Consider the following 142,975-nt stretch of genomic DNA (forward strand, 5'->3'; position numbering starts at 1 on the left):
GTGTGACTGCTCTCTACAAAGTGAAACAAGTTACCTGGTAGAAGAATACATTTAGAAGAAATAATTCATCGAATCATAGAATACTAGGACTGGAAGGGACCTCGAGAGGTCATTAAGTCCAGTCCCCTGTCAAGTACTGACTAGACCATCCCTGATAGACATTTATCTAACCTACTCTTAAATATCTCCAGAGATAATTGTTAACTTGTTTTTGGTGGTTCCCATTAGCAGGTATCCTATTGCCTTTGATATTCCTCAAACTAACACCAACCAACAAACCAGCACCACTCCAAGGCATACCACAACTTCATGCAATCAGGAATTTCCATTTTTCAGTCAGATAAAAGTACTGGATAGAAATAAGCACAGGGAGGCCAGAAGCTGGGAACTGGTTTGGTCCAAGGTCACAGCTGGAATTTGCAAGCTAGGCACACCTGTTATGTCATCACGTTCCTATATTTGAGAGGAAAAGGTAGCGAGAAAAGACCCACCACGTCAAAGACTCTATCCTAGTCCCATTTTTTTCCTTTGCTTTTGCAAGCTTTCTTTGAGAGCAGACTTTGGCTCCAAGTCTGTAATGGCACTCTATAATATTGAATCCCTTTTTTATTGCTCTCTCTCGATCTTATTTGCTCCATTTACAAGACAAAAGTTGCCTGACTTGTGAACTTCAAATGCTGTAAAGAAACTATGTAAGACTGTGAAAAGCAATCTGGATTCTTTCTAGCTCATCCATCAATACAATAGTGTCATCAACGCTCACCATCTTATCTCAAGACTCACAATATTTGGTGTTTTTCTTAAAGCCTCACCTTCAAGGAATCATGGGATTAGGTGAGAATCTCAACTTTTTTTATACAATTAAGTTTCCAGCCCTCACGAAGAAAAGCTTGAAGATGTGAAGTGCATTCTAAGGCTCAACAACTTGAAGGGGGAAAAAAAAGAACCATCCATTAATGGTTGGTTTAGAAAAATGTTGTGATTTTGATAGTAGCACCTCAATATTTTAGAACTGGACTCATGATACCCGAAGGTTTGGGGTGGCAATATTAATAGTAAAAATTCTGCAGTTTCAATGAAGCTGGCAGCTTGGGGCTGATGCACCGAGCAGATCAGAATCCAACCACAGCTGGAGCAGTGCCCCACAGCTAACAGGCAAAAGAGTTTGATTTCATCAGTATAATAAGCTGGGCTCTCCCACTGAGCAGACCTTGGGGTGGAAGGCGGTGCTGTTACTTATCTGAACACGTTCTTTATCTTTGCTAATGAGTGCAATCAAAGATCATTGATTCCTCCTGGCTGCAGAAAGCTGTTTGCCACCAGCTGAATCTTCCCTCCCCCCATTCCAATGGCATTTGTTTTGTGTATAGGGCATACCCCTGGAAAGGTGCTAGGGAAAGGTGAGTCCTCGGAACACGTCATCCTTCTGCCAGGTGGAGTCAGAAGAAACGAGAGCCATGCTCAATATCTAAGGATTCTTTTTCAACAGTAGAGTGCAAAACCAGTGTGAGCCCCCTCCCAGTAACCTGGGAAAATGACACAGCACCCCTGGCAATGCTTCCACACTTGCAAGTGCAGAAAAAAGGCTTTTCATGAAAGGAGGGAATTCACCTGAGATGGGTTCACCTCCCATCCAGGGAAGAAGCCACCTGGCTCTGCGTTCTTGCTCTAGCTGGCCACCCTGCCAGATGTGGTTCCTCTCAGCGGGTTGCCCCATCAGTCTTTGCTCCCCTCTGCTGGCCACGCTGGCAGTCGCTTGTCCCGCTCCACTCGCTGCCTCGCCAGCCTCCATTCCACTCGCCGGTCACCTTCTGCCACCTGCCTTTCTGCTGTGACGTCTGCAGGTCGGTCTCTTGAGCTTCCAACCAGCTCTCAGTGATTTTCAGCTTTTAGGCTGGGAGGAGAAGCAGCCCCCATCACAACTGACTGTCAGCCATTTTGAGCCCTATCTTTGACCAATGGGAAGGGACAGGTTGAATCAGACAGGAGACCCTGAGGGAGAGTCCAACCCTCTTGGCTGGGATACCTGTCCCTCTTACTTTCATGCAGGGCCAGCATTTGAAGCTCTGGCTTACTGAGGTTCTTTCAGCAGGGGCTGACTCTCTCATTGGGAACGGTTTAAGCACAGTTCTGCTCCCCCTTACGCCTAGAATAAGGACGGCAACACTGATGACTTTTCATTACCTTTGCATTCTGTTCTAACCTGATTTGTAACCCAACACCAGCCAAAGTCGATCACTTTGAGCAACACCCCTTTATCTGCTGGCCATCTATGCAAAGTAGGTGTGTTCATGTAAGTACAGTTTGCCCCTGAAGTCTCTCTCCTCCCCAACTAGCCACCAGGCAACAGCAGAGCCAACCGCCACCGCCAGACCCCAGGCAAGGTGTGGAGGGGCCGACTCTGCACCCCTGAAGGGGCGTGGCCAAAGGCAAAAGGGGTGGGGCCTAGGACAGCCAGCTGTCAGCACCGCCAGGAGCACAGCACTCAACCTTCACAGCTGCACAACGCACGCAGTGGCTGCACTCCAGAGGCCGTTTAAAGGGTCTGAGGTAGTAGCAGCAGCAGCAGCTGGGAGCCTTGAGCTGCTCTGTATCACCGGGTCCCAGGGCAATTGTCCCCGTTGCCCTGTTCCCCATTGGTGGGCCTGTCAGAGGAGAGCTCATTCAGGCCTTGTGTACAAACATAAGATCAACTTCTCTGCCTCCATCCTGCAGCAGAACACGTGTTGTTACATGCCTCACAAACAAGGGGAGCTATTGATTCCCATTGCTTGATCAGGCAAGCGGCTTCAGTGTGCGTACGGCTCCTCTGTGAATTCTGTCAGGCAGCCGTTATTAGAGAATGTAGGTAAACGGGAGTCGTGGACCTGCTTTTGAGCTCTAAACCAGGATTATACTAAATGAAAACATTCCACCTGCCTTCCCTCTATTAACCTAATGCCATGAAGCAAATCATGAATGGTAAGATATTCTATAAAAACAATCATGCTGACAACATGTACGAAAAACAGCCTGTGTCTGTACACTCAGTTCCGGGAAATAGGTCTTTACAGAATTACAACGTGCTTGTGGAATAAGGGAACATGGCGATCTGGGTTCAAATCTATTCAGTTTTCCAAACCTTAGGTACAAATCAGGGCTTCGTCTTTGGGGGGGGACACTGTTAATACAGACGGGGGAATCTTTGGGTTAGCTGAAGACTTTTGCTGGGGACTCAGAGCATAGCTGCAGTGAGCAGACATTGGATAAGCACGTAGAAGCAGTTTGCTGAGAAGTGTTTTATGAAAGATTAGCCAGTGGCACAAAGTACCAAGGGAAGGATAGATTTTTCCTGTGCTTGAAATGGTTATCAGCTCAAGATTTTCTGGAAGATGGCCTTTACTCAGACATGTTACTAGGCTCAAGAAAGGGGTAACTGGATGGAATTCTTTGGCCTGGGTTATTCTAGGAATCAGAATCCTAGGACAATTCGGGGCTGCTGTGCCAGCCCTGTGCTTCAGGGAACATTGATGTGTAGGACAAGGGCAGCCTGGGGGATTAGTGGGGGGCTGGTGCCAGCAGCAGAGGTCTGACCCACCCCTGTACTTACCAGCAGTGACAAGACGTGGAGTGACCTGGACCCAGACTGCTCCACTCCACCAGCTCCCACCTCACTTCGGGAGCGAGCGTGGGGAAAGCGGTAGATGAAGGACAGCAAGAACAGGAAGCGGCAGGGTGGAGCATGAGCAGAAACTAGGAGTCCCTGCACTCTCCTAGGGACAGCCCTGCAAGGTGGTCAGGCTGGATGATGAAAATAGTCCCTTCGCCTATAACAAATTTATGAATCAGCCAACTGTTCCATTCAGTCCTCTAGCTATAAGATAGATGGGTAAACACAGGGACTTGCAGTTTTAGCCCTGCTCCCTCTCCTTTGGCTGCCCATTGGAAAAGGAACCGGGACTCATTTTTGCAAACAGGCTTTCTGTGAGCTTTCCCTCCTGCAGCCTGGTCCTGCAAAACTCCCAGTGACTTCAATGGGAACTTTGCCTCTGCCACGACTGCAAGATACTCAGGCAGGTGGCTGAGGTGGTGTGAATGCAGAGGAATGGCACAGATCATGATCATATAATGAAGACTGATGGAAAACTCCAACGCTGATGAAGATTTTGTTAGGTCAGGGCCATGTTCAGAGAACATGGAGGGTGTGAGCCCTGCCAGGAAAATTATTTTAATGATCGTCTTTAATTTTAAAAGTCTTTACCTGATAGGGAACCATTGAACTCTACGCACGTCCTGCTCATGTCACCGGGTGACTTGAGTACCATTAGAAACGCTGTATGAAGCTATATGTGTGCCCGCTTGGCAGCGGTGAACTATATGGCGCTCTCTTGTCATGGTTTGCCAGTAGATTTGGGTTTGTTTTTTTCATATCAGTCCCGCACTATTTGCTTATTCATGTCTAGATGCTGAGCCCTGTTTGTGGCGGTGTATTTCCATCAAGCTTGGCTGTTTAGCTGCAGGCTGTACTTTATACAGTATTTGAATAAACCAGTACAAAAAAAACACTTTTTCATGTTGTGTTCTGTGCAGATGCCTAATCCCTTTGTTTTGATGTGCAAGCCGGCAAACTGTCTCTGCCCCACATACATCAGGCTTCTAGATCAGGTTGCAGGGCTGCCATGTTGAATATTACCTACTCTTTTGAGTGTGTTTACCATTGCACTGGAAAAAGCTGAATAGAGCTGCCTGCCTGGGGCACGTAGGCTGAGAGATTTACATCAGGGATTATCTTGCCAGGCTTCCATCACCCTTTGAATTTTTGTAAATTGCTTTTCTGTTGTTCTGGGCAAGTTCCCGGTTTCTTTGGGTTGAGTCCCCTCTTCTGGCAGGATTCTTACTTGGACGGGGCTTGCAGTCAACAGCGCAGACTCTCTCAATACAGCACAGGAGAAGAAAGGAGCAGTTGTGTTGCCAATAGCAATAGCTCCATGGAAGAGGTGATCGCTCAGTGGAGGGAGAAGTGCTACTGATGCAGCGTATGGGATGTGTTTATTTTATAAATTATTTGCATTTATTTTCTAATATTTATTTCTATCCAAAACCTCAACATATGTTCATTTCCCTTGTTTTTCATTTTTTCTTTAGGCAATATTATAGCACAGACCCTCATGGGTCAGGGCTAGCTACATTTGGACCCCTCTCAGGGCTTGTCTATATTACAGATGTGACAATGACACAACTCAAGCACTGCAGCATGGTCTCATAGAAGCATTCTACAGCAGGGGCAAGGGTGCCTCTATCTTTGTAGATAATCCACCTCCTCGGGTGATAGTAGCGAGATTGACACCCGAGGAACCATGGTTATGTGCAGTGCTTTTTTTGTAAACAAAACAAAACAAAACAAAACAAAAAGGTGCTGGTACTCTTTAAGACCCAGCTGACTGTCAGCCATTTTCATTACAGCGGTGCCAGTACACTCTGTTCTTTCCAGGTAAGCTCTGACTGGAGGTGCTCGTACTGCACAGTACCATCACAAAAAAAGCACTGATTATGTGTGTATGTGTGTGTGCGCGGGGGGGGGGGGGGAGGAATGCATCAGCATAGCTACAGCATTCAGGGGTGTGAATTTACCCCTGACAGGCACAGGTGTGACCATCTAAATTTCAAGTGTAGACCACACCTCAGTCTCTCTGAGTGCCAGGCGCGCACACAGATGCCCTGAGCCTTCACCTCTCCTGGAAGGAACCCCACCACGCTCCCACTCTTCAGAGGCCTGGATGGTTGCACCCTGTATCCCCACTATGGTCACTCACCAGGCCAGGCTGGAGTCAGCTGCCCTGCAGTTCTTCCACTGGGGACAGTAGCCAGCGTTTGATTCCTGTCACAACAGCCTTTCCAAAAGCAACGTGCTATTTCAGTCCTGCCGGGGAACAGAGCATTGCAAGAAAAGGTTTGTTCCCAACACAACAGTCTGCACCCATGTGTCTTACCTAATGCTTAGGTAGGCCTGGCTGATGCTAGGCACCCCGCTTCTGGGACTGATGGTGACAGTCTGCGGCACCCCTTGCAGTCCTTGTTTGGCTCTCCCCTGAGCACTCAGGCTCCGGTTTTTAATCACTTCCGTTTTGCATGTAACCCTTCTCCCAGATGAAGCCAGCATCAGCCAGGGCCAGGTTCAATAACTAGGGTAGGGATAGGGAACCTTTTTGGGTTGGGGGCCAGTGACCCACAGAAAAATCAGGAAACACACAACAGAGAGAAGCAACCCCCCACCCCCCAAAAAAACAACCCTCACTGACTTGGCCCCCAAGTGAGGAGGAAAAACACCCCCTCGCACTCCCCCCAAGCTCCAGCCCAGCCCCACAGGATGAATTGGATTATGTTTTACCGTTCTCTGCTAGATCAAAGAGCCCTTATTAAAGACGAGCAGATTCACCCAGCATTGCTCAAGTCCTTAATTCACTTTTTGTTTTTTTGAAAATAAAATGAAAACGTGCATACTTTATTCAAATCAGTGCTCTGGGGTGGGGCCTGGGGGATGAGGGATTCAGTATGCAGGCTGCGCCAGGGAGAGAAGACTACCTCAGCTCTCTCGCTATAGCAGCTTGGGGCCAGGTGAGAAGCACATCTCCATGGTTGCTGCAGCTCCAGCAGGCACAGCTGAGGGAGAGGTGCATGTCCCCCGGCTGGGACAGGTCCAGGTTGATCTGCCCCCTGCACTTCCCAGCCAGAGAGTAATGCAGCAAACTGTGCACTTTCCCCTGGCTCTCTGATGAAGAGGAGCAGCCAGCAATGTTCCCATTCGAATCTGGTGGGGAGTTTCAGCCCCCCCCTAAAGGGTGGAAAGTGGGAGGCTCGGGGCTGGGGCAGTCCTGGATGTGGGGGGGAGAAGTACCCCCAGCCAGCTCCTTGCACCTGCCTGGCGATTGTCTTTTTTTCTGTATGGCTTTCTGAAAAGAAATCCCATTACAGGCACATCTCATTTTCCTGGCACAACCAAACCTTTACCCTGCTTTAAGAGGGTGGTCCTGCCTCTTTAGGAGTAGTTCTTGAATAAACAGACAGACACACAGAGGCTGTGTCCAGACTGGCCAGTTTTTCCGGAAAGTCAGCCACTTTTCCAGAAAAACTTGCCAGCTGTCTACACTGCCCGCTTGAATTTCCGCAAAAGCACTGACGATCTCATGTAAGATTGTCAGTGGTCTTGCGGAAATACTATGCTGCTCCCGTTCGGGCAAAAGTCCCTTTTGCACAAAACTTCTGTGCAAATGGGCCAGTGTAGACAGCTCAGATTTGTTTTCCGCTAAAAAGGCCCGATCGCGAAAATGGCGATCGGGGCTTTTTTGCGGAAAAGTACGTCTAGATTGGCACGGACGCTTTTCCGCAAAAAGTGCTTTTGCGGAAAAGCGTCCTGCCAATCTAGACGCTTTGTTCCGAAAATGCTTTTAATGGAAAAATTTTCCGTTAAAAGCATTTCCGAAAATCATGCCAGTCTAGATGTAGCCAGAGAGACGTGTGCACAGACACATAAACTCTCTCAAAGCGATAGTGGAGCTGTTCCCTGTGTAGGTGCTTATAGACTGTAAGGTACAAGTCACCCCTTAACCTTCACTTTGTTAAGTTAAATAAGCAATGTGTTGAAGGCTGCAAAGGGATAATGCTGAGGGATAGCAATTGAAAACATCCTGCAATAGGACCCTGGCACCTCTGAGCTCGCCAGCGATTCCATCCACATGATGCTATTTGCAGGATCATGTCCCCACTGAAAGGAGGGCGGGGCTAACATATGGCTTGATTGAAAGCAGGACACTGAACATCTCTAGCCCTGCTCTCTCTAGTCCAGCAACATCCATGGTCCAGCATGATTTGAGTTAGCCAGATGGCCACTTATCATGGGTGTGGCCGTTTCCCGCAGCCTATACAGTTGGTTTACAGCCACTAGTCCTGGCGCTCAGTGTTCTGTGCTGTTGGTTAGCTCTAATTTACCCCCACACGTCATCTGAGTCCAGTGAGCAGCGGAAGGGCTGGCAGTGCTGCCTGTGGTTTGACAAGGTCTCTGGTTTGGCACCTATCAGGTCCCACGGAAACTGGACTAAAGAGGTTCAACCTGTATTGCTCTTGACTATTTCAAACAAGCTTGAGGGGACAGACTGAACTAAGTGTTCATTTCACACTGGCTTTCTGTCCACCTTTAGCACAGATTTATCTGTTTCCTTTGATCCAGCCTGGCTGCTTTAGGGTTAACACAGATCAAAGAGCCAGGTGTGTGCTGATGCAACAGCAGCTGAGCTATCAAAGGATAATGGGCAGAAATTGCAGGTTCCCAGAGAGCAGAGCGCAGGGGAGTTGTTTTACAAGCGAGGCGGCTCCGCAGCAGAATGTTATGAGGCTTGGGTGCATTCATGGATTACGTATTTCACCATCTAGTGGCAAAAGCAAATAATGCGAAGGGATCATCCAGCCGTCAAAAACCCTGCTTGTAAAAGTTCCCTGTGCGCCTAGCCCTTCATTGCTATCCTTTCTGCCGTGCTGAAGGTATTTGAAATGCACCAGGGGGAAGCAAATACCTTCGAATTAGCTAAACTAAGTTAACTCAGCAGTGTAGACACCACATTAACCTATTTTAGCTAATCCAGATTAAGAGCACACATTGCCTGGCAGTGTTAACATACCCTCACACGCTCCCTGCTTCCCTGTGTAGGCCACAAAAGGGGAAACTCCACCCAAAGGGTTTGTCTACACGTGCTCCGTATCTCAAGATAGGGATGCAAATGTAGTGTACCGAAACTGCTAATGAAGTACGGGATTGAAATATCCCGCGCTTAATTAGCATAATCGCGTGTTGCCATTTTGAAATCGCATGAGTGTGAAATAAAACACCCCACGTAGCAGCATTATTTCGAGAGAAAATCCTTCTCTCGAAATAACTGTTAAACCTCAAGGAGTAATAGTTATTTTGAGAGAAGGGTTTTCTCTCGAAATAACGGTGCTATACGGGGCGTTTTATTTCACAATAATGCAATTTCAAAATGGTGGCCGGACACAATTATGCTAATTAAGCATGAGCTATTTAAATCCCACACTTCCTTAGCAATTTTGGTACATTACATTTGCATCCCTATCTCGAGATAGGGAGCAAGTGTAGACATGCTCTAAAATATTAAAACTAAAGGAACTGCTTTCAAACCCCCTTGCTTTGTGTGTGTAAATGGCCGCCCATCGCCTCTTGCAGACACAGGCCATTTTGAAGTAGGTCTCAGATTCACATTAGGGCGCACTACACGCTCCTTTTGAGTTCATGCAGCGCCCGGCACAATGAGATCTAGGCCACGAGTAGGACTCCTAGGGTCTATGGTAATACAAATACTAATGATAACGTTTCCCCCTTCCCAATGGCACGTGGACTATGATACTTCAGAAAGGATCAGCGGCATGAAAAAGGTATCATGGGTGGTAGGGGTGGGCAATAAACAACTTGAAGGCTGGATGCAGTTTGCCAAGGTTAGCCCCTGGCGGGCCACTAGATGGTTTATTTATCTGCGCAGCCGTAGGTACGGCCACTCGCAGCTCCTGGTGGCTGCTGATCACCATTGTCAGCCAACGGGAGCTGCAGGAAGTGGTGCAGACTGGGACGCCACTTCCCACAGCTGCCATTGGCCTGGAACAATTATCTGTGGCCAACAGAGGAGCTACAGGCTGCCTAAGGACACACAGGTAAATAAACCATCTGGCAGCCTGTTGGGGGCTAACCCTGTCAAACTGCATCTGGTCTCTTAGACACCTCTCAGAGAGGAGTGCAAGCCTCAGGTGCCTGGGTGTTTTAAGCTGCCCAGAGTCTGACTCACGTACTGCCCCAGTCTTGGGGTCTCCAGGCAAACCTCTCAGGGCACAGATCCTCTGTCACCCTTTCCTGAGAGCTTGGGTGCTGTAGTCCCATTGCCAAGACCCAGGGCTGGCCCACAACATTTTGGCACCTGAGGTGGGGAGCTCAAACGATGCCCCCATTTCCCCTCGCTTGAGCCAAAACTTTGGAAGGTCTCAATTCTGCCTTCTTCCTGTTCTACTCCTCTCATGGTGCTGCTCTGCTACCTACATATGCACCAGCAGCAGACACAATTTTCTACACTCTGGGTCCTAGTGTTCCCCGCAGTCTGGCACATGAGGTGGCCGTCTCAGTTCGTCTCATGGTAAGGCCAGGCCTGCCTAGACCTTGCTGACCCTACACCCTCTCCCAGAAGGCCACCTAAATATGGAACCTTCTGGTTTGCCATTTAACACCCTTAGGAGGCACATGGTACAGGTTGTACCTCCCTAAGCAAGGGTGCTGCTGAACTATGGATGTTCCTGCACCAGAGAGTCCTGGGGCTGGAAGTGCTGCTAGCCAAGAGCCCAGTGGCAGGGTACGCAGCCAGGGTCCGAGCCGGGCTGGCAGCAGTGAGGGGCAGCAGGCTGGGAGACTGGTGGCAGAGGATCTCCCTTGGGCTAGAAAATTCCCTTGTTTGGGGCCTGGTCAGGTCCTGAGAGTGCTGGACCAGCGAGGCTCAACCTGTACTGGGAAGCACAATACACACGAGACGCTGCCCAGAGTTTAACATTATGATTCACTCTTATATTTCCTAGTATGAGGCACACTGTGACCATAGAAAACAAACCTTGCACACTGCTCCCTGCCTCAGATTCCTCACCACGCCCTGGCATCCTTTAAGCAAAGAGGTGGGGGGAGGGAGAGGAGGGAAGCCCCAGCCACTGCGTTTGGCTTTTTGGCCACCTGTCGGCTGGTGCCATTTTGCTTCGCCATGGTGGACAGCTCCCTTGCACCCGGTGAGCCCAGGGAACTGGGGGCCCTTTGAAGGGGCACAGCGGCATGGGGTTCGCTTCGTGAGCCGCACTTTCTGCAAAGAGCCACATGCAGTTCGCGAACTGTGGGTTGGCCACCCCTGCTTTAGAGGCTGGGGTCAGAGCCTGCCAGTTCCCTCCGCTGCAGAAAGTTCCTGCAACAAGAAGCCAACTCTCCTCTGCCTGGTGCAACCATCCCTTTCCCTCCTAGCTCCAAGTGCAGCTTATTTCACCCCAACCCGCTTTGTGGCTGGGTGGGTCTGTTTTCACACAGTCCTGCCCACACCAGGCTTCTCATGTTCTGTATTTCATGATTGTCCACTGATCTCTTTGCTCCCCACTCCAATAAAAGGTGGAAGTATCTTTGGTGGCTCATTCCCATCATAGCTCTGTGAGCAGTCGGCCTGAGTTATGTACTGCACATTGTTCTCAGTCTGGAGAAGACATTCTTTTGGGTTCGTAAGGCATGTGGGTACATGGGGCATTCGTGATGCAGCAGTTTTCAGAACATCTCCTCCTTAACATTAGCCACAGTTCATTGGTGGTACAGCCAGGTCCCCAAAATCTTCACCGAAGGAACTCCCTCACCCCACTGGAACACCTCAGCAAAAGGAGCCAAAAGAGCCTCACAGCCAGCAGAAATTCCTGGCCTAGAGTCAACAGCATCACCTCAGCTTCTAGCAAAGCAGGCGGTCTGCAGTCTGGATCCAGAGTGGCCCAGGGTCTGGGATACTGCCTTACCTTGTTCAGCATCTGAATTCACAAGGCTCTAAAACTCCCCTGTTTATAACCTTTCCCTACGGAGCTGATTGACTCAGCTCTTAGCTGGTGTCCACAAGAAGTCTGCTAGACCTGCTGGACCAAGGAAATTGAAACCCTCTGCATAGCTTCCCAGATGGCTAGAAAGCACGTCCAGTAACTACCATACCCTCTCCTGTGCCGCAGTGCTTCTTACCCAGGGGTACACAGAGCACATCTAGATATCTGACTAGTTTTTCCTTCACAGGCTACATAAAATGCACTAGTAAATACAAACTACAATTTCATAAAGACAATGGCTTATTTATACTGCTCTATATTCTATGCACTGAAGTATTTAAATCAATTGGAGTATATTTCATAATTACATGGTAAAATGGGAAAGCCAGCAATTTTTCAGTAATAGTTTGTTGCAACACTTTTGTGTTTTTATGTCTGCTTTTGTAAGCAAGGAGTTTTTAAGCACGGGAAAGCTAGGGGTACACGAGACCATTCAGACACCTGAAAGGGAGACAGGCATCCAGAACAGTTGGGAGCCATTGCTCCACATACCTTTGGGCTCCTGTCAGTGCCCTGCACCATGCACATGTGCAGAGAGAGAATTCAGCTACAATTCACAACTCCTCCTCCCTGCTTCTCTCTCCTCGTCTGACAAATAAAATAGCAGTTGCTGCAGTCCAAGCATGTGGGTTACACACGTGCAACCCAAGCAGGATCCACACAAACACTTGAAGAAGAAGCAGGAATTATTCTGTTTTCTGGGCTTGTTCTGCCTGTGGATTTTATAAAAGGCAATTTTACTAGGTTATATAATTCACTTCCTTCCCTCCACCAGTCCCCCCACCATACACAATGGCTACGACTACACTGCTGGTTTGCCAGCAGCAAATATGCAAATGAGATGTGGATTAGCATATTGCTGCATCTCATTTGCATAATTCATGCACACCATTTTTGTAGAAAAATAGCATGGATGGGATTTTTTCCCCCACAAAAACCCTTTGCGCAAAACCGGCATGCATAAATTATGCAAATGATGTGCCGCAATATGCTAATCTGCACCTCATTTGCATATTTTCTGCCAGCAAAAGCAGCAGTGTAGACGAAGCCAATGAGACCTGTATCACTCAAAAAGGACAGACCTCTTGGGTGACCCAGCGATGGGCAACCTAGGCTACTGAGTGGGCAGCATGTGGGTCACGAGTGTGTTATTATTCCCGTTGCCTCCAGCAGTGGATGCTGGAAGGAAGCAGTAGCCTTATCGCTTAGTAAATGCTCCCAGCCCATGGAAGACGATGGGCTCCCACACCTGGGAGAGTCTTTTGAGGAACTAGGAAAAAGGCAGCTGGTTGAAACACTCAGAGAAATTCAAGCAGCTCTGCCTCCCGATGAAAACTTCCATGAGAAGGGGCGTGGCAACCTGGGCAACATCTCTGTAGGAAGAGAGGACTGGCTGATGTTTGAACTCTGGCTGGCAGGTGCTGCCATCCAGCTTGCGCATATATGTATGACTGTATCCACGCTACAGCTAAAAATGCTGAACACCAGATCAAAGTGGCGGAAACCCTCTGTCTCAAACCAGCATGTTCTCTCCAGGTGATGGTTTGTAGACTTCATACACGCTGTCATTCAGGGAAATATTTTTATTACATGCTACTTTTTCATCATGTTACATTTATTACTATGTGGAGCTAAGGAGATTTATTTTTATGAGATGCTCCAGTGAAGTTTAATGTTGACTTTCAGCTTTTATTACTTACTCAGCATTACCAGTTGCTTTCCACCTGTCTAGAACAGGTCCCTGCCTCAAAGTGGTGATAGTCTGAGATTCTTCTACAGCAATGGGTGCTTTGTGTGTAATGAAGACAGAGATACAGAGGTAGCTGGGGGAAGGGTTACAACAAAGCATTGTAATTTGCACACTATTGGTTCTGATTTCCAGTTTGTCTTTTTTGTGTGTCTTTTCCCCTCAACATTTGTTGCTATAGGTTACTATGACCTTTTACTAATGTTCACTTACTTTTCACAGGTGAGCTCACACTTAGGGTACATTTGTAGGCCCAATTCTCACAGGCCCCAGCTTCCTGCTAGCTGAGGATCTTAGGAGTTTGTGAGCTGGGGCCCCAAGGTTCTTGTCTGCCAAAGAGCTGGAAACCTGGACTTGCCAGCACTCTGTACGATAGGCTACCAGGGAACTAGGCAGATGAGCAGGTGGGAAACCAGGCAGGTTTCTAGCAGCAGTGCAGCTGGCTTCAGACACTACATCACCAAGGTCAAACAGTCTCCATGAAATGTTTTAGTTCCAAAGGAGCGGTATGAACCACTAGAAAACCTGCTCTACTATCAGCCTCTTTCACATTCCTCAGAAAACAACTTCATCCTCTACCCAGTAACCCTCATCTTGGGTGCTAAGAGTCTAAGGTGTAACTTCTTGATGAAAGTGAAGAGCTGGTCAGAGGGAGCCATACTTTACAAGGAGGGGACAAAAGGAAGATTGTTTGAGACCACAGCTGCAACAACAAAGTGGATGCTCAGATGGGCAAGGAATGTTATGGACAAAACCAAGATGATTCAAGCCTATTTTTGCTGACATTTAAAACGACTCAACTTCAGGGTTAGTCACTCAGCAGTAGGAGTTACAGGTACACAGCGTCGCATGGGAAGGTTATGTCCAACATGCAGGCTTCCTTCATTATGAGAGGAGATTGATATTAAAATATTGCATGAAACTTAAGTTGCCGTGAAGTCAATTTGTATTTAGATTACAAAATTCATTAGCTTTGGAACTCACGTTACCACTGCATTAGCACAGGACAGCAAGGAAAGGGAGACTTACATGGTTATTTCCATTGGCAGAGCTGAGCAAAATACGAGCAGGGTGGAGATTCACTTTGTTGTTAAATGTTGAACTCTTTTGGCAGGAGACTTTAGGAAAAAGTATTGTCGAGAGGGCTTTTAAAAAGAAAAATCTGATTTTGCAGATATTTTACTCAAAAGTGCTGGGTGGGCTTATTTCTACAATCGTTAAAGGTCAGGCCCTTGAAAAACAGTTGCGAGCCATGCACCAAGGTAATTAACATCACAGTGCAGGATGCCGGTTGGTCTCACAAACTGTTATTATGCCCCTTCTCCAAACTATAATTACTTTACACTGCCAATCTAATTCCCTCTTGCTCTCAAGATTTTCTCTTGTTGCAGAAGCTGACTAAGATGAGTGGTAAACTAGTTCTGGTGAGATCTGATTTGCTGGACCCATTGATGTAAGTCCAGCTATGGTTAGGAGACTGGTTTCTTTTGTTGATGCTCTCCTTCTCTGGGTGACAAAGGTCAACTGTCTGTGGTTTTATTTCTAGATCTGCAATCTGTGATCTTGTCCTGCCCAACTATGGTGCTTTGGAAGAGACTACTGTTCTGTGGTTCTGTTCTTTCTTGCTTGATGTGTAACAGTAGCAATGCAGTATTTCTCATGCTCACCAAGCTCCTTTTGGTGTTGGTGCATAATTTTACATTCCCTTGCCCCTTTTATTTTATTGGCTATACACCACCAATATGCCTGGTCTTGTATAAGACATGCTTTTTATTCAAAATCCCATTAGGCACCTGCTGACATCTTAGAGTCCAATATCTTAGATAACCCTCCCATCCTCCACTTCTTCCTTGCATTTAGGATCAACAAAAGAAACTCATTTTGGAGATCCAATCTTAGTGTGTATGATGGAGAATGCCAGAAGCTGGAACTATATGCATTTTTCATGCTATCAAAGGCAGTTTCTTGACATTCAGGGTCTGGTACAATACCCATCAGTTCACCTGTATCCAAAACAATTAGTTTAAGAAGCAGATCATGATTGGTTGAGGCTGCTGTTCCTGAGTTCCATTAAGGCTCAGTGGTTACAGGAGAGAGTTTAGCTGATGCCAATTATCAGCAGTCTGTTACTAATTTCTGGTAGTGATTAAGTGCTCAGATCTTAAATACAGATTTTTTTTCTGAGCAGGATCCAGTAAATAAGGAAAAATACAAACTAAGTGATACCCTGTGAGAAATCACCATCACAGAAGAAGAAAGCAAGAGCAACTGGAGAGAAAACAAAGCAACTGTGGACATATTAATAAATGGTGTCAGAAAATTATGAATATTAAAAACTTAAAGGTCAATTAAAATATTAAGAGTTCTCCTGTCAGCAGTGTTAAAGCCATATCTTCCAGCATTATGGACTCTGTCAATATCAGGAAAAGTACTACTTCTACTAGTATAGATATTTCCTCCCACTGAATTATAATCAATACAATATTTTAATATGTTAGTTCTTTAAAATGAGGGCAATTTTTATTTGTCTCAAAATGAACTGCAGGAGAACGTTATGATTCTTACCTTTAAGGTTAATTCAATAGAGCACAGTTACTGCTCCAGTGGTTTCTATATAACAGATTTAACCCCAAACTGATCATTTTATAATGAGATCATTTTCCATTAATATAGTACCTGAGATTTATCAGAGCCCATTACAAGCTTTAACTAATTAATTTTCAAAAAATACCCGTATTATCCCTATTTTACAGATGGAAAAATTGACACACTAAGAGATGAAGTGTTCATGCCAAAGGCCCCTATGGGGAAAAAAGAAACAGAGCTGGACTTAGAACACAGGAGTCCCCAGCTCAGATTGCTAGAACACACAATATGCAGATTGACATGTCAAAGATGTAATCTTATAAATATCCAACACTTTTGGCCAGGTCTTCAGTTGATGTAAATTAGCGTAGCTCCATTGACTTTATTGCAGCAGAGGTGATAGGCTCAAATACTCCTGTGATGAGTGGCAGTGATATTATTATGCTAGTAGAGAATATGCCTCACTATTTAAAAAATACTCAACCATGCTAAGCATTTTGAGTTTTTTTCCCCCAGGGGAGGAAGGGGAAGGGGCTGCATCAACATTAAACCCTGAAGATGTTCTCATTTCAAACAAGAATAAAGGCGCATGCTTTGTGGCTTGCAGAATATGGTCTAAATATTTGCAACTTGAAATGTTGAATATGTATCATATGAGCTACACATACTTGCAAGATAACTGTCAAAGCTACGTCATGTCACTTTGGAAATGTTTTCTTTTATTAATCCAAATATTAAATCCAGGCCATTTCTTGTCTAGGAACTGTAGTTCAACATCTATTTTCATGTTTGTGGTTCTATGGAACTTATTTTGCACTGAAATCCATAGTCAGTTTCTTTTTCCTTCTGAAGATAATGATCCTATATTGTTTTCTTTATGCCTTACTACATAATGATATAATAAAATGAAAGTAAAAGGTTTTACCAACATTTGCTTTTATAAAGGTGTGCAATTTACATTTTTATGTTTAGAGCAGTTACTGTCATGCAATTTTTGAAGTATAAGTTTCCTGAAATCAGTATACATTAAACTTCATATTTTACTTGGAAAAACATCTTCAAAAAGAGTGAAGAGGTATATAATGAAAATGCAGTTCTCAATCATTTGTGACACTGCAAAAGTATGATTTACATCCAGGTTAAGTTAGATTTTAACACTAGAAAACTTTCAAAAGACTCAGTGGTAGCTCATTTACAAATATACTATTTATAATGAATGCATTGATACAGAATGACATTTATAAAAAAGCAAGGCAATCTTTTATATTATAGACATAACAATCAACATTACAATAATTCAGATTAAAAGTACATTTTTTGTAGACTGTTTACACTCTTTTGTTTAGCTTTAGACCACAAATTCATGTGATCTGGTATTTTACCACAGCAAAAAATCCTGTGCAGACCTGTTTAAGACCAAAATATCAGAATAATAACCATGATCTTCTGACCTTTGCTAGAATAAAAACAAAAACCGTTAGATACTGTTTGCAGATACTATAATTTGTTTGTAATTGTCCTAACTGTGCCTTTTAAGTTTCTGTGTTGTGCAAATTACTGCCAACTGTACGTCTAATTAAAAGCAAGTTCCGGCATGCCAATTAAAGATACAATTGAGGTGCAATATTGACTATACAAAAACACTTTCTTGCATTCAGATTCTTTAGCAACACAAAAGACATGTCTTCCCTTGATATGTTATGACTTTGTATAGATCCTTAAGAGAGAAACAAGTAAAGGAAGAAAACATTTGATAAAAGATTTTCCATTAAAAATGTATTTTGCAGACTTTCAGGACTAAAAACGATACTTGACTTTTTGCTTTTTAGGTACTGCAATGGTGCCAATTGCTCACCAGCTGGACAATGTTTCTAAGTACTGTTTTTTAAAACCAATTAAGTGAACAAACTTTATTGTTCTTTCACATAGTGTGAACACATGGTTTCTTAGACAGCATTAACAAAAACTGCACAAAAAAATCTAAAAGCAAAATAGGGATTGAACCATCAAATATTCTACAGTGTTAGATTGTTTTAAAATAAAGTAACATGAACGTAAGCATTTCCAATAGCTTCTGACAAATTAAAAAAAGGCCAAATATGCAACCATATGACCAAACTGCACAAGTTGCGTTCAGCTAGATGTTTTTGTTTAGGAAATTAAATGTGAGGCAGCCACAGGGGGCATTTTCAAAGCCAAGAGTTAGCAGCTAAATTTCAATTTAGTCATTTTAACACAATATAACTGGTTTAAATAAAAAGTAATATTGCCAGTTATTCTTCCTTTATGTTTAAAAAAACCCTTATAATCAGTTTTATACGCATCAGATTACTGTTATACTATACTCTGTAGCATAGTATTTTGTTGCGTTAGGCAAGGCATGGTTCATGATAGTGTCCTATAAATGCAAGTACTCATAGGCAGGCAACAGAGGTCATGATTTGATTTGCATCCTGATTTCTAGAGATTGTCACACTTTTCATCATCTCATCTAATATATCTGAGAGCACTACCCAGAATTCTATAGCAATGCACAAAATTTAACAGAAATCTAGTTCACCCCTTTGACCTAGTCTTTAAAAAATACTCCTCAGAATCATATTCCTCCATCTTGCTCATGACTTTAATTCCATACATTTGTCAAAACCAAATTCTTTCTTCTCATTTTGAATTTAATTAGCATGAGCCAATATTCTTACACAAATGAAGACAGATACCACTGAATGGCATTTGTCATTAAAGACAACCTAAAAATTGTACTTAGTTGAAAGATAAACAATGCAACACCCTGGAAAATTTTAAAAAGTTAGGTCAGGTTGTGGAATTATTGTGATGATCAAGAGGTCAGATAAACAGCTGAGGGACTGATAACATTTATCATTAAAGCTTATTCCAAGCAATAATACTCACCCATTTAACACCAAAATTAAATAACTCATTTTATAAGGAAACTTCTTGAATTAGTCTTTGAGTTAATTCTTTGCATCAGAACTTAATGTCTCATGCTGTTTTACTAACACTCCCCTCTACACACTTCAAGAAGTGTTCACTTCAAAAAGTACAAAATTAAACTCTCAAACAGGACACAGGAGTATTTGGTATTGAAGTTACCATTTTAGCATAAGGGTACTTTAAAAAAGATCCTGTTTTTAATATAGTAAAGTTTTAATTCATTACTTTCTTCCTACAAGTGTAATGAAGAGACAATTTTTGTTTAGAGTGTAAAAATTATTTTTTGGTAAGCCAACTTCTCATCCGACTAAGTTTTTGGAAGAGGGGGCCAGCTCCAATTGTACAGTCATTAGCCATGTACCTTAACAAGATGAATAAATCAGATGAAAATATTTACATACTAAACAATCTTAATTCCATAAATGCAACCCAACAGCACCTATACCTGACTGTACAGCAGTGGCAATGGGAACTTTTCAGGAAGAGGCAGCCTGCTATTAGATACACTATTACTTGAAACTTAAGAAGCATCGAAAACTACTCCTCTTGGGCTAGTTTCCTACTGCATTATATACCTAAAATCTTGCTGTATTGTAACAGATTGAGACAAAAGTTGTTTTATAAATTAAAGGATAAATTCTCTCATCAAAAATGAGATTGGATATACAAATGGGGAACACAACTGATATGCTTTAAGGCAGCAACCTTTGTTTTAAGGAATCGTATCAAAAACTCTCATGTGAACTGAGAGCGCAATAAGTAGGCTTCAGCAATAAATTTAGAAGTTCAATTACAGTCTTCAAAGCTACACATTTCAGCATCTTCATATTTTAACATCTTACTGCTGAGACAGATTAACTCCAGGCAGAGCTATAATAAACTAGATTCTTTTATGAACTAAGATCTAAACTGAAAAGCTACAGTATATGTAAAAAGTAAGGGAGGGAAACAGACATTACTTGTTAAAATCCAGTGACATCTACAATAGTTTTACAGCACATTTGAGCCCTCTACGGTTTTATATCTCCACCTGCCTTCCCTTTAAAAGTTGTTCCTTGTTAATGTATATACATAAGACAAAATAGAGTACAAGTTACTGTTAAAGCTGGAAAAATTAGACCAAGGCAGTACATAAAATTAAACATGTCTAAGAAGCCAAAAATTATACTTCCCAAACTTCTGCATGTGAAATAAATTTTCCTGGCATCAACTGATTTAATTTTTACTGTCTTCTCCAAGTCACAACAATTCAGCAGCAATTCCATTATAATATCCAATTTATAGTAAATAGAGTCAACATCTGAAATGTAACTGCCCTTAAGAGTTTCCATTTTCTAAAAAAAAAGGTCATCTTAAACTGGCACTGCAAGTGGTGTGACAGTATATATTTAACTGTAGCATCTTTAGTTTTCTAAGCAGTCAAGCAAATTCAAATAAAATCTCATGTGAACCATGTACAGTATTTCTATTGAGCGATCAACATCTGTGCACAAATGAAAAGGTGCTTCTTTTTAACAGAACATTTTTAATACTGAAATTGACAGGATGAGGTTGAGAAGGAATAACTATGGTACTGAACTGAATATTTTGAAGCAAGTGCCCCAGCTGTGGGGAAAAGTGCATTTAGTTCAGCAGCAAAACAGCACAGTGTGAAGATATTGTGCTTGGACACAGAAGTTACGCAATGGAAGGAGGTGAAAGGCATGTCAAGATATAAAACCATAATATGTTGTTAACCAACCTTAAAACTTACATATATTGCAGTGTTTAAAAGTAAGACATTCATTTATTGTACAAGGACTATGAGGAATCCTTAAAATTGTCTGTTGTAGTTTATGACTCAACATTATAACAAAAAGATAATATATATTATTTTCTTGCCATTCAACTGTACTGTTAGACTTTATGATTTTGTAACTTCACAAAACAAGAACTGCTCTTCACAGAGACTACTCAATATTTTTACCAATCTGAAAAGGTTACTTGTGCTAGAAAAGACCAACCACAAAAGGCTCAGTTCAGATATGTTATGCCCACAACTGATAACTCAGGGAAGCAAGATTTAAAAGAATTCAAGCTTTTTAGACTGCATCTTTTCCACCTACCAGTTGTTTTGATGAGTAAATATTTTTAGTATACAAACCTGCTGATAAAAATTCTTCAACAGAAGCATATAAATTCTAGATTGATTAAAACAGAGCAAATCAAAACAAAACAAAATCCAGTGATTTACTCTGACTGTAAACAATATAAAAACACCGCTTGTTTCAAATCTCAAAATAAATTAAAGAAAATCCCACCAGCTTCAGGATGTGTGACCCTACCAGGTTTTGACACAAAGGAGACGGAGGAAAACAGAAAAGTTCCTCATAAAAGATTGCGCATTTTGCCTAACTGAAAGTAGATCTAAATAAAACCACTCTTGTCCCTTAAATTTAACAACTTCAGAATTTGTTGGCAATTGCTTTAGGATAACTGGCATTTCCAGATTACTCAGACAAACATCCATCAAATTCAGCAAAATAAACTTAGACAAGCATTTTTACAGAATAAAAAAAAATCTAAATGGCTATGATTCCTCTATTAGCAGAAACACATAACGCAGTCTTAAATTTGCCTTTTTATATTATTTATATATTGTATATATAATATAATATTATATGTATATTATATTATATATGACAACATTAATGCAGTTTGTATTTTGTACAGTGTATGGGACAATCCAATTTCCATCAGACCATGGCACGGTATGGTCCCTGCATTTTTAGGAACTGAATGATGAAGGAAGGTCCCCCAGCAACGATCTGAGGTGGAAGGTGGCTGAGTGGGCAGTTCTCAATACTCATTATTGACAGTTTGCTGCAGAGTGCCAGCTCAAAGGGAAGGCTGTGCAGATTGGGGTTGTCATTCAAATACAGTTCTTCCAGGTTCTCCAGTGTACCTGGTTAAAATGAAACAGTCATAAATATAAAAGTAAAACCCTTTTGTTTCACATGGCTTATAACAAATGATTAGAAGCATTCAAACTCACAAGTGAAATTCAACTGGAAATTCTCCACCGTGGAAACAAGTCATGACCACTTCTATTATCAAATATAGCAACCTCCTTGGTCACAAGTATCTAAGTAAGAGCCACATTCATCTCACTTCTCTGCAGTGACCATCACTGCAAGATTCCCATTCAAAGACTGAGCACACACAGCCGCTTGCCTTTATCAATGTGACTGTTACATGAATCAACCAATATGATATGCTAGACAGCAAAGTAATGGTCTCTATCTTGCCAAAGCTAAACTATCTTGGAGGCTACACTAGAAAACTATACTTGAAGAAGACTCCCTATATAACAATCTTTTCATTGCATTCCTTACAGATCATGCATGACATAAGCACTGCTCCTATTCTGAGGGCCTGCTCCATTTTAGATTAATAAAAATGGTTAAAAAAATATTGTTCTTCATGATGCAAGGATAGTACTGTACCACTGGCTTGTCAAAGCTTCCTAGGAATGCAGCACTGGGGACACTAGCAGGAGTATTAATTGAGAAGACAGGTGCACCCAAAGTAATTCTGTAAGGGGGCGAGGGGTGTGTGGAAAATGATGCACTTGGACACATCATTAAATACTAATAAGAGTTTCAATGCAAAGTGGAAGTGGGTATTGTCAGAATTCTTTTACTGTTGTTTATATTACTGTAGTTATGATTAGCAGATTTTTTTCTATCATGTAACAGTTCACAGTCAAGAGTCAGTAATGAGAATATGTAAATCTCTACTGAATACTCCTGCTGCCTTACAACACTCACCTCTTGGTGAAACATCAAAGACCTAGAGGAGAAGCAGAGAGGGTGACAGGAGTATTAGAGGGTTAAAAAGTGTGTTGAGGAAGGAAAGATTGCAGGACCATTGGTGGGCTGGGACACTGTGCAAAAAGTTCAGAGTACAAGCAGGAGAACCACAAGTAGAATCTGAGGAGGATTAGGGAGCCAGGGTAGGAGACTGAAAAGCAGCAAAGCAGAAAGGCACAGTTGAGCAAAACTCTGAGTACTGGCTGATAATTCTATATGAGGCAATCCAATTTGAAAACTAACAACCAGTCTCTATACCTCACTAAATTGTTTAAAACATATAAATTTATTTTAACTCTATGATTAGACTATAAGGCATCTGAGCTCAAATAATTTATGACCTAGAATGCATAGAGCCAGTTTAGCCTTCTCTCTGCTATATATGCAAGATTTGCACTGGCTGTGATGGTGTTTCACTGGAAGTGCTAGGATAGCTGAAGCATCTATGTCTCTTTCACTAGCTGCGTGGCACTGCATTTCTAATTCATTTCATCTTATTTAGGTCTCTGGGGGTTTTTTTATTCTCTTTCCTCCCCTTTCCCTTTATTTTCTTCCCCTCTTCTTTTGTCCCAGCAAGGTGAACAGTATGATGATATACAAGTAAAAATATTTGTAGAAGGCCAGTGCCTCTCCTTTTAGATGCCTGCTGGAGCTCCTTCCTCACACAAAATTTCACTTTTGCATGTCACCAGAAAGAAAAGTCATAGAATTAGCAGCCTGATTCTTTTCCTACTGAGCTCTTTACAAGGAAATGGTTGGAAAGGCAAGTTGACTAACACTGACTGGTATTGCACAATACTATAAATGTCTCTTTAGCAAAGTGAGTGAAGAGCTTGATAGAGAAGGAAACTACTTAATCCAAGTCAGTTTTCCCCTACAAGTCCTTCATGAACAGTAATTAATCAGCAAAAGCTAAGGAATTTCTCTCAGAAGAACAAAGAAAGCATGTAATTTTGTAGTGCTGGCAGAAATTTCAAGTAATGGTGCAAATCTCCTCACAATAAAAGTTTCTTCTTGAATTTTGTGGCCTTTGTTTATGAACACAATATATCCCTATCATTTTGTGTCTCCCAACAATATCTGGAGGTTATTGCTTAACCATGGTGCATATTTATCAGAAACAGCATCTTACCAATTTCTTCAGGAAGGTGTGTGAGAAGATTCTCTCCTAGACCAAGATGTGTCAGATTGGTGAGGTGACCAATTCCTCTTGGAAGAGTAGTCAACTGATTATTAGTCAAGACCAATTTCTGGTGGAGAAATAAGTTCTTAAAATTACTAACGGTACCTTCAAAAAGTTCAGTAATATCAGAAAATATAGCTATTACATTGACAGACTATATGTCTAGCACAAAGAAGGAAATGTCTAGCTTTCTATGTCGTTCAAAAGTTCTTTTAAGTGTGATTAAACTTAACAATAAACATGAACTTTTATCTAAGGATATGTAGGCACTTGTTAAGTTTTACTCAAACCACAAAACAACCCTGTGAAGTCTATTTTATTCATTCTATGCATGGTCAAAGTGGGGCAGAGAAAAGACGACTACTAACTGTAACTGAAGGTTCTTCAAGATGTATGGTCCCTGTATTTCACACACATGTTTGGAAATTTTTCCAAACAGCGTCCTTTGAGCTGGGCATGCACTTTATCTCCCTTCGCGCTCCTGTCCTATGGTATAAAGAGTGGTGTGGGTCAATGGGCACGAGGGTTGTCTCTGAATACTGCCAGCCTGGTGTAGGTATTAAATTTGTGTTTAGCCAACAGTGCCTGGTAATTGGCTATATGAAACTGAAGGCCTGTGGAGGAAAAGACTTTCCTGTGTAGGAGATCCATCCCCTTTGACTCTCTGTCCGGGAAGGTGGATTTCTGAGGCTGCTGCCGAGCTCCTTCCACAGCCACTTGCACAACTAGTGAACTATGGGAAGGGTATCTACAGATGAAAGTAGCCCTTTTGGCCAGCACAAACAGCGTCTCCACTTGCTTTGGTATGGGGGGGACACTATGTAGCTGTATGTCAGATTGTTCTGACCAGTTGCAGTATGGCCTTGTTTAGAGAAAGGCCACCCTGGGTGGCCTTAGGGCTATCAGATATCTGGGAGATTATGTTGGGGATCATAAACCTTCTCCGATGGGATTTACAAGTTGGTAACCATGCTTTGGAAAGATATTGTTATTGACCATGGTCATCTGGCAGATAGGGTATCAAAGGAATGGCCTTGTCATCCAATGACAAGGTGGCTCTGGTTGGAATCGGCTGTACTGGCACAGTGTCTTCCTTCCCATACACCAGTGTTCCTCAAAGTGGTCTGTGAAACCACTCTGAGAAATCTGTTAACTGGCCATGCCAGTTTGTTTATTCACTGCTGCTGCGACCTCAGACTCTGATGGCTCCTACTGGCTCCCCTTGGCTGCAAACAGTGAAATGGAGCCAATGGAAGCTGTGAGGCTCCAGGCTGCGGCAATGGTAAATAAACAAACCACCGTGGCCAATTAACAGGTTTCTCAAAGTAGTTTCACAGATCACTGAGAAACACTGCCATAAACCGGCAGAAACAACTGACAATAGGGGAAAGTGGCAGGACTCCTGCAATGGTGGGAGTGTCTGCTATAAGGGTGCCCAGTATGGCCAAAAGGTGGGATCAATCGCTCACGGTGCATTCCATGGGAATCAATATAAGACATCCCAGGAAGGGGGGTCCAAAGCCAGGAGGATAGGGCTGCCACTACTCTCTGGGCTCCTGGGCCTATCAATGGACCCTTCTCCTCTCAGACTGAGGACAGTGCTGAGGGAAAACAGTGGTACTACTGGTGTGGGGAAGCCCCTATGTGATGGATAGGGAGGAGGGTCTCTCCTGTGGCAGTAGCTGAGCTTCATCCCTTGGTATAAGAACTTCCCTGAGAACTGTCAAGCCTGAAAATAGTAAAGACTGTGGGCAGGGAACGACGACCTCATCCAATGTCAGAGAAGCATCCGTACGGCCAGGAAGCTCCAAGGTTCCCACCAAGACACTGAAGGAACTTGGTTTCACCACCAGAGCAAGGCCAGTCTCTGCAACAATGTACATTCAGACTAAAGTTCATGGATGCAGTTGGCCTTCATTTGTCCCTGATGCTGTGGTCACCATCAGATCCCTCCTCTTTGCCTTACCCTGCGGTCAAGGGGCCTTCAGTGATCATTCCCTGGGAACTGACGACTCACTCTACCTGGCATGGCATAGCATTCTGCTACAGGGATCTGTCCTTATGCCCATGAATGTGTTTCTTACTCTGGTGGCTCCATTCCATGGCTCATGCTTACAGGTGTATTGCTGGCTAGCTGAGACTGATGTACATGGAATGAGGGGTGAAGGGAAGTCTTCCATCCGGGATTAGATCAGGGCCTGGTAGCCTTTTCCATCAGGTACTTCTACAGCCTGAGTTCTTGGGCCTCTCTGGTTCAGAGTGGGGAAGACTTACAGGTGCTGCACTTTACTGAAATAATGCCTCATCCAGACAGTAGACACACCACTGATCCTTGTTGATGAAAAGGAGCAAGGGTACACATGCAGGTCAATGGATGCTGCTTGGAAAACCTGCCAGTCTCAGGAGCATGGCACATATTCCCACATGAGGAACAAATGTAAGAACCAGCATTTGAAAAATCAAACGCTGTGTTCCCAAGGTCAAAGTCAAAGGCCATACAAGGAATAAAACTCAGGAGTTCTGAATCTTTGTACTCTTTGCTAACAATAAACTCCTTCCGTCAACTCTCCTTAAAGAAAGGTTCAAATCAGCTTGCTGAAAGTAAAAGGCTTAGTATGTTTATCTCCTCTCATTAGTGTTTCACCTGAAGATCCTTAAGGTATGCTATTTCATTTGGCAAGGATTCCAGTTTGTTCTCCTCTAGATCCAACTCTCTTAATTTCCGTAGGTTTCCAATGCCATGGGGAAGTTTCTTTAGGAGGTTATTTGACAAGATAAGAACCTGGATTAAAAAACAGGGAGAATTTTTGTAATGCAGCAAGCAAGCGCAAACTGAAATGGAATCCATTTACACTTCAGAATTAAGTAGCATTCGATACAATGCAAAATTAACATACTGTTTAATACATTTTGTGAAACTCTTGTGAAAGTGAACCAAAGGAGAAAGTTAAACTTAAATCAGTAATAAAAACTAACAAGAGGTTACAAAATGAATTTTAACAAAAGTTTAAATTCAGAACAATAGATTTCAGGTTAACGGGGCTATTAAAAATGTACATTATTTTAAAATAAACAGTGGGGAAAAAGAACCATTGGGCCCATTTTAAGCAAGTAACTCAAGAAAATAGATTACTGCATAATCTCTCATCATCTGTATCTTTTCACATGCTTGCCTCACTGCCATCTACCTTTCTGTTCCTTCTGTCCTCGCCATTCCAACTTTGACCCTATCTGCCAAACATCCCCACTACTTCTTCAAGAAGTAGATTTTGGGAAGAGACTAATATAACACAATACTTGGATACTCTACACACATGCATTAGTATCCTATAATGGACTTCCCTCATCAACCCCCTTTTTAAAGTCTTGTGGTGCTTTTGGTTACTGTTTGTGCTCATGTAGGGGAGCCTGGACAGCCCTGCCTTGACAATAAATTGTGATGTCTGCCTTGACCACAGTGCGTATCTCTAACAAGCAAATCCCAGCATTGTCTCAAGTCTGGTGCACGTAGCATGCAGGCAAGGCTCAGGGGAAGCTTTCAGAGGCAGGAATGTTTTGCATAATAATGCAGATTAAGCACGGTATGCGAGACCACGTGAAGAACACACGACAATCAACCTCGTACTGGTACTTCTATTTCGGATGAACAACAATTACAGATGCAGCCATAAAACTGTTAACTATGCACATAGTTTTTGCAACATCCTGAGTAGCTGGATGTACCCCAAATAAGGGTATTGGGCATTTTAGGTATCCTACACAATACGTAATCAGTTGGTAAATATTATTATAATGACCCAAGTCTCGCTTTGCTATAACATGAGCTTAGTAAGAAGAATTGATGGGAAGGAGGGAGCAGGATTGACCCATAGGTCCTGCTCATTGTAAGTAGTAGTAAATAGACCCTTTACACCGGTGACCCCAGTGCATGGTGTCCCAAAGGGTGAGGATCAAAGGGATCACAACCTCCTGCCTGGTACTGTAGGTAGCATACGGGTGAAGTGTAAGTGAACTAGGCTTACTTATTGTATTATAATAATCTTCTATTAATTGCTTTTGCATTGCTTTGCACTGTATTCATTACTTTAGAATTTATGGTATTTAGGGTTTAAATTGTATAGTAATTGTTGTTAAGGCTTGCAAAATTTAAACTACTATATTAACTGCTTAAAGCTTGTAATAAATAAGAAAGTAGTTAAGTCTCTCTGGAGTGTCCTGGCTTCCCTTGGATCTAAAATAAATCAAACCACACGACAGCTCATTTAAAATGAAGGCTTGTTCCCAGAAGGAGATGCAGAAAAATTAATCCAAAATAAACAAGGTGTGAATTTAAAGAGGATTAGCTAAACTGTGTTAAATCCCTGCAAATTCTTATTGAAAATTCAAGTGTCATTAATTCAATTTAGCTTGCTTCACTTCCAAAGTACATCAAATTAAGTTAATTTTAATTCTCGATAAGAATGTCCACACAGGCATTTTCTCAGTTTTAACTAATCCAATTCATTAATTTTCTTGACTGTTTCCATGCTGACAAGATCTCAGAACGTAAACTCCTCCAGGTGAAAAATCTTTCTTTGTCTATGCTGTGAAGTACCATGCTCATCTATGAACCCAAGCAATTCATTCAATAATAGCTTGCACTAATATAACACCTTTCTCCAAGAGTAGCTCAAAGTTACTGACAAGCAACTCAGAACACCTCAAAAAACAAAACAAAACAAAATAAAAACCACTTAGAAAAGAGTGGCACAGTAGCACCTTAGAGCACCTAACAATATGTATCATAAGCTTTTGTGGGCATAACCCAGGGGTGGGCAAAAGGGCATCCGTGGGCTGGATTCGGTCCGCCAAGTGGGTCGACCATGCCGACAGAGGCCCTGCTGCTCCCCCGTCCCCCAAACCAATTAGGGCCTGAGGGCAGAGGAGCACCTGAAGCCTTCTCCGCTCTGTCTCCACCCTGTGAGCAGCACTTCAAAAAGCCGCATGCTGCTCGCAGGACAGGGGCACAGCGGAGAAGGCTTTGCGTTCTCCCCCACCCCCAGGCTTTAACTGGCCTGGGGGCAGGTGAGTGTACAAAGCCTACTCCCACCCTGCCAGGAGCATATGGCGCTTTGAAGTGCTGCTCGCAGGGCAAGAGAAAGAGTGGAGGAGGCTTTGCGCGCTCCGCTGGGGGCAGGGGAGCTGTGTGAAACTTGCTTCACCCTGCCCCGGCCCTGCGAGAAGCCCGCACACTTCAAAGTGCCACGGGCTCCTCGCAGGGCAGGAGGAGGCTTCCCGACTCCCCCGTCCTTGATTGGCCTGGGGGTGGGGGAGCATGCGAACCCTCTTCCATGGCATGAGTGCCTAGTGGGAAGGGAGGGGCAAAGGGGCTCCCCCACCCCCCAGACCAATCATGGTCTGGGGGTAGGGTAGCCCCGCTCCTTCCGTTTAGGCCCCACCCCTTCCAGGATGGCCCGGGGCTACTTCAAAAATTGCTGAAGTGGCCTCTGGGCAAAAATGATTACCCAGCCCTGGCATAACCACTTCTTCAGATGAGTGGCCCTGCACCCTCCATGAACCTGAATATGTCAGTTCTGTGTGAGCATCTGCCTCTCTCTATGCCTCAGCAAGGCTACTAAGTTTGGATCTCATTGTTCTATGTCCTAAGATTCTACCAGAATCATTGGTTCCATCTATAGGACTTTCTCTTTAAAATGGATTTATAAGAATCTCATGGCGGCTGGCCGCAAGGCCCGGTCCATCACTTTCTAACTAAGCTCAGTCCACTTTGTTCTCCTTTTGTCGGAATATTTTGGCCAACTTTGTTTGTAGGCCGGTCCCCTCCAGGTGTTCAGCCCAATTTTATTTTGTTGTATTTTCTGCACGGTACCTTTGCGGGGTGGGGTTGTCTATAGGTTAACAAATGAAAAAGCACACAGGCTTAAGGAACGAAACACTTTAAAAAGACTAATCATGAAAGTCATAAACTTATGGAATACTCTTATGTGTGGTTAGCACGTCTATTGTTTGAACATAAGTTTTTTTTTAAAATTGATCAATAGTATTACTTAAAATTTGAAATATGAGAAGTTCGTTTCTGAGGATTTGCTTATTCAGTATTACTCTCACCTCAAGGGAAACTAGCCCCGACACATCTTCAGGAATTTTTGAGAGCTGATTAGTGGCTAAATTCAGTTCCACCATGCTGGTCCAAGTCCCAAAGTCCAAGGGGAGTGAAGTTAGCTGATTGTCCTGTAATTTAAAAATATGCAAGTCTTGGAGATTAAACAAGATAAAGCATTTAGACCATTTTTTAAATTTGTTCTCATATAAACCAATAGAAAAAAACCCTTCCTACACGGTTGAATCTTGAAAATGCACTCCCAAAGTGTAATGAAAACTACCCAATCTAGACATGCAGAGCTGGGTTTGTATTACCAATATGATGTACTGAAATGGAAACATATTATGAAGGCAATAACTCTTGAAATTTCAAAGATCTCAATAGTTAATTTTGACTTTTTACTCTTTTCAGCATTATGTACTGCTGGATAAGATGGCAACACTTAAGACGTGAACAAAAAAACCCACCACAAACACCACACCATGTAAAGAACCTAGCAACTGCTCTGAAAACCTAAGAATATGGATGGTGAAAGGTGTTATAAAAAACCCTATGAATAAAAAGGTCCAGTACCATTACAGTACAAAAAACATTGCATGTCAAGCATTGTTTTAGGAACTGGTCTAGTGCAGGCAGCTGGAACACAGATATCAGCCACCACTGCTCACAGATTCCACTGTTTGCTGACAGCAGAAGTACACCTTTTAAAATAGCAAATACTTCCAAATTGCTTATGCAGTGAAACAACTAAAATGAAGTCAGGCACTCACACTATTTTGAGTGCCAGTGATATAATTTGATCTAGAGTGGACTCTGTACATTCTAAGAAATCTGGCTATTCAAACCACTGGTACATGAGTGAGATTAAAGACTAACATCCATAGAGAATTTTTTTCCTAACTTAAGGACCCATCCTTACAAAGAGGAAGATGTTCCGCCTTTTGTCTGATTTTTCTACATTGTCTCCATATTTGAAAAACTCATTCCAAATAATGTGCCAGACACAATCCTCTCACCATTCAAATCCTTCCAAGACTAATTTCTATTGTGATATCACCAAAAGTTCATCCATCCAATAATAGGTGCTTTGGAAGATAGTTAAAACATAAGATTTTACAATTAAAATTAAAATTTTAACCCTTTGCAAAACACTAAAACAGCCACCAGCCACTTTACTTTTATGTTGTGCCCTCTTCATTTGATTCAGACTGGAAATAAAGCATACATTTTTAAGAATGTAAGTAATTAACCATTAAAATAATTTACCAAAGTGTGTGATGGATTCTCTATTAGTGACCATTTTTAAAACAAGATAGAAAGTTTTTCTAAACAATCTGCTTTGTACATTATTTTGGGGAAGTTCTCTGACCTGTGTTAATCATGAGGTCATCTATGAATCTATTTTTGTATTTTGCATGAAAGTGCCCTGTACACTGTAGGTAACTAATTGATATTTGTCAAACACATTTTCTAATATTTAATTATATCAAAACATAAGGGGGGGGCTCTGCCTAATTTCAAGGAATACTGAACATCTCTGAATGCGTATTCTGTTACACATTAAACTAAATTCACTTAATTGTTACATTATCATCCCTCGTGGCTGTTTTCTCCACCCGTAATTTGTCATCATATACTTATATTATGATTTTTAGGGGATGTAAACTGTCTCTAAGAATATACACTAACACAATAAGATATGAGCTCTTACTAATGCATTTCTAGGTACTCCAAAGCAAAATAATAGTAACAACAAGGTCTTCATTTTAGATTTTGTAAAAATAAGTTTTAAAAGGGTCAATATATATATCATTATTTTTAAATGACATGAAAATATTTAAAAACAAAATACTGCAGTGTTTTCAATTCAATCGTTCAAAAGCCTGAACTTGCAAAGTACAAGCAGCTTCACTGATTTTTTTGTTCCAAAATTGAAGGCAATGTGAAAGAGCCAACAGAAAAAAAGTGAAAAAGAAATGGATCAGTACCACCGGTAAAAGATGTGTCTGAAATCTGATTAGGGTAACTGTTTGTGTGCTTACAAGATTATTATTCTTTGTATCGTTAAATTTGTTACAGTTCACACAATCTGATGTTACAAACGGGAGCATCACCTGGCTTACCTTCATGTTCAGTTTACTTAACACTTTAGCTCTTGAGAAAATTCCAAATGGGATTTTGCTGATGCGGTTGTGTTCCATGTTTAGAGAGTAGATTGTAGAGAACTGTGATGGGCCACCCACCGGATATGACTGGAAGCAGTTCCTGGCCAACGTTAAACTAGTCAGGTTCACAAGACTCGATAAAAGGCCCTAGAAAGGGAGAGAGGGTGGCCGGGAACCACACACACAAACATTCAAGATACAGTTTCACTTGAGGTTTGTGTTTAGATTTATTTGAACATGTATTTTTTGCACTTTACTGGATCTCATAAAAAATGGCTCCCTCCCAGACCACCCAACAAGGTAAGTGTTGCAATATATGAACCAGACTTAACTTCAGAAAAAACTCTCCCATCCATTCTTTCCACAATCACTAGGAGAAATTGTATACCCCCCCCCACACACCCTTCACACACACACAGTGCCAGTATATAAGAAGTACCAACATTTGTAATCACAGCTATGCTTATTTGTAACCTTTTTCTACTTTTTTTAAAAGGGTTTTGAGCAACATGGACAACGCTGGCTCAAGCCACCCAGAGGCTGTCTGGAAGCGCAGCCAAAAATCATATCAGTCCTGACCAGCATTTTTGGTACAGGAGGAAATGCAACCAGTGCTGATGTGACAAAGAGCATAGTAATTGTGTGGTGGACGAGATGCAGCTAATGATGCAAGTCATACAAACTGGAAATCAGATGCAATTTTTTAATAGTGAGCATAACCAACCATTGGGACAATTTAGCAAATACTGTGGAGGAGTCTACATCACTGGCAATTTTAAAATCAAGATTGGCTTTTCTCTCAGACAATCTAGGCATGATTTGGGGGAAGTTCTATGCTCTGTGTTATACAGGCAGCATGGGTGACTGCTAAGGAGGGACATGGGTGAGACCACTGGCCATATGAGCACATCCATGTGACTCCTCCTTGCATTACCCCTAGCTGGGGGATGGCTGTGACAACCCCCATCCTCCTCACTGCTTTTTCCCCACCCCTTTTCTGCTCGCACCACCTATTCCCCACCCTTGGCTCCATCCCTCACCCACACTCAAATTTTTTCCCTGCATGATGCTGTTGAGGGAACTAGCGAAGGTCTGGCATTGGCATCAGAGGCTGGGATCCCTGCACTCACTGGCAGAGGTGGGGAGAAGTGAAGCAACACGGCTCCAGTCCACTCTGCTCCCCTGGCTGTTTCACTCCACTTCCTGCCAGTGAATGCATGGGGGGGGGGGCAGTCCTGCCCCCTCTCCCAAGTGATGCAGCCAGAAACCAAGAGAGTGGAGAGGGTTAGGGCCATATCATTTTTTGATGCCCTCTATCGCCAGTGAATGTGGGCAGGCCGGATCCCTGCTGCAGGCACCAGACCCACCCCATTATTCCTCTGAGCTGTCGAGAGGCTCTGGCCCCTTGGCCCTCCGACCCACGGCATATGGGCTACACAGTCAGACTAGAGGATTATAAGAGGTCCCTTCTAGCACTGAAATATATGAATATTGATTGCAATGTTCTTTCAGAGAATTGGAGACTACACTCAGTACACTGCTTTCCAATAAGGCTTTTTAAAAAATTATCAATTTGTATTAACACAATAAAAGCCTATATATACTATGAATAAACTTGATGTCAAGGATGAAAAAACAGCTACTTACCTTTCATAAATGTTCTTCGAGATGTGTTGCTCATGTCCATTCCATGTAGGTGTGCGCACGCTGCCTGCAAGCTTTGTCGAAAGTTTTTCCCTTAGCAGTACCCATTGGGCCAGCAGGAGAGCTGCTATATTAGGTAATATATACCCCTTCTGGCCCTCCACCCCCTCAGTTCCTTCTTACTGGACTACTCCGAAGAAGGGGAGGCAGCCAGGAATTGAATGGACATGAGCATCACTTTTGAAGAACAACAGTTCAGAAAGGTGAGTAACTTTTTTTTTTTCTTCGAGTGATTGCTCATGTCCAGTCTTTGTAGATGACTCCAAAGCAGAAACCCAGGAGGTGGGGTCGGAGTTTAACCTCCCACGGAGTGGAGAACAGCCCTATCTAGAGCTGCATCCTCCCTAGTTTGATGAGCTGCTACATATAATGGTTGGCAAAGGTGTGGACCGAAAACCATGTGGCAGCCCTACAGATTTCCAGGATAGAGACCTGAGCCATAGAGACTGTGGAGGAGTCCTGGCACCTGGTGGAATAGGCTGTCAAAGGAGGGACTGGCACCCCAGCCAGGATATAACACTCCTTGATGCAGGAAGTTATCCAGGAGGAAATCCTCTGGGCGGAGACCAGCTGCCCCTTTAGCCTCTCTGCAGTTGCCACAAACAACTGTGGAGAATTACGAAAAGGCTTTGTCCTATCTCAATAAAAAACTAAGGCCCTCTTATCATCCAGTGTGTGTAAAGCCTGTTCTTTGCCAGAGGAATGGGGCTTGTGGTAAAACACTGGGAGAAAAATGTCCTCGGAGACATGAAACTGAGAAACCACCTGTCACATTACTGGATTTTAAGGGGAACAGCCACATCACTGCTGCTCCCACGGGGGGAGGAGGGATGTTTGCCCCAAAGCCTATACAAAGGGGGGCATGTGAGGTGTCAAATGAAATTTTATGTTCTACTGATTCTATGTATGCTACTCATGTACTTGTATGATGTCTATATGTGGAGTTATGAATATGGACTCTGTGCTGATACTGGTCTGGACTGCCTGCTGTAAAGGAGGATTGTCCAATGAATGACTACGCTAATTAACACAGCCCCAAGGACAATGGCTCTCAAGGTGCTCAATACATACCTGAGGAATGCATCTGGGAACATGCAAACCAGCCAGGGCATAATGGCTGCCAGCATGTGAAACACAAACGGGTCACATGACCATGTGACCTACTCTGGCTAGGAGGATGCCAGGAGAGATATTAAAGTGCCATGAGGTGGTCTCCATCTTGTCTTCAATTCTGCTACTGATCCTAGATGCAGCCTTGCAAGGAACGAAGGAGGATTGCTTAACCATCCTGACATAGGATGTACACCAGAGACTTTTAAGATAGCAGTTATAACATCTCTGCTGAAAGCCTTCATCAAGAACTTGGTGATTGGTGCATGTAATGTATTTTCCTTAACAACCTTACTCATATACCTTTTTTCTTTCTTTTATTAATAAACCTTTAGATTTTAAATTCTAAAGGACTGGCCCAGCGTGATCTTGTGGGTAAGATCCAATGTGTAAACTGCCCGGGGATTTGTGGCTGGTTCTTTGGGGCTGGAAAGACCCGTTCGGGGTAGGTGAGATTGGGTTCTATAACCCCTCACCTGTGTGTAGGCCCAGGGCTGATTGTGGCACAGAGGGAGCTGGGGTGTCAGAGGGGTTTTGCTCGTGAGGCTTCCTGCTGGCCGGATTGACAGCTGAAGCGCTCGGTGTGACTGGTTTGTGGCCTATTGGGGAAAGGTCTCCAGTCAGGGGCTGTAAGCAGCCCTGGTTTTGAGCAATTTGCCCTGAGCGGACGCCCTTAGTGGTGCCCAGACCCAACCTGGTCCATCACACCACCTTCAGCAGGAAAGTTGGGTGGAGGTGCAGCATGACCTTATCCTTGAAAATAAACATGTAAGGGGGGATCTGAGGTAAGAGCCCTGAGCTCTGATACACATCTGGCCAATGTGACAGTCACCAGGAATGACACCTTCCAAGATAGATGTAGCAGCAAGCATGTTGCCAGAGGTTCAAAGCAGGGCCCGGTGAGCTTAGTCAGGACTCTCAGGCCAACGAGTAAAGAGGGCATCCCCCAGAGACCTGCGGCTAAGCCCCATGAAGGAGCAGAACCTTCCCAGGGCCTCATCTGGAGACGAAGATGATGGCCCCTTCAAACCATCATCTTCTGGGTCATGGGTATGAGAGGCTGCTTGGGAGGCTGCCGATGAGATCACCTTTGAGGGCTGGGCTGTAGGTGGTACACACTCCCATAGTCCTGGGCAAGGTCTGCAGTGGCCAGGACTACAGCGCTGGCTGAGCAGGAGTAGGCTGAAGCCGTCAGGACCGATACTGTGGCTGCGCTGAAGGGCCTCAGTGCCAGTGTTGCGACCTAGACCTGGATGTCTGGGGCAAGACGATGGGCTCAGCCTCCAAGTCAGTGGAATACTCAGAGGTCGACCAGGCGGTGCCATAGCAGTGGAAATTGGAGACCTACAGCTCGGAGTATATCTGGCCATAGAATCTGGCTTTCCACAGTGTGGGGAAGAGGCGGTGGCATCACAGGTCCCAGTGCCAGGCCTCCAAGTGCTGGAGTAGTGTGCACAGAAGGGCCTGATGGTAGTGGCTGTGCCGCATGCACGGCTTTGTTCTAAACCAGTGCCAGTGTCATTGATGGAGGCGGTGCCAGTGTTGAGGTTGCCAGTGCCGGAGCTGCAAGCTGGTGCCCCCTTGTGGCTTGTGGTGTCAGGATTCGCGCTCCTTTGTCAAGCCCAATGCCGAGGCTGGGGACAAAGTCAGCTTGATAAGATCTCGAGGCCTCGAAAATATCCGGCATTGAGCACTCCAGGAGGTCCTCCGTTAGGCTGGGACCCTAGCACGGACTGGGCTTGTGTCAACCTCGATGGTCCAGGTTCCAAGGCTGCTGGTGCCACCTGCCCTACCTGAGGATGCACTGCTGGCACATGCCTTGACAGAGACCTACCCATATTAGGTCTCCGTTTCTTCTAAGGCACTGGGGATTTAGACTAGTGCCAAGGTCTTCGCAGTGCTGGGAAGTCGCGTACATGGGTAGGTGTCTCATGCACTGAATCCACTGTGCTCTGGGTCGCTGGTGCAAGGTCCAATGCCAGTGCCAGGCCAAGGGCCGCCCCCATTAGGAGAACCTTTAGGGAGACTCACTTTCCTGCTTGGCATGCAGCTTGAATCCCTTTCAGATCTTGCAGGACACAAGACAGAGGCGCTAAGCAACGCTTGCAGAGCAAGAACAAAGCATGTTCCTATGGCTCTCACAAGAGGTAAGAAGGAACTGAGGAAGTGGAGGGCCAGCAGGGGTACGTAATAGCTAATATAGCAGCACCACTCTAGAGGGCTTCCCAGCTGGAGCTGGCCCAATAGGTACTCCTAAGGGAAAAACTTCCGACGATGTGTGCACCTGCATCAGGGTGGGCAATAATTTTTGACCAGGGACCACTTGAGAAATTTTTGAAGTGGCCCTAGGCCACCCCAAAAGAGGTGGGGCCAGGACTCTTCTGTGCTTCTCCACCCACAGACCCTGATGGGCCTGGGGGCAGGGGAGCAGCAAGGCCTCCTCAGGCCAGATCAACCTGCTTGGTGGTCTGTATCTGGCCTGCGGAGGCCCTTTCACCCACCCCAACCTACATGGAATGGACATGAGCAATCACTCGAAGAAGAATCCCCTTTACAGGGTCCTATAATTACTACTAAAGCTTCAGCCACTGACGTTTGGTGGGTGAATACTTTAAAACCAGGGTGGGGAACCTCAGTTTACCTGGATCTGGCCCCCGAGCTTCAGAATAGGGGAGCCCGCACTGGTGCTGTTACCCAGCCACCTACCCGCAAGGTTGGAGCACAAAAAATCTACTAGCCTATGCTCTGGTGAGCGAGAGGATTATGGAGAGTGTCTTTTTCTTTCTGAGTCAAGGGCTTCCCATTTAGCTTCTCACTTGTATGTGGTCCCTGACAGATTTTTCTGTAGGTCAGAGGCCCCCAAAAGTCTCCCCATTCCTGCTTTAAAAGCACCTTTAAATTCAGATAATACACACACTAACAGAAACAGGCAAAACATGCACCCAGCGTTTAGGCACACTTGAAAAAACAATGTGCACGCATGCACACACTTTTAGCACCAATCCCCTGCTATTTTGCCCACAAAATAAAACCATCTCAATGAGGGGCATAAAGCTGGAGCAAAGTTAAAGGGACAAAGCATCAATGTAGACACTACTGTTTGTTTTGGCTTCTACAGTATTCCACAACTGCCTGCCCAGACCACTCTGCGCACTGTTTTGATCTCTGTGGCCCTGCAGGCAGGTGCCCCACCCCCTTCAAAGCTTGAGGAAGTATCTGACAGCTGAGGTTGCTGCTCCATTTAGGGAAAAAAGAGAAAATCATTAGCATGGAAGACTCCTGTTATACCCTGCACTAGGAACACCGTGGCAGGCAGACTGCTGCAGCACAGAGCTGAGAGATTGCGGTACTGCTTTGACAGCACTGAGAGCTCACACAGGTGCTTAGGATGCAGCTCTCAGCAGCGGAGGAGGCTGTGGGAGAGCTCAGAAAGAAACACACAGAACACAGGCAGATAGGCAGAGTGGATTGCTTTGAGAAAGACTGCTATACTGAGCAGAGTGGGGGGGGGGGCTAATGTGTGGGAAGTGTTGCCCTTCCCCAGCCTCAGCCAGCTGTCTATCCCACCCTAGACACACCACTCTCCTCCCGCCCGTCCCCCGCCACAAACGCTTCAGTTGAAAAAGCAGCTGATAATCTACTAGGATTCCCTTGGAATCAAGGGATAGAGAACCCTACATCATGTGATACTTTTCTGTCCCATGAAGCACTGCAAACCCTTCTTCCCAAAGCATCCTGTGGTTAGTTGCATAATGAGATAGCTACCACACTGCACTGTTCTCTATGTTGATGCAAGATGCACTTCGCTGACACAAGGAGCTAGTATGGACATGCAACAACAGTTTGAATTAAAGCAATTTAAACAAACAGGCATAACTTTTACCAACAAAACTTTGTACTGTAGTCAAGACCTTAGAAATGCTCATTTTATCTTAATATTACCATAAACTAATCTGAAAGTTAGTGTGTGTTTTTGTGACAAAACAATTAAAAGAAAAATCAAAGATTCAAAACAAAACCGCTAGAATTAAACAACAGGATGCTAAAATTTGTTATTCAAATTAACTGCTTCTAGAGAGGTTTTTTTTTAATTGTCTAATTAGATTGTAAAGTCTTTTAGGCACCAGGTACCTCAGGTTTTTACTTGTCAGTAAAGCACCAGACACACTACTGGCACTATAGAAAAAATATCTACTTTTCCCTAGTTATACTTTTAATACTGCAATTACAATAAAATGTTTATAGTACAGTTAGTTTCAGAAATGAAAGTTTTTTATTTTTGTTTTTTAAATTGTCGCTTTACATTCATTATATAATAAACCACCAAATTGCAAATGGCTCTATTACATGTCATGACAATACATTTGCAGGCATTTGAACACAAGAATTATGAACAAAATCAAGTGCAGCATTATTTTCCCTTAAATGTAAATATTAGAACTTTGAGTTGCAGAGATATTAGTCGTATTAAATTCTGATTGTTATTTAATACAATCTTTAAAAAAGAAATCCTGTCTTTAGTGATTTGGTTATTTAGTTGGAATTTTTGGTTTTGTACTTGCAACAGTACTTTGGGGTAGAGGCTGACACATAAACCTTATTGTTTCAAGCTGACCCTGGAATTTGCAAAGGCTCTTTTTAAATCTGGAACTATAAAAAAAATGTTGTGTGTATTATCTGATGCATATAATTTTTCTAACAGCTCACAAATATCTGACAATTAAAATATTTTGGAAGGGAAGATGTAGAGCTTAGTTACACACAATCTAAAGAAAAACAAAAGCTGTGGGACAGCTGCCTTTCCCAACTTATTCTTTTAAGATACAGCCGCTCCCCGAGTTACAACCACCTACACTTACGACCAAAGCGGTCGTAAATGTGGATCTGAGTTACGAACGGTGATCCGTGCTTACAAACAGCGCGGTCGCCATGTAATTCTATGGGATCCGAGTTATGAACACTTCGAGTTACGGACCAAGCGTTGGTCCATAACTTGTTCGTAACTTGGGGAGCGGCTGTACAATATTTATTAGGTATTGCATCATGAGCTGTAGCTCATTTTACATTTCAGCAATTTCTTTGAAAACGAATTTTCTTTCTATTGCAGCCAAGAATGCTTAAAATGGAATGTTAAATGGATTATACTACCAAATTAACATTTGAGCTGCTTCTTTGTTGCAACATATAACTTATTACAGTAACACATTTAGGTAAGGTGGCACTATTTGTTAAGGGAGATTTTGTTTAGGAGTCAACTTATTTTAGGATAAGCAATCAGTTCTCCACTCATTTGCTTTTGTATGTGTAACCACATTGTAGCTTCTTTCAAAACATGCATGGGTGGGGCAGTTCAGCTTTGTTCTTGAAAGCAGTAGAGCAAGTTTCTCTCAACAGCATTCTACCGCAATATTTAATTATCTTTGTTTCCAGTCAGTTGTTTCTTGATTTAATAATTCATACACAGAAAAGCAATTATTGTACATGGGTGCTTTCAGTGGTCTTCCAATTTACGCTGAGATCTTTCACCTCATTTTTTCCCTGTACAGTAGGGATGTAAACGAGTAGTCACCTGCAGTATTAACTACTCGCTTCCCCCCCCCCCCCGACGCCTCTATAAGAGGCAACAGAGGAGGGACAGGATCCAGTGCTGGGGGGAGCCGGTTTAAAAGCTGGTTCCCTCCAGCACCGTCTCCGTGGTTCTGCCTGCTCTGTTCCCCTTCTCCCCCCATCTATCTGAGGCAGCAGAGTGGGAATAGGAGAGGCTGCTGCAAAGCAACCGAGGCTCGCAGTGGGCAAAGCTGTTCCAGCAGCAGCCCCTGTCCCAGGAGGGAGGTGGGCTGCCCAAGGACAAGGGCTGCTGATGCCAAGCATCCCCTGTTTGTGGTGGCCTGGGCTGGCTGCAAGCAGGGGCTGCTCCAGCAACAGCCCCTGCCCACAGCCAGCTCTGCCCACCACAAACAGGAGCTGCTGCCAGAGCAACCTCTGTTCACAGCGGCCCAGGCTGGCCATGGACAGGGGCTGCTGGTGGAGCAGCCTGACTGCAGCTAGCTCTGTATGCCACAAAGAGGCAGCTCCGGCAGCAGCCCCTGTTCACCTGGCCACTGCGAACAAGAGCTGCCGCACTCAGCGTGAGCCAGGACCGAGTAGTCCCAGCTTGCACTTGTCTGGGATGCTGCACCTCTGCATTTTAAATGTAGTAAAAGCTCGGCGGCTCTTGCTACATTTAAAAGGCAGAGCTGTGGCACGGGTGGCTCCCAGAGCTGGCATGAGGCGGGACTGCTTAGTCCCAGGTCAAGCCGGCTCCAAGAGCTACCCCCCGCTGCAGCTCTGAGTAGCAGTCCTTATCGACGAGTCGTAGTCAATACAAATTGTATTGACTACACAATTAGTTAGATAACCAAAATGTAACATCTTTTCTGTATACATGTTCTCTCTTTTCTCATCTGGTTTAGGTAGGTTTTAAGTATATGATATTTGCAATTTCATTTTAGATGAGTTCTTGGAGACTAGATTAGGCAGACTAAACAGAAGAGTATTATGTTTGGATCACTAATATATAAAGCAAAGAAAAAACTCTGTGCTTTTATCATAAACCCTAAAACTCTTACTAGTTCTACAGGGTTGAGGAGGGTGGAATATCCTGTCACTCTGGTGATGCAACAGCGATTAGCATAGGACTAGCAAGTGCAGTAACAAAGGCAGGGTGCAAGAGAGCTGCATAGTCCTAAACACCACAGGATTCCACAGCTAGTGGGTGGTGCACCACCCAACTGAGAGATGTACTACATTGGTAGCGCAATACTGTAAATTTCAATCTCCTACATTACATCATGCTGGAAATGTTTAAGCAGCTACAACAAATATTGTACTTTCTGGGGACTTTCTGACTGCTTGTTTATCAAAACAAAGCAATCCTGTTTCAGTTGAGAAGAGGGCAGAAAGATCCCTCTAATTCTTAGTTTTCTATTTCCTTTCCCCCTCAGCAACTGCAAACCGGCAGATATCAGTGGCTCATTTCTACAGGTACAAATTTTGTACCTAGAACCCTGCAAATCTGTGGATATTCAATTTCTATCAGTGCGCATCCACATCCACAGCTCAGTTTTGCAGCTCAGATGTGGATGCAGAAACAAATTTTGTATCTGTTCAGGGCTTTAACATCCAGCTTCCTTGTTTAATTGTGTCATAAGAGCATTTAGAAAATTGATACAATGAGTATCTATCTTGTTGCCTTATAATTTGTCCTTTGAATTACTGTCCAACTGGTTAGATATGCACGTCACTTTGGCAACCTGGATGGATTTATAGACCAATGTTATACCCCCTTTTGCCCCACACACCCTCCCCACAGGTTAAAATGAGGCTCATTCCTTAAAGCTTTTGACAGAAGATCAATCTGCAATATTCTGGTGTAAATCACAAAACTAAAAAAAACCACAACCTATTACAATATTTCCCCCAAAGTGAGCAACTTGTGCCTCTCACCTCTGGTAAAGTGGAAATGTTGTTGTTCTCCAAATTCAGTTCATCAAGTTCACTACATTTGGCTAAAGACTTGGGGATTGCCGACAGTCTATTGTACCTTAGGCCAAGACGACTTAGACTGGACAAATTTCCTACAAATGCAAAATAAAGTGATATTAATATATGTCACTTAGTGATTAGGGCACAGAACACAGTGAGGAACCTTGTTCTATTTGATTCTTCTACTGTAAGTGCATAGTCAAGAAACCTAACCTCTCTGCGTCTCAAATTTCCCATCTGTAAAATGAAATTATCACCCCTTCACAAGGACACTGAAGGTATTAGCTGATGCTAAAGTATTTTCAGGTCCTTAGATAAAATACGCAATAGAAGCATAATATGCATATGTTTTTCTATAAGTTTCACAACTGAGAGACACAATGAACAATAATTCAAATTTTTAGATATTCCTCCATTCTGATCTTTTCATCAGGAAGCCCAGCTTTCCCCTGTACTTCTTCAGTTTTTCCCAAAAATAACTTAAGTTAGACTCTTTTTACTATGAACAGTGTTGTTGTATTGTTTTTACTACATTATTATTACAAACTATTACAGATGTAATAAGATGAAGTTAAGGAAAACGAAGGTTGAATATCAGGAAAATATCCTGACAGTGAGATCTGTTAGCTGGGGAATAATTTCCCCAAGGAACAAGGAGAAAGACTCATTGCCTTGAACTTCTGAAACCAGACAGATCAAAGTATATTATAAAGGACTTCTCCCTGTCCCGTCAAGGACAGAAACTGAATGATCTGATAGATCTTTCCCATGTGTAACCTGTGATTCAGCATAATTTCTATAGAGATTTCTCATGAGACTCTTAATAAGGCAGGAGATACTTAGTACTGTATAGTAGAAGTATCTGCCCCGTCCATATTGGGCTTGAGTCCCAAAGAATCAGAAGATACATCTGCAATGGTTATCTGTGGCATTTTGCCCAAGAATATGGGCAAAACTTGTTGCTGATGAAAACAAAGTAAAAATTAGGGAAATGAAAGGAACAGTTGCTGAGCTGGGAGCACATGTTTATAATTATAGCTACCTTCCTCTGTTTTTAAAAAGTATTTCTAAGCAAGTGACCCATTCTTCTGCAGATATAGAAGTGGATTAAAGGTTTTCATTAACAAAAATCCCCAATTTATTTTTTTTAAATAACCTATGCTACCAATATAGATCTTCTAGGCACAAGCTGAAGACTTTACTGGGTAAAATTCTATAACCTGGTTTTATGCAGGTAAAACTAAATAAATATAATGATCTACTCTAGTCTTAAAATTCCTCCATCTACATATTTACTCTATTCATTACTAAAATAGTTTACATGTAAAGTTAGTATGTCCTAATCTCATTTATATTAAGAAACATCTCATTTCATTGTGACCCTATCATAACACAATAAGATTTTCAAGGTGAAACATTCTCAGGATAAGTATTCTAACAGTTCTTCTCAGAAATGAAACAACATTTAACAGTCTAAAGCCTACAAATGAACAACAGGCAAATATCACACAAAATGTAAAAAGCTATCACTTGTTCTATACTCGCTGACATGCTTTTGGAGACAGATTTTGAATCCTAAATTATGACATCAGCACTCTTGGAGGAGAATGCAGTATGAACTAGCAAAGGATAGCCATTGCTGACTATTGCTTAGCAATACAAATTAGGCTATGCCAACAATAAAAATTGTACATCGAAGATGTACTATCTCTGTTCACACGAGCAATTTGGGAAAAATGGAACCTCAAAGCGGTTGCTGTCAGAGGGTTGAATTAAAAAGTATTTTCCAGAAAATAAGGCACATTAGAAAATCATCTTTAAATTATAAAAAGTATAAATACCACCTGTCATGTCATCTCCAAACCTCATCTTTCTTTCTACCCCTTTCCATTTAATCTCTCTCCTCCTAATGAAAGGCGCTTATTAGCAGCTGCAATGCATCACACCCTAATGCTCACCTTGCAGTTCACAATATCCTGAACATGACAATTTGGTTGCTAATCCAGGAGCAGTAAGTGTCAAACCTTAAGTGGTTCTCATAGCATTTGCACTGGTCTACTAAAGGTATTTTTTTTAATCCATGCAGGTAAATAACACACCTTAATCATCATTTTTTTGTTACTATCTTCCTCCCTTTCTTTTCCATTTAAAAAAATTAATTCAGAGGCAGTGTGGGGGGGGGGGCAGGCAAATAGGGGACACTGCTGTGAAGCTGCGAAGGGGCTGTTGCCGCCACAAAGGGGTTGCTCCAGCAACAGCCCCTGTTCACAGAAGCCAGGGCTGGCCACAGACAGGGGCTGGTGCCTGAGCAGCCCCTGGCCACTGTGAACAGGGGCTGCTCTGGCACCAGCACCTGTTCACATTGGACAGGGCTGTCTGCCACAAACTGGGGCTGCTGGACTCAGCACAAGCTGGGACCGAGCAGTCCCAGCTCATGCTGATCGCTGCATCTTTGAATCTTAAATGTAGCAAGAGCCCAGCGGCTCTTATTATATTTAAAATGCAGAGCCGCAGCAGGGTTGACTCTGGAGCTGGCACTAACCACAACCGCTCAGTCCCGGCTCGAGTTGGCTCTACAGAGCCCCAGCAGGGGTAGCTCCAGAGGAGGCGCTTTCTGACTAATCATATAGGCAATACAAATTGTATCAACTATACGATTAGCCAGATAATTGTATTTGAACATCTCTAGTAATTACAACTGAAACATGTCACGGCATAGCTTCAAAAGAGCACCGCCTGGGTTACCGCCTCGGGGCGGGATCTGGCAGTTCAGTCACTATCAGTGTTGGGGAATCAGACAGTTGTATCAGTGTTGCTCACCACTTAGCGAATGCTGGTCAGCGACCTGCAACAACTGTTCTGCCATGTTACAAGCCATGAATAATTTGGAAGGAGGTTTTTAACAAGATTGTAAAAGGAGAAATACAAGTACTTATAAGATTCAGATTATGTATTTACTGTCAACTGAAGTAATAGTAAAGCCCTGATTTTCAAACACCTGACTGCCATGTTAACAAATACCACTTCACATACATGTTTCTTTCTGTTCTAATTGCAATCATGTTCGATAATAGAAATTATGGTTTTCTGTTTCATTTTTAAATAGTTTTAAGTGAATGTTGAAATGATAAAAAAATTACCAGACTTATGCTACTATGATGTGATTGCATGCGTAGTAGCTCACCAGAAAAGGTTTCAATAGATAGAGCTACATGTGCTATTGTCGCTGCCACTGCAAATTCATAGTTTGTCTATTTCTATGCATTATTTACTCCACATTTAATCATTCTTAGTAATCATTTTCGTTCATTTATTTCTTAGTTTAACATAAATAGTATTCTGTTTTCCTACCATTATTCTTTATTTTGATAATTTATTTGAAACTTTAAAGTGTGAACTACTGGGTGGTTTTAGCCTATACAGTGTAACAACTGTTTTAGGATTAAATGACAAGTAGAAAAAATAAAAATATTTATTTTTTATTTTACATTGTTCATTTTTAGTGCCAAGTAAATTAAGGTAAAATTTCATTCTAGTCTCCTCATTTTTCTCTATTTTGAATGGGACAGAGGGCATCAAAGTCAGTTTGCCTAGGGTGCTAAAAACCCTTCATCAAGCCGTGATTTTATGGTCCACAGAAAATGCACTATTGGATCAGACTAGTAATCCTCCTAGTTCAGTATCCTTTCTCTAGCAGTAACAAGTACCCCAGGGTCCAGAAAAAGGTTCAAGAAATCTCAATTATGGAGCAATTTGTCACAAGAGAAGTTTCTTTCTAATTCCCCTCAGTTAGTGACTTATTCTGGGGGTATGTGGGGTTATATCCCTTCTACGTTCAAAAATGAGGAATAAGACTGCAGACAGACTGACATCTGACGTGACCACTAAAGCAACAAATCCAAAACAGAATATGTCCACTTGAGTTATTTAGCATGAGTATATAAACAGACAGCATCTATAGATTGTTTAGGTTCATATTAAGTTGTATATTTGTAACTAAAACAACATCTCAACAATTCTCCTAGGCATAACCCTACACAGAATCATAGGGCTGGAAGAGATCACAGGAGGTCATCGAGTCCAACCCCCTGGCCAAAGCAGGACCAACCCCAACTAAATCACCCTAGTCAGGGCTTTATCAAGCCAGGACTTAAAAACCTCTAAGGGTGGAGATTCCACCACTTCCCCAGGGAACCCATTCCAGTACTTCACCACCTCATAGGGAAATAGTTTTTCCCAATATCAAACCTAGACCTCCCCCATTGTATCTTGAGACTATTGCTCCTTGAACAGCCTCTCTCCATCCTCTTTGGAACCCCTTCAGGTAGCTCAAGGCTGCTATCAAATCCCGACCCCCTTCCCCCCCTCCCCACTCCACCCCGGCCCCACACACACACACTCACTCTTCTGCTGACTAAATAAGCCCAAATCCCTCAGCCTCTCCTTGTAGGTCTTGTGTTCCAGCCCCCTAATCATTTTGGTTGCCCTCTGCTGGATCCTCTCCAATGTGTCTATATCCTTTCTGTATTTGGAGGGTGCAGAATTGGACACAGTACTACAGACATGCAGGAAGAATGACTCAAAGGTGAGTGAGATTAGATATTTATGAGAATGTCAGTTTAGCATCAAAATGAAGAGAAGTATTAGACAGGAAAAGCAGGAAGCTATCAATAAACAAGACAACTCCAACTCTTCTCCATGACAGATATTTTCTAAAAAGATTTACACTTTCACAATGTTGTGATTAATTTTTTTAAACACTAGGTGCAAGCCATGTTAATTAAGTCTCAGCATGTTTTTCTTCAAATGCAAGATGCCGACTAACAAAACTTCTGCAAAAGTATTTTTGCTTAACTTCCATCACGAAAGATTCAGATTACTTTGGGGGAAAATTAGATTTTAAATAATCATCTTTGTACCATTTATTTCAGTTCTGTTTTACTAAATGCAAATTTGGTCACTACTAGAACATTATATTCTTAATAGGCTCCTCTTCTTTTCAGGATGACATACCTGTCAATGGCTACTACTTTTGCAGCAGCTGAAACACAAAATTCCTAATCACTTGATTACGGTGGCTACAAAACCAAGTACTACATGCTTCACAAAGAGGTGGCCATTTAATTTATATAAAAAAGAATTTAAAAACTACATGGTATCTGCTTTTGATCTTGTAATCAACTGTAGCGTCTTACATAGTCTTGAACTTGTGTTTTCTTCTATATTGCAACCTTATATTTTGTCCCTTGAATTACGTCTAGATGCCATATTAAGCTTACCACATTTTTGTCATATGAAAAATGCCATGCAGTTTTACTGAATCTGTGCTTATAGTTCCTTATAATGAAGATGGCCTCAGTTGCGCTTTCATATGTGCAATAGCAATAAACACTCAATAGAAAACGATCTATAAGGGATAATGTAAAAATGCATAATGAAAATACACATTCTAAAACATGACTATTTAGAATGTGATATCAACATTTGGGGCAAAATATTTGTTAAAAGTTTCAGAACTTGAAATGTGCCCCTTCAACCATTTTGTTTAATGGTTCTCAATATTCTCTATGATGTATAGTTCCAGTTATCTATTGTAAACTAGCTAAGGGCTTTAAATCTTTTGACAACCAATACATCTTAAAAGAGAAGAGAACTATAATGGAAAGAATTTTTAATGCACGGGTTTTATAAGCATTCAAGCCTCTATTTTAATTATATGAGAGGAACTTGTTCCAGTGAACCTTTTTTTTATGTTGGTCTGGTGCTTCCATTGCATTAGAAAAATTCCAGCTCGATAGCAAACTAATCTATAATGCATAGTTACATAGTGCTGAGAAATCATTACCCATTTTGTGATGCTTTACACTTCTGTAGAAGAGTCTCTGAAAGGGCTTAGAATAACTGAAGTTAGGGGAGGAGGGAAGTATGATGAAGCTGCAGTAAAGACAGACTTTGCTCAGTCCCTAGTCAGTAGCAGAGCTAGAAGTAAATTCAGGAGTTCCTAGTTCTGTGTTGAAACTGCTAGACCCTGTTTCTTAAATTTTGAAATATTCTGACTAGAAGAGGTATATCGTTCATACTGTACAAAAATACTTTACAAAAATGCTGAGTTGCAACTTAGAGTCCTATAACCATAAATATCATTTGACGGTACCTACCACTGACTTAAATAAATAAATAAATAAATAAATAAATAAATCTCTCCCCTAACCTAATAGGATGAGAGTGACCAATGCAGATAATATGGGAAATAAAGAACATTAAAAACATATACAAAAAAAGCAAATGAAACCCAGAGTTAGTAAGCCACAATTAAGACACCAGAAGTCAATCTAATTTACACAAAAGTATAGTAAGTATTCACTGTATTTACCTTGTTTGCAAAGGGGAATTCCTTTAAGATAAAATATGGGAAGTTTGATTTTTTCCATTTTAAAGTTGTGAATCTATTATCAATAACAACATGTTTTAGAATATATGTTACAAAGTTCTGCAGTGAACTGTAAAACACAATCTAGAACTTCTTCCTCTTAGAATTTCAAATACATTACTAATCATTAAAAGTTATTAAACTATTTCATATCCTACAGGGAGGTAATTTAATTTTGTTTCTCTGTATCTTTACCTGGTACTCATCATCCCTCCTATTTAATGAAGGTGCAGCAATGAGTCTTCAAGATAAAATCTAAGGTTAAATCTTTAATAACCTGAAGTAGCATTCAGCAGAATTTTAACTGTCTAGCATGATAATGCTTCTTCCCAAAATATTCAGTTCCATGTGAGCTGCCATTTTAGCACTTAAGTTCAAATGCAATGGAGTAGGACATGGAGTCTAATTGCAGAACATTTCTCTCTTTTTAACTCCTGGACCATCCTTCAAAAATGTCAGTGTCAGAAAATGTGAAATGTCTCCAGCAATTAATGTACTTTTTGACATTCTTAAAGAATCATTTTGGAGCTCTCACTATACTTCACTTACAACTCAGTATCCTTTTTCTATTAAAATGTCTGTTGCTCTAAATAGTGATAAATATAAGCCATCTGACTATGATAAAGCTAAATACATTTCAGATGAACATGTATAACTGTAGAATGATAAAAATAGGGGGGGAAACTGGCCGATGTAGAAAAAGACTTTAAATGATTTCTTACCTGAATTAATGTGAACTTTTTAAACCTTTTTTTAAAAATGAGAACTATTAAAGTTACATTTAGGGCATGAAAAGCCTTAAGACTGCTGAACAGAAATTATAATTGTAATGTGATATTTAGTGAACAATTCTTTATTTTGCTCTCTCTCAAAGATCAAATAAATTGTTCTTTACTTCATTTTATATTTCTTTTGGATGTTTCCCCAAGTTAACATTAGCTTTATTGCAGTTGGAATGAGACACTTCATAACTAGAAGTAGAAAACCTGTTTTTATCTCCCAAATATTTCTTCAGAAGAAACACTGACTAATTTAAAAAAAAAACATTGTATCATTCTACTTTAATTTTGACTCTAGATTGTCTCATTCTTTTGCTTTATGTTTCTTGAAAAACGCTAAGCTGCTGCACAAAGCACATTTTTCTTACAGGAAGTGATCTACGTGTAAAGTAATTTACTGTTTTCAATCAACAAATATACTGATATGAATGCATTAAGCCAATATCTGTAGAACAAGACATTAGGTCACTTCCTGATAACTAATATCCAAATTGCCACTTGTTATAGTACAAAAGTACACTTAAAAGAAAGTACAGTATTACATGAAACAAAAACTATACATTTATACACAGTGACTAAATTGGCTTTGCTGCCTTTTTAAATCGTGCATGTTGCATAGTTCATTCCTTACCATTCCCCTCACCCTCCATTACAGTGATGCCCTTTTGCTATCAACTCATCATCATTTCAGTACAGTACTATTAATTTATGAAGAAACATGATTTTTTTTTAAAGAAATCTTAGAGCTCACCCAGAAAGCTTTCAGTGGGAGAGTTTTAGCATGGAGAAAGAGACACAGTGAATCACCTAAGGCCTTCAAATCTGAAGTCTGGCACTTGTTTTATTTCATACTTGTGTTTTTTCTTAGCTGGGGAATTTTCTTAATCCCTACTTCTTCCCCCCTCACTCTGACACTTAACTGATGGTTGAGTGTGTTGGTTGTTTCTTGCAATATCCACACACTGCCAGCATCAGAGGGGTAGCCGTGTTAGTCTGAATCTGCAAAAGCGACGAGGAGTCCTGTGGCACCTTATAGACTAACTGAAGGGTAGGAGCATAAGCTTTCGTGGGCAAAGACCCACTTCGTCAGATGCATGTTTGTTGTCTAAGCACTGTTGAAGTCAGTGCAAAAAAAAAACCTGCAAACTGCCAGCATGTTTGTTGTCTAAGCACTGTTGAAGTCAGTGCAAAAAAAAAAAAAAAAAAAAAAAAAAAATCCCCAACCAACCAAACAAAAATCCTAACCAAAGAGGGGCTGCTAATCATAAAATCTAGTTTAGAATTAATCTAAGATTTGTCAAAGTTTACTTGCTTGGTGTTTTTTTGAGTTTTTTGAGTAAGAAGCATTTTCTGCTTGGTTAGCTAGTTGAGCCTTTCCTTGCAGTAGCGCTCAGACATCAAACATGCTGGCAATGTGTGGATGTTGCAAGAAATATCAGCACACTGAATCACCAAGTAAATGTCAAAGTAAGGAAAAAAAGGAGGAGGGACTAAGAAAGAGAGAAAAAACTGGAAAGAAAATTCCCCAGCTAAGAAAAAACACAAGAATGAAATAAAACAAGCGCCAGACTTCAGATTCAAAGGCTGTAGGTGATTCACCATGTCTCTGTCTTCATGCTAAATACTCTTTTACTAAATTATTCTAACCACAAAACAAGGTATAACCTAAAATGAAGCCACAACTTGCCGTAATGTACCAAAACCACTATGACTAAGAAATAAAACCAGTGTTGCTGAATTTGCTAAGACTGACTCTTTTTGTACTATGTGCAAAAAATGTAGGTTGATCATTATCAATCAGTGGAGTTTCATCTTCCACTAAACACCACCTCTAGTATTTAGCAGACTGATACTAAACTTTATTTTATATAGTGCCAAATAATGCATACTGAATGACAGATTCATTCTATCAGAAATATTTATGACTTTCTGATAATGGCGGATAGTAATCAGATTTTTTTTCATTTGTGCAAAAACAATCAGACTAAAATAAAAAACAGCATTGGGCGATGTTATCTTTCATTAGTCAGCATCTGACTTAGCAGACTATTGAGCTGCAAAGCACTGATGTTCTGTAGAGAACACCATGCAGGTATGGCTATATATTTAGAGAAAGAACATAAGTAATTTTAAGAGGCTACAAAAATACCTTTAAAAGCCAAAAATATGCCACTGGAAAATTAAACTATCAAAAAAATTTACAGAAAAGCTATTTTTGGCCAGGTGAGGAGTTGATTCTTTGACAGCAACATACTGAAGATTACTATCACTTTTTCAGTAAATAGCATGCCTAGAAGAGTCTCAAGCTACTTGAGCTCCATTGTCAATAATTTTCCATTCTTATTAACTTATAAACTAATTATTTAACATAGGGATACTGATGTGTACACAACTGTTTAACCCATAAGCGGGTTGTTATCGGTTAACGGTGTCAGTTACACTCTGACCCCTGGGGAGGAGGCTTCACTGAGTCAAGGAGCTGGCAGCCCCACCCCCAGGGAGCCTTTGCTGTAGGCTCTGCTTAGCTTTATACTACAAAGCTGGCAGTGTGTGTAACCGTGTAACTGCTGAGATTTTCAGTGGTTACATAGTTACCCTATTCTGTGATTTTTAACATGCCTAATCAAAAAGTTGCCACTTTTTCATGTCCCCTTAAGGCTATCTTCTGTAAGCATGGTCCTCCCATACAGCCTATTCTAACTTTTACACTTTGCTTAGAGAAATGTAATGATTGCCTTTTAACAGATCTCTCAATATAGCAGATTGATATTTTGTACAGAAATTAATACTAATGATATAGAATAGCTATCCTGGCAAGAGAAGCCGTTCACCTATAACACACAGGAATTAGCCCATTTAAGTGGAGACATTTATGTGGCAAGCAACTACTGACCCTTACAAATAGTTTCCATTAGGCTGGTAAGGCAGAAAAACAGTCACCTTAAATATAGCTCCACCCAGCAACTTTTCCAACTCTTTATACTGACAAAAGCAAAAATAAATAAATAAAAATAAAGTAAAAATGTTTAAAAATATGAACTACATGCTTGAGGCTAGAGAAGCGCAAATAAATTAGAAGTACATAATGGAAAAGTTTCTACTAGGGTGATGTGAAATAAGGAACTATAAGACATCCAAGATTATTTTCTGGAATTGATGTGTGTCGGTTATTTCTACATTTTGTATATAAATCTTTGAGACATTTTATGTCAATTACAAGAGAATTTATCGGTAGAAAGTGCAAAAAGACAGCAACAACATAAAGATTACCTATTAGGCACACATACAGAAAATATGATAAAACCAAACAGCAACTGTTTACTGGCCACTTACATAAGGAACAAAAGTATAGCTACTTGGAAGAAAAACGATTCTACCTGAAACATTCACATATTTTTAAAAAATAAATAAAGACAGAGAGCCTCCTTGCACAAAAAAGTCCACCAAAACAGAAAAAGTATATAAAATAGCTTTGAGAAACTCCACTAACATTGTTAGTAAAGCGATAACCTTACTTACAGAAACAATATTTATGCTTACAGAACATGTTTCATTATCTTAAAGAGTTTTACATAGGCAACTTTTTTTTTCTTTTTTTAAACACAAAGGGGGAAGTTAAGCACTGAACACTTATGTGACTGTCCCAAGGTCACATCAAGTTAGCAGCAGAAACTGTGTATTTCTACTACAAAAGTTCAGGTCTACAGGAACAATGCTAGGAATTCATAGAAACTGGAAGTTAGGGCATATTAAGTGCTCATTTACACAAGACAGTTGAACCAGTTTAAACTTAGGATGTGATTTTAAAGCAATTTAGTTAAATTATTTCAAAAGGCTTCATGTACACAAGAGGTGCAGAACCCAAGTCCCAGGAGCAAGATATAATCCCCAACTTGCCTGGATCCAGCCCCCAGGGCTCCTCTCCCTTCTCCCCTCCCACTCCCCAACAATGGGTAGCTTGTGCTGGCTTTCCAGCCCACACTGCCGCCCGCCCTGCTGATTTTTCTGTGAGCCTGTGGCCCTTGACACAAAAAAAGGTTGCCCACCCCGATGTACATTTATTTTGGCTCATCTTAAATCAATTACAAATCAATGTAAGAAGCTGAAACAAGAGTGTTTTACAGGAATTTGCGCTATTTTTTAAAAACGATTTTAAGTTAAAATAGTGCACCTTTCTCACACAGACAGGGTCTCGTCATCTCAACCATCCTCTGACAATGCAGAATTATTCATACAGTATATTTTCAAGTGCTTTGTCTAGCTTAGCTTCACGTATCCTAGGCAAGGAGTAGTGTACTACCAAATTCATGGTCCATTTTGGTCAATTTCACAATCATAAGATTTTTTTAAAATAATATATTTTATGACTTCAGCTATTTACATCTGAAATTTCACAGTGTTACAATTGTAGGAGTATTGGCTCAAAAAGGAATGCTTGGGAAGTCACAAACTTATTATAAGAAAGGTTGTGGTATTGCTATCTTTACTTCTGCGGTGCTGTTGGCTATGGCACACAGCCTTCAGAGCTGGGCAGCTGGAGAATGGTGGCTGCTGGTTGGAAGCCCATCACAAGAAGCAGTGCAGAAGTATGGATGGCATGGTATAGTACTGCCACCTTTATTTCTGTGCTGCTGCCAGAAGAGCTGGATTCTCAGCAACCACCACTTTCTATCTGCCCAGCTATGAAAGCATTAGCATAGAAGGAAGGATGGCATGGCATGCCATTGCCACTCTTACGTCTGCACTACTGTTGGTGGGGCTCTGCCTTCATAGCTGGGTGCCCAGCCACAGCGCTGCTCTCAAGCCACTCAGCTCTGAAGTCAGTGCGGAAATAAGGGTGACAACACTGTGACCACCCCATTACCCTAAAACCCTGTTACCTTTGTCATCCCCTTTTTAAGTCTGGACCCCCAATGTGAAAAATGCTGATCTATCCCATGAAATCTCTGAAATACAGCATAAAAGCACTGTCAGGAACTTTTCCTGTCTGAGGCCCTGATCCTTCAAAGCATTTAGGCATTTGAATAACTTGTATTTGCTATTTTAAATATTTGAAATAATCTATCATTGCAGGCCCTAAATCATTTTTATTGACCTTCTATACATTTTCTCCAATACCAAATCATTGTTGGCAGCACCTTTTTCTACTCTAACCTTTAATCATTCGGAAGACTTGAGGCTTGATCTTTCCAAAATCCTAATTCCTTCCCTAATGTACATTAACAATTTACAAAAACTGGTTGACTTAAACAAAGACAGCATTTCAGCTGGAAATTGAAGTTAGGACAACTCTGTATTGGTAATGACAATGTCAATTTTGATGAGAGTTAAATTTAGAGCTATGCTTACAAATTGTGTGACCGAAAGCAAATTCCGGTTGGAGAAATGTCTTAACAGTGGGTATTTCATCCACGTAAACTCAATTCAGGTAAAGATCTACGGGTAAAAAGGCCCAATATTTTCATGGTCAATAATTTGCTGCTAAAAAGGTCTAAATGATTCTCCATTCTTCATCCCTTCATCCATTTATTTCCTCATTATCCACATAGAAATAATACTGAAATGTTCTATTAATGGTCCTGGGACTAATCCTGTTCAATTTATTCATAAATTATCTGGAGAAAGGGGTAAGCAGTCAGGTGGTAAAGTTTGCGGATGATACCAAATTGTTTAGGATAGTCAAGACAGAAGCAGACTGTGAGGGGCTCCAAAAAGATCTCACCAAACTGAGTGATTAGGCAACAAAATAGCAAATGAAATTTAATGTGGATAAGTATAAAATAATGCACATCGGGAAAAATAACCCCAACTATACATACAGTATATGATGGGGGCTAATTTGGCTATGACAAATCAGGAAAGATCTTGGAGTTATCGTGGATAGTTCTCTGAAAACTTCCACACAGTGTGCAGCGGCGGTCAAAAAGGCAAAAAGAATGTTAGGAATTAATACGAAAGGGATAGAAAATAAGACCCAGAATATCTTACTGCTCCTGTATAAAACTATGGTACGCCCACATCTTGAATACTGTGTACAGATGTGGTCTCCTCACCTCAAAAAAGATATTTTGGCCTTGGAAAGGGTTCAGAAAAGGGCAACTAAAATGATTAGGGGTTTGGAATGGGACCCATATGAGGAGAGGTTAAAATGACTGCGACTTTTCAGTTTAGAAAAGAGGAGACTGAGGGAGGATATGATAGAGGTATATAAAATCATGAGTGATGTGGAGAGGGTGAATAAAGAAAAGTTATTTATTAGTTCCCATAATAGAAGAACTAGAGGATACCAAATGAAATTAATGGGTAGCAGGTTTAAAACTAATAAAAGAAAGTTCTTCTTCACACAGCATGTAGTCAACCTCTGGAACTTCTTGCCAGAGTAGGCTGTAAAGGCTAGGACTATAACAGAGTTTAAAGAGAAGCTAGATAATTTCATGGAGGTTAGGTCCATAAAAGGCTATTAGCCAAGGGATAAAAATGGTGTCCCTGGCCTCTGTTTGTCAGAGGCTGGAGAAGGATGGCAGGAGACAAATCGCTTGATCCTTGTCTTCGGTCCACCCTCTCTGGGGCACCTGGTGCTGGCCACTGTCGGCAGACAGGCTACTGGACTAGATGGACCTTTGGTCTGACCCAGTGCGGCCATTCTTATTTTCTTATGTAATATTAGAAGTTGTTTAAGTGGCACAGCTTTTATTTGTCCCCTCAAGAAGGCTGAAAGTTTACGACCATGATGGGCTTTGTTTTTAAAATAAACAATTTGTTTTATTTCATCATCTGTAAAACTGAAATGTAATCTAAGAAGAAAATTCTTTAGATTTGTATGAAAATTTGAAGCCAACTAGGGAAAAAACACGTTATTTTAATATTCTTACTTCTCATTTCCAACACCAACAAACTATTCTATTTTCTAAAAAACAAAGAATAAATTAGTACTTGAATGGGCTAACTGGTTAACTGATTAAAGGGAAAGGGATCTATGTGGTGCCGCCCTCGTCTGTTTCTGGACTGTTATGCCATCTTCCATTCTGCTGCAGACAGGGGCTGCACCGGCTGGACTGCTCCAGACCACACCGATTAACTGGTTAAACCTTCACATCCCTACCTTAAATTAGGGATGTTAATGGGTATTCGTCTATGCAATTAACTGATAAGCCTGGGCTTATCGGTTCATCTTGCTGGTGACATGAATAAGGTTGCCAGATGGTTTAACCAAAAATACTGAACCCCCCCCCCCAAAAAAAAACACCAAGGAAAAAATTCTGTTCGGGGGGGGGGGGGGGAAGAGGGGAAGACCAACATTGTTGAGAAAAAAAGGACCCCAAGAGTTAAATAAATAAAATTAAATAAAAAAAAAAACCAGCATGTCCCCTTTAAGTGCATGTAGTCAGAATAGGGATAGGAAGCGGTTGAGTACTAAGACCCAGGGAAGGCATTGCCTCCCCTTGCTTCAGGTCTTTAGGGTTTTTGCCAGCGGCCATCTTGTTTTCTTCATTGAGCCCTCTTCCCCCAGGTAAGCAAAGGGTCCAGAGGCGGGGGGCTGGGGGTGTCAGGGGCCTGGGCCTAGTTGCCGAGTGTGTTGTAGGATTGCCAGGTGTCTGGCATTTTCGCCTGCTGGCCAGGAAAAAGTCAGAAAAATACCGGACATTTTCGGTGTCCAGTATTTTCTGAATTTTTTTTTACCGGACAAGTGGTGAAAATACCGGACGGTCTGGGTCAATACCGGTCACCTGCCAACCCTAGACATGAACCCCTCTTGCTGCCTCTGTATCAGAGGCAGCAGTGTGGGGGGGGGATGGACGGGCAGGAGCTAGTACATGATGGGAACTGGCTTTTAAGCCAGCTCCCTGCATGTACAAGCTCCTGTGGAGCCGCCTCCCTTCCCTCCCCCCAATTCCCACAGAGGCAGCAGTGTAGAGGGGCAGGCGGGAGCGGTATTTGGAGGAGCAAGCTTAAAAGATGGCTTGGCAAGAGCACCAAGCTGTTGTGGAGCTGCCTGCTCTCTTGCCCCCACACTGATGTCTCTGATAGAGCCAGCTCCCTTTCAAGCCAGCTCCCTGCAAATGCCGGCTCCTACAAAGACGCTGCTACTTCTCTTCGTGTAAACATGTAACTGCTAAAAATTTCAGTAGTTACACGTATACACAAATACACAATTATTAACATCACTGCCTTAAACTACTACTTTTTAACACTTATATAGCACAATTCATCTGCAAATAGCTTTATTAACCAACTACTCACTACTTCATTTCACTATGTAACAAAAAGCAAACAGTGTTCCTATTTTATAAATGAAAACCTAAAGTAGAGAATAAGTGACTTGCCCCAGATCACAGAAAATGGTGGCATCAGAGCCAGGTTTAGAACATATAATTTTCTTGTTCTCAGCCTCCTGTTTGAACGACACTTCTCAGGGAACTCTCCACTTAATATGCTATCGCAAAACAGCTACAGTACAGACACTACTTACATCAACAGGAGAGCCTTGAGAGTAGGTAGCTAGGTCTTTTGTTGACCTAATAATATCAAAAGGAGACTTAGGTGGTCTAAACTCCATCAATCATATATCACTCTCGAGTGATATAGCTGGGTTGACATAATTTTCAAGGGTAGACTATCTTTTAAAGTAATTAGGGTTAACAGTGTCTGGGTTTGAGAAAGTTTACATTTTTAAAGTATCCATTCCTTTGAGTTCTTGTCAGTGAAAATGCCTATAGAAAAATTCCTCTCTCTTCTATAGGAAAAATTTCAGGACATTTTTCATTTTTAGATTTTCTATTCTTATTTTTCAGTGACTTGAATATTTAGAAAACAGTAATTTCTCTCCCCAACTCCACCTTAACATACCTATAGTTTCTGGCAGGTCTAAGAGCTCATTGTGCTGCAAGTCAAGGTTGGTTATCTGTGTGCAATTTCCAATCTCCTTTGGAAGATGTTCAAGCTGATTGTGCGCTACATCCAGAGTTATGAGGTTACACAACTCACCTGTGAATACACCAAAAAACATGGTTACTTTTAATGTCTGGTTTTACCAAATAAAACTAACATGGAACTAAAAATACACAGTCAGAAACACACAGTGATGGTTTTAAAACAAAGTATGTATATCCTTAAGATTATGGCTACAAAATATTTCTGACATCAAGATTACAATCTAGTATAGTCAGATTCAAAACAACATCAGCATCCTTTAAAAGCATAAAATATAGCTTCCAGATACCTGAATGAGTCTCAGTTTATTAAAAGACCATGCCAGCGATCCCTGTTTTTGATATGGTGCTATAAGCTCAGGAGTGACACATGAGGAGTATAAGAACTTGATTATTCTTCTTAGTCAACCTTTTCAGCTTAATCGAAACTAGAAACACTATAGAGGTAAGCAGTTTGTACTGAATTTTGAAAAATTCAGGTCTAATTCCAATTAAATCATCACTGCACTAAATTACATAAGAGAAACAACCACCTACAATTACTTTCAGGCTGAAAAGAACAAACAGCTTGTGAAACATGAAAACAGAAACAACCATTTTGCTGACAAGCTGGAAAACCAGGAAAACTATTGCTAATTGAGACTTATAAAAGGCAGTGTGTGAAGTTAAACAGGAAACCTATTTCCACATCATAATATTTTTAAATAACTCAATCATAGCTTAAAATAAGGAAACTTGAACTACAATCTTATTTCTTAAATCTTAAATTGAAAGGCCTGGGTTCTCTTCTGATTGATACTAGCTTTATACCGGCAAAACTTTATGCCTGATTTACCCTGATACGTGGGTGCTAAGAATCAGGCACAAAACTCTGCAAAGTAAAGTTTCACTGACTTCAACCGAAGCAACAAAAGACCCAAAATACTTAAAAACTATTTTAAAATAGTTTTTATTTCAGTGAAGCTAAAATGAACACTGCTGATAATTGTTTCAGTTTCTATTTACTGCGTAAGTAATATTTGGACCAGAAGTGAATCAATATTGCAGAAAGAATGCTTATTTTAGGAATGCACCCTCCAGTACTATTTTATTCACCTCCATTCCTCTAGGACCTTCTCGCAGACCTTAAGGACTAGCTTGGGGTAATATCTGATGTCATGAATTACGCTACACAGACTTGTGGGTCGTGGACTACATTTATCAGGATGAATGGTAAATTTAATTACATATCCTAAATCAGGAGTGGGCAATAATTTTTGATCGGGGCCACCCCTGATTTTGGAAAGTAGTCGAGGGCTGCACTCGTCCATGATATTAATGGAGGAGATGCACGGTCTGGAATGGAGGTTGGGTGCAGAAAGGAGCTTGGGGTAAGGGACTGGGGTGCAGGAGGGAGACTGGAGTCTGGGAGGGAGTTGAGATAAAGCAGGCAGTTGTGACTTAGGGTAAGAGATTGGAGTGCAGGGGTTTGGGATGTGACCTAGGATAGGAGGGGAGTGTGATCTGGGGCAGGAGATTGGGTGCCAGACCTGGGAGGGGGTATGGGTGTAAGAGGAGGACAGAGGGCTTGGGTATGTTGAGTGGGGGGGAGGAGGCAGGAAAGGGCTGGAGTACCAAAAGCAGGCTATGGCCAAGAGACTTACTTGTCAGCTGCCAAACTAGCCTGCTTGCCTGCAGAGCTTAAAATGTTTCCCAGCCAGCCAGCCTGCCTGCTTGCCTGGCCATGTGCTTCACAAATAACTGAGCCCAAGAAAGGGGGCATGATTCTTCTTAGCTGCCTGTTATTCTAACAAGTAGCTTACATTGGCTGGTTTCTGCCAGAAACCAGCCAATGGGAATGTGCAGGGGGCGAGTCGGCTCCTAAAACTTCCCCCTTCCCCTTCAATTTCAATACAGAAACGGAGCCCTGCAGCTGCTTTTCTGCATGGCAAGGCCCTGTGTGGGGCTCCCCGCTGCCTGTGTGGGCCGGATTCGGCCCACGGGCCGTATTTTGCCCAGGCCTGTGATAAATACTTTAAAATGTGGTTTACTTAACCTCTTCATACAGTATGGTACATTTGTGAGGCAATACACCTAATAGTTTACCAAAACGCTAGCAATGTTAAACATGTTACCTACTCAGAGTTTTATTCTTCTGATTTTCTCAGCTTGTATCACTCGTATGCTCTGTACAGTTGGGACGTGAAAGGTTAACTGGTAAGCATACATCACCCTTAATGGATGATGCTTACTGGTTCCGGTTAACCGTTGGGGGCTAGAGAAGCTCCCTGCCGAGCTGCTCCAGCTCCATGGCAGTCCCACTGTGGATGGGGCTGCTCTGGTTGTCCACCCTGCATGCAAATGCTGCTGTGGTGGAGTAGCCTCTGTCCACGGGTAGCTGGGGCCCTCCATAAGCAGGGACTGCTCCAGACCAGCTTTGGCATTCCCTCTTTAATCAGTTACATTTAGCCAGTTAACCAATTAAATGGGATTTTACATCCCTACTGCTGAGATCTACACAACTCAGAAGGACATAGTGCAACCAGTACTGTGTCACCAAAATCCCACACTATCTTAACTGGACCTCCCCAAGCTTTCACAGATCCACTTGTTATGCCGTTTCACAGTCATGCTTAAAAGACAAAGACTGGGATTCCACAGGGATCCATTTTGGTACCAGTTCTGTTCAATATCTTCATCAATGATTTAGATAATGGCATAAAGAGCACACTTATAAAGTTTGTGGATGATACCAAGCTGGGAGAGGTTGCAAGCGCTTTTGAGGATAGGATTATAATTCAAAATGTATCTGGACAAATTGGAGAAAATGGTCTTAGGCAAACAGAATGAAAATCAATAAGGATAAATATAAACTCCTCCACTTAGGAAGGAACAATCAGTTGCACATACACAAAATGGGAAATGACTACCTAGGAAGGATTACTGTGGAAAAGGATCTAGAGATCATCGCGGACCATGCCTGCCCATCCCCTACCTCACTCACCCCCACCATTACTCACTTTCATCTGGCAGTGGCAGGGATTTGGGAAGCTGGAGGTGGTGAGGGTTGCAGGCTCTGAGAGGGAATTTGGGTGCAGGAGGATGCTCCATACTGGGGAAGAGTTTTGGAGTGCAGGAACAAGAAGTGAAAGCTCTGGGAGGGAGTTTACCCAAATCTGGAGCCCTCTGGTGCACCCAATCTCTCTCCTCAAGCTCACACCCCTCACTCCTTCCTGTACTTCAACACTCTGGGAGAGAGTCTGGGTGGGGCAGAGTGTTGGGTGCAGGACAGGGCAAAGACTGTGACCTCTGGGAGGGAGTCTGGGGACTGACACAAGGAGTAGGGATGCAGACCGCAGCCAGGAAGCACTTACTACAGGCGGCTCCCAGTCAGCAGTGCAGCAGGGCTCAGGCAAGCTGCCTCTGCCTGGCTCCATGCTGCTCCTGGAAATGCTAGCTGGCTGAGTTCAGGCACCCTTTGTGTGCAGCCCCAGGAAGGGAAAGGGAAAAGGGTGTCTTCACATGCTGCACTGCCGGTTCCCATCCAATGGAAGCTGCTTTCACAATGCAGGAGTCAGAAGCACGGAGCTACCTCTCCCATTCCCCTCCAGGGGCTGCAGAGATGTGCTTTTGTTCAGTCAGCCAGCATTTCCAGGAGCAGCCAGAGACAGCCTACCAGAGGATCATGACCCACTGGCATCTAAAATCTACCAGTTGATTGCGATCGACAGTTTGGTAACCGCTGGTCTAGATTAATGATGTTAAATTGCAGTTATCTGGCTAATCATGTAGTCGATACAATTTGTATTGACAACCCAACTAGTAAGGAACACTCTTCAGAGCTTCAGCATGCCACTCTACGTGCCACCCATGCTGCGACTCAGCATTTTAAATTTAAAATGCAGAGGCATAGCATCCCGGACCAGTGCAAGCTGGGACTCCTCAGTCCCGGCTCGTGCTGAGTCCAGCAGGTCCTGTTTGCAGCAGACAGAAGCTGCTGCCGGAGCAGCCTCTCTTCGTGGTGGCCAGGGCTGGTCGCGGGCAGGGACTGCTCCAGTAGCAGTCCCTGCCCACGGCCATCCCTGTCCGCTGTAAACGGGGGAGGGGAGAGAAGAGAGGCAGAGTGGCACTGCAGAGATGGTGCTGGGGGAAACCAGCTTTTAAGCCAGCTCTCCCAAGCACCCAGCTCCTGTTCTCCTCCCCCCCAACCTACTGCCTCTAACCAGGAGCAGCAGAGTGGAGGAAGTGAGTAGTCAATGCTCCAGTCAACTACTTGCTAACATCCCTAGTCTAGATAGTGCTTGGTTCTGCGATGAATGCAGAGGACTAGTCTTGAGGACAAGGTTCCTTCCAGCTTTGTTAATCTGATTATTCTATGAAAATACTCTCATATCATAGAATCATAGGACTGGAAGGGAAGGGACCTCAAGAGGTCATCAAGTCCAGCCCCCCACCCTCAAGGCAGGACCAAGATCCGTCTATACCATCCCTGACAGATGTCTATCTAACCTGTTCTTAAATATCTCCGGAGAGGGAGATTCTACCACCTCCCTTGGCAATTTATTCCAATATTTGACCACCCTGACAGTTAGGAATTTGTTCCTAATGTCCAATCTAAACCTCCCTTGCTGCACTTTAAGCCCATTACTCCTTGTCCTGTCCTCAGAAACCAAGAGTAACAAATTTTCTCCTTCCTCCTTGTGACACCCTTTTAGATATTTGAAAACCGTTATGTCCCCCCTTAATCTTCTTTTTTCCAAACTAAACAAGCCCAGTTCATGAAGCCTGGCTTCATAGGTCATGTTCTCTAGACCTTTAATCATTCTTGTCGCTCTTCTCTGCACCCTTTCCAATTTCTCCACATCTTTCTTGAAATGTGGCGCCCAGAACTGGACACAGTACTCCAGCTGAGGCCTAACTAGTGCAGAGTAGAGCGGCAGAATGACTTCACGAGTTTTGCTTACAATACACCTGTTGATACAACCTAGAATCATATTTGCTTTTTTTGCAACAGCGTCACACTGTTGACTCATATTCAACTTGTGGTCCACTATGACCCCTAGATGCATTTCCGCCATGCTCCTTCCTAGACAGTCGCTTCCCATCTTGTATGTATGGAACTGATTGTTCCTTCCTAAGTGGAGCACTTTGCATTTCTCTTTATTAAACCTCATCCTGTTTACCTCTGACCATTTCTCTAACTTGCTAAGGTCATTTTGAATTATGTCCCTATCCTCCAAAGAAGTTGCAACCCCACCCAGTTTGGTATCATCTGCAAACTTAATAAGCGTACTCTCTATCCCAATATCTACATCATTGATGAAGATATTGAACAGTACGGTTCCCAAAACAGACCCTTGCGGAACTCCACTTGTTATCCTTTTCCAGCAGGATTTAGCACCGTTAACAACAACTCTGACTACGGTTATCCAGCCAATTATGCACCCACCTTATAGTGGCCCTATCTAAGTTATGTTTGCCTATTTTAACAATAAGAATATCATGCGAGACCGTATCAAATGCCTTACTAAAGTCTAGGTATATGACATCCACCGCTTCTCCCTTATCCACAAGGCTCGTTATCTTATCAAAGAAAGCTATCAGATTAGTTTGGCATGACTTGTTTTTCACAAACCCATGCTGGCCATTCCCTATCACTTTATTACCTTCCAAGTGTTTGCATAGGATTTCCTTAATTACCTGCTCCATTATCTTCCCTAGGACAGAGGTTAAACTGACCGGTCTGTAGTTTCCTGGGTTGTTCTTATTCCCCTTTTTATAGATGGGCACAATATTTGCCCTTTTCCAGTCTTCTGGTATCTCCTCTGTCTGCCATGATTTTTCAAAGATCATAGCTAAAGGCTCAGATACCTCCTCTATCAGCTCCTTGAGTATCCTGGGATGCATTTCATCAGGACCTGGTGACTTGCTGACATCTAACTTTCCTAAGTGATTTTTAACTTGTTCTTTGTGTATCCTATCTTCTAAACTTACCCTCTCTCTGCTTGTATTCACTACGTTAAGCATACCTCCAGACTTCTCGGTGAAGACCGAAACAAAGAAGTCATCGAGCATCTCCGCCATTTCCAAGTTTCCTGTTACTGCTTCTCCCTCCTCACTGAGCAGTGGGCCTACCCTGTCCTTGGTCTTCCTCTTGCTTTTAATGTATTTATAAAAGGTCTTCTTGTTTCCCTTTATGCCTGTAGCTAGTTTGATCTCATTTTGTGCCTTTGCCTTTCTAATCTTGCCCCTGCATTCCCATGTTGCTTGCCTATATTCATCCTTTGTTATTTGTCCTAGTTTCCATTTTTTATATGACTCCTTTTTTATTTTGAGATCATGCAAGATCTCCTTGTTAAGCCAAGCTGGTCTTTTGCCATATTTTCTATCTTTCCTACACAGCGGAATTGTTTGCTTTTGGGCCCTTAACATCCCTTTGAAATACTTCCAACTCTCCTCAGTTGTTTTTCCCTTCAATCTTGCTTCCCATGGGACCTTAACTACAAGTTCTCTAAGCTTATCAAAATCTGCCTTCCTGAAATCCATTACCTCAATTGTGCTGGTCTCCCTTCTACCTTTCCTTAAGATCATGAACTTTATTATTTCATGATCACTGTCCCCCATACTGTCTTCCACTTTCAAGTTCTCAAGTGAGAAAGTATTGCTTAGGCTGATCCTACATCACTGGATCTGCACTCCACTATGCATGTATTACAAACAACGAGCACTGCAATGGAAACAATCAAGAGAGGAGGGAACTCAACAATCAGCAGGGTCAACAGGCTTGCTTGGACCCTGGGCAAGGCAGGGTGAGAGGCTCTGCAACCCCGGAAGGGGCGAGGCTGGGGCTAGTTCCCACAGGCAGCCTCAGTCCTGCCTGAGAATGGCTAGGGATGTTAATAGTTGACTGAATAGTCGATTAACCTCATGAATTCTTATTGCTTGGTCGACTAATCTATAGTCCCTGGGGGTGGGGCTGGCAGCTAGTGAGCTCCAGACCCACTCCTCGGGAGCCCCCTGCCACTCCGTGTTGCTGCCTCTCTATCAGAGGCAGCAGCATGTGGTGCCAGGAGGGAGATGGTCCGTGAGGGGAGCTAGTTTAAAAACGAGCTCCCCTCGTGGACTGGCTGCCTGCTACTCCACGCTGCTGCCTCTGATACAGAGGCAGCAGCATGGGGTAGCAGCAGTCCCTGCCCGGGGCTGGAGGGTCTGTGTTCCCAGACCCAGTGCAAGCCAAAACTGAGCAAGGCTGCCACCCCACCTGGCTCCTAATACACTTTAAATGCAGAACCACAGCAAGGGTAAGTCCCAGACCCGACACAAGCTGGGACTGAGCCCGGCTGCTGGCCAGCCTCCTAAAAAATGTACTGGGGGGGAAGGGAAATACGTGTAGTCTATAGCATTAACCTATAACCTTTTGCTTATCGGTTAATCAAGTATACTATTACATCCCTAATTATGATTTAAAGGGCCCAGAGCTCCAGCTGCCACCACTGCCATGGTATCAGCAGTAGCTGGGAGCCCCAGGCCCTTCTGAATCATGGAGCCTCATGGTAATTGCCTGTTCTGCCCTTCCACCTTGTCAGCCAGAAATGCATGAACAATGATCAACAACCCCACAATACACAGAAGAGAATGAAATAGCAGAGAGAGAGGATGGACAACAATAATGTCTTCCAGTGCCCCAACATTTTGGGAGTCTGTACCTCCACTGTCCTATTGGGACGTACAGGTTCCCCCTGTAATAACAGAATATTAAGGGGAGAAAGGGACACTAACTTGTTTTTATACTATACTGTATGTGTGATTAAAGATAATCTGGGAATCTTGGCAACGTTTTACAGCACTAATTTTCAATTTAGCAACAGCAAAGTCCAATAGGTTTAGAACAAGATTACTGTTCTCTCTCACCAAAAGTTGAAAGTTATAGCTAATTACTAAGTCAAGTTCATGCTGTGGCATAATTCCCATTTCATCCTTTCTAATTCTTGCTGTCCATGTCCAGTTGTGGGAGGGAAAGATCCAGTGTATCTGCTGAAGTTGGAGGATAATTTTGATGTGAAGAGCAGCATTCTCTTCACTCCGTTCCTTGCGCCTGCTGAGAAATTCAGCAATAGAGATACATGCGTGCAATAATACATGCAAACTGTTTTGTTTTGACATGGCTGCTTTGGATGCTAGGAATATCTGGATTTTGAGTCTTAGGAGAAAATTAAGTATTAGTGCCTATCTAGCATTCTGAATTCAGATAGTTATAATTTTTGTGTGTGGGGGATTAAAGAAAAGTTTTTATTTTAGACAAACTGTTGGTACAAAGAGAAATTCTTTATTTCAATTAAGTAGATTGAATCTTAAAACTTAGTGAAGGTTGCTGTCCTACAGAAATCAGATTTTAGCACTGGAAATGAGTGACAGCATGAAGCTGTTTAATAACTTGAGGGAAAGAATTTCAAGAAACACAGTACAGCAAACATAGCAGAATGACCACTATTTGGCCTTCAGTTCCACATACCATATAGAGCATACGGTGAAAAGCTATCAGATCATACGATGGTCCAAAATAAAATGCAACATCATTTTATAATCTTTTTTTTGGGGGGGGGGGGGGGGGGAGGAGAGGAAGAGTTTGCAGACACCTGAATTTTTAAAAATCTTTGTTTCAGTCATATTCTTGTATGTCAACGTAGACTGTCAACTCAGGAGAGCGTGAGCCCGATTAAGCATCAAAGCTAATTTTTCCTTCTTGCTCACTTCATTGCAAAGAGAAAAATTCTCCTATTGCAGATGCTTTCCTTATGGATATGAAATAAAAAACCATGAAAGTGATTCTGGCAGCTAATATAATCAAAGATGTTGGCAGAGTTCTACTGTCCAAGATCAATCCACTGAGTGGACTGAATAAATATCTATCTACTGAATAAACAGTGAACACAAAGATGCTACAAAAGATATCAACTGAATAAGTTGGTATATTTCATTAGACTTTAAATTTTATAAGTCTATTTGAATCATTTGCTTTGTGGACACAGATGCTCCCTCAATAGCTGTTCTCTTGAATGGAGGGCCAGAATGAACAAATGGAGTCAACCACTCTTATGATAAATACAAACATTTCTTTGGCCCAAAAACGTTGCCATCCTCACAGAGTAGTTCTGATAAGAAAAATAATGGGATGCGTCTCACTGGTAAAAAAAAACATCATCACACTGCATTGTTCACAAAAAAATTCTCCTAGCCTAAACAAGGCCCAGAGAAATATATAAGATGATAAACTTCAAGATGTAACTGAATTCTTGGATCTTTGCCTCGTCAGAGATAATTGTGAGTAGAGCATTAAATCATGAAGAAGATAGTTCTCTTACAAAGAAAGATTCCTGTATGAACTAAGGGAAGAAAGGTTGGTGAGATAAGAACTTGATATTTAGAGTAGACAAATTAACTTTTATTGGATCTCTCAGAACTCTGGTGTGCTAAACTAGATTACTTTGTTGAAATGTTTGGTTTCTGAACCAAACAAGTATGCAAGTTACAGACACATTTCAGGTATGATGATTAGAGAATGAAGTTAGCCATGTGGAGAAAATAGCATCGACTATTTGATTAGCCAATTAAACATCCCTATCCTGGACCCTTCGCCTCAGTCTCCTGCCTCGTACCGGCTCCGGAGCAATCAGCGCTGCAGCTCTGCATTTTAAATGGAGTAAGAGCCGCTGGGCTCTTATTCCATTTAAAATGCAGAGACACAGCAATCAGCGTGAGCCAGGACTGTTCAGAGCCAGAAACACCCGCAGTGGAGACTGAAGTAGTCTCCGCTCTCGCCATTTCCCCACTGTGCCTCTGCCTCCCCTGCCCTTCAGCTCCACCTCCTCTCCCCTTTCCCCCCACTGTGTGTCTCTGATAGTGGCAGCAAGGGGGAAAGAGGGGGAAGCGATTAGTCTAGTTGACTATCCAAGAAGTATTTGCTTGTCAGATAGTCAACTAATCGCTTACATCCCTATCCCAGACCCCACACATCTCCTCCATTAATATGAAAGAGTGCAGCCCTGACCCCTTTCCAAATTCTTGGAATATCCCCCCCCATCAAAAATTATTGCCCACCCCTGATCTAGTGGCTAAAGTAAAATACAAACAACTTACTAGTGTATAGAGTGACCTGCTAGACAAGTTTTAGCTGGTCTCCTGGAAAGGGTGTCTCAAAAACAAGGGCAGGATTAGTAAAATAACTGAGCAAGTGTCATTATTTTGAGGGAGAGGGGGAATCACTTGGCTGACAGAAAAAAAGCTGGCGGGGGGGGAGGGGGGAAGAGTGCTGAGAGGCCCGGGCTCCTCCCAGCCCCAGCAGCCCCAGAGATGGGGGGGTTGGTCAGTGCCGTGAGCAGGGGGCACAGCCCCCTAGTAATGGGTAACCCCTAGTAAGATTAATTTTCAACTCCCTAACAGTCACAATTCTCCAGTATCTTCTAAAAAATTTTAAATGCCCACTTTCTGCAAATTCTTAGGTTAACTTAGTAGATTATTTCTCTGAACATTTATATGAGCAAAGTAATTACTTTGAGAAGATGCCAAAATGCTTTCTTTTTAATCATGTCTGTAAAGCGTAAAGAGCAGCCACTACCTTATCTTCTCATGCACAATATGTGTTATATAAGCAACATGACAAAAATCACACAAATGAATGCTGATTGACAATCATACTGACTAATGGACAAGACTAATAAAGTCTCCATAATTAAAGGCTGAAACCTGTGTCCAACATAAGGCTGATTTTGAATACCTGTCATGGCAATGTGACCAACTAACATACTCTACATCCAGAATTTTTAAAAAACTTGAATATCTTTTAAAACAGAATGCAGCTTTGTTTTTATTTATTTTATTATAATATAATAAATACAAATATATGTACACATCTACATCTTAACCACTCACCCTAATTTAATGTTATGTCAATATTAAACAGGGTTGCAGTAGTTCTTGCCAAAATCATTCCATCTCTTCCCATATTTAAGCAGATTGAAATTCTGAAATTTTTTACTACATGATAAATCCTGGACCAGATGATATAGCAACAGAATAAATCGCTTGTTGGACAACAAGGAAGAGGACAATGCTATTATTAGTGACATTTTTTTCATTTTAGCATTAAGTAATGTTTTATGAAGGAGTGTACCAATTTGTATAGCTTTCAAGTTTATTTTAAAAATACATAATCTACATTCACTACTGCCAGCAACAGATTACAAATATTTTCCATAGCTGTGGCGTTTATTAATTCCTCACTTGGTTAGCTGACTGCAGAATAAAGCAAAATAATCTAGACTGGCACAGAAAGCTCTTTGAGATACATTAAAGATAAAAAAAGTTCTGACCATAGAAAGTATTACAAAATAATCATACAACTTCAGCACAATATACCCTTCCCCAATGGACTTGTGTGTATCATTATAGAAGCTAGACTGAGTCTTTTTCTGTTTATTGCTGACTACCCTAAGGAACAGATAAGAACTACAAGGTAATGGTTTTGATTAATAACTAATTTGTGTGGAAAACATATTAAGTAGAAACATTTTAGCTTTTTAAGTTAATGGTCAGTCAATTGTTTTGCTATTTTTCTGTACAATGGTTCTACCATTTGAACAAAAGGATTTCATGAATATTTTAAGAGAACTTGAATAATACTTCATTTTAGTTTAAAATCTTCCCAATTTATAACATGAATTAAATTACAGAACTCAAACAGGTAGAAAGGATACCCTAGCTCCCCTAAATTGTTTCATCACCTGAAACCTGTAGTTAAGGAAGCTTGTATGAGTGCGGCCAATAACAAAAGAAACAGATTTCTTTCAAGCGAGGGTTGAAAAATTCAGATAAATTAGAAAATTCACAGTTCATGTCCTCACACCAATCTTACATCTTTGCCTAGTCAAACCAACCTTGAACAAAATGATGTTATTTAAACATACCACAACACATACATATTCCCAGTCAGTAACTAGAAATGGGAGAGGGAATTTTCAATTCCAATGAAAAAAACAGAAAAGGAGAAATTCCAATTTATATGATATATTGAGGCACAGAACCAGTTCCTGCTCATAATGGAAAGGCAGATGAAGCTGGTTTGTAGTGGCAGAGGAATCACCAGTCAGTGGAAAGAAGGGAGTAAGACAACTTTTGCTTTAGGGATTTCCTTTAAAAAGAAATCTTAAAGCTAATTTAATACATTATACATGAAATAAAGAAAACTTTGGTGTATGGTCATTTAATCTGGATACTATATCTTGCTATTAGGGTGGAAAAGAACATACTCTCTTCCTTTTTGTCCTCTTCCATGAGGATAGACTCCTAATGCATCTTTCCTTGCTTTTCTAAAGAGCTGATGTAGGGAGTTTGCCCAAAAGATTTGGGGGGGGGGGGGAGGAGTATCATATCCGTTCATTTAGACTTTTATCACCTCCTAAGGCTCAAAACACCTTGCTCAGGAAAGCTGGTTAGTATGCACTGGAGTGACCTCTGGAGAATTATCTCAATCTCCTAAACTGGTCCTAGCCAGCAGACCAGGATAGTAAGACACCATCATACTCTACCCCACAAGAGCTTCTGTGTTACCTGATGAAAGGAGAGAGCATGTTGCACAACTTATCAACCAGTCTAGTCCATGTTACACTTGGATAAGAGATGTAACATACGGAGGAGGAGATGATAGCTGTGATGGTAAAGTTCTTGCAGGGAAAGGATGCCTAGCCTTCCCTATGAATGTGTTTCAAGATAGTGGCTAGATGTGGATCCAGCGTGGAGTTGTTTTCTGTGGTTTCCAGGCAAGTATAGCAGGGATATGAAAGCATAACCACATAAACAGTTAACGTTCACGATTACATGCAGGCTCCCAGTATGTGCGGGGAGCAGTCTCAAAATCCAGTTCCTGGTGTACAGAGGCAGCAGCACGGGACAGCAGACAGAAGCTGGTACGTGCAGAGAACCGGCTTAAAAGCCAGCTCCTGGCGTGCAACAGTTCCTAGGGAGCTGCCTGCCATCCTGAATTGCTGCCTCTGATACAGAAGCAGCAGCAGGCATGCACCAGTTCACTCAGAGAGTCAGCTTAAAAGTGGGCTCCCTGCGTGCACCAGTTCCTAGGGAGCTGACTGGTGCCCTGCATTTAATCACTGAAATTTTCAGCAGTTACACAGTACTTAATTACACACATTTTAACATCCCTAAACTGCAGTAGTCTCAGTTACCCAAATATTTCAGTGCTGCTCTTCACTCATTACATTTCTAGTCTTTATTCTGGGCTGACAATGGATATTGGTTTTTTTTGTCAAGTATATTTTATATTGCACTCTATGTATTTTGAGTGTTTGAAGATATTATTTCAGCAAGGCAAAGACAGGGCCAGGGAAACACTACATATTGGCTGCAGGTAGGATCCCAGGATTGGGAAAAGATACTTTTGTACACACAGTTAATACAAATGAAATAAAATTCCTCTATTTTATCAGATCTGCTAAAAGAGGGAAATTAAATAGTACTATGGAGCCCTTGAACTCAATGAGGTGTCATTGAGTAGTGGGGCACCGTATTATGAGATGTAGCCAGTCGTTGTCTTGGCTCTATCAGTATAGCTGGTACATTTTATAAAATGCAACATTTTATCTCTGCAAAGATGATACATGGAAAATTGTAAAAAAAACGACAAAGGAATGTACAAGTTTTGCCCAAGATGGAATTGCAAACTGAAATGCCTCCTTGACTTCAGCCCAAGGCATTTCCACTGGTTCTTCATACTTCTCATGCACACAATCTGACTCACTATTTCTTATGCATTCTTCTATCCCAACTTTCATCACTGTGACCTCAATGGAATGGAGATTTGCTAGATATGGAGAAAAAGCTGTAGTTCACCTTGGAACCAGATTCACACAGTTATCATTAGGAAGTTTACAGAGTCAAGAGCTAGATGAAAAAAACATAAGCCTTCTTTGGTGTTGTCTTTCAGGGCAATTTTACTAACCTTAATTTCTTTAGAACAAAATATAACTAAAGGCAAGATTTCATGATTTGACCTAAACTAGGTACATTTATACTGCGCTGAGCTTCAGAGCTCAGAACAACTGACATAGGCAGGTAAGTTTGACTAAAAAAAGTTTGGGTTTGGATGGCACATGGATCTGAAATCATGGGGTTTCAGAGCCCAGACTCCAGTCTGAGCTTGTTTGTCTACATTGCAGCCTGAGCTGCATGAGCCAGGGTTAGCAGACCAGGTGCATGGCAGCTACACCATTGGTCTTAACAGGATGCACCTCTATAAACCGGAACTCTCTGGTCCAGGAACATTCATGGTCTGGCACACAGCCCAACAGGGCTGCTGGCGTAGGGGTAGGTGGTGGGGGAGGGGGGAGGCCCTGCTACGCAGCTAGGCTGGGCTGCTCAAGGAACCAGGAAGCCCACTGCACAACCAGGCTGCAGGTGGGGAAGTCCGGCCATGCAGCTCAGTAGGGCTGTGAATGGCGGTGGAAGGCGGCTGGGAGCCAGGAAGCCTGTCACGCGGTGGAGAGACAGGGCAGGGGGTGGAGCCGGCAGCAGGAAGGCCATAAGTTACCTCCTCTGGTCCAACAAAATCCGTAATTCAGGAACAGTCAGGTCAGAAGGGTGCCAGACCAGGGAGATCCAAACTGCAGTGACAATGTGGACCTGCCCCTGGTGTTTTACAAAAAATGAAAATGAAATCCTAGTGAAAGAAACAGAAAGGAATATGAATTATAGCAAGTAAAATGTAAGGTGAAAATTTGAAATTAAGAGTAATTTGAAAAGCAAGGACTGAAAAGCCTCCTAATTTTATGTCTTTCATACAAATAAACAATGCAATCTTTAAGCCTTTACATCAAGCCTTCAAATACAAGAAATAACTATTCAGAATCTACTTTTTTGGGGGATGAAAGTGTATTGCTAGAAACTGACGTTTCAAGAGGAGATAGTTCTGGAACAAGTTTTAAAGACAGCAGGTTATCAAGACCTGGGTATATACTGAACACTTCTGAATGAACTACGGTGCAGGAAATGGACTTATGTTTTTAAAGGTTTAATACGGTACAGTACTGTATTTGCTTTTTGTGCACATGTGTCTCTGTTGTTGCCTGATTGCATGCTTCTGGTTCCCAATGAGGTGAGTGGTTGATTGGTCAGTTCATAACTTAGTTGTTTGTCTATCAGCCACAATAATACAAATAAAATTCAACCCATTTCTGATGTGTGGACCAAAAAAAGATGCTCAGGCCAGCATCTCTCCTGTTTGGTAAAATACCAAATACATTATCAACACAAATAGTAAATAGTACAAAGTCAGAAAAGGCTGTAATAACAAGAACTCTTAACCAATTCAAAGTATATGCATATTATACACAATTTCTCCAGGAAACCATTTTACAAACCATATCTTTCAAGATTCTTGAGATCAAGTGTATAAATAAAAAAAATGCAAGTATAGGTAAACAAAGTTACAGCTTAGGTGACAGTCAATCAAGTCTTTCTTCATGTATGTATGTCAAAACTATTTACATTAAGTTTTTATGAAGCTCTGCCAAAAGTAAACTGGAAAACAGCATCTCACTGCATTTTATTTCATATATTTGTATTATTTGTCGAGCCCTACTAATACCATCTACTCGCCTGTGGCGAGTAGACTGTAACCCAGAAATTCATAGAATTATCATAGAATTATAGGACTGGAAGGGACCTCGAGAGGTCATCGAGTCCAGCCCCCCGCCCTCAAGGCAGGACCAAGCTCCGTCTACACAATCCCTGACAGATGTCTATCTAACCTGTTCTTAAATATCTCCAGAGAGGGAGATTCCACCACCTCCCTTGGCAATTTATTCCAATATTTGACCACCCTGACAGTTAGGAACAAATTTTCTCCTTCCTCCTTGTGACACCCTTTTAGATATTTGAAAACCGCTATCATGTCCCCCCTTAATCTTCTTTTTTCCAAACTAAACAAGCCCAGTTCATGAAGCCTGGCTTCATAGGTCATGTTCTCTAGACCTTTAATCATTCTTGTCGCTCTTCTCTGCACCCTTTCCAATTTCTCCACATCTTTCTTGAAATGTGGCGCCCAGAACTGGACACAGTACTGCAGCTGAGGCCTAACTAGTGCAGAGTAGAGCAGCAGAATGACTTCACGAGTTTTAATTACAACACACCTGTTGATACAACCTAGAATCATATTTGCTTTTTTTGCAACAGCGTCACACTGTTGACTCATATTCAACTTGTGGTCCACTATGACCCCTAGATGCCTTTCCGCCATGCTCCTTCCTAGACAGTCGCTTCCCATCTTGTATGTATGGAACTGATTGTTCCTTCCTAAGTGGAGCACTTTGCATTTCTCTTTATTAAACCTCATCCTGTTTACCTCTGACCATTTCTCTAACTTGCTACGGTCATTTTGAATTATGTCCCTATCCTCCAAAGAAGTCGCAACCCCACCCAGTTTGGTATCATCTGCAAACTTAATAAGTGTACTCTCTATCCCAATATCTACATCATTGATGAAGATATTGAACAGTACGGGTCCCAAAACAGACCCTTGCGGAACTCCACTTGTTATCACTTTCCAGCAGGATTTAGAATATGTGTTTATATCAGTGGTCACCAACCAGTAGATCATAATCTACCCGTAGATCTTGGAGCCTCTGACTGGTTTGGCCAGGAAGCTATCAAGTGCTGGCACTTGAGTTGCTCCTCTACCCACTGTCATGCTGCTCCTGCCCCCTGGGAACCTCCTACTTGCTGTGCAGGGCGTAGAAGGGAGAACAGGGGGGTGCTGATGTCAGGATGTAACCTCCTTCCCCCACTTCTGTACCCTGTCTCCACAAAGAGAAAAAGGGATAGTGGGAACTTGGCAATGCAAATCTGTCTCTCTCACACTGTGTGTTTGTCACTCTCACAAACATACACTGTCCTTCCCTCTCATCTCCCAACCCTACACATGCATTTGGGGGAGAGGGGGGTTGATTTACTTTTTTTACTGGTTGTAAAGTGTGTTATTTTTGTTTTTTGACTGGTCTGTGCATTGCATAATTTTCATTTCTCTCTCATGCTTAAATTTAATATTTTGAGTAGCGAGTTCTAAAATGCCTAACTGGAGTAATTATCCCTATGGTAATTGCTGCTCCTTGAAGTGGCTAGCATGCCCCTGCAGCCCTTGGGACAGGCAGAGCAGGTGGTCTCCACATGCTGTCCTTGCCTATAGATACTACTTCTGCAGCTTGTATTGATCAGTAATGGGGAACTGCAGCTAGTGGAAGCAGTGGCCAGTACCTGGGAATGAGGGGCAGCATATGGCGCCATGGAGCCACTACTGTACATGCCATCTGCTTTCAGGAGTGGTGCAGGGCCAAGGCAGGAGTAAGTCTGTTTTAACCCCACTGCTCCACCAGCTAGAAGCCATCTCAGTTAAACCATGCCCAGACTAATTCCACATCCTGACCTCCTGTCCCAGCCCTGAACCTCCTCCTACACCCAACCTCCTGCTCCAGATGCGAGCCCCCTATATCCAAACTCCTTCCCAGAGCTTGCATGTAACGCCTCCTGGACCCCAATGTCCCGCCCTGGGGTAAGACCAAAGCCCCTCCCACACTCCAAACTCCTTGGCCCAACACCAGAGCCTGCACCTCAAGCGCCTACCCCATCTGGTGAATGTGAGTGAGGATGGGGGAGACAGGATATGGAGTGAGCAGGATGAGGCCTCAAAGACGGGGCGGGAAGGAAGTGGAGCAATGATATATGAATTTGGGGTAGATCTTATGTTGGAACTGAAAGTTTTATTCTTGTTATATTTGTATTTTAGGTTTAGTAATATAGTAAATGTAGTTAATGATGTAGCAATAATATAGCAATATAAGGTGTATGTTAATACACATTTAATATTTCATTAAATTAAGTCCTTTTAGTTGAATGTCTATTTCTTTATCCTAAAGTTTAGTAAGTTTAGTAAATGGGCCTAAGTAAAAAATAGTTTTTGATATTTTGTCTGTTAATGACACAAGAAGAATGTTGAAGGCTAAGGCCTTAATTGTTTGATTCTTTGCTTTGCCCATTGCAGATATTGATGCTATGCCCTCCCTCAAGAAGTCCTGGTAAAACATTGTTTGTGTGTGAAAGAGGCATGTATGTGTTGAGATAAAGGTGCAAAAGTTATTGCTCAGAACCAGATGGCCAAAGAAGGAGGCGTGAGCGTGGGCAAAAACGAGACGGCCCGGCGTCAAACCATCTATAACCATCGATGCGTACCCCTACTCACAAGATGATCGGATATTGGCGGATTGATGGCCGTACAGCGGAGTCAGCACCCTTGAAAGACGATTGATTACAGGATGAGCTTTGGAAAATCTAACACCAAAGAGATAACATTCCGGTCACAGGCTGACAGAGAGGAATCCATTGATTTCAACGGAGAAAAGGATTATAAAAGCAGGATGCTTTGTTATGGAACTTTGGGTTTGTCTTGCCACCAACTCCAGAAGAGCATCGGACTGACCAACAAAGGCCCTGCTCTCCTTCTGTGTTCGATCTAGCTGACCACTAGATTGATACAGACTCTGGACTGGTAACTATGACATCGTCTGGTAGGGGAGGGGGGGGGGGGGGGGAGGGGGGGGGGAGAGAGAGAGAGAGAGAGATTGAAAAGCATATGCAACTGTTGTATTCTTAATAAGTACAGCGTACTGCCTTTTCCCCTATAAAAGGCCCTTGTGTGCTTGGTTTAAGCAGATAACACTTACATGGCACTTAAATTGAAAAAGTGACCTTGTTATTAAAAAGGCTGGAGACCACTATTTTATATGCAACACTCACCAGCTGCATTTTACAGCAGTATTTACAGAATGAATGAATTTTGAAGTAACAATCAAGGAGAGCAACAGTGTAAGTATCAACACTGCAGTGTGTCCATACTAGCTATGCTGTTTCAATTGCAGTTTCGCACCATAACTACATTTGTGTTGTATGTTACTGTTATAGGTGCTTATTAGGGATGTAAATGAGTAGCTGAGTACTTGAATACCTGATAAGCCTAAGCAAGTACTTGACTACTTGCTCCCTTCCTCCTTCCCCCCCACCCCGACACCTTGCTGCCTCTGCATCAGCGGTAGCAAGGAGGAGGAACAGGAGTTGGTGCTGAAGGGAGCCGGCCTAGAAGCCGGTTTCTCCCCTCCCCGCCCAAGCACTGTCTCCACTGTGCTGCCTGGCCCTTCTCCCCCCTGCTGCTGCCTTTATCAGGAGCAGCCAGGAGCGGGTAGGGGAAGCTGCCACAAAGCAGCCCCTACCTGCAGCAGCCCAAGCTGGCTGTGGAGAGGGGTGCTGGACATGGCATGAGCTGGGATCAAGCTGTCACAGCTTGTACCAGTCCCGGATCACTGTGGTTCTGCATTTTAAATGTAGTCAGAGGTGGGCAGCTCTTACTACATTTAAAATACAGAACCACAGCCTCTTGGAACCAGCACAAGCCCCGCTGGCCCTGTGCTCCCCACAGCGTTTCAAAGCAGCAGTGTCACATGGAGCCCAGGGTCAGCTGGGGACTCAGCTGACCCAGGCTCCATGTGGCGCTGCTGCTTTGTAATGCCACGGGGAGCACAGTGTCAGGTTCCATGAGGCATTTACAAGTGGCAGTGTCACAGGGAGCCAGGGGTCAGCAAGGGAGTCCCCAGATGACCCCAGCATCCACGCGGCGCTGCCACTTTGTAGCACCCTCTCTACCTCCTTCCCACCTTCTGATAGAGGCAGCAAGGGAGCGGGGGGGAAGGAAGCGACTAGTAGACTAGTCTGTCTACTATCTGATAAGCATTTACTTATTCGATAGTTGACTAGTTAGTCACATCCCTATTCTAAGGGCTTAAGTAACTCTGAAAATGAAACAATCCATGCAAACATGACAGTAGCAACACCTAAATATCTTTAAAAATCTTGGCCTAAAAAATGGAACTAAATTACTAGAAGAAAGGTAGAATTTATTTTAAATTGCTTTTGGATGTTTCAAGTTTTTAAAAATGCATTAAGTAGTACTTATATTTTTAAAATTGGAAATACACAAAAAATTCTTGTGCTTAAAAACTCACATGTGCATACACTTCAGACATTTGTGTGAGTACCATAAAGTATTGCATAAAATGGTTTTCTGAACAGAGAGGTTTTCCTTAAGCAAGGCCTGTTAGAAGGCTGCTTAAGAATTCTAGAATATTACTACATCAATCAGTAGTAGAGAGAGCGCGCTGTGTTAGTATGATCTTGCTAAACAAAAGGAAAAACTATACAGCACTTTAAAGACTAACAAGATGGTTTAATAGGTGATGAGCTTTTGTGGGCCAGACCCACTTCCTCAGATCATATTCTGAAAGAGAATAGGCATGACCATATATATATATATATCAATCACTGCTTGAAATGACTAAACTACATTAACCCATTTATTTTCAAGTCTGAAAGATAAGATACGTAATAGTTTAGAATAGTTATTTTAAAGTTATATACTTTTTTCATTCATCCAAAAAATGTGTTTACATTAGTAATGATGCATGCAATACCTGCTCACAGCACTAACAGATTCCATTTATACATAAATTAGTTATCCATTTATAAGCAGCTGATGATCCATAAATGGTTGACCAATTGTTATAGATTGTTACAGCGCCCAATATGTCAAAAGCTACTTATATAGTTTGTAACCATCCATAACACATTTTACTGAGGTGGTTGTAGTACTCTTATGTGCTTATATAAATAATTTCTTACCCTTTATAAATGGAACCTAAATATCAAGTGTGACCACAGATCTTTTTAAATTAACAGACACACACAACATATTGATTACATCCCATCATAATCTAACATTGTGGTAATGTGGCTGAGAGCTGAAGATCATAATTAACTATAACAACAACTTCATAAAGCAGTGATTTGTGTATACCTTCCTACATTACAAAGTAGGGAAAAAAAAAAGATTTACCACAAACTTTAAGTCATGGAGCAAATGCTTACCAATTTCAGCAGGTAGTTGTTTGATTTTGTTCTCTCGTATGCTAAGCATGGTGAGTTTTGACAAGCTTTTGATATCTTTTTCCACAGTAGTTATACGATTAAAGCGTAGATAAAGAGTGGCAAGAGAATTTAGCCTGTACACCACTGAAGGAATTTCTCTAAGTTTGTTATGCCGTAGATCAAGCATGCGCAGTTTCTTCAAGTTATCAAGAGAGTCAGGCAAACTGGTAAGCGAGTTCTCACTTAAAGCCAGTGTCATCAGATTCACAAGACAGCCCACCTCTGCAGGTAGAGACTGCAATTTGTTACTGTATAAATAAAGTTCCGTTAACTGTGTCAGCTCTTTGATAGATGATGGAAGCATGTGTATAGACCTCTTGGACAAGTCCAAACGCATTGAATTCTCTTCTCGGCATTTATTTAGCTCTTTGATAACCTCAGCATTGCTGGATTTTTTGCGAGCGCCTGGGGTTGGATTAGGTCGTTTTATTGTGTTGTCCACTGAAAAAGCTACCCCAGGCTGTGCACTACTGGCGTCCTTCTTTCCATCTTTGGCATCTTTCCCTTTGGTTTTAGGCTCCTTTTCTTTGCTGTCTTTCCCAAACCCTCCAGAGGCCTTAGTCTCCTTATCCCGTTCCTTTGCCAATGGGACTTTTGGATCCTTCTCTTTACAGTCTTTTTCTTTTCCTAAATTACTACTCATGGTGATTCAATGTTTAGCAAGCACCACATGAAATCCACTTTTTTTCTATTAACAAAAAACAATTAATTCACTGCAGAAAGTACAAGGATCCTTAAAACACAAATATGTTGAGTTGAGGGACCAACTTCAGTTGAAGGATACCCAGTTGCTACATAGTGATCCTGAAGAAAATTGTTCCTAATCTTGATATCAAAAAGTTTCACTTTAAGAGATTAGATGGTCCAACACGCTTTATTAGAATCTCTGCAACGCAAGAGAAAAAAAACAAAGTTAATATAAATATAATTTATTTTTTAGGTTAAATATCAAGGAAGTATGTGGACACTTGATCAGGCCTATAACTTCCCATATGTTTCATATAAAAAGCCCAATGCTAACATTTAAATCATATGGCAGTTACTTAGGCATGACTGATATGTAACCTATCACTTAAATCAGACTCTGGTTGGAAAATAGCTAATGTAATGCTATTTTTTAACAAAGATTCCAGACACAATTACAAACTGGTATGTCTCACTTCAGCATCAGGCAAGCTAGTAGAAGCTATCATAAAAACCAGAAATATCAGACACACAGATAAGCAGAGTATGTTTGTAAGGAAACAACACAGCTTTTGGAAAAGAAAATCACGTCTCACCAATCTAATAGAATCAACAACCATCTCTTAAAGTCAACAAGCATGTAGACAAGGGTACTTGGACTAGACAAAAACCATTGAAAAGTGCATCACCAAAGGTTCTTAAACAAAACAAACAGTCATAGCATAAGAGAAAACTCCCTCTTCAGGATCAGTAACTGGTTAAAAGACAGGTGGAAAAAAGGTAGGAACAAATTATTAGATTTCACAATGCAGAAAGGTATATAGTGGGGTCCCTCAAGGATCAGTATTGGGACCAGAATTCATAAATGATCTGGAAAAAGTGGTAAATAAAGTTAGGTGACAGTTGCAGATGAAACAAAGTAACTCAAGATATCTAATGGCAAAGTGGATTGTGAAGAGTTAAAAAGGGATTCCACAAGACTAGATACTGGTCAACAAACTTGCAGATGAAATTCCATGTTGATAAATGCAGAGTAATGCACACTGGAAAATCTAATGTCAGTTAGACATACAAAATTAGCTGTCCCCACTCAAGAAATATCTTGAGGGATCAGGGACAGGTCTCTAAAAACATTTGCTCAATGCACAGTGGCCATCAAAAGAGCTAACAATGTTAGGAACCATTAGAAAAGGGATAGAAAATATCATAATGACACTAAATAAATCCACTTTGAAAACTGAGTGCATTTCTAATTGACTCATCTCAAACAAGAGAGACTAGAAATAAAATAAGCACACAGAAGGGCAACAAATACGACTAGGTGTAGAACAGCTTCAATATGAGGAAAGATTGAAAAGACTGGAATTGTTCATCTTAGAAAAGAGATGACTAAAGGGAGTTAAGATAGAGGTCTATAAAAATAGCGAATGGTGTAGAGTAGGGCTACTCAACATGTGGCCTGTTTGCGGCCCACGGTGAGGTTTGGGTTTACACGGGAATCAACACACAGTCTGCAGGTGGGAGCCAAAAGAAAAAAGTAGTCAATATAATGGTCTTCTGTTAATATGAATTTTAGTAGTTAAATTCCTGGACTGTCATTGCTCATTAAAAGTGCTGTTATATGGGTAGAATTTGGGTAAATATTGCATTTTATTAATATGAGCACAACTGACTTAAACGGGGTCTGCGTATTGTGCAGTCTTGCCTTGCTTGCCTTAATCCTTTGTATTCATGTCCATCAGTGTGAAAGAAACTATTTGCATGTATATGCAATCACACTTAAGTTGCGGTCCTGCGAATGTGTTGTGAGTATCATTGAGGCCTCAGGGGCTTCCAAAGCTGGAGTAGCCCTGGTGTAGAGAAAGTGAATAAGGCAGTGTTATTTAGCCTTTTACATCACACTCCCAAGGATAACCCAATGAAGTTAACAGGCAGCAGATTTAAGACAAACATAAGGAAATACTTCACACAATGCAGTCAGTCTGTGGAAGTTATTACTAAGGATGCACTTCAGGCCAAAAAACATAACTAAGCTCAAAAAAGTGTTTGGTAAGTTCATGATGTATACATAAGTCCATCAATGGCTATTGGCCAAGATGGTCAGGGACACAACTACTTTTCTGGGTGTTCCTAAACCCCTGACAGCCAGAAGCTGGGGATGGATCACCCAATAACTGCCCTGGTCTGTTCACTCCTCTAACACATCTGGTATTAGCCCCAGCATGGACATTTTTATTAACCAGCAATTAAATACAAGATAAAAAGAAAAACTTAAAAAACAACAAATAGTCTTGCAGCACCTAAGGATAGGTCTACACTTGCTCCCTAGTTCAAGCTAGGAATGCAAATGTAGGCGACCGAAATTGCTAATGAAGCGGGGATTTAAATATCCCGCACTTCATTAGCATGAACTCACCAGCGCATTACTCCGCTCAACAGCTGATTCGAACCAGGAAGTGCGTGCTGGGACGTATTAGTTCGAACCAAACCCCTTGGTTCAGACTAACATTACTCCTTTGAACCAAGGGGTTTGGTTTGAACTAGCGCGTCCTGGTGCGCACTTCCTGGTTCGAATTAGCTGTTGAGCAGAGTAACGCACCGGCGAGTTCATGCTAATGAAGCCCGGGATATTTAAATTCCCGCTTCATTAGCGATTTTGGTCACCTACATTTGCATCCCTAGCTCGAGCTAGGGAGCAAGTGTAGATGTACCCTTAAAGTCTAAATTTTTTATTAGTCTCTAACAGGAAAAACTTAAACAAAGAATAGTCTTGCAGCACCTTAGAGTCTAACAAAAAATGTAGATGTCATCATGAGCTTTTGTGGGCACAACCCACTTGTGCCCACAAAAGCTCATGATATTATCTAAATTTTTTGTTGGTCTCTAAGGTGCTGCAAGACTATTCTTTGTTTAAGTTTTTCCTGTTAGAGACTAACACAGCTACACCTCAAACAAGATGAAAAAAGTAAGCTTCAATTTTTAAATGTAATAATGTCCTCATTAAAATCTAGAAGTCATCTGCTCCTGTCAGTGCAAACTAATGGCTAACTGCAGTGTATCCCACTGATCAGTGTGTATTGCATATCTCCCTCTGTACCTAATCCGCTGAATGATCTGTGTTATTCTTCTGATGAAAGTGTTTTGTTATTTTGTTCTATCTGTAGAGACACTGTTGTTTTCAACTCTTCAGGCCCCAAATACAAACTCTGGGGTTAGCCACACTAGACCCATCAAGTTAACTTTTCACATCAATAAATCTCTTCCAATCTATTCAGGTATAATCCTCTCTATTTCTACAATACATGAAACTAAACCTTGGCACCTATTAACAAGTTAGTGGATTTTGAGATGTACATAAGATATTAAAATTAGTTCCATTTCAAACAAAATCAAATCTCAATACATAAATCAACCAAAAAAGTTTTAAAGGGATATAAGCCCTTATCTTTCAAGACAGGCAAACCTGCAATTAAGGTATTAAAGAGGAAACTTCTCTTGACAGTTTATTCCCTAAATTGTCATTTCAGGATATTTTGCATCTTCCTCTAAAGCATCTGGTATTGGCTATAAGATTTGAATGGCCTCTGGTCTGAATTCTATCCAGCAATTTCAGTGTTCCTAAATAAATAGCTTTAATTTGATTCAGTCCTGTGACAATTATCAATCCCATGAATCATCTAGTCATGTCAAAACTCACCACCACCACATTTTGAAGCTGTTTCTCAAATACATATTTGTAAAAGACAATAAAAAGTCAACTGATGAGGACAATATATTTGTATCCTTCGATATTAACCTTTGCTTTTGTAGGCAAAAGGACCATAACATTTGTTCTAGTGTATTTGTTGACGAATACCTTTTTAGCATTCCACAAAAGGGTCTTGTTTGTTTCAACCACAAAAGCTATTTTAATTGTTCTTATCAACACATTAGAAACTGGATTTTCTTTCAGCTATTTACCTTCTGTACTAGTTCATAAAGTGCACAGATAACAGTTATCACAAAATTTAATTTTCACCTTTAAGTAAATCATTGTTAAGTACTAAAGATACTGTACTGAAGTCTTACAGCTAAATATAAACTTATTAATTTTTAAAATACTCATTCACTTACTTACTGTGAACAAGCATACATGCATCACTTTTTGTTTCCAGGAAGCCTCTGATATCAAAATATGATCACTTGCTGCCCACCATTTTCAATCATATCAAGTAGTATCAAAGATGGAAATAAACCTAAAATTATACGTATGAGGGTGGAAGTTGGGGGAGAGAAGGCTACCCTAGTTTTCCCCCCTTTTAATTTACAGATAGTGCTTTCTAATGGCAGAGATGACAACAGAATGCAGGAGATTTAACTTATTGAAACCTGGAAGATTGGTTTAAGGTACACAACTGCAGCTATATAGAATACATAAGCTGGAGTCTGCTTATCTTAAGGTGAGTGTGGCACCATCTTCACTGCAGGTGGCCAATGGGAGTAAACGCTCCTGTCGGCTTCCCTTACTCCTCGCAACTGCAAGGAGAACAGATGCTGGCTGGAGCTGCTTCAGTGTTTGATTAAGCAGTCCATTCGAGACTCACTAAATCGAACCTCAGAATGTCGATCTCTAGTGCAGTGAGTGAAGATGTGACTTTAGTTTACAATGCTTTGGAAAAATTGTCTGAAACATACTAATAATACTTTGTCCTCTGTAAACTGGACTAAATTTACAACAGCCTAACATGATACCACATTAGTTGCACTTCAGTCTATCAAAATGATCCTTTCTATTGATTTTTTTTTTTAAAGAAATAATAATCCAATTTGAACACTTATATAATAGAAAAGGTCTCCAATGTAAGATACCATTGGCATGTGGGCCAAATGGGGTCAATGAATATCAGACAAGTTTTTAATTACAAAGTCTCCTTTAATTACTTTAATTACAAAGGACAAATTTGATTTGTCCTTTTCATATGTGTTCTTTTTTTTAATTGTATCCTTTGGTATATATGGTTGTGACAATTTTCTTCCACTATTTGATCTGAGGAAGTGGGTCTGGTCACCTAATAAACCATCTTGTTAATCTTTAAAGTGCTACATAGTCCTGTTTTTTGTTACAGCTACACCAGACTAACACTACATTTCTATCACTATTCTCAAAGACTCCTATGTAACCTTTAAAGTACCCAATAACCTGCACTCTGTTCTAGCATAGCAATTCCATACATTTTTAACAGTTTTTCAGCACTGTATACTTTGCAATTTTATGTTGCTAGCACAGGGAAGATATTGACAGAATCAACAACATACACAAATCCAGGTGGAGCTCAGTTGCCTATCAGAGTATAAAGTTTCAAGGGGCAGTTACCGTGTCTTCAGTTCAATTAGAATATAAATTTTTTGAAATATAAGTCACAATCCTATCAAATACTATTTCAAAGTTTTGATAAATACGGAAAACTATCAGCTTATTTTTAATACTGCAGGTGCTCTCAGGATCCAGATCCCAGTAAAAGCCACATAGTCCACATTCCCAAAAAAAAAAAAAAAAATTAAAAAATTTTAAAAAAAAAAAAAGCCTTTCAATGTAATCAAATTTAAGACATGGCACATCTTTTTTGGCTAATATGTTATAGGCAGCACAGCAGAGGTGGCTCTCCAAGGTATCCAAAAGAGGGGATAGTTCAGGGATGACATTCCATGTGTAAGAGATGGCCTGACTTGAAGGGTGAATTTTTTAGCAAATATCTGGCAAAAGAGTTGAAATGTTTCCAAATACAATGCTAGAGAAAACTATATCTTGTAGGAAGATGAAGGCCTAAAACATAAGCCAATATAGCACAGGCCTGGTTTGAGGCCTGAGGCCTAGCTAACAATGGATAAAACATGGCTAACATAAAGCAAGGCTTAGCTGTGAGCAAAAGGCAGGCCCTTGCTCACAGAACTTGGTACAAACAGGGCTGAGTGTGCAAAACACTAGTTGGTAATAGGCCCAGGTGCAGAACAATAATTGATACTGGTCATAAGTTGAAATCACATGGTACCACCAGCTCATTAAAAAGACCATGTTACCCACTACTCACAGATACAGACTCAGTTTCAGGAAAGGGTCTAAAATGACAGCATGATGGATAGAGATGATCTAATCAAACTGCGAAGTGCAGGGTGATGGGTGGTATTTAAGTAGCGTCGGAGGGTGGTAACCTGAATGTCAGAGGGTAGCAACCTGACAACATCAGTAGCAAGGTGTTATTTGTTTGTACCTGTATATAAGGTAGTGTCTTGGGGGGGGGGGGGGGAAGGAAGAGTCTTTGTATGACCTGAGAGCAGTAGAAATTTCCCACTAATTGAGTCATTTCATTGTGGCAAGTACATATGCATACTGGTTCAGTAGAGTCTACTGACAACTCTTACCATACTTCACTTAACAATAAACCTGGCCTGGCACCTTCAAACCTTATCTGGTTTATGGTCTTTGGGGGCCCTCTCAGGGTCTGCTGTGGTCACTGGGCCCAGATTGAGCACACATGCAAGCAGCTTTCTGGTTATCATCATCAACAGAGCCAGACGCCAGTGAGGACACTGGGGCAGTAAATCCATCTAACTACATGTCTTGTTAAAACATACTGGTGAGAGTTTCGTTGAACTCCCTAATGACTTCTTGCTTGGGTTCAGGAGCTTAAATCTGGCATGCTTGACTCTGAATGCTTGACTTTGCCTCCTTAATGTTCTTTAAAATAATTTGGATGTAGTAATACAATAGATGAGAACCTAAATTTAAGGCTGCAACAAAATTTGCATTTAGCAGCATTTGTTCCTCCTCTTTCATATTTAAAGGACTGAATTTAGCCATTAAAATATAGTAACATCGTACTTTTTTTCATATAAAGTTGGTCTCAATCTTGCGAAGTGCAAGTAAAGTGCTTAATTTTACATTCATGCATACATAGTTCTAAAGAACCTTAACCTCAATGGGGAACCATTCAGGTCAAAAAGACTACTCACCTGAATAAATTTAGGCATTTAAGTCCCTTTAAAACAGGATATAGGATTAGTAATTTTACAGAAGCAACAATTTTTTCATCTAATTCACATTTTTGAGATCTCCCTAACTAAACAACCAGAATCACCACTGATTTTAAACTGCAAACATTCATATTACATTTCAAGGAGAAGCTATTTTTCAACTTTGAAAACTTGAGCTATGTTTAGCAATATGAAGTTCAAGAGAACTGTCCAGCTACTTCTATTTGTCAGTGCTGCTCAGACTGTTTCTGAAATACTGTGAAAAAGTAGGTGAGGTAAAACTTTCATTGGACCAATTTCTGTTGGTAAATGACACAACCTTTCAATCTTACACAGAGCTCTTCTTTAGGTCCTGATATACTAACAGTTTTTTAAACACTCTATTTAGAGTAGGATTTAGGGAGAAAATAGAGAGATACTCTTACTTGATTGGGGATACCAAGCAAAAGAAGAGTATCGAAAAAGTTAAACAAAAATCTCTCTCATATGTTCTGAATATAACTAAAAGAAAAAGATTTGTGAGATGTTGATATTGGTTATTTGTAACTCAGAATATTGTTTTCCTTATTTTATAAGACCAACATATATTTCCCAGAATTATTTTTAATACAAACTTATCAGTAGAAGTCCAGAAAAAACAAACAATTTAAGTCTTCTAAACTAAGTCATCTTTCCTTAGTTGTCTGAAAACAGAATACCACCATTTAGTTATTATATAGAATTTTTCATCTGCAGAGCATGACATACTTTACAAATGGAGGTCAGTTTCATTATCCCCATTTTACAGATGTGGAAAGTACCTGCCATACATCTTATTTGCTAAAAAAAATTAAAACTTTTGGGGTAATTGGGTAACAAACAAAAAGGAAAATAAACCTGAAGTTCTGTTAATTAAGAGAGCAAACCCATATATGAAAAAATATATGAAATAGTGGTTATTTAAATTAATACATTCCTGAAATGTTTATTTAAAGTAACTACTTTACAGACACAAAAACTTTTCTCCTGTGTCTCATGCATGGAAACTAGGAAGAGTAGTTACTATTGCAATTCTAAGAATAACTAGAAATTAACCACCACAAGCTTTGAAATACTGTATAAGTTTTATGCTTCCTGGTCAGTTACCAAATGGAACATAGGAAATCCAAATAACTGGTAACTTGGAAGGGTCAGAGATACTCCTTATACTTATTGACCTAACATCTAAAAATAGGAAGACATTAAACTTTGTAATAGCACAATGGGCTAACAAAAAGTTACACTTGGAATATTAGTTATCCTAATATTAGTATACAGTTACTATAATTGATGTTGTTTCTAAATTATATGGATAGAGGCTACCACTATTTCCTGGTAGAGACAGAGAACCAAGAACTATTTTAAGACAAAAACTATAGAAAAAAGCTAGAATCAAAGTAATGCCTCTTTCATAGATGCTTGGATTTACCAACAGCAGCCTTAAAGGATTGCTAGCTGCCATCTCTAAGAATAGTCACTTTTTGGTTCCCCTTACACATTCAAAGTTATTGGTTTACGTTTGTGTCTATTTGAGCAGGAAATCTCAGACCCAGCACATTCCAAAATTATATACAGTCACTAAATTACAGTGCATTGAGATGCAAAGAAAGTGTAACTAATTTTCTTGTATAATATACCTAGAAAATTACCTATATAAAAGGACTTGAAAAACAATTAATAGTCCTGTGGAACCTTAGAGACTAACCAAAATATATAGAATTATGAGCTTTCATATGTAAAACCACTTAATCAGAAAGCTATATATTTTGGTTAGTCTCAAAGGTACCACAGGACTACTTGTTTTTAAATTACAAACTAAAGTGGATACTCCTCTGAGAGATTATATAAAAGACAGTTCTTACAAAGGATGAACATTTTACCCATTCAAAGATACCTTACAAAAAGAAACATTTCTCTTTTTCTTTTATAAGTATTAAGTATACCAAAAATGAGTCAGATGCAGCAGTACCAGAAAACAGATCAGAACTACACACAGAACTGGTAAGCAACAATTCCAACCCATTAGAAAAGGAGAAAAATACTTGAAAATCCAATTCTAATGTAGGAAACTCAATTTTACTCAGATATACAGATGAATTTTCTTTCTGAGGGGGAGAAGTGAAGTATATGCTATTTAGTAGTAATTTTACAGCCATCACCCAAACAAGCAGACAACCAAAATCCTTAAAATATACTTTCCTGAAAGTACTTAAACTTTACAAAGGAATAGTAAGGGATGTATCAGAAAATATATTCCATTATACCATAACTTAGCACATATAGGAAAGCAAATACATTTTTTCATATGAGCTGAATGGACTGCAAAGGATCCCCACTTCCCCAATCTCCGCATCCTCCAACATCAGCCACACTACTTGCATTTGAAAATCCAAACCACTTAAGCCAATCAGACTGTTGCAAATGACAAATTTTCTCCCACAATTTACAGGTTCAAGACATCTGACCTATAGCTATTTCACCTATAAAAGGGGTATAACAAACTAGTTACTGTAACCACCTCCAGACCAGTTGGGATGAACTACTGAATCAGTCACAAGGTGGTTACACTAGGACTACAAAAACAAAATCTCACTTTAGAAAGCACATCGACACCATGCCAATTATTGACCATCATATGTATGGCTGGCTACATCAATTATTTTTATCAATATGGTCATCAGGCAGAATATCAGCAGCATTTTTCCCATTCCTGTTCCACAGACTCCCCAAGACCTTACCTCATTTCAACTCCTTCCCGCTCCCCACCCCCTCCGCAAGGGCCCTGCCTGCCTGCGACTCGCTGCTCTCAATCTTCCTACAGCTGCCAAACAATGAGCACTTATCACAGTAGTTTGGGACAGGGTAAGTGTGTCTCTATGCCTGCTACAGCTCCACCAGACACAGTGTTGCATGTTCCCCAGCTACGGCAGATTCAGGTTCATTAACTCTCTGCTGCATTCCTCACTCTGGCTGAGGGCTGCAAACTGTGAACTCTCCCTTTGCCCACTGACAAAGGGAAACAGTCAACAATGTTCCCATATGAATCTGGGGGAAGGGAGGCTTCTCCCCCCCTTCCCAAATAGTGCATGGGAAGCAGGAGGTTCAGGGTCGGGTCAGTTCCAGATGGGGGAAGGTGCACTCCAACCAGCCCCTTTCACCTGCCTGATGATTCTGTGTCTCTTCTGTTTGGTTTTATGAGAAGCAATCCCATTCCAGGCACATCCCATTGTTTTCGCACAAACAAACCCTTATCTTGCTTTAAGTTATGATAAGATGAAGCTGTACACCAAATTTGGTGGTCCTAGCTCTTACCACTTAAGAAGAGTTCTTGAACAAACAGATAGACACACAAACTCTTAAATATATAGCAGACTGCATAAGAAAAACCTAACAAGCAAAAGTTTCAGAGGGGTAGCCATGTTAGTTTAAGTTTTTTCATTTACAGACTAACAGTCTTGCAGCACCTTAGAGACCAACAAAAAAATGTAGATGGTATCATGAGCTCTCGAGGGCACAACCCACACTTCTTCAGGTGAAAGTGGGTTGTGCCCACGAAAGCTCATGATACCATCTACATTTTTTGTTGGTCTCTAAGGTGCTGCAAGACTATTAGTTGTTCTACTAACAAGCAAAATTCATTGCTGCCAAAATGAAGAATGTGTTAGAATGAAAACAATACTAATAGAAAGGCACCAATGTATTGTGTATTAACATACCATATATTCACATCTTTCTACTAATTATTTCAACTAAATACTTGTTTCCATATTTTCACTTCTGTCCTTTCAGGAATATTACGTGGCATACCTAACACACAATGTTTCACTGTTAAAATGCTGTTTTTCATTGGTTTTTTAAAAATATCAATTCTTTTTCTGTGCATTTAGCATTTGACTTCTGAAAGCACCTTGTATGAACACACGGACTGGAAGCTTCTGACCATGTGGTTCTGCAACATGTACATTTTGAATGTGCAATATCATTGTTGCCATGGTAATTTGTAGTGCTATTAGGCAGTGTAATCTTGCATACATTTTGAAATCTGAAAAGTACAAATTGTTATGTGAATTGAATTTGGAGCATGCTAGACAGGTCCTGCATAAAAATATACACCAACCACAACATGGCGTTGATAGTCTCAGTAGAGACCAAGAGCTAAACTAGCATGAGTTATGTCTGTTCAGATTATAGTTGTGGCACATGTAGGAGCATGGGGAACAAAACAGTGTATTGTCACTGCCTGCCTGTACTGTAGCTGTTTTGTGAATTCAGAACTTAAGCATTCAAAGCTATGCCATCTTTCACCACTGCAAAAATTACAAAATCACAGCATTCAATAGGACATCCAATAATTTCTCTTTCAAACTGCTATAGTGAGGCTTGCTTCCTTCTCTCTAAGATAATGGAATCGACATGGCTACTATGCTATAGACAAACATTTTCTGACCAGGTATTGCTTGAGGAAACACTACAGCAATCTTCCACCCAACTGACTCCTCTACCACCTGTCCATTGGTTTCCACCCACATTGATCATTTCCAATCCCTTCTTCAGAAAATTAAAAATACATTTTAGAGTAAATGTGTGTTTCTCAATCTGACCGTGTGATCTACTAAGCATCCTGTTTGTTCCAACCAGAAATACTTCTAGATGCAACAGTTTTGGCCAGTACTACAAAGTTTAAAACTGCATAAATATTTCAGTGTTTGAATTTTCTGTTCATAATTAGCAAATTTCTGGAAATCACAAGAATTTTTTTTCTCAGAAAGAAAGGATTCTAAAGAAAACAGTGTATGCAAAGATGCAAAGAAGAAGTCCTATTAGCTCAAGAGTAAACAAGAAATATTAAGGATATCTGCTAGACAAATGTGACAAAGAACATGTGCTACATGATCATAATACAGCTACACACATCAACCGGCATATCATTAAATGCTTCAAAAACAAATTTTTTTTATTTTTTTTTTACTTTTTACCTTCAGTTTGGGACAGAGAAAAAACACAGATTAAAGAGAAAGGAGGTGATTGTTTAAACACTGACACGATGCTTAAATTCAAATATATGAAGCATGGGCACGTACAATTGATTTCTTTTCCAGTCAGATCTAGCTGTTTTGGAAGAAGCACGCCTGCCAAGTAAAGTCCAGAAATTCCATGTTTATTTAGTAGACTGCTATTACACCCGCCTTCCTCAGAAATAAATATTTACACTTTTTTAATCTAAATTGCTCCCAGGAAATGATGGTTGAACTCAACAGACCACCACTGTCTGTAGAGACAACATAGCCATTACAAGTTTCAGCTGTGTCCAATTATGCATAAGAATCTACTGAAAAATTGAGTACTAAAATATACTAGACATGTCTGTCTTCATAGAACGACTTCCTCTAGAATTGCTCATTTCTAATTCTGTTTAAGACACAAGTGTCTGAAACCTACAATTATTATTCTGAAGGACTGAATCCTTTTCAAATGTTTATCTTGAAAATTTAAACATTTAAGACTGCAAACAATCAAAATATTTAAATCTAGAATATTCTAAATGGAAAAAGGAGTTTCTCCACTGCTGCTGAATTCATGACTGTTATGTAGTCTCACTACAACAGACAACCATTTCATCAGATTTCACAAGCTAAGATGATGCACCTGGATGGGATAAGGAAATCAGAGCTGTAGGAAGTGCCTCTGGAAATTAGGTGGAGATTACTGTACTCTTCCCTTTTAGTTTGTATTTTACCACTGCCCCCAGATGACATGTTAGGAGCACGGTGTTGCTGACAGTGCCTTCATTTGAATGAAAATGAACTGAGGTCCTTACCACTTGTGGCCAGTAGAAATCCCATTTCCCTTTTAGTCAACACCAGCATCCCAGCCAAAACTTAATACAGGATGACACTCCATAATCCGGACTGCCCTAGTCCAACAACACCCTTGGTCCGACATTGTCAGAGTGACCAAACAGGGCCAGGAGCAATGCCAGATGAGGGCAGGTAGAGCATGGAGTCCAGGGCTGCAGCGGTACTGTTGGGGAGAGACCCTGTCGGCAGTGGGACTGCTGGGCAAAGCACAAGCTCCAGGCGCAGGACCACTGGGGAGAGCCCCTGGCAGCAGCAAGGATGCTGGGCGGGACACAGAGCTCCAGGCGTGGACCTGCTAGGAAGAGCCCCTGGAGACAGCAGAGTTGCCGGGCTAAGCGTCGAGTCCTCCCTCCCAAGTGGCAGCAAAACCACAGGGCAAAAGCAGAGCCTGGGGAACAGGGGGTGGGAAACAGAGGTCTCCCCCCATCCACCATGGTGAAAGCAGGACCCCAGGTGGCAGCAGGGCGGCCAGGAGAAAAAGTGGAAACCCCAGTGCATTGACTTCTCCTGGTCCAGCAAACTCCCTGGACTGCGACCAGTCAGATCCGGTGAGTGCCAGACCAAGGAGGTTCAACCTGTACTTAGTTGTAACATACAGAGTCAATTACATTGAACTTACCTAGGTTCTCATTGCTGTTTCAATTGCATATTGTATTATGTGTTTCCTGTCCTTAACAGTGTTACTATGCTCTCTGTTAAACACTTGACACATTTCATACTACTAAACCCATAGACAATTTATAGTTTTGGAAAACTCTGTGGATAAAAAAATGCTATATAAATGTAGGGTTGTCAGGAACTGTGACAAGAAGGTGCAGAATAAAATTATACTTGAGGGCTTCTCCCCCTCCCCCAAGAATCTCCAGATGTTTACCATTAACAGCAAAGCAGATTTTAAAATACTGACAGGCAGTGAAACCCAGTTTAAGGACTATTCAACCAGACACTTGCATATATTAAAGTCAGCAGAAGTAGTAATGTTCTTAAAGTTGTTCAACATTTTTCATTATAAGAAACTTTGCCAAATTAAAACTGCATGGGCTCAAATTAGGGATGTAAGAGACTAGCTGAGTCAATACTCGATAAGTCGCTTCCCCCACGCCTGGCTGCCTTTATCTGGGGCAGAAAGCAGGGGAGCAGCAGCCAGTGCAGAGGGAAGCCGGCTTAAAAGCTGGTTCCCCCAAGCACCATCTTTGGGGGCAACAAAGGTGAAAGAGGCACAGCAGGGAAACCATCAGCTCTTACATTTAAACTGCAGAGCTGCAGCAGAGGTAGCTAGCACGCTCCCTCCCCCTCCCATCGACTATTCAATTAGCTGATTATCTGCATTTGAATACCCTTAGGTGAAATTTTTTGTGCCTGGTTTTTGCCTAAGATTGAATTTGTAGGAGAGAGTGAATATCCAACAAAATGTTTCACCCATTTCTGATGATAAAAATCTGAGGGGAAAAACATTTTGCCCACGTTAAAAAATTTCTTACAACTATTTCATAGAGTTCCTCTAGTTCCCTTCCACTCTTGAAGCAGGTGTCCGAAATTTGGTAGGGATGACCGGAGGGGGGAACGGGGAGGAGGAGTTAGACTTCTGGTGCTAAGGATATGTGCCTTTTCCCATCCATCTGAAAATTCACCAAAATCTGACAGCTATAAAACACTGATGAACTGCAGCTTGCGCCTGCTCAGTAGAGACTTATTGCAGGTATGGCCACTAAAATCTTAGATTTCATCTGAACTGAGCATGTGCCATCCCCTCAACTTTTACAGGACAACCAAAATGTACATGAAGCATCTGTCAAATAGCAATGGAGTATGCTCCATCCAGCACCTGCAGGGGTTGAGCAAAATTCTCTAGGCTCTACCCATTCGTTGGGGGCTGCAGTTGATTGGGCACTGGTAGCACCCTATCAAATTCATGGTCAATTTTGGTAAATTTCATGATCACAGTATTTTTTAAATATTGAATTTCATAGGTTCCAGTATTTTAAATCTTAAATGTCATGGCATTGTAACAAAGCATGAAAATGTATTTAAAGCACACATACAAAGGCCTTAAGTCATCATTTCTCAAAAGTGGGGTCCAGACACAAAAGAGGGAGGGGTACAAGGCTATTGCAGGCGATTTCTGCAGCTGCCCACTGGTCAAGTGTGTAGTGTGCTGTGAAGGCGCAAAATGCTATTTTACCACATGACAGATCTCGTTCCCAGGGAGACTGATATAGAAATATACATCTTTCATGTCGAGGGCCACAAGCCACACCCCCTTGAGGAAGGAAAGGAATGACAGAAGCAAGCATCACTATTCAGAACTTGAGCTCTCCAATAGAAGTATTGAATAAGCATAGATTGAGGACAAAGTGGAGGCCTCTGTCCTTCAGGATGAGAAAAGTATGGGAAACAGAAGTCCCTGTCAATTAAGGGGGCAGGCATTTGTTCAATGGCACCCTTCCTGAGATGTCTGCTGAAGGACAGTGTGATAGACAGAGCTCCCCAGAGCGAGGCTGGGGCACACTGATAAGGTGGGAAGGAGAGAAATTCTATTGTGAATCCATGCCACACAATACCTATCAACCTGTGGTGGTTTTGCTTGCCTCAGTGGTGGGTGAATATAGCAAGATGGCCCACAAAAATGGTATAAGGGGCCTTCAGGCAGTGCAGCAGGTGGGTTGCAGTTTTCAACCATCATGTCAAAACTGAGCCTTCTGCTATTTGCAAGCCATAGCGGTGGAGCTAGCAGTGGCTTACAACTGGGGGGTCTGGGAGTGGAGGCACCAGTGGGACTGTTCCCAGTACCTAGTAGAGATGTAAAATCCCAATGAGTTAGTAGACTGGTTAAACTTTATGTTTAACTGGTTAACTAATTAAATGGAGATGGGCGGGGAGGGACTGCTCCAGCACAGCTGGTCTGGAGTGGCCTGCCCACTGAGAATAAGGATGCTCTGGTTGGGCTAGAGTACTTCTGCCCAGCCTCACCAGTTAGCCTTTCACACCTCTAGTACCTACTGTAAGATGGTTGGCTGGCCAGTTTTGGTGCTTCCAGAACTGCAAATTTTAATTGGCTAATCAAAGACTCGATGCAATTTTGCCTTGACTAGTCAATTAGTCAATAAGGGTGCCTCTGAGCCAGGGCTGTTGCTACACTTCAAAGGCAAAAGCACTGCAAGGAGCAAGGAGCCAGCAGAGGACTCAAGCAGCTCCCAGCTAACCCTGGGCTCCATGCAGTGCTGCCACTTAGAAACACCGCAGGGAGCCCAGGCTAGCTAGCCCTAGTCTACCGTGTTAAAGCCCTCCCTACTTTTCTCTCCCCCCTCCCCGTTCCTGCCTTTTTCTGATAGACGGCAACAGGGATGAGGGGGAGCAACTAGTTAATTAGCGTATCGACTATCCAATAAGCATTTGATTATCAGATAGTCGACTAGTCGTTCACATCCCTAGACTGAAGGGTAGCCCACAGGTCCTTCAATGAATGCAAAGATTTGTCTGTCTTTGTACATAACAGCTTGCCCCTGTAAAAAGAGAGGTCCAGCCCCAGGGCCCAACACATGTAGCTTTGCCATTCATGACCCTGACAAGTGGCATGGAGCACACTGGCATCCTGCGCCCTCATAACCACGACGACAGAACACACATATTTTGGGTCATCTAATTGTCTAACTTTCTGATTTCTCATTCCCTGCCTACTTTGCTGGTTGTGCACATGGAACTGGCACACCAGAACTTGACCACATCCACTCCCCCAGATAAGACAGCAGAACATCTGGACTTCATGGGCTGCAAATGTTACTCATCTACAGCCCTTCAATTCCACATTTGTAACTATTCAGCTCTTCTACTGAAGTATGCTTTCATGGTGCTTATGCACCTTCAGTCCACTCCTTCACTATGCAGATGAGTTAGCCATGCACACTGCACCTTCCTTAAGTCATGTTTTATGAGCTTACCAAACAAACCCTGATTTAAAATATAACGTACATATACACAAAATAGTTTCAGAAGGCCTGAAATCAAAACCAAATTTACCAGAATGCTCAGAACATTCTTCACTAATGATTATTAGCATGTGGTTAATTGACTTTTTACTTTAAAAGTACATTATAAAATTTAAATATGCATTAAAAAACTAATATAAATAGGAGAAAGAAGAGTACAAAGGAAGCATTAGGTGAGAGTTGTATGAGGGCTCCTACTTTATTTCACAGAAACTTTAGCTGGAGACTCAGTGCTATACTTTCATAAGCATTCCAAAAATAGGGCAGAATTTGATACTAGAAATTTAGAACATGGAGTACATTGCTCAAATGCTAAGAGCTCACTGAAGGACTGAGGCCTAAAACTGGTCAGATACTTGGTCCCAACTACTAAGGCGCTCCTTTGTGTGGAAAAGGACAAAAAATGTTGTTGCCCAGAACCATTTTAGTAGCATGCAGGATTGGATACAACATCTAGTACATCACCACAAAAATGTTTAAACACTATGCAGTATTTTTATTTGAAGTTTAGCAATACAAATCAAAATACTCTGAAGACAAAAAATACCTTAGATTAACAAAGTAGTGAGTGTTTTCTGAACGGATCCTGATTAGATGAGTTTGTGCATGTTTAAAATTTTGCAAAATGCTATCACAAACTGAGTATCTTCACAGGAACAAGATGACTTACTTCATAAAAAAAAATACGATCCTTTCTGAGCAGATTCTTCAACATCTGTTAGGATGAGGCATCACTTTTTAAACAAAATAAAATGTTTTCAATGGCATTTTTAATCTTAACAGAAAAGAAAAACATGATTTCTTCTTGCCATAACCAGTTGGACCCTAAAAACTCTTAAAATATTTCAATCATTTTTGTTCTGTTTAAAAAAAGAGCAAAAGGAGCAACTTTTGAATCTTTAACATTTCCTGTAACTTAACCAAGAAAAAAATCAGAAGTGAAAAAAACTACACTGTATAGTTCAGATCAAATGATTCAAGCTCCAGGGCAGCTCAGAGCTACAAGGGAGTTCATACTATTGGTGTTGCTGACATACAAAAACCAAAAGAGAAAATTCTACTGCACATTGATTTGTAATGAATTCACTCGTTCTTACCTTTTTTCTCCTTCATGTTAGACAAAAGGAAGTGTTTTGTTATAAGTGTTCTAAATAATTCAGCAAAAAGTCATCTTATCTGTTCATGTTTATACAATCTATTCAAGAACATTTTAAATTTTTTTGCAATGAAATTACTGAAAGAAAAATGCAACCTTTCTACTATTTCAGCACATATTTTCAATAGTAATTAAGTGGAAGAGATGAGGTAAGATTGACTGATATCCATTCAAACAGCTCATGTATTTTGGTATGTGGGATTACACCACTTATAGAAAATCTATTCCAACACCACACAATTTTTCCATTCAGGACTACATGGCATGCTGCTTCATCAGGAAATTGCTAGTATGGATACTTGCGTTAGATAGTGTCTGCATTACTGTACAGAAATGAACCAGTGACACAATACCAGTTTAAGAACACGATTCAACGTTTCTACACTAGCCATGATTATGCCTATTTTAAATGACTTCTATGTTATCCACATTTTAAGGCTTCACTGTTTTACTTCTAAAGTTCTAACTCAGACAGCTAAAGCTATACAGGTTGGACCTCCCTGATCCAGCAGTCTCAGGACCTAATCAGTCTTGAACTAAGGAATTTTCTGGACCAGGGGAGATACTATGCCACCAGCTCCTTCTGGTCCTTCGCCAGTCAGCTGCAGCACATGGCTGCCAGGCTGCCCTGTGGCCACCAGGACTCTGCAAGCACCAGGTCTTCCAGACTCCCAGCTTCTGGTCTTTTGGCCTGGGGCGTTCTCATTCAGGAATCCATTCATTTCTGTGTGGACTAGAACGTCCCAATTTAGGAAGGTGCAACTTGTACGACTCAAAACAGTACATACCACACATACAAACCACTGACATCACTTGTGTTTGGATTTACAAGCCTGCCATAGAGTTCTAACAATGAATTCTTAGCATGGTAACTTTTATTTTTATAGTAGACAAGGCCTTATACGTTTAAGTGGTAGAACTTCCAGAGTAAACCACCAGAACTGGAGTCATTTCATTCTACAAGATTACTCTGGTGTGCATGGAACAGCTAAGAAGAAGAAGAACCGGGGAAGTAAAAAGAAGAAATAAGAGCTCTGAGACCAGAAAAGGAAAAGAAAAAACATAGGAGGGTAAAACTGAACCCCAAACAAAAGAAAAAACTATTCTAGAGATAGATGTTCACATTTTATTTCTTAAACACAAAACACTTTCTATCAAATTGGCCCTGGTCTCTCTCCATCACTCAAATTCCTAGCCAAGAAATGTTAATATAAATTCTCAAATGAGCCCTTCTTAATGTATTTGCCCTGAGCATCCTTGTAATTGGTTATTTTTTAGTATTTTAAATTATTACATTCTATAAACTTACAGTTACTAGAAAAGAGGAAAATTTGTACAAAGTGAGATCAACTTACAGAATGATATCCGGTGGGGACCGACTTCAGCTCCCTGGCATAACCAGGACAATTTCCACTGAAATTAATACTGCTTATGGAGTGCTGAATTTGGCTTTATGACAGCGGAGATGATATAGACTGAAATGTGTGTGGGAGAAATGAAGACCTTTATCATATATTCCTTTGTTAGTTGTTTCTCTTGTACACCCCCTAAATCTGTGCAAGGTAAAACAGATATAATTGTAAACTAGCCTATGACCAATTTACACAACCATTTATCCTATCAATAAATTAAGCACAGAGACAACTTCAATAAAATTAGAGCCATTGACTCCGGGCTACATTTGGCTAAGCCTCCTATAAGTTTTGGATTCTTTTCCTATCTTGTTAACATTTTAGATTTGTAAAACTGAAGTTAATTTTTGTACAACTTTTAATTTATTCTTTGAAAGGCATGACGGCCTTTCAAAGATACTCTTGTGAATGCACTTCCCTCTCCTATTCACAATCATATAACATCTCTGTGGCTATTCATCCATTGTCTACATTGTATTTAATGAGTTTTTAGATGTCTTAACTAAATATAGGCACCATGCAACAAGCCAGTGTTCTACAAACCACTAAGCAAGCACTTGTTTGTGAACTTATTTTAAGCAATTTTTATTTTTTTTAATACTGATTCACTTCTCTCTAAGTTTGGGGGGGGGGGGGAGAGAAGGGGAAAGAAATCAGCTAGTCAGTTTCTTTCAGGTGCTCCAACACAGCAGCATTCTGCTAATATTACTGGCAAATATTGTAGAAGTTTAACTAAAACTCTGCTCAACCCTACAATTTATGGTCAACATAAGCCACTTTTGCACTAACCCAGCTATGCACATGTCTACACCTAAATTTGTCCTCCAACGACATGCAAATGCCCCATCACAAGGAAACAGTAAAAACTACTTCCCCAAGCAGCACTGAGCCATGGTAGATGTAAAGACATGGGATGAAAACAGTTGCATGCTGGGAAGTTGACCTCTTGCTCCCACTCAAAAACTTCCCAAAAGATACTGCATGCCGACTTTTAAGCCGGCTCCTCACAGCACTGTCTACTGTCTCACACACACACACACACACACACACACACACACCCCTCCCCACTGTCTCTGTACGCAAATGAAACTGAACAGGATTGTTTTTTGTTTTCCCTCTATGAGAGGCAGCAAGGCGGGGGCAGATGGTGCTGATGGTGGGGATGAAAAGTTCTGGTTACTTCTTGAAATTGAAGATCTCAAGACAGTATCCTTGATATCATATGTATCATTGTGTCTAACAATTAAATTCCATGTTAGGCCAATAAACAAAACAAAACAGAACTAGTCAATTATTCACTAACATCCCTAATTGGAATATAATAATTAAACTGGAAAATGAGTGGCTAGTTATGAAGATGGCTTTTATTAGGTACGGCTGAGGATTAATCACAGTTAACACATGATTAATTACAATTTTTGAGTTAATCACATTTAAATAGAACAGTTGAAATTTATTAAATATTTTGGATGTTTTTCTACATTTTCAAATATATTGATTTCAGTTAAACACAATACAAAGTATACAGCATTCAGTGTATATTATTTTTCATACAAATATTTGCATTGTAAAAAACAAAAAATAGCATTTTTAATTCACCTCAAATAAGTACTGTAATGCAATCTCTTTATCAAGAAAGTATAGCTTACAAATGTAGGGTTTGTTTGGTTTTTTTGGTTACATAACTGCACTCAAAACAATGCCAAACTTTAGAGCCTATAAGTCCACTCAGTACTACTACTTCTTGTTTGGTCAGTCACTGAGACAAAAGTTTATTTACATTTATACGAAATAATTCTCTGTGCTTCTTATTAACAAGGTAACCTGAAAGCAGAACAGGCATTTGTCTGGCTCCTTTGTAGCCAGCACTGCAAGGTATTTACTTGCCAGATATGCTGATTATTCATATGCCCCATCATGCTTTGACCACCATTCTAGAGGAAATGCTTACATGCTGATGATGTTCATTTAAAAAAAAAAAAAAAAAAAAAAAAAAAAAGGTATTTATTACATGTATGACTGAACTCCTTTGGGGAGAACTCTATGTTTTCTGTTCTACCCACATTTTGCCATATATTTCCCGTTACAGCAGTCCTAGATCACGAGCCAGCACATGTTCATTTTAAGAACACTTTCACTGTCAATTTGACATAAGGAAAAGGTACCAATGTGAGAGTGCTAAAGATAGCTACAGCACTTGACCCACAGTTTAAGTATCTGAAGTCCCATCCAAAATCTGAGAGGGATGAAGTGTGGAGAATGCTTTCAGAAGTCTTAAAAGAGCAACACTCCGATGAAGAAATTACAGAAATCGAACCATCTAAAAAGAGAAAAGTCAACCTTCTGCTTGTGGCATATGATTCAGACCCATGCATGGGTCTGCTTTACTCAAAGGATGTGATTGGGTAATCAGTTATCCAGTATGCATCACCATTACCGGGGGATGACTACCGGTAACCAGTTAACCAGCAGCCTCACAGCTGCGCCAGCTGAGCCACGTCTACTGCACTGTGGTAGGTGAAGAGGGAGCAGCTTGCCCAAACTTGTTGAATTCTGCTTAATTGGCTAACTGGTTAAACGTAACATTTAACCTGTTTACTGATTAAACAAGATTTTACATCTCTACTTTGCTTTGGATAGTTACTGAGCAGAACATCAGCATAGATGCACATCCTCTGAAATAGTAGTTGAAATATGAAAATCCCTCCTCACTAGGTTTGCAAGCCTACCCACGAAGATGCTCCTTTCCCTCTTCGTTAGGTGGATCCCATCTCTTCCTAACAATCCTTGTGCCCGGAACAGAGTCCCATGGTCGAAGAAACCAAAGCCCTCTCTGCGACACCATTTGCGCAACCATGCATTTACGTCCTCAATTCGACGATCCCTGCCCAGTCCTTTCCCTTCAACAGGGGGGATGGACGAGAACACCACTTGCGCTCCGAGTTCTTGGATCCTTCTTCCCAGCGCTACATAATCCACAGTAACCCGCTCAAGGTCATTCTTGGCCATATCGTTAGTTCCCACGTGGAGAAGCAGGAAGGGGTAGCGGTCCGAAGGTTTGATCAGTTTGGTAAGCCTCTCAGTCACATCCTGAATGCGAGCTCCCGGTAAGCAGCACACCTCTCGAGATTCCAGGTCCGGACAGCAGATGGATGGCTCAATCCCTCTTAGGAGGGAGTCCCCGACCACCACCATCCGTCATTTTCTTTTGGGGGTGGTGGCCGTGGAACCCCCATCCCTAGGACTATGCATCCCATGCCTTCCAGTAGATGGTGTTCCCTTCTGATTCTTCCTTGTGAGGTCCCTTCCAAAGCATTCAGCACTGCAGAGCCTGTGGAGAAAGCCTGAAAGCGATTACTTACCTCTATAGCATTGGGGGATTCCCATGCTGGCCTTTTTCCCCTTCTAGAAGTTGCATGCTGCCAGTTCTCTTCGTGGTCCCGTACTGCCCTCTCTGGCTCTTCCGCCTGCCATGCTTGAAGGATTAAATGCTGCCTTCTATCGAGGAAGTCTTCATCCTCTCTGATCGAGCATAGGGTCAACACTTGGGCCTCCAGTCCTCTAATTTTTTCTTCCAAAATGGCGACCAGCTTGCACTTAGAACGGATTTCATCTGCACTTTCTTCTGGCTGGGTTGATCTAGTTGGGATTGGTCCTGCCTAGAGCAGGGGGCTGGACTTGATGACCTTCTGAGGTCTCTTCCAGCTCTATGGTTCTATGATTCTAATGTTAAAAATTGGATTTTTTGGTTGTAAATATGTAACTATTGAATGCCTGCACTCCTCTTAAAGTGATATTGTAAACATGAAGCAGGCCATGTTATCTCTTGCAAACTGTAACCAAACTTGTTTGTCCAAGTGATAGGTCGAAAAAGAAGTAGGACTGAGTTAACTTGCAGACTAAATTTATATATATATTTTTTTTAAATGCAGTTACTTTCTGGGTATCTACTATCTGAGACAGTTTGTATGTCTGCCTATTTGTTCAAGGACTCCTCCCAAACAGTAATAGCTAGGACCACCAAATTCTCTATACAGTTTTCTCAATTAAGTTTTTTTATTTATTCTTTGAAAAGGATCACAGCCTCTCCGAGATACTATTGTGGATGCACTTCTCTCTCCCATTCACAATCATATAACATCCCTATGACTTTTCATCCATTGCCTATATGGTATTTAATGAGTTAAGAGAATACAAAACAACTATGTTTAATTTAAGAAAAATGCTACAAGCCGTATTTGCTTCCTGAGCTCTATTTAATGGTGGAATCTCTTACTGGAATATGCTTGGAATCTTGAAAAATATTTTACATTCCTTCAAATGTTAATTGTTTACTGCTGCACAACGCTCAGCAAGCATGGTCTGCTGCAATACAAAAAAAATCCCACACTCTAAATTCAGCAGTTCTGTCCTCGCAAAAGATTACTAAACTCAATCTCTTGAATTTAACTTGATATCATAACAGTGCTACAGATTATGCTTTCAACTATAGTTTAAATGCAGTAAATGCTTCTTTTTTTTTTTAAGTGTTCTAGTTATCAAGTTCAAGAAGTTCCAAAAGCAGTGCAAGCTTTTAAGACATCTCATGAAATGGAAAACCTTATTAATCATCCAAGGCCAAATAGAAAGCCGCAGCTACAAAAAATAAAAGATTACTTCCATTATGAAGACAGAGATGATCAGAAAATCTATTTTATGAGATTGCCAGTTTCCTTTTTAAAATGGCTTTCTAATGAAAAAATAAAGAATTCTATATCCTCCTATTCCATGTCTTCATTATCTGTACATGTGTTTATTGTATCTTACTTTTAAGCACAGCTCAAACACAAGAACTGTGCAGGTGTGAGAAGAGTAGTATTGAGTAGATTTTAACTATGTAACCTGAAGAGACAAGACTTTTATCCCAAGTTTCTAAGTTTGTGGAACAGTCATTCTCCAAGGGCTTGTCTACACTGGCATGTTTAGTCACCAAAAACTGCCTTTGGTGACAAAACAGAGCATTTACACTGCAATACGACTTCTCAGCGCACACACCCAGTTTGACAACAGAAAACTTCCAGCCCTGTGAGAGACTTGTCTCTCTCCCCCTCCTTTTTTTGTCGACAAAGAAACAGTGTGGACTCTACTGTTAGTTTTGTCAACAGAACTGGCTTTGGCCAGTAATGCCTGCCCTGATGGCTGTGCTCAGTGTTTTATGATCTCTGCTGCCCAGCAGGCATACATCCTTTCCCTTCTAAAGTACCGGGAACTAATAGAACAAATCATTGGAATGCTCCTGTTCTTCCCTGCTAGGAAAACTGTGGCAGGCAGACTTCAGGGCTGGAGAGACTACTGTGCTGCTTTGACATTCCTCAGCATGGAAAGCTCAGAGCTACAAGGGAATCCCAAGCAGCACAGGGATCAGCTCTGCCTTCTCAAACACTGCACTTTGGGATATTTGGGGGACCCAATTATCATCTCTAATATCATTAGCTCAGACATTTACCTCCCCCCCCCCCCATCCCCGTTCTGTTCTGAAATATGATTTGTCCTTTTGATATGGGTTCACTTTTTTTTTTAATTGTATCCTTTTGTATATATGGTTGTGACAATTTTCTTCCACTATTTGATCTGAGGAAGTGGGTCTGGCCCACGAAAGCTCATCACCTAATAAACCATCTTGTTAGTCTTTAAAGTGCTACATAGTCCTGTTTTTTGTTCCCATACATTAGTATAGCAGAAAAAAAAAGAGGATTCTAAAATACAGAAAAGAAGACGAAAACTGATTAATCAGGCATATACTTTTGTCTACATTTGAAATTCAGAAACCAATAGCCAGTTACCACTAGGGTTGCACTAGCACAAACTCCAAAATGGAAGCAACGAAAATCACAAATTTAATCCATTGAGCTTTCCTCCTTGAATCTAAACTCAAAAACGTGTTCCTTATACAGGCTCCAGACATGAAATGGTGCAGATACATCTTCTGCTGGCCACTGTTTACTGAATTTGGGGAGGGAAGCTAATCCTAAATACAGACAAAACATCAATGGAATAGATTTACTATTAACTAAACTGTTTAACCCCTGTGCATTTAGTGCGGCTCTAATACAAGCTCTTTAAATGAACCTTCATTTCATTTCATAGTGACACTTGGCATTAACACTTTCATGAGAGGATTTAAAAAAAATCACTTCACAAATGCTAAGCTTCATGACATCTCTGAGGCAGACAGAGTATGTAGGGGACATAAATTGTGATACACCACTGCTACTCAACTTGCAAGGAGAAACAATAGCTGTCTAGCACACTTACTACACAAGTAGAACAAAAAGTGAAAGCTACTGCATGCAAATAAAACTGCACAAGATTGCTTTTTCAGTACCCAGATTTTAATGACCTAACTTGGAATTTAATTGTTAAAGACACACTGATGAATATGATATTTAGGGTATTGTCAGAAGTAACCAGAACTGTGTGTCCCCAACAGCAACACTATCTGAATTTTTCATTTAAGACTTCCTTCTACATACTGAACCAGTCCAACTTTGCTTAGTTTAAGAGATTTAACAAGCCAAAAGCACAAGGTGTCTGACTTCATGTAACAGATTTTAAGTGTTTTGAGAGATGAGAAATTATCCCAGTGAGTCACAGACTTTGGAATTTATACTTTAAAATGCTATTAAGACCACAGAAAAATTGATAAAGAACCAGCAAATCTGTGATGCTGATGTGGGTTGAAAAATACCATCTGTTGCAATTAAAGTTTCTTCCTCCCCAATTTTGCAAAGAGCTCTCTATTTGTTAGTTATGAGTTTTCTATATTGTATCAAATGCTAATGGATTTGACTAAAAATGTACATATTTCACCAAGAACTACTGTGTGGTGATCAGAAGTATCAAAAGAAAGCTGAGAACAAATCACAATACAATCTTTTGCAAATCTATTTTAACTTAAGCTATTTAAAAAGATTACATTTAATCGCTGAATGGCACATTTACATGAATTAAACAAACATTTCCAGCAACAAATATCGAAGAGTGGACTTTTCAGTAAATTAAGCAACTTGATTTGTAAAAAGCTGAATCACCCTGTTGGACCATAGTCTGGTCACTGAAGAAAAAAAAAAAAGAAAAAGCTGCTTTTCCTGCTTTGAGATAAAACACTCATTCCTGAATGTCAACATTTTTTAAAATTTGGCTATTTTATACTACTAAATTCATATCAGGCCACAGGTGCAAAGCAAACAGAAGACCTACAGCACAACAGCAGTCAAAAGCAGTCAGTTTTTTAACATTTAAGGAGTCAAGGATCCTGTCTGTGGAGGGGAAGACTTTATACACCCCAATGTCCCGAACATGAAGATTATTGTCCAATAGTTGCTAAATAGACTTTTGGAATCAGGGAGACCAAAATCCAATGCCAATTCTGAATTTTGCAGTTGGTTCCTCTCTCTACAGAGGGCCAACCCAAATCTCATGTCTGAACAGAGTGTACAAATTTAGTTTACTTTGTAGTCACTGAATAACTTCTTCACACATTGTGTGTGCACGCGCGCGCATGTTAAGGCTGTTGATTTATGTAATTAACTCATAATCAATCACAATTTAAAAATTAAAACTGGTTAATTGCACTGTTAAACAATAGAATACCATCTGAAATGTATTAAATATTTTTAGATGTTATTCTACATTTTCAAATATATTGATTTCAATTACAACACAGAATGCAAAATGTACAGAGCTCACTTTATATTATTTTTATTACAAATATTTACACTATAGAAATTAAGAAATAGTATTTTTCAATTCACCTCATAAAGGACTTTACAGGTTGAAATTCTCTTAACCATGACTCTCTGCTCCAGTAACATGGATGTTCCAGGACCAGAGAGTCCAGGTGGAGAGCTAGCACCAGGAAGTCCTGAAGGTTGGCAGGGCAGTAGGAATTTAGAGTCCCACACATGGTAATCGGTCTGCCTAGGAGGGCAACTTGAGCCCAGCGCACAGAAGCAGCGGGACTGCTGGACGCTGCATTGGGAGCCTGGTGCGTGCAGAAGCGGTGGGGCAGAAGGGGCTGACAGGGAAGCAGGCGACAGCAAAAGGGGGAGGCCAGCTGCGAGGCTGACGGACAGGCCAGGGCTGGTAGCAGGGGGGACAGAAATTACCTCCCCTGGTCTGGAAAATCCATCATCTGGGACCAGTCAGGTCCTAAGGATGCTGAACCAGGGAAGTCCAACTTATAATACAATCTCCTCACCCTGAAAATGTAATTTACAGGCAGATTTGCATGGGGAAGGGAGTTACATAACTGCACTCAAAAATAAAATCACATAAAACTTTACAGTTGATAAGTCCACTTGGTCCTACTTGTTGTTCAGCCAATTGCTAAGAGAGAGATGTTTATTCACACTTACAGGAGATAACAATATGCACTACTTATTTGTAATGTCATCTAAAAATGAGAACTGGCATTTCAAGGTATTCCAGGTATGCTGAACATTGATATGCTTCTCCATGCTTTGGCCACCATTCTAGAGGACATGCTCACATGCTGACACACATTAAAAAAATGCATTAAGTCAATTTATGAGAACTCCTTGGGGGAGAACTGTATGTTTCCTGCTGTTTTAGCCACATTCTGCCATATATTTCACTTTACAGAGTCAGATACTGACCCAACACAGGTTGTTCATTTTAGGAACACTTTCATTGCACTGCTTTGGATTGTCATTTAACAGAACCCAACATCAGTGTGGATAAATGTTCTCTGGAATGGCAATTGAAGCATGAAGAAACATGAAACTTCAGCACATCTGGCACATAAAACTCTTGTGACACCAGCTATAACAGTGCCATAACATTCCCTGCTCTCACTTTTAGATGCCATTGTACACAAGAAACGGGCAGCATTATCTTCTGCAAATATAAAAAACTTGTTTGAGTGATTGGCTGAACAAGAAGCGGGACTGAGTGGACTTTCTAGGCTCTAAAGTTTTACATTGTTTATGCAGTTATTTTTATACAAAATTCTTCATTTGTAAGTTCAACTTTCAAGATAAAGAGATTTCAATTTACCTACTAAAAGTACTGCAGTGCAAAAAATATTTCTTTGTTTTTTACAATGCAAATTTTTGTATTCAAAAATATAAAGTGAGCACTGTACCTCTTGTATTTTGTGCGATACTTGAAATCAAAGTATTTGAAAATGTAGAAAATATCCAAAAAATATTTAAATAGTTTTCTATTGGGGATGTTAAAATCCAGATAATTAGGGTAATCTTGTAACTGCTTCAGATCTAAGTGGTTACATGCCATGAGCTCCGCAGCATAAAGCTCATACTGCAGAGCCCATTCATTACACAAAAAGAAAAAGAAAGTGTATGTAAACTGTGTATCTAGACCATTAATGTTGAGTTTGAGATCACCGCTGCCCTCAGTTATTTTTATTATTTCACAGGGCCAATATTACCACTGAAATATATGCAAGCAAAAGTGATTTTTTTTCAATCATGGATTAATCTTGGCAGATCACATCTTATGTGTGCAAAAGGTGGGGGGGGGGGGCACTACTTCTCCCCACCTCAGGATATTCTAGGGATGTAAGCAACTAGTCGACTACCCAATAAGCCTAGGCTTATCAGGTAGTTGAGTCACTACTCAGCTAGTCCCTCCCCTTCTCCCCCCCAACCTTGTTGCCCCTGTGTCAGAGGCAGGGAAAAGGGAACCTGTCTAGTGGTCAGACTACACAATTAGCAGTCTGGTGTTCTAGCTGATAATCCAACTCCATCATTTATTCATTTTTAATGTGACATTAGCCTAGTCACAATTAAGGCAGTAAAATCTGGTGTGCATCAGAATTTGACATTGATTCCCCATTGACACTCCGTCAAATGGAGCTGATCACCTAACTTCTATTTCTTCTTCTGAAAATCTCTTAATCTTATCGGATACAGTTTTGTAGTTTATCGGATACAGTTTTGCCACCTGTAACAAAAGTGTTGGAAGGCTAATCTTCTATCAATTCTCTAAAGTATCCTGAGATTTGGATAACAGGAGCTACAAATGAAAATTGTAGTGTTTGTTACAGTTCAAAAATTTCACAAACTTTTTTTAAAGCTGCTTTTCATGCAGCATACTCAGCGAAGCACGGTGCTGTATGTTGGGAGGGGCAAATGCTGAAAGGGGGAAATAGTTCATCTCTTTTTCTTAAAATATTTTTCTCAAACCTCAAAATGAATGTGTTTTTCACTACCACTGGAGGGTAGCAATTGTAAAGCTGCTATGATCTCTATGAAAGACCAGAGGAAACAGTGGGGAACCAAGAGAGAAGTCAGACTGGGAGAGGGATGAAAATTCAATCATACCAGCAAAGCTAACTGCTTGTTAAAGGAGGAGTATGCATCCCATCTGTCTGTTGCAGAAAGGCTGGAACTGTTTCAAGAACATTTTAGAATATGCATGCCACTGAGTACAGGGTCCAAACATGTAATTCCTCTTAAAAACAGACTAACTGATTTCAATGAGATTACAAACACAAATCAGTTTTGCAGGATCTGAACCCACATCTTTGTTACACATTCACTGCCATTTGAGAATGCAGATCTTCCTGTTGCCAGTACTGTATTTTTATATATAAATTCTGCATTTTAGAAAAAAACTCTGGTTTCCACTTAACAGCTAGTTTCCACTTAACAGCTAGTTGGTTCAGTAAATAAGATCCTACTTTAGAAGTGCAAAATAACAATACAGATAAGTTTGTAATTGAAGCCTAATCAATGAGTGTTGTGTATAATTGAAGTCGTCTAGAATGATGAGCTATGCATAAAGCCATTTTAGAATCATTCTCTAAGTCTTTTACAAGACGAATATCAATCAACCAACACTTCTTTGCACAGTTTTGTTTTCCTCCTAGGTAGGGCTGCATAAGTGTGGTTACATGATTGCCAAAGACAAAAAAATAAAATTATGGGAAAAGCAATGAAAAACATCCAGTTTTATCTACTTGTTACATTAATTGCAATTCAGGGGAACACTAATACTAATTAAAGTTTTACTTCCCCCACCAGACCTGCCACTTCTAAGTAAAAACCACACAACACATTACATGTCATCTAGCAAGGTACTAATCAATTGTCCCAGCATACCAGCTAGCAAACACATAACCAGCAGTAAAAAAATATGTAACAGGCTACACAATATGTACTCATTTGTACTTTGTACAATATCATACACTTCAATGCAATTATACAGGCTTCAAGTCAGCAGAAAATCTGTTGTTGTTCGTAAAATAATTTGCTGGTACAAATCAGCAGAAATGTAGATTAACAAAATCATGATAAAAATACAAAAATCATCATCAAAAAATTAAATTCAATAGAACGCTTTGCTAAGGATATTAAATTTCAATTAATAAGTAATAGATGGAATTTCTATCCACTACCTGATTAGTCGATAAGTTGGGAGGGGGCGCTCGCTATCCCCGCTGTGCTTCTACCTTTGAACTGTAGCACGACACACCAGCGGGCTCTTGCTACATTTCAAAAGCCAGAGGCGCAGCAGGGAACCTGGGGTGAGTGGGGACTGCAGGTTCCCTGCTGCGTCTCTGTCTTGGAAATGTAGTAAGAGCTGCCCACGGCTCTGGATACATTTCAGAAGCAGAGAGGTGCCGATTCTGGGACTGGGCATGAGCCGGGACAGTTGGGTCTCAGCTCATACCCAGTCCCCCACTGAGCCTCTGCCTCCCCTACCCCTTGTGAAGATGGTTCTGGGGGGGAACAGGCTTTTAAGATGGCTGATAGAGGCAGCAAAGGTGTGGGGAAGCGACTAGTTGAGTAGTGACTCAACTAGTCTCTTACATCCCTACACTTAGCCAATAGTATAAAATTCTGTTTGTCCTGAAAGTCACTTATATAAAACTTGAAAAGTGAATAAATATTGTATATTACTAGGCTCCAAAACATAAGATTGTTCTTGGTAAAATGTGAGAAAACTTCCGTTTTATTGTACATACACACACTGATGAAAAAATATTTCCATTGATAATTTAAGTTTACAGATAAGCAAAGAAAAATGCAGCTTGAGAACTTGTTTGATTTAATAAATTTACTTTGTATAATTTGACTTGTAATGGTGACAATTTGTATTTTAAGTTATAAAGCTTTCACTTTCTGAATTTCAACATCTACAGCCATCAAATTACAGTTGCAAATCATGCAGAGTTTAAAATTTAAAACTGATGAAAATAAAAATTCTTTACCACATGATTTTATGCGTTGAAATTATAAAAAAGTTAAATTCTGCCAATATTATATATTACACACAGATCGCTACTAAATTTTATAATATATTAAAAACATTGTTACAGACTTAAAAAGAGTCCTGAACTGCTATTATGTGCCTCATTTGGTTTCACCCATCTCTATAACAAATCAACTATGGAAAACATCTTTTTGCATATTTTCTACATTTTTTTGTTTTGTTTTTTAATCCCTGGGATTGCATAAACAACTGGGATTGCATAAACAACTGTCAACAATATACAGATGTAAATGAATCCCCTGTTATCAGGGACAATATCAGACTGGGTTTTCAAGGCGAATCCCTCACATTCATCTGTGCCCAGCATTTTTTAACAACACATACTACCACATACACAGCTCCTCCTGGTAGCCCTTTACTTCCTTGTTTAGAAGGTAATTTTTGCACTGTTTATTTTTATGAAGACCTATTTTAGGCTGCTATGAGCTTCTGTTTATATATTAGATCACCTGATGCATCCCGCTTTTACAGGAGCCATATAGTTTGCTAGTGAAGTCATGTTCTCTTTGATACATTCAGTGAGCTCCCTGGAACGAAGGGCTTCTAGAATGAATTTAACATTTATGGAATTATGAAGGGGAATGGCCTCTGCCTAACATCCTTTAGGATTAAATAAACATTCTTAATGCGCAGTTCTACTTTTCAGATGGAACTGATTGAAGTCATTGGAAAAATACTAAGGAGCTGTCTAGCAGCACAAAATCCATAAAGCTACAACTTCTCAAATACTTGAATTCATACAATAAAAAACAGCAAAAGTTGACTAACTGCCCTTTTCCTCTTGATAACAAAAAAGTTTTCCTTTTGATTACAGGATCTGTTAAAGAGAAAGGAGGCAGATATCTATTTTACCTGACTGCATATAACACGAGGAAATGAAACAGATCTGTTGCTTGGTTAAGGAGTTAATTAGTCTTTCATATTATACACACTACACTACCTAAATTTGCTTTAATACAAAGAGTGTTAGACAATTATTCAGAAATATTTTATTGATTTAGATTTACTGTACTGTAATACAAAGTTTTAAATTACAATGACACTGAATTGGTCTCTCTCATTAAAGATACACTATCCTATGCAAACTCTTTTTTCCCCCCCAAAGAAGTTTAAATAATCAAAAACATATGAAGATAATGTAAATGTTTCTACTTCCATTGTGTTATTAATAAACATTGTTAATTTCATGGGTTATTATACAAAGCAATCTATTTGGAGAATATAAAAAGGCTATGAAAATAGGAGAGACTGATAGCTCAGATTTCACTGGCAGGCATTTACTGGCAGTGCCAGCAGAGAAGCCATAGCCTGACTAAAACATGGAGACTGAACTCCCATTTTATCAAGATCAGACAACATGGGAGCATGGAGGAGAAAGGAGGAAAGAAGTTTGCAACATCATGATCCACAGTAAACAGTTTGAGGATAAATATAGGGCTTCAGGATCCTTGGCTCCCTAGTAGGTAACTTTGCAAATGCGCAAAATTCATTTTAAAAAACATTTTAGTCTATATAAAATGTAGAGACTGGTCAATTTCTAGCAGTGGCAATTAAGATTCCCTTTTGATTTTGAGTACAGTTAGCCTACATCTAATGATCTGAAAATCCCATGGCAGAATTGGTAACCAGTTGTGCAATGTTTTCAAGACACCACAGCATGGTTTTATTCGTTACACTCTAGAGATAATTAAAGTCCAAATGAAAATTCAGACATTTCGGCTCAAATTCTCAGTGCCTTCGTTGCAAGATTATTTTTATTCTTTCACTGATTACTCTTTAATCTTATTATTCATGGAAATGATTGTTGTCACCATAGTTACTTCATCTAAACTGGCTTTCACAAAGCAAGATTTCGCTATCACTAATACTGTTAAAAATGAAATGTTCAAGTTATATCTTTTACACTTTGTAAGATACTAGCAGGACGTTCACGTCTGCATGACAGCAGAGAGAAATTTTATGGTTTTTCAGTATCTGTCACCTGCAAGATGAGGTCTCCTCAAATTTTCATAATTACACATCTAATTCCAACAGGACCAACCTTTATTTCATGAAATGTATTAGCTGTCTTCTTGTCACATTATTCAATGTGCTTTTATATAAACAAGCATGCCAATTTACTAACATTACACATTTAGAAATAGGAAAAACTAATTGAATCAAACATGCTATCATTATGGGTGTTGTTTACATTCATTTTTGAAGAAAGTATAAAAGAGTTAACCCTAAAATTACACTTGATTAAACAAAACAATATAGATAACTACTTGCTATGGCATCCTGTCTCCTTATATATATTGTTGCTGTACCACAAGATAAGGCAGTATCTAACTAAACATATTTTTAATTAACTGCATGTCACTACATGACCAGCAATCATGAGGACACCAAAAAAATCCAGTGGTACAAACTAACTATTGACAAACAAACTAACTATACATCTAGACCAATGTAAGAATCAAGGCAGAGATGAAGCAAGGAAGTGCTTGATCTGCAAAGAGGCCACATCTCCTTTAAGAGTTGCCACGACGACAACAAGGACAACTAAATTCAAACTTTAGCAAAAAGGGGTAACTTATGCTAGTCAAATACCACAGAACATCTGTTCACCAATACAGTCATGTAAATGGCATACTAGTTAATATCACTTAACTGCTTTGAAAAGGAACCGTTTAACAGACACACGTGATGACAAAACTAGGGACGTAAGCAACTAGTCGAGTAGTCGATAAGCCTAAGCTTATCGAGTGACTAAGCGACTAGTCACTCCCCCCTCCCTTGCAGGAGCAGGAGGGGAGCAGGAGCTGATCCCCCAGCACCATCCCCACAGTTGCAGCGGAGGAGAAAGGCAGAGCCACAGTGGTCCCTGAGTTGGCACAAGCTTGGACTGCTCAGTCCCATCTCTTGCCAGCTGCAGGAGCAGCCAGGCTGACTGTGCAAATTGCATCAACTACAGTTAGCGGCTTCTTAACATCCTTAGACAAAACCTCTATTTGTAAAAGCATCTATGTCTTTCAGTTCTCACAAATTGTGCCTGGATTCAGTCATATCGGTGTGCAGATACTGGAACTAGGAATGCCTTTAGTAATGTTAATCTTAAAATAATGTAGATTTTCTTACCATGCTACCTGGAGCGCCTAATTCTGCAGTCTTTGCACACATCAGTCCCAATGAAATTAGGCTCATGATAGTGTAGTCAATTAACCAATTAACAATAATCAAAACTTATAGGTTAATACTATAGACTACACACATTCCCCCCCCCCCCCCCCCCCACCTTTTCCTGTAAATATTTAGCAGGCTGGCTATCAGTCTAGCTCAGTTCTGGCTTGCAATGGATCCAGGAGCTACCCCTGCTGTGGCTCGGCATTTAAAGTGTATTAGGAACTGGGTGGGCAGGCAGCCCGGCTTGCACCAGGTCCGGGAGCTCACATCCCCCCCGCCCCAGATAGGGGCTGCTGCTACCCCACACTGCTGCCTCTATCAGAGACAGCAGCGCAGGGCAACAGGCAGCCGGGCCGTGAGAGGAACTGATTTTTTAACTGGCTCCCCTCACGGACCAGCTCCCTCCTGGCACCTTACGCTGCTGCCTCTGACACAGAGGCAGCAGTGCGGAGTAGCAGGGGGCTCCTCAAGAGTGAGGCCAGAGTGCACTGGCTGCCAGTTCCACCCACAGGGATTATAGAATAGTTGACCAACCGATAAGAATTCATGAGGTTACTTAACTATTCAATTAATCGATATTTAACATCCCTAAAAAATCTACTGGAGTTTGCAATATGCAAGGAATGCAGGTGCAGATTCCAAGAAAATAATAGTTCTGCAATCTCATATATAAAATAGTTTTAGAAACAGTTGCTGAAAAGAATCACACATGCTTAAAAAAAAAATTGGTGTTATCTCCAAGTCCTACATCAACATTTGGGAAGAAAGGGTGGGAGACTCAAATGTGGACAAACAAAAATTGTACCTCATCACAAACAGAATTCACCACTTAATGACATGCTTCAGAACCCCCTTTTAGATCTTGTTCAAGGCTGGCAGTGTTTTATGTTCACATAAAGAATCTTTTTTTTTTTTTAAACGCCAACAGTCTAGGCAGTACGAGCATGAACCAACATGTATTGCAATATTTAGGCAGCCATTATAATGTAAATGTGCAAGGTATTAAAAAGCTATTTAACACTGTATAAGGTGCACAGCTTCTGTGGTCTATACACAATGCCAAAAGAAAGATCAGACTCCATACATAATGATAAGCCTCTGAGTACTGGGGTACAAAGGTCCACAGAACCAGACCATGTCTGTGTAATCATTATGATTCCACAGGCATATTATCTTATGGATAATACTATATACTCTACCCTCACTTTAGATATGTGCTACTTCATGAGGCAGCCAAGGGACTTGTGCGAGAAAGCTAACATCAAACTATATCCAATTTGGCCTGAACATCACAATTCACATACAGCTTGTGTAAAAATAATATCCCTTTCAACAAGATGACTGCCACTGGCAGCCAAGTGCCAAATTTTAAATAAAAACTCTTTTCAAAATGTATTTACTTGGTTTTCATGTGATGAGATATAAGTCTTAACTTAGCACAATAATGTTAATAGCACAACTTTAAAATATAATAAAATATTTAGAAAACAAAGATGCAGTTTATCACCACCAGCACACACAGATTACATGCTATCCTTTGGCACACATGGGAAAGGAACTCAGAAGGAAAGATTAAAATTGTTCAATTTTTTTTCCTATTTCTTACACTTTAAAGGTCTATGATGTATCTAAATAATTAACAGTAAACCAATAAAATGCTAAAAGAACTAACGATATAAGCATACCAAAATCATTAAAAAAAGCTCTTTGAGCATCCACAGTGGGACCAATTTACAGTACTTGAGGGTATCCTAGCATGTATCACTTTACGAGATCATGTACTGTAATATTTTCCTTACAGTATACCACAGATTCCTCTTATTATGTACTGATCTTTACAAGTGATGTAAATAACTATTTGATATGAACTCTGAGATTTTTAAAAAAAGCTTACAAACACAGCACAATTTATTTATTTTTAAAAAGAACCATATGTTAATCTCTAGGCAATATATACGTATAACTCTTTGTAATCAGACATCGCTTTGTAAAGAAATACTATGCTGAACAGAGTTTGATTCCAGAATATCCCCTACTTAAAGAGAGGCTTAGTACTATGTTATCCAAATATCAGACCTCAGAAGTGTAGGCATAATGAGCATAAAAATTAAAACATTAGTACCACAAACATTACTTTATCATCAGTTGCTACAGGTTGTAATATACCAAACTGTACTTCAGACACAGAAAATATGCAGTATTGTCAGACAGTGCAACTGTAATGTAAACAAGTATTATGTTAGTCTTTACAAGCTTGCTGGGGAGACTTAAATCTTCCATACCATCGGTGCCTCTTACTCCCTTCCCCGCCCCCCCAAAAAAGCCTCCATAAAAAAATGTGTCGTCTTCCCCAAGGTGAAGCACAACTCAATAAGTAATCAAAATTAAATATATGAATATAGAAAAGAGAAAGGGGAAAAATACAATGATTTGTTGTATCAAAAAGCATCCACAAACCACCACCCCAGGAAACAAGTAAACATATCAAACTTCAAATAATTTCAGAAAACCTGAGTGCTGACCAGACATCAGGACTTGTTAATAATCCTTCCCAACAGTGGGTCAAACATCTGTGTAAGTACTGCTCAGACTAGAATGGGCTAGTGCAACATATCAACATTTACCTGACACCGCCCCCTCTTAACCAAGAATGGAGCAAGATGCTTTACGCTGCTCCCATACTACCAAGGTAATCTATACCAGATGCAGCAAGAGAGTGTCAAGCTTCTGAAAGACACCGAAAAAGCCAACACCTATTTAACTGAGGATAGGAAAAGAGAAACGGCCATCAGGATCTGATGGAGAAAGAGGGAAATACTCAGTGAACACTTGACTGTAATAGGCAAGGAGGGGCAGAGAAGAGGGAAGAAACAATCCTCAACACCCCTCGCCCACCAGGTGCAATTCGCATGGAGGATAATTCATTAATCCTCAGAAGATCAAAAAAAGCCAGAAACAAAGAATTTTCTGTATTTAATTATCATTCAAATTTCAATTATAAAGGCTGATATTTTTGCCACATCTGAAATTTCAAATATTCTCCCAGTGACAATTGTATTCCTTTATTGTAAAATGCAATCTTCCCAAAAGATAGTATCCTGGACCTTGAGCACATCTTTCCCACCAATCTTTAGGTATCTATTAGACAAGGCTGATACCAATATAAAATTTGATGCTTCTTTGTCTAGTTTCACATTCTTAACTCAGTTAAGGTATTATACAACCCTTGACAAGGTTTGCTTATATTATACACACGCCAGTGAACAATTCCTTCACGATGACAATACTGAAATAGGGACCATCACACATTGTTTCAGTAGAATCACTCATTTCTAGAAAGCCATAATCATGTAACAATAAATGCAAGGATTTCCTAATGGAAGCACACACAATGAAAATGTTAAAAGAAAACCAGTTATTGTAAATTAACAGGACATGCAGAAAGCTATAAACATTATTCATGGTCAGATAGAAGCCTTTCAATAATCTAATGTTCTTAAATTAGAGTACTTCCATTAGTGTGATTTAATTGTCAAGATAACAAAGGAACGCCCCTCCCCATACCGCTTGCCTTACAGATGTGTCATGCTGGCAAGATAAAACTATACCAGGATCAGCAGCTAGTCACAACCAGTACTATTTACTAACCCAACCTTTGCTGTTATGTGAGGTAGGGGATTCCGCTTTACATTTCTATAAAAAGTAGACTGGGGAGTGTTATGTTGCTCTGATTAGAACAAAACAGGGGGAAAGCATGCTCTTTTCAAAGGAAGAATCCAAGATACCCCATTAATGTTTCTGGTACACCTCAGATTACATGTAGGTGATTGCTGCCTAATCATTTTACTTGTTACATCTACAGAAATCACAGACCTCGACAAAACTGTACACATATAATGTCTAACATGAACTGAACAGATCCAGTTCAACCTACTAAATTTTTCATTTCACTTGCTCAGAGCTCAAAATTAACCAACAGAAAATTAAAATACTGAGGCTCAAATGGTAAGAATTGACAATATTAGTGTATTTTTAAAAATGTGAATGTATGTATGATACAGTACTAACAAACTTTCAAGATGCAGAAATCTTTTAAAGAAATCATCTGAGGGCTATATTGAGATCATTATGCAAGCTATGCCTAAAATATGGCTGTACATGTTGTTTTACTTCATATGACTACCACCTTCTTCAAGCCCTTAATCGATGCATCCAATAATACCTAAAGATACATGGATCTATAGCTACACGAAAAAAAATAATTTGCCTATTAGAAGCAATGTATATATTACACACACACACCCACAGTAATTTGTAAAAAAAAAATCATTGGCTAATATTTGTTCTGTAATTTTTGGTTCCAAAAGACTGAGACCATGAAACTAATTACAATTCATAGAATTAAAACTCAATCATTAATATTCTGCTGTGAAAGTGTCTTTGTGCACAGACGTGCATAATTACATAAAATACATGCTTCCAAAGGCCGTATCAATTAAAATATATTAACTGCAATTACATTTAGTATGATTTTAGTACTTTTTATATATGATGGCATTTTAAAAATTTCAATTTCTACTCATAAATCCCTGTACAGACCAAATACAATATTTCTCCATTAAACTTTAGTCATGCTGAACTGCTATGCAGTTCACATACAAACACAACCCTAGTCAAGTATAAGTAACAATCCAATACAAGCATTATAACTGCTACTCTCTAATGACTTAGAGATATATTTATGTAATTTATATAGACAAGGAACATACTTTTCACAATCACATGTGTATCAGAAGCTGTCGCTAAATGTTCTTCACAACATCTCTACAGTTTAAATACAAAAGGCACAGTAAATAAATTCAGTGAAACAGGAAAAGAATTTCATATGTATATGAAAAAGAATGTTAGGTAATCATTACTCTGTATATTGGTTGCTACTATACACATACATAAAGCATCTTTAATTTCTCTTCAGCCTGCTCACAGTATTTTGGTTTGAGGGAATGCAAAGTTGTAAAAACAGTGCTTCCTCTTTTTTTTTTTTTTTTTTTTTAATATCACCATTTCACAACATGAAGAAGCAGATGTATCAAAGTAATATCCCAAGCTGCAGAGAGGCAGGACACCACTGATGAAGAAATTCACACAATATGCAATCATTTGAGTTCATCCCACCTGCTCATAAACCTAGAGGCTATCCAGCTGATCTGTACCTTCACGGGCAAACAAATGCCAGGCAAAGGTTTATTCACATTATTCCCTGGGGACCAGGCGCAACAGACAGCATATTTTTAAATGATGACTGGTACGTTTGTCTCCTGTTTGAACCTGTCCACAAGGAGTCTCTGGAAAGGATTCCCTTTAATCAGGATAAAGCTGACAACATCCCTCGCTTTGTTTATAGCAGGGGTGGGGAGGGAACACGGAGAAGATATATTTTTAAAGCATGACAGCATGGCATATTCTTGCAAAACCAACAGCCACCGTTCTCCATGCCCCCCACCCTTCTCCCCACGAGCCTGTTTTACCTGCTCCCACGGGAGCCTTTGTGTGGGGGGCTTCCTGCTTCTGCTCTCGACCATCGCGGCTGCGGTTCCTGCTTCTTCTGCCTGGCTGCCTCCTAGGCCCAGCCCCTGGCTGCTGTCAGCGGCGGCAGCTCGGCCCAGCCTGGAGCCGAGACGCCTCCACCTACAGGCGCTGCCTGGCAGCAGCAAGTGCTGGGAGAGTGTCTGTAGCCAGGGCTACGGAGACACCCTCGGCCGCCGCCGCTGCAGCCCCCGGCCCTCCCGCCGCGCGCAGCCCCCGCGCCTCCCTCAGCCCGGCGGCCCCCACCCGCCCGGCTCGAGCGCCAACTGCCTCCCCGCCCTAACCGCCCCCTGCCTCGGCTTCTACCTGCTGCCCCCCGGCCCCTCACCGTGAGGGCTCCGCCATCCTCCTCAGCCACTCTCAGGCCCGGCCCCGCCACCCTGCCGGCCGCCGTCACCGCGCACCGAGCCGTCACGGGACTCCCCACCCACAGGCCTCCGCCGCACCATAGAGAGCGGCCGGTAGAGCGTCGTGCGCCGCCGCCATCTTGGATGAGGGCGGAAGTGCCCTTGTTGCCAGGGGCAACAGTTGAGCCCTGGCCGTGTTTGCCTTTTTGTTGTTGTTGTTGTTTTTGGTGAAAGGGGGATAAAAATAAAGGGAGCTGGTACAGGCAACAGAGTAGAACTGTTAAGGGAAAGTAGGACAACAATAGCCATGTTCCCACTCCAGCAGCAGGAGGGGTCCCCTCACAGACACTCACGTGCCCCACCTGCCCTAACAAGGGGCCTCTTTCTGCCAGTTTACTGATGGAACAAAACCGAACACCCATGCCCCGCCCCCTTTCCAAGGCTCCGCCCACTCTGTCTGTTTTCTTCCCCTCACCCTTCTATTGCTCACTCTCCCACCCCCCACCTCATTTTCACAGGGATGGGGAAGGTTCTTTTCTACCAGGTGTTTGGTCAGTGAGGGGCCACAGGGATGTGGTGGCGCTTCCAGGAGTGGTGCTTGGCCAGGATTTGCCTTAGCCCCCTCCCAAAAAGCCACCTGGCCGGAGCCTGCATCCCAAAACCATTTCCGCACCCTAATTCTCTACTACAGCCTTGAGCTCCTTCCCATGGCCTACACCCCTCAAACTCCAACCCCGTGCCCCAGCCCTGAGGCGATCTATACCCCAGGGGCTCAATTAGCAGGTATAGTGAAGACCCGCTAATTTGACCACAGATCGCAGTCCTGCCAACTCCTGCACTCCACTGGAACAAGAAGCATAAGGTAAGTTGAAAGGAGAGTTATTCCTGCTGACCCAGTGTGGCATAGACACTACAATAACTTGAACTAAGCAACATAGCTGGAATTGTGTGACTTAAGTTGACTTCACTCGGTAGGGTACACCTGCCCTAAGTCTTCTGTGAAAAATGATATTTATGTTTGTGTGAAAATTGATATTCATCTATAAGTGTTACTTTGTACTGCAGCTGACTTACCAGGCAGCACGTTTAAAAAAGAAAACAACAACCAAAAAGGCAAAAGAAACAACAACAACAAATCAGCACCTCATTTGTGCTTCTATTCTTTTTATGTAGAGTAAAAAATAGTGACAACTGTACATTATTTTTGATACTAAGTCTGCAAAAAGTACATAAATAAATGACATTGATTTGTACATGCTTTTTTTTCCTAAAGCAAATTAAGTATTTTAGGAAAACATGTCAGAGTGACTAGCAACCAATGTTGCAGCTGCTAGTGAGGGTCTCCCCTGCATAATGGTCAGGTTTAGAACAGTGGGGGAGATGTGAGAAACACTTGCTAACTGATTGATTCTTGTAACACCAGTGTTGTCCAGATTAGCACTGAACACCTTTCTGTTATGTCTAGATATTATTCATATCATATTCATTCTCTGTGGAAAAAATGAGCAGTTAATTAGATATAATGAACTGGGATATGATTTGCTTAATTATTAATGCAGTGTATAAACTAGCAGTCACAAACTCACGGCCCACAGGCCATCTACGGCCAGAGCATATTGGCAATCCAGTTGAGTCCGCTACCCACACACACCCCAGTTTGGAGGGGCGTGTCTATCCCCCATACCCCTAAACCCCTTCCTGCTGCCACACCATTGCACCCTGTCCCCTGAGGGATGCAGCCTCAGGGATTACCAGGGGCCTGGTGTGGGCCCCTCACATTCCCTACTAGCTGTGAGTTTAAGACTTCTGGTGTAAACACTGAATGGAGTTTTTGAACTAATGTGTTCTAATATATTCATGTTTTTAATGGCGGGGAGTAAATGTTCTGTGTGCCTAGTGCCCCAATAAAGCTTAGTTTGTCCCTGACCCCCTGATGAGTTCTACAAGTAAAATATCTCATGATTTTTAAGTCAATCTCATTATTTCTTTGGGGCCTAAGACTTGATTTTTGAACTAGCAGAGTTTTAAACAGTCTGACTCAAATCCCCTCCTTCTTCAGATGCTGAAACGTCAGTCTCCTAGTTATGATGTCACAATTTCTAGACAGTTTCAGAAAATTGCTGACTAAACAAATTGGAGGACAAATCATTGTTTAGGTTTTTCAGTGACAGACTAACACAGCTACCCTTCTGAGACTGTCTAAATAATGTTAATGTAGCTTCTCCAAGTGGTAACATGCCTTTGTGAACCACTTTCCTGTTTGGAGCAGAAACTGGTGACACAGAAGGATGTATTTACTTACTGCAATTTGTTTATTTACAAGATTAACACAGGTCCTGTTTTCTGAAACAGGGGTGATAACAAACCCATGAAGGAACACAGGCACCACTGTTGCATCCTAAAGAGGCAGCTTTCTTCCTCTGCCTCATTCCACAAACACATGAAGACTCGCAGCCAAAACTGACTGCAATTGAACACACAGGCAATAACTGGTAGCTCAACACGTAATTTAACTCTTGTGATTTTAACCAGTGCTTTTTTTTGATGGTACTGCCTGGTACATAGTACCGGCACCTCCAGTTATAGCTCAACAACTTTTCCCCTGGAGTACCGGTACCCCCCCTTTTTTTAAACAAAAAAAAAAGCACTTTTTTTTAACACATAGCCCTTGTTGAGCCTCACCGCTTACACCACAAAGTCTGAAGGCCATGCATCTGGATGTCAATCTTCCTTTTGCTTCACTGCTTTGCAACATAAAAATGACTTAATTAAGTTTCCCTGCATGATTAGGAGAATCCATAATTAATCTCTAGATCCAATAACTGCATCAGTTGCAGCCGTTGAAAACCTATTACACAATTATGAAAAATGGGAAAATGTCTTCCATTTTTCTCAGCAGATGTAATAATGTAGCTACTACTCCTATCCACATACCATCCTTCAGGGTACATATAACCTGAAATACTAATGTAATTAATAAAACAAAACCTTTCGGTTATTAAACATACATAATAAATAACATTAAAAGATAAGTCAAATTTTCCCGCTTGCAGATAATGTTTGACTACTATTCTGACATATTGGAGGGACAGAGTGGAAAAATTCCAAGTATTTTGCAACAGAATGGGGACTGTCCCTGGCTGGCATTCAGGATGACCTTACAGCAGGTAGAATAGTGATAGAAATGTAGCCGTGTTAGTCTGGGGTAGTTGAAGCAAAATGCAGGACAATGTAGCACTTTAAAGACTAACAAGATGGTTTATTAGATGATGAGCTTTCTGGGCCAGACCCACTTCCTTACAGCAGGGTAACTTGCATTATGCTTACATCAGCTCTTACAAGCTACGTGGGGTCAGGCTACCACTAAAAGGAACATGTGGGTACTGCAGGAAGTGGCTTTTTTGTCTGTGCTAAAAGGTGAAAATCTTCCTTTTGAATCTGAATGCAGGGGTGCCATTTAGGTACGGGAGGGGACTCTAGTCCCCCCTGAAGTCTGAACCCATGAATTTCGTACTTGAGGTCTGTTTACAGCATTTACCCTATCCCTACACACAGGTCTTAACTGCAACACAGCTTATGCTGCTTCCAGTTTTGCCTTTATGACAGGAAGTTTGTTTATAAATAGAGAGAAGCAGGGTGATTAAGATAACAAAAGGCTTGTCATTAAATTATTTGAAGGATCGTTAGATGATCATTAAAATATTGTCAGGTACTTCACTTAAGAGATAGGAAACAAAGAGTACGAATAAAAGGTGAGAATGAGAAGAATTAAATAGTGGTATTCTTCAAAGGTCTGTACTGGGAACCAGTACTGTTCAACTTATTCATAAATGAGCTGGAGAAATGAGTAAACAATGAGATAGCAAAATTTGCAGATGATACAAAAATTACTCAAAATAGTTAAGTCCAAAGCTGACTGCAAAGTGTTAGTATGGCTACATCTACACTCCCGCTTTTTTGCGGAAGAAGAAATGCAAATGGAGCACTAATTAGCATATCTTGTTCTCATTTGCATATTCTCTTCCAGTCCTTTTTGCAGAAGAGGTTTATGCGCAAAAAACCCTTTTGCGCAAGAACAGTTATTCCTCATTTTTTGAGCACGTTTTCTGGAAATAACATATTTCAAAATAACCTAGTAGTGTAGATATCGCCTAAATTAGCTATTAATATTCAAGAAAGAGATCTTGGAATCATTGTGGATAGTTCCCTGAAAACATCTGCTCAATATATAGTAGCAATCCAAAAAGCTAACAGAATATTGGGAATCGTTAGGAAATGAATAGATAATAAGTAAGAAAATGTCATATTGCCCCTAAATAAATTCATCGTATACCCACACGTTGAAAACCACACACAGATCAGATAGTTCAATCTAAAAAAAAAAAAGATATTGGATTTGGACAAGTACAAAGTAGGGCAACGGAAATTATTAGTGGTAAGGAACAGCTTCTGTATGAGGACAGATCAAAAAGACTGGGACTATTCGGCTTAGAAAAGAGATGATTAAAGGGGAGGAGTCTCTGGGGACTCCTGTACATTTCAAAGCTGGCATGCCTCATGGAGCCTGGGGTCAACCCAGCTGATCCCGGGCTCCAAGCAGCACTGCTGCTTTGAAATGCCGCGTTGAGCCCGGGGTCAGCTGAGGAATTCCCAGCTGATCCCGGGCTCCACCTGGCATTTCAAAACAGCAGTGCTGCATGGAGCCTAGGGTCAGCTGAGGAGTCAAGGCAGGGGGAATGACTAGTTGACTATCCTGTCGACTAGTCCTTTACATCCCTAATACAGAGGGAACAGATGGCTCTGAACGTCAATGTTGTATGCAGTCAGCACGCACCTCACTTCAAGTGCCTCTGCTTTTACATGCGTGTCACTTTAGTAATACTGGTAGGAGAAAAAACTGTGGCTATGTCTACACCGGCACGATCTTGCACCAGAAATATTCAAATGAGGCTAAGCGTGGAATATCGCCGAGCCTCATTTGCATATCTAATGAGCCACCATTTTTGCGGAAGAGGGTCTTGTGCAAGAAGGAGCTGTCTACACTGCCCTTTCTTGCGCAAGAAAAACCCTCTTATGCAATGCTGTTACGCTGATTATTTTCAGGAATAACGGCATTGCGCAAGAGGGTTTTTCTTGCACAAGAAGGGGAAGTGTAGACGCTCCTTCTTGCGCAAGAGCCTCTTCCGCAAAATGGAGGCTCATTAGATATGCAAATGAAGATCGGCAATATTCCACACTTATTTGCATATAATAGTCTTATTTGCATATTTCTGGCGCAAGATCGCACCAGTGTAGACAAAGCCTATGTGAATGGAAACCAATGGAATCTGGCAACTCTGCATATAGGCAAAATGTCTCGCAGGCCACACATGGAATCCTGATGGGATGCATGCAACCCACAGACCTCAGATTGCTCACTACTGATCTAAGTTGCTCTCCAGCAGAAGCTGCAACCTTTGTGTCACTGAACATGCAGACTCACCTTGGTATTTCAGTGCTAGCTCAGTGGTCATGGGCAGTGGGAAGAATATGTCGGGAAAAGCTGTGCCTCTCCAAACAGCCCAACATGGCCCAGTCCATGCTACACCCCAAGATCCCCTCCTGCTTGCCACTAGTTGGCTCCTCCCCAAGCAGGCTGCTGCTCTTTCCAGGAAACTTGCTAGGGCCAGGGCTAGCATGGCTGGGACTTGGGTTGACTAGGGCCACGCTTCCTAGTACTCCAGGACTGAGGTAGGGGACATGCCCTGACCACCTGATGCTCAGCAGTGCACCCACTGAGCACTCTGGGCCTGGAGGCACTTAGGTGGCAACCTTGCCTGAGGGATGCTCTGGGTTTCTGCGGGGATTTGGCCTCAGGAAGAATGATCCAAGAGTTCTTGAGCTCTGTGTCAGTGAAGGCTTATCAGTGACTAACATCTTCTTTGCTGGGAACATTTTAGAAGAGCATCATCCAGGAAACACCAGAGGTTCAAACAGTGGTACCAGCTGGACTTGGTACTGACAAAATGTACATCTTCGAAAGAAATCTTATATACACAATCCTCCCAAAGCGCAGACTGTGACACAGACTATTAATATCTAGCACAAAGAGACATTTCAAGCTAAGAAGATCCACCATATTAAAACTGCCATACCACCTCCTATTGACTTGTGCCAAATCAACAGTCCTCTCAAGAAATGGCTTTTAATGAAGTAGGAAAGATAGACAGAATAAATTAAACTGAGTCAGATTCATGGGCTATCCTGAAGACAAGTATGTACAATGTGGCAACTGACAATTTTGGGAATAATACCAAGAAAAACATTGAATCATTATTAAACAATTTGTAGATACTGCTACCACTCACTGAGAGGAACAGGTCTGCCTTGATCACCTACTGATTTACTCCCACTTATGATTAACTCAGAAACATAGAAGAATCTATAATGTTGTTCAAGTAGATTCCAGGAAATATGCTCAAGAATTTTGCCTGGGTCTCTGCATAGCATCCAACAGGCGGCTGACACAGGTGACTGTAGACAGTTGTAAGAGGTCATTAGTAAGGTCATTGGGCCAATAAAGAATAAGACAGCTTCACTGAAAGAACAAGATGGCAATATTATAACTGATAAAGGGAAGCAAATGGAGAGGTGGATTGAGCACTATGGAATGATATACAGGCAGTCCCCGACTTACACGGATCCGACTTATGTCGCGGAGGTCGGGGCGAGAAAGCCCCGTTCGTAAGCTGCTCCGGTGCCCCTGGTCTGCTGGAGACCGTCTCCAGCAGACCAGGGGCACCGGGCGGGTTCCCGCGCTTCTGAGGCTTTGCCAGAGCAAAGCCTCAGAAGCGCGGGGAACCGCCGCTGCTGCCGCTTCAGTCTGGGTGCCTGTGGTCTGCTAGGGACCGTCCCCAGCAGACCACAGGCACCCAGACTGAAGCGGCAGCAGCGGCGGTTCCCCGCGCCTCTGAGGCTTTGCTCTGGCAAAGCCTCAGAGGCGCGGGACCCCCCCGCGGCTGCGGCTTCAGTCCGGGTGCCTGTGGTCTGCTGGGGACCGTCCCCAGCAGACCACAGGCACCGGGACTGAAGCCGCAGCCGCGGCGGGGTCCCGCGCCTCTGAGGCTTTGCCAGAGCAAAGCCTCAGAGGCGCGGCACCCCGCTGCCGCTGCGGCTCTGCTCCCCGTGTCCCTGGTCTGCTGGGGGGGGGCGCAGCTAGTGTGCTCCCCCCCCCCCAGCAGACCAGGCTTTTGTTTTGGACTCTGGGGCAGAGCAGCTGGGGCGCTGCCGATTGGTCCTGCAGCGCCGCTCTGGGCACTACTGGACCAACCCGGCAGCACCCCAACTGGCGTCCAGATTCAGACACTGCTGAAACTGACCGCCAGTTCTGACTTACATACAGAATCAACTTAAGAACCCCAGGCGTCCCCAAGTCAGCTGCTGCTGAAACTGATCAGCAGCTGATTCCAGGAAGCCCGGGGCAGAGCAACTCTGCCTGGGGCTTCCTGCAGTCAGCGCTGGTCAGTTTCAGCAGCGGCTGAATCAGGACGCCTGGGGCAGAGCAGATGGGGTGCTGCTGGGTTGGTCCAGTAGCACCGAGGAGCGGCGCTACTGGAGCAACCCAGCAGCACCCCAGGTGCTCTGCCCCAGGCGTCCCAAGTCAGCTTCTGCTGAAACTGACCAGCGCTGACTACAGGAAGCCCCAGGCAGAGTTGCTCTGCCCCGGGCTTCCTGGAATCAGCTGCTGATCAGTTTCAGCAGCAGCTGACTTGGGGACGCCTGGGGTTCTTAAGTTGATTCTGTATGTAAGTCAGAACTGGCGGTCAGTTTCAGCAGTGTCTGAATCTGGACGCCAGTTCCGACTTACATACAAATTCAACTTAAGAACAAACCTACAGTCCCTATCTTGTACGTAACCCGGGGACTGCCTGTACTCAAGAGTGTCTGTAGTAGACCAAAATCTGCAGTGTACATGGCTTTCCAGCATATTTCAGTGTACATGGCTTTCATAGATTTAACAAAAGCTTTTGACAGGGTTAGTCAGTCGAAGCCTTATATTGTTCTACAGAAGCTTGGTTGTGTTTCTATTTTGCTAAATCTTGTGAAATACTTACATGATGGCATGAAGGCAACTGTAAGTATGAAAACCAAGAGTCTGACTCATTTAGCATCAACAATGAAGGGAATTAGGGTTGTGTACCTGGCTTCTTAAATATTTACTTCTCATTACTGCTTCAGCATGCATTCGGTGATGTTTGAGGGTGTCTATCTTAGTACTAGACACAATGGAGGTTTAACATTGCAAGGGTCAGAGCGAAGATGAAGGCGAAGGACATTATCAAAAGCGTATGTAGTCTTTGTGGCTCATAGTGTTGATGCCCTACATCTTAGTACAATATTTTCTGATTCACGCAAAATCTTTGAGCAGCCAATAAAATTAAAGAAGACTGTCATCATGCACCAACGCTCTTCAGAACCAGTTCCACATATGCACCTTAGATCAGGGTGGGCAAACTTTTCAGCCTGAGGGTCACAACTCGGGATGTAAATTGTATGATGAGCCATGAGTGTTCATGTGTTGTTGTATTTTGAATCTATTTGTTTTGAGAAAGTAATCGCTAATTAGCATTTTTCCAGGTTCCCAGTAAGATTACGCAGCTACAGCAACAAACCAAATAAAAGTCGTGTTCGTACACAGACTACAGGAAATTTGGTTTCATGGGGCAGTTTTAATGAATGAGGTTTCCATCCTTTTTGAACATTTCTGCTCGGTGGAGAATTTTAGCAACGTATTCACTGTGGCGTGGGGCTCTTAGCAATAGTATTGTTTCCTAGTCATCTTTGCTCACAACCATCTTCTCCTGAGTGTGATGGATCAGCCATCATACTCTTGACCCTTCTTTTTCCTGATCTTGGAAAACAGTCCATTTGGACAAAAGGAGGAGTGAATCAGATGACACCACTATCTGTGTCAGGGATGTTAAAATGTGTTTATTTTTGTAAATGTGTAACCATTGAAATTTACATGCTGAAAGCTCTCTGAGCACCGGCTCCAGCCTGCCATCCCATGCTGCTGCCTCTGCGGGAGGCAGTAGTGGGGGCAGGAGACAGGCCACTCTGTGGGAGCCACCTCCCCCATCCTCACTGCTGCTTCTATTATCAGAGGCAGCAAGGGGGGCAGGCAGCTCCCGCCTCCCCCCACCTTTGGTATGGAAGTAGTGGGAGGGCATTGGGTGTAACCATTAGGATCATGTACATGTTCACATCTCTAATCTGTACAGCTGTGTAACTTCTTAGTAATGAACCTAATGCTTCTGCTGTCCTCCCTTTCTGTGTATGTTTCTTCCCTGATACTAATCTTCAACCTCTTACCTCTCTCCCATTTGTACCTTTTGTCTGACAATCTGGCTTAACCAGCCAGAACAAATTGAATCTTGCAACACTGACTAGATGACAAGGTACGAGCAATTCTTGCTTGCCAGGAGTGGCCAGCTGGGTTGTGTGTTGTTAGGCCTGCTGACAGGAGGGGTAAAGGGGAGTTGCCCCAGGGCCCAGTGATTCAAAAAGACCCAGGACTCCCAGCCACCTCCACCACAGGAGCAGTGCATCCAGAGCCCCTCTACTCCCACTATCTGCTCAGCTAGCTTGTCTCTCCCTCACCCCCCACACTTCACCACCTCTTTGTCCCCAGTCTCCTTGCCCAAACAGTATCATTTTATCCTCCTAGCTCCTCCTCCAAATTGTCTCCCCCCTCCACACCAGCACCCAATCACCACTGGCTCCCTCTCCATGCTCCTCATCTCAGCTCAATCTCTTCTCCCACTCTCCTTCTGGCTTTTTGTCCCAGTGTCTTTGTCCTACCAGTCCCAGCACTCCCACCCCACACTCCTTATCTGACCCTCTTCCTCTCCCTCCTCACCCCCATCCCCTCCTTAGCCTAACTGATCAAATCTAATCCTTGCCTAACAGGACCATTCTCCCACTTCCTTCTCACTTGGGATTTTAAGGCTTCACCGCTTCCGGCTTTACACTGTGATATCCTCCTGTGATGGGGTGTGCTCCTCAACCAATCCTGAGAGAGCTGAATTAGGCCAAGTGAGCTCAATTAAACTACAAACAGGAGATTTAGGCTGTGTGGAGGACACTAATAAGGAAGTTCACCTGTGAAAGAAGAGGTAGGGTCTCCAGAAAGTTGGGAGGTTGGCAACAGAAGTAAGGCTGCAAGAAGGAAACTAGTAGTCTCTCTCCTGCTGTAAGGAGGAAGTCGGGGAAATGAACCACCTGAGATAGCATTTACCTAGCAGGTCTAAGAGAGAGGGGTGAGATTACCTCAAGGCTATAGAATGAAAAGCTTGGGAAAGCATGGTAGGAAGCAGTCCGGGGGAGGGGAGGGAGGGAAAGCCACATACCTTAACAGCTCGCTGTAGGGTCTTAGACTAGAACCAAGAGGAGAGGTTGGGTCTGGGTACCAATCGCTACAGACTAGTACTACTATGAGCAGTGAATAGGAAGCCTGCTGGAGTGACATAGTCAGGGCACCAGGCATGAGGATTACCTGATGCTGCTTGTGCAGCAGGACTTGAAAGATTTCAACAGGAGATATTAATGTGAGCTGGCTGGAGGAGTGAATCGCAAAGCAGCCATCCCGTAACTCCCTAAGAGGGAGAAGAACTGCATGCCAGAAGACCAGAAAGGGGCCAGTGTACTGGGCAGAGCTAATCATCAGAGGGAGGCCCCACTCAGCAGTCAGTAACGTGCTACCTTGACAGTCTCCCATAAGCTAGTCTGCCAGAAGCCAGTGCTGGTGCTGGTGCTTTGCTTTCTCCAAGGGCTACACACAGTGTAGTGTCAGCAGGTACAAGTTACCACACAGCTCTCTCTACGCAAGCACACTTAAGGGAAAAGCATTCAAGAGGAAACACTCAGGAGACTGAAACCCACACTAAATGCACCCATCTGTCTTCTAGGGCCCTACTAGGCCAAAGTCTTGACAATCCTTCTGCAAGTCTTGGGATCCCCTTGGATAGAACATCCTGTCCATTTGCTGGAGCAGAAAGAAGATCCTGAATCAATGTAAGTACAGCACTATATGCCAAAAACTCTTTCTTTGTCTCTGGAAAACCAGTGTATGCAACTTCCCAAGGAATGGTTTTTCCTCTGGAAGGCTATGTCTACACTTGCGGCTTCTTGCACAAGTAATATGCAAATGAGGCTAAGCGTGGAATATTGCCAAGCCTCATTTGCATACCTAATGAGCCACCATTTTTTTCAGAAGAGGCTCTTGTGCAAGAAGGAGCGTCTACACTGCCCCTTCTTGCGCAAGAAAAACCCTCTTGCGCAATGCCGTTCTTCCTGAAAAGTAATAGGTGTAACGGCATTGCATAAGAGGGGTTTTCTTGCGCAAGAAGGGACGGTGTACATGCTCCTTCTTGCGCAAGAGCTTCTTCTGAAAAAAATGGTGGCTCATTAGGTATGCAAATGAGGCTTGGCAATATTCCACGCTTAGCCTCATTTGCATATTACTTGCACAAGAAGCCGCGAGTGTAGACATAGCTGAATGGTTTACAGTCTGAGTGGACTCCTGCTTTTCTGTTAGTTGCATTCAAACTCAGGTCAGCATAAACCATTCACACCAGGAGTAAAAGTAAACACTGAGACTTACAGTACACCTGGCACCAGGCATACTTAGCGAGGCAGGTTAAATAAAAAAACGATGTCTGCTATTTTTCATTGCAAATATACAGTATTTCAGCTACATTGTTGTTAAATAAGTGTTTGTGGGCTAGCCTGGGAATCTAACTACCATTTATAACATTGTTTCTATGGGAAAATGTGTTCTGAGTTCCAAACAACTGACTTACAAATGTACTTTTGGAATACAACCTATTTGTAAGTTGGGGGCTTCCTGTAGTGTCCACAGAGACATTGCATGAAGTTGCTTTATCTGTTACATGCAGAATGGGAGAATATAACAGGACAAACACTTGCATGTATAGCCCCAAAACAGATCTCATTTAAGTTTCTTTTTGGAGAGAACATTACAAAAGAAATTTGCCCTAAAATAAGACTTTGGGAGCATAGGTACTTGGGAGGGGTAAAAAACCAGGTATGTTTAGGGTGAATATTTGGAAAACAGCCTAAAAAGTGAACTCCTATCAAACTGTGCAATAGTCTCCCAACAGGACATGTTGGAAGCCAAAATACGGTGACCACTAAGCAGTATACTGTACGAATGTTTCCACACACCAGGAAGATGGACTAGATAATTTGATATTGGTCTCTTTCACTGTGCCAACTTCTCTGGAGCTATATAACAAAGGATAATACAACTTTATTGTTTGACTGCATTTGGAGTCTTATGGTTTCTACATTCAAGTGTTAATTTAATGTCTAGTAAATGTTTAGGTATAGACATCTCTCTTTTAGGTAAATGAATGACTTATGTGTATGGAAGTTGTACTTCTGCAAAGGATCCATTGACTCATCTCTTAATTTTTACATAGGAGGTAGTCCCAGTGTTATGTATTGAATTGTTATAGATAAAGATCTTGTTGTTGTAACAGTAACTGAATTAGTTCACTAGGGGTCAGCCCAGCTGGTCTGGGCTGGTTCTAGTTAGTTCTATGTTATGAAATAGATGGACACTTGCAACTGCTCAAGCTCTCTGTGTTTCCAGTGAGTTCTTTCTAAACTGTGGAACTCCAAATGATATAATAAAGAACGGTTACTTACCTGTAACTGTTGTTCTTCGAGATGTGTTGCTCATGTCCATTTGAAGTAGGTGTGCGCGCCGCGTGCATCATGTCTTAAGGAGTATGTTCCCTAGCAGTACCCGTAGCGCGGGCGGGGCGCCCCCTGGAGTGGCGCCGCCATGGCGGGGCATAAGTACCCCTGCTGGCGCTGCCCCACCTCAGTTCCTTCTTGCCGGATACTCCGACGAAGGGGAGGTAGGGTGGGAGTCGAATGGACATGAGCAACACATCTCGAAGAACAACAGTTACAGGTAAGTAACCGTTCTTTTCTTCTTTGAGTGGTTGCTCATGTCCATTCGAAGTAAGTGACTACCAAGCTAACCCCATGGAGGAGGGGTCGGAGCCGTCATACCAGCAGAGTCATGAAGAGAAGTGAACAATAAACAGATTTATTTGAACAATCCAACACTTATAAGGCACATATTTAGAACAATGGCAACAGGACATTATTAACCTATTCACAGTACCAACTCGAGGACTGCAGAACCCACACCTGCATGCTCCCTAGCTTGCTGAGAGAGCGCGTAGTGCGCTGTAAACGTGTGGAGGGAAGACCACGTGGCCGCCCTGCAAATTTCTGTTACTGGTACCTGGGCACCAAAAGCCACCGAGGATGCCTGCGCCCTGGTAGAGTGTGCCTTCACCCTGGGTGGGGGTTTACCAGCCAGTTGATAATACTCTGCTATACATTGCACCACCCATCTTGATAACCTTTGTGTAGAAATAGGCAAACCTTTCCCCTTATCCCCAAACGCAACGAACAATTGTTGGGATTTACGGAAGGGCTTGGTTCAGTCAATATAGAACGCCAGCACTCGCTTGGCATCCAGGGAGTGTAGCACGCGCTCCTTAGGGTAGGCGTGGGGTTTAGGGAAGAACACCAGTAGATAAATCTCCTGGGACAGGTGAAAAGGTGAAACCACCTTCGGGAGGAAGGCCAGATGAGGCAGTAGCCTTACGTTATTGTGCGAAAAAACAAGGTAGGGCGGTTCTATAGTTAGTGCCCTTAGCTCTGATACCCTTCTAGCAGATGTAATGGCTACTATGAAAGCAACCTTCAATGAAAGGTGCTTCAATGAACATGTAGCCAATGGCTCAAAAGGAGGGGACATAAGCCTGTGTAGGACCAGGTTGAGGTTCCAGGCAGGGTGCGGAGCCCTCACCGAGGGGTACAATTTCTCCAAACCAGTAAGAAACCTTTTAACCACCTGGTTAGAAAAAAGAGGCTCCTGCCGTACCAACATGGAAGGCGGAGACAGATGCCACATGGACTTTGATAGAAGAAAAGGACAGGCCACTAGATCGGAGTTGAAAGAGATAATCGAGAATAATTGGAATAGGGGCCGAGGACGGGTGTACTCCTCTCCGGGACGCCCAAGACGAGAAGCGCCGCCACTTGGCAGCATACGACCGTCTAGTAGAGGGCTTCCTGCTGCTAAGGAGCACCATCTGTACTTGTTGGGAACATTCCCTTTCTGGTTGGTTCAACCACGGATAAACCAGGCTGTTAGGTGAAGAGACCGGAGATCCGGGTGAACCATTATCCCCCCGTCCCAAGGTTGAGTTAGCAGGTCCCGAACTGGAGGGAGTGCTATAGGGTCTTGGGTCAGCATGTCCACCAGGACGGGGAACCAGAACTGTCTGGGCTACCTGGGGGCTATGAGGATGATCGAGGACCGAAAAGTTCTCGCTCTGGTCAATACCCTGGAAATTAGGGGAAACGGGGGAAAAGCAAAGAGAACGCCCTTTGGCCACGTGGTCGTTAGGGCGTCTCCCCTGGAGAATTTCCCCAGCCCCAGCTGGGAACAGTAGTTCCTGCACTTGGCATTGCGTGCCGAGGCGAACAGGTCTAGGTGGGGATAGCCCCACCTGCGGAAAACCTGACTGAGGACAGAGTCCTTGAGCGACCACTCGTGGGCTCCAAAGGATCTGCTCAGTGTGTCTGCTAGCAGGTTTTTGCACCCGGGGAGGTACTCCGCCTGAGGCGTGATATTGTGCGTGACACACAGGTGCCAGAGATGCAGAGCCTCCCTGCAGAGGGGTGGCGAATGTGCCCCACCCTGCTTGTTGAGGTAGAAAACCGCTGCAGTGTTGTCCATACGCACCAGGATTGAGCGGTGAAAGAGCCTCGGCAGGAATGCTTCGGAGGCCCTCCTCACCGCCCGCAATTCCCGGACGTTGATCTGCAGGGTCCGTTCGGAAAGGGACCAGGGGCCCTGAGTTCTGTGGCACCCAAGCTGTGCTCCCCATCCCAAGTCGGACGCATCGGTGACCAGCATCAGTGAGGGGGGAGGGGCGTTGAAGGGAACCCCGCTGCACACCACGGTTTCCTGGGTCCACCAGAGTAGGGAGTCCAGAATGTCCAGGGGCACTGTAACTATGGAGTCCCATAGACCCTTGGATTGGCAGAAGACCTTCCCCAACCACGCCTGCAGAGGTCTCATTCTCATCCTGGCATGTCGCACCGAGTATGTGCAGGCTGCCATATGGCCCAGGAGCCTGGAGCAGACCCGAGGTGTTGTGATGGGGGACTGAGATCAGCTCCACTATGGAGAGGAACCTGCTGTGGGGCAGGAACGCTCTTGCCACCTTTGCATCGAGGAGGGCTCCCACAAATTCTATCCTCTGGGAGGGGGTCAGGGATGACTTCTCGACATTTATCATGAGCCCTAACCTTAAGAAGAGAGCTCTTATGAGTGTTACGTGAGCTTCTACCTGCTCGTACGAGCGACCTCGGATCAGCCAATCGTCGAGGCACGGGAACACATGTACCCCTCGATTGCACAGAAAGGCGGCAACCACAGCCATACATTTTGTAAATACCTGTGGTGCCGTACATAACCCAAAGGGGAGTACCGTAAACTAAAAATGGCAACGGCCCACCATAAACCGGAGGAACCTCCTGTGACTGGGCCTGATTGCCACATGGAAGTAGGCATCCTTTAGGTCGAGAGTCACGTACCAGTCGCCCAGTTGTAGCACTGGGATGACCGAGGCCAAAGTCACCATTCTGAACTTGTGTTTTACAACCGCCTTGTTTAAGTATCGCAGGTCCAGGATAGGACGAACTCCCCCTTTTGGTTTCGGAACAACAAAGTAACGGGAGTAAAACCCCCTGCCCCACAGATGTGGAGGGACCCCCTCTATTGCTCCTTTTTCGAGGAGCGCCGCCACTTCCTGAGACAGGATGTGTTCGTGAGGGGTGTCCCTTACTAGGGACAGAGTAGGGGGTTTTGAAGGCGGTGGGCCCAGGAATGGGATAGAATAGCCCGTATTTACAATGTTCAGGACCCAGGCATCTGATGTTATCAGGGCCCATGCCTGGGCAAAATGGAATAGCCTGGCACCAAACGGGCGGCCAGGGTGGCAGACTGGTACGGGACTCTTGAATACTGTGTCAAAACTGGGGCTTGCCCTGATGGGGAGGGCCGTGGGGACCTGCCCGCTGGGGATCTGACCTAGGGCGACGACGTCGGCCCCTAGGCCCTTGAGGGTGCGCAGCCGCCCCGGAACCTCCACCGGAGGCCTGGGAGCAGCACCTCCAGAAATCCCCATGGGGGACCTGGGGCTGCACTCTACCCTGCTGCCTATCAGGCAGTTGTCGCTGCTGCATGGCCAGCGTATGTATGCCCAAGGACTTCAGAGTTGACCTCGTGTCCGTTAGGGTGTGGAGCCTGGAATTGGTGTGCTCCGAGAACAGAGTCTTCCTTTCAAAGGGCAAGTCCTGGATACTGTGCTGTATATCCGAGGGAATCCCCGAGACGTGGAGCCACGCCGTGCAACGCATAACGACACCAGTCGCCATGGTGCGGGCTGCCGAGTCCACAGTGTCCAATGACGCTTGGAGGGCAGTTCGTGCAATGACTTTACCCTTGGAAGCCATAGCCGCAAACTCTTGGCGGTCCTCCATCGGGAGTCGGTCTCTAAACTTTTCGACAGCCTGCCAGGTGTTAAAAGCATACCTGCTCAGCATCGCCTGCTGGTTAGCGATGCAGAGCTGTAGAGCACCTGTAGCATAGACCTTACGGCCCAACAGGTCCAACTTCTTAGGCTCCCTTGCCTTTGGAGAAGGCCCGGGCTGGGGAAGCCTTTCTTTTTGGGCCGTGGCCTGCACGACCAAGGATCCCGGGATGGGCTGGAGTAAAGGAATTCATGCCCCGACTGCGGGATGAAATAACGCCTCTCTACCCCTTTTAGGGTAGGGGTCAAGGTTGCTGGCGTTTGCCACAGGGCATTAGTAATTTTGGAAACAGTTTTATTGAGCGGTAAGGCGAACCGCGTAGGGGCATCCTCCGTGAGGATGTCCACCATCGGATCGGTGTCCTCAATTATGGGCTTCACCGGAACAGCCAGGTTGGAAGCCATGCGCCGCAGGAGATCCTGGTGTGCTCTGGCATCCATTGATGGCAGACCAGGTGCTGGGTCCGCTAGTGCCTCATCGGGGGAGGACGACGACGACGACTCCTGAAGCAACACAGGAGCGGTTGTGGCCAACTGTGGGGCCAGTTGGATGGCCTGAGCCTCCGGGGGGCCTGCCTCCGGTGCCGGTGGTTGCGGTGCCGCAGGATCATGTTGCAGCACCTGAAGGGGGGAGGAAGGCGCCCTGGACAGGGATGCCGATGGATGGGAACGGTGCCCTGAAGCCTCTGACCCCATAGATGGTGGCGGCTGACCCTGCCACTGATGATAGGCCCAGGGGATCCAAAAAGGCCACTGCGGGTGTGGGGGCCACATCTGCTGGTTGTGGTCCCTCCGGTGTCTGGATCTGGACCTGTGAGTCGAGGATGCTCCCGAGGACCCCAACCGTACCGACACCACGTCCGAGTCCGAAGAGTAATCGGACTCCGGCCAAGGCGGAGCCGACGAGGAGTGTGGTGCAAACTTGGCCATCGACTCAGGTTTGCCCGCATGAGCACGGCGAGGACGTGCCGTCTGCGGCACCGGGGGGACCCAGACCCGGTGCGGCGAATTCTGCCAAGTGCGAAACAGCTAGCTGTGACACCGGGGTGCCGAGGCCCAGTGCCGGTTGCGTCGTCAGTAGCTGCGGCACCGGTGTACCCAGGCCTGGTGCCGTTTGCGACGCCACTAGCTGCGGCACCGAGGTGCTCAGGCTCGGTGCCAGTTGCAACGCCAGTATTTGCGGCACCGGGGTGCCTAGGCACGGTGCCGAGTGCGTCGTATGGAGCTGCAGCACCGGGGTGCCCAGGCTCGGTGTTGGTTGCGATGCCAATATCTGCGTCACCGGGGTGTCCAGGCCCGGTGTCAGTTGCGACGCCAGCAGATGCAGTACCGGGGTGCCCAGGCCCAGTGCCGATTGTGTCGTCTGGAGTTGCGGCACTGGGGTGCTCAGGCCCGGTGCCGGTTGTGTGGCTAGCAGCTGTGGCACCGAGGTGCTCAGGCTCGGTGCCGGCTGAGTCGTGCCCGACTGAAGCAGCACCGGGGTGCCCAGGCCTGGTGCCGGGGTAGACCACTGGGTCAATGCCGGTGCCGATGAAGGCACGGAGACGGACGCCGACTCCTGGGAGTGACTGGATGCCACATGGCCATGGGGATACGGCACAGGTACCGCCAAGCGGGGCCCTGGCAAAGCGGTAAGCAGTGATCTGCCATGACTCGAAGCCCCCTGAGACTGACGACTCGGCGTCGTGAAGGGTGCCGCAGTAGCAGTGGGAACTGACCCCACCGGGGGTGGTCCCGATGCATAAGCCACCTTAGCATGCTGACCTGGGCCATGCAGGGGCGACGACGGTGCCCGCCGAGCCTCCGACGAGGGCGACCTCGACCCGTCCGAGTCGACCGACGACGGCGGGGAGGTCGTGAGACTAATTAGGTCCTGCGCCGCTTCAAACGTGTCCGGCATGGACGGACGATGAGAGGGCAGGCGACCAGGACTAACCAGGCCTCCTCGATGCCGACGGTGCACCGGAGGGGAAACACGCACCGGTGAACTGCCACTGCGGTGTCCGGCCAAAGTTGGCTTCTTTGACGGAGACCTGCCCCGGGACTTCTTCACCCTCTTAGACGGCGGAGAGTGAGACCGGTGCCGGGATCTCAACGTCGATGCCCGGTGCCGGTGTGCGGCCTCGTGCGTGGAGGCCGGTGCGCTGCTCTGGCAGCACCGGTTGAAGCGCCGTCTCCATAAGGAAAAGCTTCAAGCGGGAAACTCTTTTCTTTTCTCGTACGGGGCTTGAAAGACTTGCAGATTTTGCAGGCAATTGCCAGATGAGCCTCACCCAGACACTTAAGGCAGCTGTCGTGTGGGTTGCCCCTGGGCATAAACTTCCCGCAGTCAGCACACGCCTTGAAGCCTTGCGGCCCTGGCATTCCTTACCCCAAGGGGGAAGGAACAAAACAAAGAACCTAACTATCTAACTACACAAACTATTTACAATGTGAGAAACGGGAACCATTAACTATCTAAGCCTAAGCAGATAGAGAGAGAGAGAGACACGCTCCAACGACCGTCACGGCGGTAAGAAGGAACTGAGGTGGGGCAGCGCTGGCAGGGGTACTTATGCTCCGCTATGGCGGCGCCACTCCAGGGGGCGCCCTGCCGGCGCTACGGGTACCACTAGGGAAAACGCTCCGGAAGACATGGTGCACGCGGCGCGCACACCTACTTCGAATGGACATGAGCAACCACTCGAAGAAGAACTAAGACTTTTCCCAACTAATGAAAGAAATATTCCAAGTCACGAAGCAAAAGGGGAGAGGTGAAATAATAAAGAATAAAATGTGGTGCTTTCAGCAAATAACTGCAAAGATATGAAACTCACTGGATTCCAGCAAAGCACATCTATCTAGGTGCTGTCTGCTGTTCTGTGAATGGCCCTGGGAGGACAAGGAAAACAAGTGTATAATGTATAAAGCTGTTGCTTGTGTTGTGGTTGCAAGGCTGTCTGCAAAGTACAAGAATCACATATTTGTGACAAATACAAAAGTGGTGTCCTGAATATATTATCCTCATGCTTGAAAACTAGTCTCACACTTTAAGGAACAATACTAGGTTTTATGTTGAGGTTTGTCTCGTATCCTTTGATAATTATGTGGTTAGACCATAAAACTTAGGCTCAGGCTGTTGGAGCTCTGTTCCTGCATCTGCCACAAGCCTGGGGTCAGCTCCAGGCCTCCATTCCAGTTACTTTGTGCCAATTTCACTAGCCGCCTGGGAATTTCATAAGGGTAACCCGATGGTGGAATGGAGACAACAGCATAGCAACTCTGCTTATCCTATTCTCAGCACAAGGGGCATTCACAGAGAACAGAAGATGTGGGCAAAGTATCTCTGCTCTCTTGCTGTTTTTAGCAGCTTGTCTGGCCACTTGTGCAACTGAGAATATGTCAAAGCTGCCTTCACCCAGCCTCAGAAGCAGGGAACATGAAGCCACGTTTCCTTAACAGAACCAAAGAATCAGGTCTCTGAAGTATAATTTGACAAGTCACAACTTCTGTCATGTAATCACTGCTTTCAGCATGAACAGGACTATGTCCTCCAGTCCTCGTAGTTCTCATCTGTGAAACATGGTAAACACTACTTGCTGAGCTCAAGCTTAAATCTACTATCTTTTAAAGGCAACAAGTAATCCTGTGGCATCTTAGAGATTAACAAGAACTACTCATTTTTAAAGTTACAGACTAACACAGCTACCCCTTTGAGTGTACTAACATTTGTTAAGCACTTAGATATCTTCAGCCAGAAAGTGCAAACTATCATTATACTAGTTTATACTTGGACTTCTTGCTCACTTTCTATTTTTCCAGTTCATAATAGTTTAATACAGTATTTCTCCAAGTGTCACAGGGTATTTTAAAAATAAAACTACTGGCAACTTCTGGAAACAATCACCAGTAACCACCCATACATCACCACAACTTTAAGGATAAGCATTTTTAGAAGAGTGCCAAGTTGGCATTTGGCTAGCTGAGAAAATGGATTTAGCACAATGCCAGATTGCAATCAGTAAAAAGCTCAAGTAACAAATCGAGGTGACCATAGTTTCTTATCATCGGGAAAAACATTGGCAAGAAAAACATTTTGGAAAGTAACTCCCTGCATGACTGAGAGGAGGTTTAGTTGCTGTAAATGCCAGTACTTACATAATGCTGCACTCCAAACAGCCATCTGAGAAGGACAAACAGCTAGAAAGTTCTAGTCCGGGAATTCAACATTAATGCTGGCTTGTATTGAATTAAACTTGAAGACTATGTTTTGCTGTGACAGGAAAATGTATTGCTCCTGCACTGCACAATTTCTTTCATAATTGGTATCTTGCAAAAACTGAGCTGTATTTGACAAATTAATATTTATGTAGTAGAATCCTAGGGCTGGAAGAGACCTCAGGAGTTATCGAGTCCAGCCCCCTGCCCAAAGCAGGACCAATTCCAACTAAATCATCCCAACCAGAGTTTTGTCAAGCCGGGACTTAAAAACTTCTGGGGATGGAGATTCCACCCCCTCCCTAGGTAATCCAGTACTTCACCACCCTCCTAGTGAAATAATTTTTCCTAATATCCAACCTAGACCTCCCCCACTGTTACTTGAGACCATTGCTCCTTGTTCTGCTATCTGTCACTACTGTGAACAGCCTCTCTCCATCCTCTTTGGAACCTCCCTTCAGGAAGTTGAAGGCTGCTATCAAATCCCCCCTCACTCTTCTCTTCTGCAGACTAAATAAGCCCATATAACCGTTACAGGACCGCTTGGGAATAGTGACCATAATATAATAACATTCGACATTCCTGTGGTGGGACGAACACGTCAGCAGTCCAGCACCCTGGCATTTAATTTCAAAAAGGGGAATTATGCAAAAATGAGGAGGTTAGTTAAACAGAAATTAAAAGGCACAGTGACTAGAGCCAAATCCCTGAAAGCTGCATGGAAACTTTTTAAAGACACCATAATAGAGGCCCAACTTAAATGTATACCCCAAATTAAAAAACATAGCAAGAGACCT

The 142,975-nt window shown here is 42.2% G+C and overlaps 1 protein-coding gene across 3 annotated transcripts; it reads right to left on the reverse strand.

The window, feature by feature from the left end:
- Nucleotides 1-16,881: 16,881 nt before the first annotated feature.
- SHOC2 (SHOC2 leucine rich repeat scaffold protein) lies at nucleotides 16,882-121,420 on the reverse strand. 3 transcript variants are annotated; one of them, XM_075935478.2, is made up of 9 exons: nucleotides 121,272-121,420; nucleotides 79,708-80,653; nucleotides 58,616-58,753; nucleotides 42,521-42,651; nucleotides 32,180-32,368; nucleotides 30,062-30,184; nucleotides 26,598-26,735; nucleotides 23,903-24,020; nucleotides 16,882-21,863 (listed from the first exon to the last, which is right to left on the reverse strand). In XM_075935478.2, the coding sequence occupies exons 2-9, from the start codon at nucleotides 80,408-80,410 to the stop codon at nucleotides 21,655-21,657; spliced, it is 1,749 nt and encodes a 582-aa protein (XP_075791593.1). In that variant the 5' UTR covers nucleotides 80,411-80,653; nucleotides 121,272-121,420; the 3' UTR covers nucleotides 16,882-21,654. The 3 variants fall into 3 exon arrangements, with proteins under 3 accessions (XP_075791593.1, XP_075791594.1, XP_006135063.1); XM_075935479.2 differs by having other exon boundaries at nucleotides 121,250-121,402; XM_006135001.3 differs by lacking the exon at nucleotides 121,272-121,420 and adding an exon at nucleotides 120,886-121,150.
- Between the last annotated feature and the right edge of the window lie 21,555 nt (nucleotides 121,421-142,975).

Source organism: Pelodiscus sinensis, chromosome 8 (genome assembly GCF_052426305.1).
Source record: "Pelodiscus sinensis isolate ZL-2025 chromosome 8, ASM5242630v1, whole genome shotgun sequence".
Lineage (NCBI taxonomy): Eukaryota > Metazoa > Chordata > Testudines > Trionychidae > Pelodiscus > Pelodiscus sinensis.

Excerpts from the sequence above, each read along its gene's own strand:
- SHOC2 (XM_075935478.2), bottom strand. The coding sequence starts at position 80,410 with ATGAGTAGTAATTTAGGAAAAGAAAAAGACTGTAAAGAGAAGGATCCA. Across the intron at positions 42,652-58,615 it reads AGACCTGCCAGAAACTATAG|GAAATTTGTCCAGTCTAAGT; the intron begins GTATGTTAAGGT and ends TTGCATTTGTAG. Across the intron at positions 30,185-32,179 it reads TAAGTAAACTGAACATGAAG|GACAATCAGCTAACTTCACT; the intron begins GTAAGCCAGGTG and ends TTTAAATTACAG.